The sequence below is a fragment of the Sabethes cyaneus genome, chromosome 1, assembly GCF_943734655.1.
Source record: "Sabethes cyaneus chromosome 1, idSabCyanKW18_F2, whole genome shotgun sequence".
Lineage (NCBI taxonomy): Eukaryota > Metazoa > Arthropoda > Insecta > Diptera > Culicidae > Sabethes > Sabethes cyaneus.
In genome coordinates, this window is record NC_071353.1 from 54966295 (window position 1) to 55091132 (window position 124838).

At 38.2% G+C, this 124838-nt stretch overlaps 2 protein-coding genes across 23 annotated transcripts; one reads left to right on the forward strand and one right to left on the reverse strand.

Moving 5' to 3' along the window:
• Positions 1-6140: 6140 nt before the first annotated feature.
• On the reverse strand, positions 6141-20575 carry LOC128735798 (E3 ubiquitin-protein transferase MAEA). Its single transcript, XM_053830287.1, has 3 exons — positions 20323-20575; positions 8212-9185; positions 6141-7404 (listed from the first exon to the last, which is right to left on the reverse strand). Exons 1-3 carry the CDS (start codon positions 20359-20361, stop codon positions 7233-7235), a joined length of 1185 nt encoding a protein of 394 aa, XP_053686262.1. The 5' UTR covers positions 20362-20575; the 3' UTR covers positions 6141-7232.
• A 4715-nt stretch (positions 20576-25290) lies between these two features.
• On the forward strand, positions 25291-119084 carry LOC128733166 (C-terminal-binding protein). 22 transcript variants are annotated; one of them, XR_008411876.1, is made up of 10 exons: positions 25291-25518; positions 25958-26082; positions 93625-94400; positions 104664-104969; positions 105033-105293; positions 112483-112623; positions 113324-113531; positions 113625-113833; positions 115815-116006; positions 116935-119084. XR_008411876.1 is itself a non-coding variant. In XM_053826812.1 (8 exons), the coding sequence occupies exons 2-8, from the start codon at positions 94218-94220 to the stop codon at positions 116998-117000; spliced, it is 1374 nt and encodes a 457-aa protein (XP_053682787.1). In that variant the 5' UTR covers positions 25291-25564; positions 94049-94217; the 3' UTR covers positions 117001-119084. The 22 variants fall into 22 exon arrangements, 3 of the variants coding, with proteins under 3 accessions (XP_053682787.1, XP_053682790.1, XP_053682789.1); XR_008411873.1 differs by lacking the exon at positions 25958-26082 and having other exon boundaries at positions 25291-25564; XR_008411875.1 differs by lacking the exon at positions 25958-26082 and having other exon boundaries at positions 25291-25564; positions 93988-94400.
• Positions 119085-124838: the final 5754 nt, after the last annotated feature.

Genomic DNA, 124838 nt, shown 5'->3' on the forward strand with positions numbered 1-124838 from the left:
GTTGGTGATGTTCGAGAAAAATCGGCCCTCGATGAGAATATGGTCACTTTGGTTCGAAGACCGTTGGTCAGGTGATCTCCAGATGGCTTTGTAGATATCTTTGTGGGAAAAGAAAGTGCTTCTGATCACCAAATCTCGGGAAGCTGCAAAGTTGATGCATCGCTGGCCGTTGTCGTTCGTGTCGGTGTGCAGGCTATGGGGCCAGATCACCGGTCTATGCATTGGTTCCCTGCCGACCTGGGCGTTCATATCCCCGATGACGATCTTGATGTCCTGTCGTGAGCAGTTGTCGTACGTTTCCTCCAGCTGGGCATAAAACGCTTCTTTCTCATCATCGGGTCTACCTTCCTGTGGCCAATTTACGTTTATGATGATGTAGTTGAAGAAACGGCCTTTTATCCTCAACACACACATCCTCTCATTGATCGCTTTCCAGTCCATTACGCAATCCTGCAATTTGCCCAACACTACGAAGCCCGTTCCCAGCTCGTTAGTCGCTCCACCGCTCCACACCTTCTCGCCTTTGCGACAGATCTCCTGCAGTGCGACGATGCCAAACTTTCGGGGTTCTAACTGGTCGGGTGCTGTCGCCACCAACAAAATTTAGCGATTTGCAGTTCCAGGTACCAAGTCTCCATCTCATGTCCTTATTTGGTCGCCTTTGTCCATGCCGAATGGTCCGAGTAACGAAGAGCTTCATAGTTGAAAATTTTCAAAGACTATTACAGATACAAAACGATGTGTTGTTTAAAGGCGCACTCATCAAAAATACACTCAAGTTTTTTTTACACGGTTTGTTTTTTGCGATTACTCAAGAACGGTGCAACTTAGGGACCATTTACAAACTACGTAAAGAATGTCAGGCTGCTCCCAAATGCATTGAAAAATAAATGAATGGTCACTAAGTTGTCTCATTCCTAATAATCGAAAAAACAAACCGTGTAAAAAAAGGACTGAGTGTATACTTGTGCTTCAGTTTTAGCTTGATGTATTGTTATTCTGCATTGATTTTTTTTAAATGTAAGCCAAAAATATTTCGGGGGGATTATTAAATTAAATTATTAAATTCGTTAACCATGATCTGATCACCGAGCCTAAAATGTTTGATCGACGACGACGGAGACGTCTCAACTGTGCCGCTAATTTTGCGAGCTTGGACGCTTTTTTCACAGGCATTTTATCGTCCCCACTAATCAGAAAACAAAATGAATACTCGGTCTTGCGAGAAAAACTTAACCTCACTGTCTATTTCAGAACTAATATTAGGATTGGGATAAGATCTTCGAGCTATATTTCCGTCATTACTAGTGCCGTATCCTCCAGATTTTCTCCAACCTCTAAAATCTAGTCAATATGCAATATGGACCATGCATTCGAAGCAGCTTATCCAACCATGTAAAAGAGATATCCCATAATTGAGATATCCTACGTTTACTTTGAATGTTTGCATTTTGTCTATATTATTGTATTCTGATATAGTAGCCTTACAAGCGTAACATCTGTACTCTGCGCTAAATGAGACTATATCCATTTGAAAGCTCATATTTTACGCTAACTTTTACCGATAGTGTCAATACTGGCGAACCTTGGCTTCAAAACTTTTAAACGTGTTTTACGCGAAAATATGGAACTTTTTTAATAAACATTAAAATTGTGGCATCCTATGATAAAATTACTGCATACTCAATTAGTGGGATTTATTCAGCACTATTTTTTGAAGAACTTTTCCTTAGACACCGTTGAAATCCGAGCTACCATTAGACCTCTAGAATGTATTGAAATATGGGGTTATTTAAAAAAAACGTTAAAACATGCTGAGATAGCACTTTCAAGATTCATAGGAAATTCAAATTTTGTCATATTGATCTAAAATTTTGGATTTGAACACTTCAATAGTATAGAATCACAGGAGACAACGGAGAGTCGAAATGAGCTTTCATTTTTTGGCTGATGGCCAACGATTCCCCACTGTGCGCCGGTGAGTTGCCACCGTCCGACTTGGTGGACTCTCAGACAGTAGCTCATCAGCATTAGGAGGGTCTTTGGGAGACAAACAGCGTCATTCATGATAATTTTATGTTATTTGTTGAATACTGTTAACGCGGTTAGTCACAATACAAGCAAATCATTCTGATAAAGGAGGGAAATGAGAAAATAACAATAATAATTATAATTAATTACATCCAAAACAATACAATAGAGGTGACAATAACAACAATGACAGCAATATTGAAGATGGTTATAATTGTAACACCTACATCAGTACCAAAAACAATAATAATAATGAATAATAAACTCACACTAAGGAAACTCACACAGGAAACACAGCTGACTAGCAGGAAACTGACTATAACTTTCTGCCCATTAATAAGTTTGGCAGCATAGGTATAAGAAAAAATTCCGACTCATCATAGAACACTCAAACATATATTCATTCATACCTATACACCCATGCACACTCATACATGCGTATATATACACATGTATACATGTACGTGTGTGTATATTTTTCAGTGCTGTGCTGTCCATAATCGCATAACAGCCACAAATTCTATGGCAATCCCATAGAAAATGTCTCGATTACGCAAATAAAGACATCACATACACATGGGGTCAGTCCCGGCGTAGTGGTTAGCATTCACGCCTCTCACGCCGAGGACCTGGGCTCAAATCCCAACCCCGCAGAAGTCACGAATGACCCAAGCTGGTTAAAGTGACTATAATCTAACAAAAAAAAGACCACATCATTTTTGAACACTCGTTCGTTCTAACTAGCGATAAATTTTAATTTTCATGAGTAAGTCAAAATCTACCACAATAGATCTAAATGCTGGTCGCAGTGGTCTAGTCTATACCTATACACTCAAGTACTTTTTTTACACGGTTTGTTTTTTCGATTATTAAGAACGGGGCAACTTAGGGACCATTCATTTATTTCTCAATACATTTGGGAGGGGCCCGACATTCGTCACGAAGTTTGTAAATAGCTCCTAAGTTACACCGTTCTTGAGTAATCGAAAAAAACAAACCGTGTAAAAAAAGATTTGAGTGTAAAGAAGGATTTCTGTCTGTCTGTCTGTCCTGTGTTCCTTATAGAATCAAAAACTACTGAACCAATCGGCGTGAAAATTTGCATGTAGAGGTTTTTGGGGCCAGGAAAGGTTTTAGTGATGGTTAGAGACCCCTGCCCCCACTAAGAGGGGGGGCTCCCATACAAATGAAACACAAATTTCTGCATAACTCGAGAACTAATCAAGCAAATAGAACCAAATTTGGCATGTGGGTGTTTTCGGTGACAAGAATTTGTTCTAGGGTAATTTGAGACCCCTCCCCTCTTTATAAGGGGAATTATAACTCCTCTCCCCTTTAAGAGGGGGGGTTTCCATACAAATTTCCTCATAACTCGAGAACTAATCAAGCAAATGGAACCAAATTTGGCATGTGAAGGTTTTCGAGGGCAAGAAAATTTTCTATGTTGAATTAGGACCCCTCCTCACTTTAAGAGGGGGGGCTCCTGTACAAATGAAATACCAATTTCCTCATAACTCGAGAACTAATCAAGCAAATGGAACCAAATTTGGCATGTGTGTGTTTTTGAAGACAAATTTTTTTTCTATGATGAATTGGGACCCCTCCCCACTTTAAGAGGGGGGGGGGCTCCTATACAAACGAAATACAAATTTCCTTATAACTCGAGAGCTAATCCAGCAAATGGAACCAAATTTGGCATGTAGGTGTTTTTTGAGGCAAGAATGTTTTCTATGATGAATAAGAACCTCTCCCCACTTTAGGAGGGGGGGCTCCTATACAAATGAAATTCAAATTTCCTCATAACTCGAGAACTAATCAAGCAAATAGAACCAAATTTGGCATGTGGGTGTTTTCGGTGACAAGAATTTATTCTATGGTAAATTGAGACCCCTCCCTCTTTATAAGGGGAATTGTAACTCCTCTCCCCTTTAAGAGGGGGGGCTTCCATACAAATTTCCTCATAACTCGAGAACTAATCAAGCAAATGGAACCAACTTTGGCATGTGAAGGTTTTCGAGGGCAAGAAAATTTTCTACGGTGAATTAGGACCCCTCCCCACTCTAAGAGGGGGGCTCCTGTACAAATGAAATACAAATTTCCTCCTAACTCGTGAACTAATCAAGCAAATAGAACAACATTTGGCATGTGGGTGTTTTTTTTGGTGACAAGAATTTATTCTATGGTGAATTGAGACCCCTCCCCTCTTTATAAGAGGAATTATAACTCCTCTCCCCTTTAAGAGGGGGGACTTCCATACAAATTTTCTCATAACTCGAGAACTAATCAAGCAAATGCAACCAAATTTGGCATGTGAAGGTTTTCGAGAGCAAGAAAATTTTCCATGGTGAATTAGGACCCCTCCCCACTTTAAGAGGAGGGGCTCCTGTACAAATGAAATACAAATTTCCTCATAACTCGAGAACTAATCAAGCGAATTGAACCAAATTTGGCATGTGTGTGTTTTTGGAGACAATTTTTTTTTCAATGATGAATTGGGACCCCTCCCCACTTTAGGAGGGGGGGGGGGTCCTACACAAACGAAATACAAATTTCCTCAAAACTCGAGAACTAATCCAGCAAATGGAACCAAATTTGGCGTGTAGGTGTTTTTGGAGGCAAGAATTTTTTCTGTGATGAATTAGGACCTTTTCCCACATTAGGAGGGGGGGCTCCAATACAAATGAAATACAAATTTCCCCATAACTCGAGAACTAATCAAGCAAATAGAACCAAATTCGGCATGTGGAGGTTTTTGGAGGCAAAAATATTTTCTACGGTGAATTAGGATCCTTCCACACTTCAAGAGGGGGGGCTTCTACACAAATGAAATACAAATTTCCTCATAATTCGAGAACTAATCAAGCAAATGGAACCATATTTGGCATGTGGGTGTTTTTGGAGGCAACCATTTTTCCCATGATTAATTAGGACTTCTTACCTTTTTAGGAGGGGGGGGGGCTCCCATTCAAACGAAATACAAATTTGCTCATTACTTTAGAACTAATCAAGCAAATGGAACCAAATTTGGCATGTGAGAGTTTTAGATGGCAGAATTTTTTTCTGTGGTGTATTACGACCCCTTTCCCTTTTAAGAGGGTGGGCTCCCATACAAATGAAATACAAATTTCCTTATAATTTGAGTACTAATCAAGCAAATGGAACCAAATTTAGCATGTAGGAGATTTTTGAGTCTTGAATTTATTTTATGATACTTAGAGACCTCTCACCCCTGTGGTAGGGGGATACGGACTCTCATACAAATAAAACAGAAATTTTTGCGAAACTCAAAAACTAATCCAACTCGAGAAATTCGAGACTCTTCCATAAAACATTAATCAATAACAAAACCACAAAAACTATCTATAGTAACACTAGATCATTCAGGACGAGACGGTCGCGAGTGTTGCCGGTGACCCGCCGTCGGAAGCGCCGCCCACTGGGGGGCTTGCAAAACTCGAGAAGTGACAAAGATCATCCGAGATTCATGATTTATGTACAACACAGGTTAATTTGTGGCAATACGAAGTTTGTCGGGTCAGCTAGTCTCCTATAAACAAAAAAGTCAAAAGCTCATGAATGGTGGGTAGGATTTGGTTTCAGTTTTCTAGTAAAATTTCTGTGCATACCAGCATTTCATCTAGGGAACTGAGTAAACCCTCCTGGTGCTTCGGCCTAGACGAATTTGATTTAAAATCAGATCCGTTTAATTCCGCTCCATTCCACATTGCGAGACACATGCTACACGTAAAGGTAAATTATGCAATACTATATGCTACACATATATCCAACTTAAACTATATTACATTCTACGTGCGGAACTGAGATTTAGGTCGGTTAGCCGAAGTACGCGTCAAACCACCTACCCATGGGAGGGATTTATAATATCCTAAATTTTTAGATATTAATATACGAGTTTCTTCTGAGATAATTATACTAAACATAAAAATACCAGTTTTGCCAAATACAGGGTCGATTTAAAATGATCGTGCTCCATCTGTGGCTAGGTTAGTAATAATAAACAATTACGCGTGAGTTAGTCCTAGGGACTAATGCAGGGACAGTCTTTTACGTTCTGCTTACAATAAAAACTTCACCTTCCATGACACGAAAATAAAACAAACTAATCCAATTGTAATTGTATTCATAAAGTCGCAGTCGGCCTAAAATGGGTTCCTCATTATAAAATATAATAAACTCTTTAAAATTATGAACGACGGACCAATCCCATATCGACCACACTAAATGCGCAGATTTTTTTTTAATTTTATCAAACAGAATAATGAATACGCCTTTTCTAGTATTTTGCAATATTATTAAAATAATATCATAGCATTTCTGCTCTTAATACTTGATACAACGCTTGGATGTTTCAATGCTATGATTTATAGTATTTTGAATGTTGTCCGATATTTTATTTTTATAAGTAATGATACATCATGGGTATACACACGATATTTATATTGTGTTCTGCCGAAAGTATAAAATAAAGATAATAAACAATGGTTAATAAAACTACTGAAGAACCCATAAATATAATTTGGAAAATCTCTGCAAAACAGCCACATTGTAATGCTAATTTTTAATATCAATAAAAAGTATCCAATGTTTTTTTTTCTTTAAAAAAATTGATCAAATACCTTAACTCTTTCCAGATGAGATGTGACTGTTAGTAAATTAAAGTGTTTAAAGATAAAACCGTAATAATTTGCATAGAGCATAGAAGAAACAGACTGTGTTCAAGTCGTAGAGATGGCGTGTTTTTGGTATTCAACGTTTTTACGTCTAGTCTCTGGGAACTCCAACGACGCTTTAATGGCTCATCCACGTATCTTATGTTATAATTTATATGCTATGATATATTGATATACGTACGCTATTGCTACATTACACGTAATTTGAAAAATAATTTAAACCACTTGAATTCTTGAAACTCATTCTGTCTTATAACTTTGATTTTGATATCATTTTCAAAAATATAAAAAATAAAAGTGACTATCCAACGGGGGGAAACTACTATTGCAAGCTAATCGTGGTAAAATATTACCAATTATTATCGTAATAAAAAAAATAGTACCCCAATTAAATGTTTGGACGTTTGTCCTTGAAATTTTGAAATGTACAGGACCCTAGTAAAACAAGAACTGCATAACACCGTAACCTGGTTTGCCGATGACAATCATGATGAAATGTTGGCCATTCTACTACATAACAAATACTTTCTCGATCTTCGGCGAGCGAAATTTGTCGTTTGTTTTCGGACAAACGATAATGTCGTTATCACGTCGCATCTGTTCGATTGCCTGCTGACCGAAAATCTGCCCGTTTGGTAGCATCATCGGGAGGTTATGCTCGTTCAGTGGTTTACCGGTAATTCTACAACGAAAAAGGAAATGGAACGGGAAATATATTTGCTTAATTTGAGTTTAAATAGGTATAGGTACACATAGTTGCATATGAGTATATTGAGGTAGAATTGGCCAGCACTTATATGCATTCAACCCGCTCTAATTCCAATGAAACTTAGCTCGTACACAATAACTACATTTTTTTTTTTAAATGATAGTCTCTTCCAAAACTGTTTTTATCCAGACAAATCTACAACAAGCTTATATTACCCGTAGTGTTGGTTGGTAACAAAACGCGTTACATAATTGTTTTGGTAGCTTGAACATGTCGCAGCTAAAACACGCTTGGTTGTGAGTGAGTTCAACGCGTATATTTTGTTCGACTAGCACATAAGCTGTTGGTTTAATTGACAAAATAAATTAAATTTGCACTCGTGACGGTTATAAATCATCGCGTTCGAAAAGGTGGGACATTTTCAACGTTTCATGAATTCTAGAAAAAGACCAAATGTACAGTTTAATCGACTCGGAGCAAATCCGCCCAAAATCGCTATTTTCAGGTAAATGTATGTGAAAATGCTCATATATACAATCATCAGATTACACTTTATCCATATAGCAACCATCAATCGGTCTTATTCCTAAATATGAAGTATCGGGTTTTCGATCAAGGGACAATAGTATTTTAAAATACATTCGATCGAATCTGCGGTACGAAGTATTCAAAAATAAGTGTTATTATTATTACATTTTATTTAAGGCACTTCACCATGGCATTGTAATGGCATTCGTGTCTGTGAAATAAGTGTATATAATCAAATTTGTTCATATTTACCTGCAAATCAGCCTGCTCTGGGCGCAATGCGAAAATGGCAGATTCTCTGCGATTTCGTTGATGTTCTTCTGGCAAACCGGGCAGTTCATATTCTTTGATGTGGTCGAGTAGCATTGTGGCGTCTTGAGCGCAGATATACCAGCCTGAACTGCCACACTCAACACCGATTGTGCTGGTAGCTGGAATAATCGATAGTTTTCCAGCCGAAAATGTAGAACCAGATCGTTCCAGCGTTGGGGATCGAAAAGCGTCTTGTAAGGTTCGATTTCAGTATTTACTGGAAAAGCAAGTAGGGCCATACATTGGCGAATCTCTTTCAACTGCTCGTGCTCAAAAGCGGGGAAGTACTTTTGGGCATGCTTTACCGCCATTAGGCGTTTGTCATCACGAATCAACTCCACAAACTCCTGTACTCGAAGTTGGAACTCAATATTCGAGTTTATTTTTTTCAGTTTCGATTTGTTGTCGTTGCACCAGATAATACACTTAGCCGTGCTTCGAGCAGCCAAGTCACGTTCGACCTCGCGGGTAATTTGAAAAATGTCCAAATTGGTGAGATCCCGGATTCCACTGCGGATCGCTAACCGTTCCGCCGTGTCATAATAACCTAACCGTAGAAAATGCTCCACGATCATACGATCAAGTCGAACCTTCTTCCACTGACTGGTAGCTGCCGCTTGGAGTTCCATCGTAGTAGTATCCATGGACGGATTTACGTTCTGCTTCAGATGTTCCAAGCGGCGTTTGCAAACCAAGCCAGCAGACAGTTCCTCCGATATGCTTTCTTCTGCTTTACGTTTCAACATATGAAGGCGCTCTACGACTCCACCCAGCAAGCGAGAAATTTCCGAACCGGCCGAACCATCCGATAAACCTTTCTCCAGTTCGGACGCAGCATTCTGAATTTGACTCAGCTCGCGGTCCAATGTTTTCTGAGCGATGCGAAATTTTTTGTTAAGAATTTCATACGGTACCTAGTTGGAGAAATAAAAAAAACATTTAAAAATAAAAAAAAACAAAATCGCTGCTAAAGTCAATTTGAGATATAAAAAGTATTCAAAATATATTTATCTAGTGCATTCTTTAAATAAGCAAGTATTGCATCTGGACCATCTGCTCGGAATCAGACTGGAACCGGAACGCAACGGAAACGGACCGCTATAAAATCAAACTGAATCAGACGGACCGGGCCGTAACCCGGAATTTATTTCTCGTTCCGATGTTGATCACGACCCGGAAATCAACGAAAATATGATAGGTGGGAACGTTATTTCATGGTGTCCCAATTATGAAATCTTTGTTTCAAAAGGTCAACAAATGAGACCTGTCGAACGGTTCAACCAATAACACAAAGAGAATTGAGAAAATTTCATAAAAGTGTAGTTGCAAATGTTTTTAATAAATAAAAAAAGATGCTATATTTCTGAACGTTGGCTTGATGAAGTTGTTTCCCAAAACAACTTGTTTTGTTTAAATTTGGATGAAAAAACTTAATTTTTTTTAAACTGTGTCGTGTCCTCTATGCTGCCGGTGGAAGCATAACTGTCCCATGTTACATTTTGTCATTTTCGATATTTTGTTTTCTAACGTTAATATTCGATACGCATTTTGAAAATATTAATTGAAAACGTGGTGTCTATGCTAGAAAAACTCTAAAAAAATTTGAAGATAATTTGTCCCACTGAAAAAATTGACGCATATTTGTCTCACTGCATATATCGTTTCATATAAAATGTTTTCAAGTTTTACAAAATAGACTGAAGTTTTTGAACATTTTGTCAGAGTTTTTCAACTTTGAGTGCGATTTTCTCATTTTCGTGTTTTGTAACATGGGACAGATTTGCTTCCAGCGGCAGTATGACCGGACACAGTAAATAATAAGCGAAATTTGCTTACTTCGTCTAGAATAGGAATGATATATCCTATGTGAAATAAAATTAGTTAAGAAATGCAAAAGGTACACTTATAAAAATTTAAACCTATAATAATTATGTGACAAATTAAACAATGTTTACATTTTTACAATCGAACAACAAACAATCATGGATGTTTCCATAATAACTCCGTCAGGGCGAACACGACGCTCCTGCAATGAATGTCAAAAGATTGTGCCCACTTGTGCTCAATAGCCGCCATTATCGCTCGTGGAGAAGCTGGATAAACCAAGAAGGCTTCCGGCTGCGATTGCTTCGATACAGCTAATAATCGATCAACTACGAGTTCATCTTCATTTTTAATACCACGGATATTCTTAAGTCAACAATAGAAAATACTAAGCAGCTTGATATAAATAGCGTTGTTAATGGCAAGCTATGGAAAATTATTTTAAAAAAAATATTGTAATGATACAATTTTGCCATTTTCGTAGGTACAACTCTGATGACTTCGAAATTAACGATCCTTTAAGTGCACTTAATAAGAAACATGTTATTTGTGGTTCATATTACAGTTGCCCAACTGTTCCAGAGCAATAAAGTTCTAAACTTAACAATATTTTTGTGGCTTGTATGATAAAGAAAGTTGACGCTAATGAACAAGAACTTAAACAAGTTACTGAAACATGTTATACAACGTTTCAAGGAAATCGAGGAACGAGGAATTTTGTTTGAGGTCGATGGAAAGGAGATAAAAGTAAAGTTTATTCTTGTTCTACTGCAGGGTGATAACCTAGGTCTACATCAGATGCTGAGCTGAATTTTCTTTCGTTCAATGCCAATTACTATTGTCGTTTTTGTCGAAGATCACGAGAACAATGTCAGGTTGATGTAGATGAGTATGATTCCTTTCGTAGAACTATAAAAAATTACGACGAAGATGTTAACCTACAAAGGCCTTCCGAAACAGGAATTAAAGGACATACCGCTTTCAATGAACTACCCTCTTTTCATGCTGTGATGAACATCAGTGTAGACTCTCACTCTATGCATGACTTTTACAGTAACGGAGTCTGCTCTTTTTGGCTTACTGCTGTGATGAACTATTGTACGGTGGTATCCCGATTATATCTACACCTGATTTAATCTACACCCGATTTTAGGAACCCCCGACTTTGTCTACCGTTTACTTCCGTTTTTATCTACCTTTTTTTTAAATACTTTTTCAGTCACACGGATTTTGACGTATTTAATGAAATATACATACCACAAAATATTTTTCGTATTTCAAAGTAATCAAAGCGAAATATAGTCTATAGTAACCTGAAAATTTAAAGTCAAAATTTATTCGTCTTCTTTTCTGGCAGAGTACCAATTGCTCAAAGACTCCATTTTTACAATTAATAAAAAATTAACGAAATCTTTTCGTCACAGTTGGATGTGTTTCAACTGGATCCAGGCCAAGTTGATGTCCTGATGGTAAAATATTCTGTAAAAGTGTGTGGCAATCCCCTCTTTTGATAAAATATTTTGATATACTGTTACAATTTATGCAATAATGAAGTCTTATATGAAAATTTACTGCATCATACTTTGATCGTCATCTTATACATCACTGGATCAGATTTTTTTTGACGTAGAACTACGTCTCTCAGGAAGGTAGCTGGTATAGTGAGTAATTCCAAAAAATCAAAAAATGAGCAGCACGAAAAAATGAAAGATTTAGAATGTGAATACAGTGGTTTTCCGGTTATATCTACTCCTGGTTTAATCTACTCCCGGTTTTAGGTACCCCCGATTTTGTCTACTATTTTGACCCGTTTTTATCTACCTTATTTTTAAATTGCCATTTCAACCATGTGGCATAAAAATTTGGAAGATTTCACGAATTTTTACATAACAGAATATTTCTTTGTATTTTATATGGCATCTGCGGCATGTAGTTATACACAGAATAGGCATGAAAATGCTAGAGTCAAATACGCAAAGTAACATCTATTTATTTTGTAACGCTTCTTTTTTTCTTTTTCTTTGTAAGATTTTGTAAAATTTGGTGCTAGATGGGTTTGAGCTGCCGCCCAAAGTTTTTTCCTGAGAAGCTTATTAAAATACTTTCCATTTGGTATTAACATCATTTAACTCGTTTCAGTGGTTCAAAAGTTATGAAGTTTTAAAGAAAGAAAGACGGCAAAAAATGATCATTTTTGGGACCACACTGACTCAGAAAAGAGAGCTTCAAGTGACAAATAAAAACACGGGTCTAAAATTTACTGCAAAGGAATAAGCCCACAAAATTTGAATCAAATCGGAGCAATTTTGAATTTCGATGTCTTGTTTTCATAAAATTGCTGAGTTGATATGCATTATGGCTAACGGTTGATATGGATAAAATGAGTCCTATGCGTGAAATTACACTGAAATAATACTTAATTGAAGAAATTGATCAATAAAAACAATATTTTTAGAAATCTAAAAGTGTAGTCATCAGAGCGACTGCTAGCGAAATGAAGGCTTTTGTTCACTATTTTCCGTTTATAATGGGTCCTTTTGTTGCTAAGCATGACGAAGTTTGGGACTGCTGCAAAAATTTAGTTATCAGATAAAATTCTATCTCCTTCGTTTGGAGAAAAGGATTCACAAGAGCTAGAGCTAAAATGGTATAACAGAGATTCTTTTCACCACTAGGTGGATTAAATCGGGTTTTTTAGGAATATTTCTCGTGGCATAGCTCATGGCTATTGAGGTGCCTATCAAAGAACTTCTGATCGTTTATAGAAATTTTGATATGTCGTTGTTAATCTTTGGTTAGAGAAGTATGTATAGTGAACAATTTACTATCATTTGCATGATTACAATATGCCTTAGGCCTTTAGGTTGACTATTCATCCAATACAGTCCAAAACAATGAACAATCTTGACAAAATAGAAAACCGGGTCCGCGAAGCAACTGATTGAGCCACCTGATTTGTATCATAAAGGTAACAAACGTTACCTAGAAGGATGTAACGTTGATTATCATTTCCAAACAACACTTTATTCCAACCATGCGTCCCATAATCTGTTCGATCAATAAGGAAACATTTACAAATTAGATAACGTGCCTGGAGGGGGGGGGGCGGGTATTTATGTAAATTAGATATGTTACAAGGCGGCACCCCACTATACAAAAGAGCGTTACGTTAAAAATCATGTAAAAACACTCCATCTCTGGACATGTTTAAAAAAGTGTATCATATGGTACATACACACATGAAGACTGGAAACTTTAATCAACAAAGGGCCAGACACAATGCATACGGATTTTAATACGTTGCGGAAATTTGAGTTTTTCCATGGATTTTTTGGCAAGTTTTCGCAGCGTATTAAAATCTATTTACATTGTGTCTGCGCCTTTATTGATTAGAGTACCGCCATCCCGGGGTGAGATTTTGCCACGGGGGTGGGATTGTGCCAAAAACCAAAAATGTTTATTTGTTAAAATTTATTATATCTATAGAACCTGGTGACCTAAATTCAAAATGATGATGAACATAACATATTTATTCATAACTTAGAATGGAACACAGATAATATTAGCGAACTATTTAGCCTAAACAGGGTTTCAAAGTTCGCGATCAAAAATACGCGGAAATAACGCTTGTGAAAAATGTCCCGCATAAACCAACCCAAACAAGAAATCGCATCAACTTGCTATTTTGAAGGTATATAAACTAATAATTTATAATGCATTGAAAGGTTATTATGCGTTGGATTAGTTTTGATTACGAAAATAATATTTTTCGAAACTTTGTACTTTTCGAGCTTCACGGGGGTGAGATTGTGCCAAGCCATAGATCGATCCAATTTGTGGATTTCTCATACACAACAAAAACACGTCAGTATACACCAGCACACTCACATTCTTTACTCTTGAGCACAATATTTTGACAGATTAGATTGCATCATCCATTTTGGAGCAAACAGCATCATAGGTCTGCTAAATAATTTAAACTAATTTTTACTGTTTTTCTGGAAATTTCAGATACTTGGAATAAACACTCTAATATAAGACGTATATATTATACCGTGTATAAACTGCCAGTTTTAAGGAGGGGGAGGGGGGTGGGATAGGCCACATGTTCTGCGGCCGCGGGTTCTCGAACGAAGTAATGGTTACTTTTGTTAAATGATCTAATAGGTATGCCCCCTTAGGATACACCCGTTCATATATCTCCCCCTTGTTAACCCTAGAAACGCTACAGGCTATATAAAGGCTGTCCATTGACAACAAACTCGTTTTTAGTTATTTCACAGCTCTCCGGGTTATTTTCGTGCATACTTTTTGTATGATGCGTTGTTTTTGGCCGACCCCCTGCCCCTAATAGTCCACTTAGTCCATGGACGGCCCCATATGAACTACTTTATACTTTATGCTAATGTTCACTGTTTAGGTTTTTAGCCTAACTTTAAGTTTTTGGCACAATGTCACCCCCTAGAAGGGGTAAGATTGTGCCAAAGTTCATGCACTTCCAGTAAAATTAGGTTTCATTATAACTAAACCATCTCTACGGTAGTTGTTAATTGAACAATTTAGTATATATTGACAGGTTTGAAATCAACTTAGTTCCTAAATTGTGTGTATACTGAGCTAAAGAACAAAAATATATGCTTTTTGGCACAATCTCGCCCCGGATGACGGTACTAAACTAAGTAATATTTATAACTATTTTCAGTGAACGGATTTTTAGAAGCTAGCTGAATATTTGGAACTGAGACAAAATTACACTCGTGTATGTAATATTATCAATAACCAGTAAAAAGCTTATACCATGAATTGTTGAATTTTTGTGGAATAAATCAGCGAATCATACATTAAGCGGTGAGAAAAGTGACAATTTGAGCTGTTTCATTCTAATAAGGTTGAAATTTATTTTAATTTGAGATGCGGTTTACAGAACACATACATTTTAAGTAGTTTTATCTAATCTATCTTTCGTCTCTGATGCTTCGAACATTGGGATGTCTTCGTGTGGACTGTCTATTGAGGTAGAATTCACGCCCGTTTTGTGCCGTTTGTATTTAAGCTTTGATGGTCTGTTCTTGTGCTTTGACGTAGTCATCTTAGCTTCTACTCGTTGTTTGCTATTTTTAAGCACTCTCTTGAAAAATACTTCGCATTCTACCTCGGTGAAGTCTTTGTCGGCTAATTTAACTAGCCTGAAAAACAGAGCGCGAAATCTGTTGTAGAATTTCAAGGGAATTTTTCTTTTTGCGTCTGAGCGCGCGTTGTCACCAGAATTTGAGCCATCAAGGTCTCTAGTGTTGCCGGTCCAAGAGCAGTTCAATAAAAAAGATCTGGTGATAAAGGAGTCTATCAAACGGTAGCAACAATCCATTCCGTTGGCCTTGCCGTTAGAACCACATATAAAACTCATTCCAGCTAAATGCTTCCGCATATTGCTATCATCTTTCAGTGATTCCTCGATATGGTTTAGATCGTCGACTGAATTCACTGGCTGAATGACGCATACGGCCTCCATATCGGTAAAATCTGTCAGAGCGTTTTGAGGGTTACCAGGCGTTCGATTGACCTTTACAGTTTGTGTGAGGTAATCGATGCTGGTCATCATTGAGGCTATCATCTGCTGCATTCTATTTTGATTTTCCAATATTTTATTCTGATTGATGAGCAACGTTTCTAGGATATGAGGTTGACCATCCGGGGAAGAATAGAATGGCGGCCCTGCATCTTGCATATCTGGCTCCGATCGGTAAAAGCCATTTTCTTCTACGTAATGCTCCATCTGAAATACAACCAAAAAATAGAGATTGGCATGAAATATTTTTACATTGCACTTACGTATCAAGGTATCGATGTCATTGAAGGCTGCATGGTTAAAACCTATTGCACTTAATAATCGTTGCATTCCTTGCTTCCTCGTGATTCAGCTAAACCATATCTTCGATAGTGTAAATACGTTCGTTTTCTAATTTAATTATCATATATTATTATCATTATGTATTTATTTGTAAAGTACATACAATACAATAATTCAAATGTCAAAATTTATTTTGTTCAGCCTTTTAATTGTAAATAGTTACTTACTTACTTTACTTATTCCTCACCTGCGTAAAACTGTTGTTTGATTAAATCCTTCACGGAGATTCTTCATTCACGATAGAACTATTTCCCAATGGACTACTAATTGCTACAATTCGCCATACTCGCTGAAACTTGATTTCTATTTTTTTCGGCAGTGGTCGTAACTCAACAAAGCAAGATTTTCTTTTTTCTGGTTGATCATGTGAACCAGTAATGTTAAAACATTTGGAATCCTCATAAGCTAGTGAGCTTACAGGGAACAAACAGGGTATTTTGTTCAGCTATCGGTTCATCCTATGTTAATAAATTACAGTAATACCTCGTTATAATGCAACTTCGATATAACGTAACTCGATATAACAAAACTTTTTCCTCGATATAACGTAAATTTTTTTAAATAATATATAATAAATAAACTAAATTAACTTTCCTTGTGGTGTGACAGTAGCATTGCTACTGTGCGAAAATAATTTCTTTTTTTTTTTAAATTTTGTAAGTTATCTATGATATGATATGATACAACTCCGTTATTTAGATTTTTAAATTTCAATTACAAAATCTTAACACACACTCTCTGCGCTTCTTCGCATTTCTTAATGTATCTTTCAAACTATCAAGAGCGATCATCATGAAATTTAAAAGTTAACGGTTTGAAAAGTTCTTGCATTAATTTGTAATCAATTTCGCTCAAATAGGAATACATTTCGTTTTTCCTGCGATATAACGTAGTCGTATATCGAGGTACAGTCCGGACTCGATTATCTTGGTATTCATTTTTATTTTCAGCCCGGATAATCGAATCATTATTGTTGGTACAAATATTTTTGGTATGCTAAGTTTTTTGACTTTTAGGTATCATAAATGTTTTTTATTGTTGATCTATCTCCCCAAAGGTCAGAAAATTCCTTTCTTACGATTTTTTCCACTGATTTTTTTTGGTACAAAATTAGGCTTATACAAATTTGAAAAAAAGTTTGTCGCCCCCCCCCCCCCTTCAAAAGTTTTCGAAATTTGAAAGGGCAAAAAAATTAAGTGTCATATTGTTATGTTGCATTCTTTAGTGATAAGCAGATTTTTTACAGTTCAACGAGTTTACATTTCAGGTATTCAGGTATTTAACCTAATAAGTGCAAAGTTAAAGTAATCGTCCCGTTAGTCTCGCCTCGATCAACTTTCGTTCACCAACTGAGCTTTCTGATTCCTGCTGCAGTTCACAGGCGACTATTTTGCTTAACCTTTAAGTTCCGGACATGCAGAGAGATGTCACTGAAGTGTTCGAAACTTGAAATTTTCTGATTGTTGGCATGTTATGATTATCATTGTGATCAATTGGCGCTTCAACCATAACATCAAATCAGGTCATGTTTAGTTATGCTGCTTATTTATTGAGTTAGATAAGAATTTTCTATACGCAGTAAGCATTCTTCCAAACCTTTCTGGCACGTTCATCGTTTAGTTATCAATCTTGCTGAACAATTTAAGAGTGGAGCCAATTTAGCACTTATGTGTTTTACTTGCTCGAAAGTATCTTGGGAGATGATGAGTAAAAGATTCGCAATTTTCCAAGCATGAAGCAGTGGAGAGACGTGCAACAAAGTCATTAAATTAAAGACGGCAAAGGAATTAAAGATGTCAAAGAGTTGTTATCGAAACGGCCTGCATTCTTAATATTAAGGTAGACACGTTATTGTTGGAGAACCAACATCAGCTAAGGAATGCCCTGATATTCATACTATTCCGTGGTTACCGAGTTCTGAATTAGTAAGTGACACGGATTTGGATTATTTCAAAATACAAGGTAACTAACCTAGTGACACGCATGTTGAAAGCAAAATTTAAATGAAGGTCAAGTTATACGTTAGTGGCTCTCTTAGGTGATATGTGACACCCCAATATTATCAAACTGGTTCATCTCTTCCAGGATGCTTACTTTATGTGATTTGCTCGAAAAATTGGTTGGTTTGGTTTGAACTAAAATTTAAGTACTGTATAAAAGTTTTGTATTGGATTTTTAATATAATATGGAAAAATAAACACTGATTTCTTCTCTTTTGTTTTTCACCCGGATAATCGAGTCTAAAAACCCGGATAATCGAATCCGGACTGTATTACTGTATTAGAATCTACTATGTGCTTCACCTGTTGTCGTTTTAGGTAAAAAACCTTTCCAATATTAATCTCCGCATTGTTCTAAAATCTACGGTCAAATAACATAAATGTAATTTTCTGATATAGAAAATTAAATTATGAAACTAATAAAATAAAAAACGAGTCGTCAAGAAATTTTTATTGATTCAAACATGAAAAAGTTTTGTAGGTATTGTTGACAAATTTTAAAGTACAACGAAATATAAGCACGTATCTTTGGTTCAACATTCTGAATTGAGGCACGCTACTTAAAATCTGACGCTCTGTTACCTGAGCGTATCCCATAATTGTTTGATGTTGTTTCCATTTTAGAACAAATAATATGTGAATAATGATATCATGACCGGTATCCAAAAAGGGAATAACCAATCGCTCAAGGTGAACTGTTCGCTGCCAGTACTAGTGTTGATATCATATTGTATTTCCGGATAAACTAATACATCAAGTTTTTTTCACGCGTTGAATGAAAAAGTACACAACATAAATGTGCCATTCCAAACTTTTCAAAAAAGAAATACCTACGTTATGTTGTTGATAACTTTCTAACTAGTCAAAACAAAATACAGTTCAGAATTTAATATTAGAAAAAAAAAAATCATTTAGATGCAAAATAAAGAGACCAGATAATCTATTTTTCAAAATCCTGCTTAGTCATCCGTAGATAAGCGCTTTGGAGTTTCCAAGTGGGAACAATTTCCGTTGGCAAGTTCCTAAATTAACTGAATTAGTATTACTTTTAACCTGAAATGACTCGTAAAGCGTAATGCTAGACGGTTGTGTTTCAAAAGGTCAACATTCAATTTAATCACGATGAATTTTCAGCTAATTTGTGAATGTGCTGACTGCTGGGTTAAATAAATTGAAATTTCTTCTCGTAATTAAGAACGGTCAATATATTAAAGGCGAAGATTAAGATTACATTTTGATATTTATTTATTTATTATTTGACAAAAATAACAATTTTATTTATTACCGGGACTGTGAATAGCCAGCTATTATTCGATAAATCGTCAATAGCATGAAATTTAATTGAAAGAAATGTATTATCTTTTATTGGTTAATAAATCGTCAATGGTATAAGATTTCATATAAAGGAATGCATTCAAATTATAATACATGTTTTTATTACTGTTAATGATATAGGAGGATAAAATATGAATGGCATTACGTTTTATATTTTGAGAACGTTTAGAAAGTTCTAAAAAATAATATTTTTATTTTAAACTGCCCTACTACCTATAAATGCATGCCGTAAAAATGTTTTCTTTCGTAGCCCCATTCTGTGTTAACAAATTAATTTTGAAAATATTAGTATGTAGTTTTAATGTCAATGCTCAACAAAAAAACACAAAGTTAACAAATTAAATACAAACACACTGAACATAATTGGTTACGAGACATGTTTGTTTTCATATAGATATAGAGTATATATAAGAATTTAATTTTTTCATGGTTGGAGATAGTAATGACAAATTTTCAAACAATGATCATGCTAAATATTATATAATATAGAATGATTCCGGTTTTATCTGTAATATACCTACGTCATTTTTTTGCACAAGTAAACAAAAAGCTATAGGTAAGCTATTGCAAAATACTTGTTACTATTTAATAATTTGTCATGCTAGATACGTTTGGCTTTTTTTTTAAATAATATACCAAAAAAAATCGAATTCAACCTAGCATTCTGAAAATAGGTACCTCCATAAACCATCAAATAAAAGAAAACGCCCAAATCTCGGGGAGCAATAAAAAAGGAAACCATTTTATACACAGGAAAAATGCATCTAGCGACTCTACATGATCTAAATTTTTACGACGCAAATGCTGAAACTAAAACCTCAGGAACAATTTCTTTTCTCACTTAAAGTTAAAAAAGATTATCGATTCATATCGGATAGTTTGAAAACACGCAGCTTTCAATGACAAATAAAATTTCGTTAACATACTAGTTCTTTTGGCTTGTAAGCCAGATGTCGAATAATAGAAACGAACGTAGCAGCTTACCTTCAAAGTTGGGTGCTCCATGGCCTTTATTTCAGCCATTTATCCGTATCAGTATTCAGGGTCGGATATAAATGTCCTTGCGATAAGCGAATCTTCGAGTTTGACCGTATAAAAAAGACAACTTGGTAATGGAACTCGAAACGTTCGCAGGTAATAAAAATTTCCCTACTTTATCTTTGCCTATTCGCCAAATCACAAGCAAAATCTTTCGCTGTCACAAAATTGAATCTATCGAGTCGAGCGAGTCAGGCAAATACTCCTCTGTTTCTATTTAATGATCATCCGTCGTTCGTATTGTACTTCTCATTTTACGATTGCCATAACAACAAAAATACGAAAAATATAGGTTACTGCTCTAGCAGCTATTTTAACACGAAGGTGTGAAAGAGATAAATCGATTTGCAGTTACCCTTAATTCGCTATGACGCAGCTGTTGATATTTTTCTGATTTTTGCATGAGAAAAAGAGGAGAGAAATATTTTTGCTTTTGTTTTCACCCCACACGTTGACAGTTTGGCATGGGTTTTCATGTAAGAGCGAACAGGTCTTAAAATCTTTTTCGGCTCCGTGCGAATAGAAAATTTTGACTAGGGATCCAAGGGTAGTAAGCAGAGATTACTTTTGTAATCATTTATGAATTAATTAGGTAATCAATGGTAATCAGTAGAGTAATCAATGATAATCTTAAGTAATCATTGGTAATCATGATTAACTTTTAGTAATCACAAGTGGTTGATTCTGGTAATCAGAGGTAATCAGTAAAGTCAAGGGGTTTCCAACAGCAATGATTACCACGCACCTTTGAAAAAAGTTACTTTTGATTACTTTACAGATTACCTCTGATTACCACTAATCAATCTCTTGTGATTACTATAAATTAATCATGGTTACCAATGATTACTTAAGATTATCATTGATTACTCTACTGATTACCATTGATTACCTTGATTACGTAATTAATTCGTAAATGATTACAAAAGTAATTTTTGATTACTACGTACTTATACGCCTTACTGGAAACCCCTTGAGTAAAGTAATCAAAAGTAACTTTTTTCAAAGGTGCGGAGTAATCATTGCTGTTGGAAACCCCTTGATTACCTCTAATTACCAGTAATCAATCCCTCGCAAGGGGGTTTCCAGTAAGGCATAAAAGTGCGTAGTAATCAGAGATTACTTTTGTAATCAGTTACGAACTAATCAGGTAATCAATAATAATCAGTAGAGTAATCAATGATAATCTTAAGTAATCATTGGTAATCATGATTAATTTATAGTAATCACAAGAGATTGATTAGTGGTAATCAGAGGTAATCAGTAAAGTACTCAAAAGTAACTTTTTTCAAAGGTGCGTAGTAATCATTGCTGTTGAAAACCCCTTGATCTCTTGTGATAATAAATACTATAAATCTAGGCCAGGACGTGAAAAGTGTCAACCGCGGCGTTGACTCAATTTCTGATTGGCTGAAAGCAACGAGCAACCGTTGACTGGAAAATATAACGCGGTATCGCTTTCAGTGTTGCTGAAATTCATTAGTGGGAATACAACAATAAGTTATTATTTCCGAATTATGATTGCTTTTGTATTCTGTAGTTCTACCCAGGTAACCGCTAAGCACTGAATTAAGCTTGAAAGCTGCTCTATATTTGCAAGTTACATGCTGCCAGATATAATTCAGCATTGTCAATGCATATCAGCTTTAAAATGGCATTCTCAATGTTGAATTAAAATTTACTTGAAGCACTATGAAAAGCTGATTAGATGCTCTAAGCAAGCTTTAGGGGGACCCTGTAGCCGCAAGGTTACCGAGTCTGCCTTGACAAGCGAGTGGTCATGGGTTCGAATCTTAGTAGAATCAGGCCGTTCCGATGTTAAGTGACTTTAGCATGGGTTTATTCTCAGGCCCCTCCACATCCTTCCTGCTGCATTCTGCATTTACTAACAATGAAAGCCTCTTGCCAGGGCAAGTTATAAGAGTGGTACTTGCTTGAGGTGCGAATGAAGCCTCTTGTTCAAGGGCAAATTATAGCTTGTTCCCCATCCTGGTTCTAGGAATGAGATTGGTAATGCATAAGTAGTAAGGAACACATACATACACACATACACACCCTCACTCTGTGCTGAACTCTGCTTTACCGATCATATGAAGCCTTTAGCCGGGACTGGTTATAAGAATGATACTTGCTCGAGGTGCGAATGAAGCCTCTTGTCCAAGGACAAATTATAACTAGTCTCCGCACTTCCTGGCTCTAGTGCTAAGTTGGTTGAAAAGTAGTAAAAAGCGTAGAGGGAAAATGGGGTGAAAACACACCGACACTTTAAGGTGAAACGGTACGGAAGCCAACATGGCCGAATCGATAGCACCGATATGCTCACATAGACGCCATTTTTCCGGCCATGTTGGGATTCAGTACCGTATCACCTTAAGCACGGATAATAAGCAGTTCGCTCACTCTATAGCGATACTGCAATAACAACGAAGTGCGGAACAACACCCGGATAACATCACAATAGATCAAAATGCTGGTCGTAGTGATAATATCCACACAAAAAAAAGCAAGCTTTATTGCCGTTACCGGCATCAAAAGAGATTTTGTATACTGCTCACACTTGCAGGAATTCTCCTTGCGAACGTACGTGTGATAAAAGAAAAAATGCTTCCCTCTTTTTTTATTCTATATTAGAGAGGTTTTCAGCCTACGGCTGGTTCGCCTCTTCTTCCCTCTCTTTTTATCTTACGCACAATCCTGCACCGCCAATAGAATAAACATTAACACGAATCTGTATGGCATATGCAGACGGATTTTACAAGAAATATTTCTATACATGTATGCCATCACATAAAAAGAAAATAAAAGGTAGGTAATTCTCCCAAAGCGCAACTTATGGAAGAAATGTAAAAAATAAAATGTTTCCCTCCATTCCCCCTCGATAAGCAAATCAAACATCCGAGTTAAGAATTTCGGTAATTTAAGTAGAGCTATTGGCAGCTGACTCGCAACTACCGTTTACAGATCAACTGGTAAAGGCGTTGCCCTACTCCTCCACTCCAAGCCACGTAATCGATAGATTGGTGGCTGGCTGGCGGTTCAATTCTAACCGAAAAAGAAAATAGCAAAAAAGCAAGCTTGAAACGTCAACAAAGTACGCCATATAAGCATAACAGAGAGGGAAGATAAAAAAAAAGGATGTACAATATATTTTTCGCATTTTTTTATGTTTGACGTTTTACCGTTACGCAACAGGCGTTACGTTTTATGACATTTGTAAATCTCCAAGCACTAATGTAGCCGGATATTTCGCCAAAACCGGCTTTCTAGCAGCTTTTTTGGGCATATTGAACTATGCTGCACGAAATGGTGTGCACCATAGGCTAATAAAAAGCTACCCAAGTAACCAGTGAGCACTTAAAGAAGCAGAAATCTAGCTTTCAGACAGTTTTTGCGGCAATTTTTGACAGGTTTTCTGTCAAATTTCCGCAACGTATATAGTAAAATCCGTATAGACTAATCTCAAGTTTTTAGTCTTGACCTTGAAGTGAGGTCATACATATATTAATATTTTTTTGAAACGATGGTTCTCCAATTGATGAAGGGACGGTAGGGGAAAGAAATGAAATTAAATTAAAAGTAGAAGTCAAAATGACTACTTGTCAAGCATTCCAATACCCCAATACCCCCCCCCCCCTTCCTTTCCGCTCTTCCCCACCTTCACAAAAAAAAAATTTCATTTCTTTCCCCTACCGTCCCTTCATCAATTGGAGAACCATCGTTTCAAAAAAATATTAATATATGTATGACCTCATTTCAAGGTCAAGACTAAAAACTTGAGATTAGTCTATTACATAGGAACGGGGCCTTCCCTCGAAAACCCGCGCCAAGAAACGCGGCTAACACACGCTGACAGACAAACAACGTCACGTGCAGTACCTTGCAAGTCGTAAGGGCCGGCATAGTGTCGTCGTCCTGAAAGTAAATAGTAGTTAGATTAAAATTTCTCGCTCGGTGGTAATCTGCAATTGATGCAGAAAGCGGCACAATATGTGTCGATAACCCAACCAAACGCGTCGCTATTCTTGAGAAGTGGATTTTGCGTTGAAAGTGTACAAGTACCAGCGAACCACATGCCCTGGCGGGTGTTGTGGGTTCGAATCCGGTTATAATCTCAGATTACAGCTTGGTTCGACTCATGCACCTGCCAGCATTGGACAAAAGGTAGGAGTCAAAATGACTACTTGTCAAGCATAGCTACCAATACCCCCCTTCCTTTCCGCTCTTCCCACCTTCACCAAAAAAAAAAATCATTTCTTTCCCCTACCGTCCCTTCATCAATTGGAGAACCATCGTTTCAAAAAAATATTAAAATCCGTATGCATTGTGTCTGGGCCTTAGGGTACCGCCAGAGTGCAAGCGATATGCGACGCGACATTTCTTGCTGTAGTTATACACTGGGCTGCACACTTTAAAAAAGTACCGAGTTCGGTAAAATTTACCGAACTTAGAACAGCCGTTCGGGAATTTTTTTTATGATGCCCCAAACGTTACTAACGATCCGTAAACGTCGATTGGCACCATCGAAATTTTTACCGAACATTTGGCTGTGTGGTAAAATTTTACCGAAATCTAAACAGCCGAACGTTCGGTAAAAATTTTGGTGGTGATGCATATCGACGTTTACGGATCATTAGTAATGTTCGGCATCATAAAAAAAATTATCGAACGATCAGCTGTTTAGATTTCGGTAAAATTTTACCGAACTCGGTGCTTTTTATTAAGTGTGTAGACTATACCCGTAGGCGTTACCTAATGTTACCGTTACCGTAACACCAAGCGTAACACGCGTATTGTTTTACATTGCTGCCAACCTTGTGCAAACAAAAAAGATCCATTTTACGATTTAACGCGGCGCTGCTTTTCAACAGGCAAAAGGAATGAATGAAAAAGCAGCATCATCACCTTGCCTGCGTCTGAGTTGAAACTGCTGTGCAGACGCGTCCATTTTTCTTGGTACGCTGTTTTCGCCGGGGGAGAGAGAGATCGGGTATCGTGCGAGAGCTTACCTATGTCGTGAATTTTTGGAGTGCAGTTCGTTAATCGGAGTTTTCTCGTCGCGAAGCTGGTTTTTTCCAAATTATTCTGCCGGTTTCGGTTTTCAAGTTGCGGTAAATTAAAGTGCATTTCCGGCTGAATGTGGATACGGTGTTTGCTTGGCTTAAAAACTGCTATTTGAGGGCAAAAATTGAAGGTGAAAATTTGTTTCTCGGCCGCGGCCACCTTAGCCGCTGTTGCCAGAAAACCCGCTTTGGATGAATTTTCCTTACTGCTGCTGGTGGTGTCTGTGCTTCAGTTGCTTGTTTTGTGGATTATTTTTACAGGATTGTGCGTGTATGCGTGTGTGTTTGTTGGAGGTGAAGGGGCGATTTTTTTTGTTGCAATGCTACTTTCAGTGAAGCTTCCGTGAAAAATCCTTTCAAATTGCAACCATAGATTGATAGAAATCTGGTTTGATTGATTGCCGATCGAATTCGAGCTTCAACTTCTGGTTTAATAATTTCGTTTTGTGACAATAATTGGCAACTATAGTGACCAAAGGAGAACGTTGAGCTTAAAGTGAAGGTTATCTCTTGGCATTTTCTAGAAGATGTATGATTGACATCTCGCAGTAGATAGGAACAAGAACAAAAATACTACTATAACGAAGAACCGTACATGCTGTTGGATTACATATTGTAAACCGTTTTGACCTATTCTGTTCTGACTGTGGTAAGTTAAATTAAATACGATGGAGAAAATAAACTAATTCACGAGTTAACAAATACAAAAAGGAGTCGATAAATATGATTTTAACATAAAATTCGATATGAATTACGACATCTGCAACTTTAAATTAGTGAAAGATATTGTAAACTGTAGTAGTTTTACGTAGCAGAATGTGGTCGTCTGAAATTGTTACCCGCTCAATGTTGAAAATCTGTTGCAGGCAGATTATCGCTAATTTGTGTGTGGGGATAATTTTGTGTCTTGTCCCTAAGATTACCGGGACGTGCATACATTGTTATCCCCAAATTTATTCTTTGATACTAAAAATTGATCGTCCAAAGCAGTTAGGAGTCCCAACCCAAACCCGACTAACCCAAACCTATCAATTTTTGTTTCTTATTCTACATAATAGTGGAGGAAGAGAAAAATGATGAACGAGATGAATTTTTTTTATCAATTTATATTGTCAAAGTAATTTGACAGATAGGTAGATGATTTAACGGGACTACTTTGCGAAGCCTTTTTCTGTGTTTGTATGTTTCTATTTAAGTTGTCGTCTTTTTTATTAATATATTTTATAACTATTCTGCATATTCAAATAGCTAAAATATTCCAGCGATAAACGTCCTTTAGGGAAAATGCCTATTTTAGCACAATGAGTATCTTTGTAGAAAATTTGAATGCACTAAAAATCATGTTCAATTTTGGCAAACAAATTTGGCCGGATTTGTGCACAAGTCCTATTGACAAAACGTAAACAAACCGCGTGACAGTCAGTGGGTCCAGAGAAGGTTACATAAACTTTAAAAATATTTTGCTATGGACTAATTGAAAAATATGTATTGAAATATAAGACTGAACATCAAAACTAAAAAATGACTAAATTTGGTCCGGTTTAAACGTTAAGGTTTTCTGTTTTGTCTGGCTCAGATTACAATCAAAATTTCACTGCTGGACATTTTTGATCTATTCCAGTGTTCTTCTTTATGTTTTTCGGGAAAGATACACCTCACAAAATGCGCTCATTTCTATGCTGGGGATCATGTACTATTCGTAGAAGTTTTGGTTCATAATGTCGCGAATGAACATAGAATATTCGGCGCTCCCGCAAAATATTAAATCTGATAGATGGATTAATGTTATATTTTCTTTCATTCGTATCGTTTTCCTTGCTCACTGCATGGCTTGGTCCTAAGTGGCCTTTCCTCGTGGCTCCAATATCCGTGTTTGTGCCGTTTTCTGAATTTCAAACGTGTATGGTTGAGAATATGTATAGACACCACTCGGATAAGTCATGGCGCGGCTGCATTATGTTTGCCTCTTCGCTTGCCATGCTGTCCTGTTTAAAGCGCGGGCATTTTTCTCGGGGCTCCCACTATATTATGGCAACCGCAAACAACCTCCTGCTTCTTGTTCCATAACCTCGGGACGCTAGGAACTTGGAAAAAATGGCTAGCACATGATTTTGTTTATTGCTTCGTTTTATTATTTCTTACGACCAAAGAGCTGAGAAGCGAACAAGAGCGGAATGAAATACAATGAAGAGCAAGCAGCGGTCATTCATTTAGGTGAAGTACTTTGGTAGAAATTTAATCTTCCTTAAAAGAAATCAACCGAACTATCAATCTATGTAATGATTTCCTTACAGGTTTTTGTGCATCGTGGTGTCTAGAACGAGTCAGCGAATTTGTTTGTTATATCTACAGCATTTAGTTATTTTACGAGCTTTGCGTAGGTTAATTTAATTACACATTGTCAACAACAGGCGGTCCGCGAGTAACACTGAGGTCTACATCATTTTTAGCGCCGCAAAATTCACTAAAATGGCCATAACTTTTTTATTTTTCAATATTTTTTCACCAAATTTGGGAGTTTTGCCTAAAATATTTTCTATTTTCATAATATCTATAGATAATGGCCATATGCCACATGGTCCCGCAGTTATTCCGGAGTTCCTTGGGGGACCGAGATATGGCTTTTTTAGATAAAGTTGCCAAATATCTAAAATTTGTTTGAAATCTGTTGATTTTTGGAAACATCATCGACTGTGGACATATCAGTTACTTTGCCGCAGTTATGAGCTATGGTGTGCGCCATCCGGATCTGGGGGGACACTATAAATCCGGAACCGTTTCCCGTAACGGGACATTTCAGCTTCAGTAAAGCATGTCATGTCGTATATCAAAAAACATCAGCATTCGATAAAATAGCGATTGGCGATCACATCATGTCTTTCAGAGGCCATATGGCCGATTCCAGGTCCCAGACAAGTTCCTCCGAAATCCGTTCCGTGCTTGAATCAGAAAAAAAACCCTCCCCAGACCCGGAGTTTTAAATAATTCCCTTCAGCCAGGTTTTGGTTGATTTTAAAAAGCAGACAGCTTAAAAAATTAAACTCTGAAATCTAAAATATCAGTCAAGAGCAAGAAAATTGACTAATAGGTTAGTCAGGCAATGAATTGTTTTGAAGGGTAGAAAACTGAGCAAGCAGTTCAGTAGTGATGTCCAGGGGCTGATAGGTAATAGAATGTCCCAGGGGTAAAACTATAGGCGTTGAATGCGTTTTATATTCGCCTTCATGCAGGGCTGTCAATTTTTTCGAGCACTGCTTAATTCAAGAAAAGTTGCACATAAAATATTGCTTGACTAATCGTTTGCAGTATATAAGGCTACACAACACTAATTCTAAAGTGTTTGAAGCGAGTTCAGGATTACCTCAAGGAAATCATTTGGCATTTTTGTTGTCTGTGGTTATCATGAATGAACTCCTAGATTCGTTAGTTGATTTATTCGAGTTAAATTTGGTAACCACGTAAAAATATTTATACATACCTGTCGGCAGCATACAGGATTGTACGATGCTTCAAGAGAACTTAAATCGATTTCTCCACTTTTGTGAATCGTTTGGGTGTGGGAACGTTTCCAAGTGTATAAGTGTGTTCATTCCGATAAAATTGAGTATGAATACCATCTCGGTGTGGACATCGTCCCAAAGAAGATGTACCTTTGTGATTTAGGTGGGAAAATGAACAGTGAACTGACAGTAAACGTATTGATGAAGCGATTTAGTCGCGAACTAGATGATCCGTACACGGTAAATGCTAAATAGGGTACGGGAGGGTATTTCCAGCCCATTAAGCGGTAGCCTGAACAATATTCAGGAATTACGTTGAAACTATATTTATTCGAGACAAGATTTTTGGCGTGTATTTTGGTTTTAATGAAACGCTACTGAATTTGAGTTACAGTCGCGAGAAATGATGAAGTCGCTGCGGCTAAACTGAGCCTATTTTCTGTAGTGGTGTCTGTGTTTTTTAAATCCGACCGGCCGAAATAGCCTGCACAGGGATTAGATGCTTTGCTAAAACAGATCAAAAGAGACCGACGGATAACGTGTCGGTATTGCCTACATTCCGGGCTCATTGAAGATAATTAGTTTTGCAGCTACAACAGCTTGCTGCTGGCGCTAGTGTATCATTGAATCGTTCATATACATTACCGCCAGAAGCAAGTGGTTGTCACTCAAATACTAGCTATGTCAACACGATAGAAGCTTTTCAGGCGTTTCAGGCCTCACATACTGGTAGTAGTGTAGCTAACGCACCATATACTGGTATTAAAAACAAAATGCTGCTAATGGCTAATGGCTAGTGAATGAAAATTGATTTATATTTTCATATCAGAGTGGAATTTTTGTGTTCTTCCGTGGTAAAAAGAAGTAGAATTGTTCTGTGATAGCATATTCACAGCTGTTTAGTTTCTAGAATAAGTAAACGTGATCATAATTGTGTGTTTTCCAAACCATCATCAAGAGCGGATACGCGTAAGCGATTGCTGCTGGTTTTTTCAGTTACGTGCTAGTGGAAAAACAGTGGTTTTGATGTTTATTGAATAAAATTTAGCAAATTACTTTCATTTTTATGAAAATAGTTATAACACATTAAAGCCTATGAGTGCTACATTCGTTTCAGTATTGTTATATAGCGGCAAAGTTTTTATTTGGGAAAGTGTAGCCAAGAAAGGCAATGTATGCCGAAATTAGTAGCGTGCTGGGAATACCCTCCCGTATCCTACCAATTTATAACGTATTGAATCGAATTGAGCGGTTACAGAAAAAGTTGTGCGATATACTGAACGTAATCTTGGTTGGAGAGACGAAAGGCCGGACTACCGATTTCTATGCTTACTAATAAGAATCAACAGTCTCAGCGATCGCAGAATTTTAATGGATGTTTTCTCCTGAAATACGTTGTTTCTGGAAAGTACACTGTTCCATACTTGTGCAGCCAAATAATGAGCTATGAAACCAGAACTATCCTAAGAAGGGTTAGGCCGTTTCACCTATCAAACAGGGTGCAGGTTTACGGAGCCCATGTAGTGAATAATGGCTGTTTACAATGACCTCAATTCCCTAGTTTCTGTAAATATGTCTAGTGTTTAATTAAAACCTAGTCTCAGGTAATATTTTAATAATTCCATGTATTATATATGTATATGTATCCATGCATTTTTTGTATTTACATATTTTTTATTTAAACATATTTGTATTTATATATTTTTTAAGCTTGATAACGGGCAAGGCCTACACATCAATAAAAACTAATCAAATCGGGGGAGTCTTGATTGTTGTCTTCAGACATTTGAAGTTCTTGGAGCGAGTGAGTCTTTGCTACCCCTCGATTCAAACAACCAATTCGTGGATACCTCAGACTTTAAAAGTTTAAATTCTACAAACCTGATTTGGTGATAGCAGGACTAGACTCGAAAAAATACGATTCTCACCTACTCTTGTGAAATGGTTTGAATCCTGCCTCGCAAACTTTGTGGGAAAGATATCAGCAAAGCGCAGCAAAACCTAGGTGCTACAGTAGATTTCGCAGCCAGTTGTTACAGACAGTACAGGATAATTGCGGGGTTAATGCTACGGTCCTATTGACTAACAGCCTCTCCCAGCCGATATTTGAACATACGACGCGACGACTGGCTTGTTAGATCAGCATTGTACCTCGAAGCCAACTGGGAGGTTTGAATATCTCAGCCTGAGCGTCTCAGAGGCCTCGCAAAGTAGTAATTTAAGACCACTGCTAAGTATGCTGTTCTTTGATCAAGTATCGCTGTTATTTCTGCATGGTTCTGCATCGGCGAATGACGTCAAACTATTCAAAGTTGTCCGAAATATTGCACATTGCATTAAGCTTAAATGACTAGCTAACACTAACACAATACCACATAACCAGCTAACACAATTGGTGTTCCAGAAACTTTCTGATCGTCAACATCAGAAAGTTTCAAATATTGGATTATCTTCTTTCGCCGGATATACCGAATAGAGTGACGCAGAAGTGCGTATTCGTAGATTCAAAATAGTTAACAAGTTTTGGAATCCTCTCTGTGTCATAGCGCTATATTATTTCTTAACAAAACGTAACAAAATTCAATCGGAAAAAAATATTTTCATCACTCGTTCATGATTTAGCCTTAATCGACGCACACACAATACGAATTTTATACCTTATATCGTATACCTTCTTATTTGTATGCTCGTTATTTCATTGTTGCAAACACGGTATGGTATTTCTCATTAACTGGTTCAGGAATTTTTACTTGCTTGCGCTTCGATTCCATTTTATATAGCTTCGAAGCTAATAAGAAAAACCCGAATTAATCCACCTAGCGGCGTGACCTAGCCTTTCTACTGCCACAATAATCACTATTTAATTTCTCAGGAACATCTATAATTAACTTGACTATATTTTTAAATATGCGTTCCGTATTCCTCAAAATCCTTATTTGCCAGTAAAATTCACAACGTATTGCGTAGAATAATTATATTTTCTTTCCTTGGGTGCGTAAATACTTGTAAGCGTCATTTATGTTACTTGATGAACACCTTATTTAGTTTTCTAATATTTACGTGATTTATCGAGAAATAATGTAAACACAAAAGATAATTTGTACAGACTTGAATGAATATATATAGAAAATTAGAAATTAACCCTCTAACGGGTCTACCGACGGCCTTAACTTTCGGGCTTCAGAGCCACATACGAAACTTGTTTTGAATTGACAATATGAAATATGTGTTCATAGCAGATTTTTTGAAATTTTGATATTAATACCATGCGTTCAAAAGTTAGCATCTTTGAAGAACAAGAGTTCAGAAAAATTATTATTATACTTCGCTTTTGAAGAAAAAGGATATCGACAACAAAATGATTAATCTCAAAATTTTACTATTAGTTTGCTTGGCTTCAAGTTTTCAATATATCTGAATTAGAAAAAATAACTGAATAGAGCATTAGATATGAAGAAGAGAAATTGAACTTTTTCTTAGCTGGCGCTCCTTCAGATAATTATTTTTGCATGAAAATCAAAACTTAAGCTTCTTTTGAATGTACCTTCATGAAAAGATAGTCATTAGCTTGATCGCATCGCTTTTACAATGTTAGAGGGTTAGGAAAACAAAATGAGGTCGAAAAATAGTGCAAAAGCTGCGCCATTAACATGCTTGACAATGGAAAATATGATCGATATGATTCCCAGTGCTTGTCATATTTGATTTCTTTATTAAAACATGATACATGACATAAGACATGTGTCCTTTAAAATGTCACTAACGAAAACAAATCTTACAAATTTACTACCGTGCAACGTTTACTTCCTATTTTTCATGTAAGATTTCTAAGCTCTAGTATCTATTGATTGAAAAGAGCATCTATTGATGCGCAAAATTTGTTTGAAATTTGTATAAATTTATTTGGAAAAATCAACTCACTAGTATTTTTAATCCTATATACCACTATATCTACATGCTTAAATTAACTTCTTTTCTTCGCTTTTTGCTTTTCTTGTACAATTGTGAATAACAGCAAGTGAAGAAAATGACAATTGAAACCTGAAATCAAAGAAAAGAAAAAGCTTTTCGATTGAATCCCACTATTTAATATTTATTTGCAACAGATATGTAGTTCGCCTACGACGTGCAGGCTTCATCAGTGTCTTATTTCAAAGCGTATACGTATCTGTCGCGAATAAATAATAAATAGTGAAATTTAGTCGGTAAAAGTTTTTTCTTTTCTTTAAATTTCGTATTCCACTAAGAGGCTTCAAAAACTTCAGTCAATTGACATGTTTCTCACTTTTCTTGAATACAAATTTAAAAATTGCAAATTATCATCACATACACACACACATACATACATACATACATACATACATACATACATACACACATACATCACACACATTGCATACAATCAACATTTGTTTTGATTTCACGCGTTTTAACGGTTTAATATACGGTGTTTAAGTGTGCTTACGGTGCTTAAGTTTAAATAACTTTTGAATGAACCGTCAGATTTTAAGTGACTCGGTTTCGTTTGATAGATCTCAGCAGTAATTTTCAAATAATAATAAAATGTGCGATGCTTTTCATTGAATTAATGCTTATATGTTACAAAAATATGTTTTAAATACTATTTTTTGACATTTCTTTGTGTAACTTCCAAACTACAAATCCAATCGTCATGAAATTTGGAAGTTAAGGGTTTGCAAGGCTCCTCTTTCATATGCAATCAATTTTGTTCAAATCGGTTGAGGGACCTATGAGATAATGAAGTTCCATATTTTTCGTATTTTTATACATAACTTTTGAACTAAAAGTCCGATCAGTATGAAATTCAATAGCGACCTATGGGACACCTAGACCTTTCATTTGACACTAAGAACATTAAAATCGGTCCAGCTATCTCCGAGAAAAGTGAGTGAGATTAAAAGCGTCACATACACACACACATACACACACATATACCTACACACACATATACCTACACACACATATACCTACACACACATATACCTACACACACATATACCTACACACACATATACCTACACACACATATACCTACACACACATATACCTACACACACATATACCTACACACACATATACCTACACACACATATACCTACACACACATATACCTACACACACATATACCTACACACACATATACCTACACACACATATACCTACACACACATATACCTACACACACATATACCTACACACACATATACCTACACACACATATACCTACACACACATATACCTACACACACATATACCTACACACACACACACACACACACACACACACACACACACACACACACACACACACACACACACACACACACACACACACACACACACACACACACACACACACACACACACACACACACACACACACACACACACACACACACACACACACACACACACACACACACACACACACACACACACACACACACACACACACACACACACACACACACACACACACACACACACACACACACACACACACACACACACACACACACACACACACACACACACACACACACACACACACACACACACACACACACACACACACACACACACAGAAAATGCTCAGTTTTCGAAACTGAGTCGAATGGTATATGACATTCGGCCCGCAGGACCTTCTTTCCATTTCCGGTTTTCCAAGTGATTTCTATACCTTTATACTATATATTTATATAGTAGAAAGGCAAAACGTTCTACGCGACGAGTGCGTTGGTTCAGCGATCTCATTGAACAAGCATACCAACTCATTGTTCCTGGCACTAATTCATTATCGATGAAAGAGGTAAAGAGAGAGCGCGGTTGCCATATCTGCATGCATCGTTCCCAAAATTTTCTCATTTGCTGGTTCAGCGATGTCTTTGAACAACTTAAAGCCTTGGACTTAAACCGGCTTAAGACATTACCCTTCTTTAGCGACAGACCTCTCGGCCGGCTGTTAGAGTACAGGACAATTATAGGGCTAGTGCTACGATCCTACTGACTCAAGCAGCACTGTCGAGTCGAGATTCGAATATACGACGACTGGTTTGTTGAACAGTTGATCATCTTACAATCACATAGTGCTTGTAGTGTGCTGCTAAGTTAGTTCAAATTCAGTTGTTTAAAAAACCCTGCATTAGTTCAATTATCATGGAAGTCGAGAAATTTGTTGTGGATGTTATTTTGAAGCGAACTTTTGCACCACGGAATGTGGAAGAAAAATTGATTTTGGTGAAAAGTGCAATGCCACATCCTGCAATGAGGGAACTAAAATCTATAGTATACCAATTGAAGTCAAAAGAAATGCACCGTAATTTAACGTTCAGTACGACAAAACTCACTGGTTATGTGCACAGCACTGATAAAGGTACCTAGTGGAAGTCCGGTTTCGCAGATTTAAATCAATTGTCCGCAGCTATGAAGGCCCTTAGTAAGTAGAATGTCAACTATAAGTAAAGCGGAAAAAGTTCATCAATCCTGCGATGTTAAAACAGAAAATATTAACTGTGTTGGTTTGAATTCTTGATTGTTATGGGAGACCTAAATTTATATTCAAGAAATTAAAAAAAAATCAAATCTGTTTCGGAGCTACATTTAAATCTTTATCAACATCTGTTCAAAATTATCGTTATGGAAGGATTTGTACTTGTACCCATCGGATTTTATGGGTAGCTTGGAACCTGAAACTCGCTGATTGGCTCAAATTTACAAAAAAAAAAAAATCAAATCTACAATTCAGCAGCCACTTGCAGCAGCGGGATGTGCTCGAAAATGTGGTAAGGTTTATCCAAACACTTGATATTTCCATTTCAGTTGTCACTTTTTATAAATAGATAGAAAACAAAATCAATTGGTTTGCAAATATCGACTGGAACAAACGAAGCGTAATATCGGGGGATAATCACGAGTATATTTTAATTGGCGTTATTGATTGGAGTGTGAATTTTCATCAGGTAGCGCCATATTGCAACAATCTGCAGACACGTTGCTCCTGCGTTTATTCATCCCGCTTGCACAGGGCGCGATGTCAGCAGCGATCAATACTCGGGCTTTCAGTTATGCGACGCAGAAGCAACTCGAACTGCACTATTTACAAATATCGAATGTTTAATATAATATCAATAACATGGTAGCACACAACTGTGTACAGCCCATTTAACTGCACAACCTTGCTTGCACCACGTAAATTTTGCACGCCGTCGCTGCTAGCCCTTCCCCACAATCGTGTGGGGTTGGTTGCTGGGCCTCCGTGCTCGTTAGTCAAAATCACATAACATCTCGATTTGACTACTTCACCGCAGCTGCTGCCATCGGTTCCTGCTGCCATCGGTTCTGCACAAGTGCACAGCTTCAACATTGCGTGTTGGAAATGCGGACACGAGAGTGGGGGATGGCGTCACAAACTGCATACAGCGCATTTACAGAAACACGTCCACTCGACATTGCTGTATCATATTATTCCGGCTGTGTATGTTTATACATACGTACATAACCGGCCTATATCCGCTCTTCCCGGTTTGGGTGCAGCTTCCTCTCCGAGTCCTTGTTCCGTCCATCAAATCAAATTCCAGTGCATACCGCAAGTGTCCGAAGGGTGTACGCGGTAAAATTATTTGCGATATTGATGATTTCATTTTTTTTTTCGATTTCATATTAATTTTATGACATGGTTCAAAGCTCTACTATTTTAAAATATTTCATGTCTTTCGTGTACAGTGTTCGAAAACGTTTATACAAACATAATTTAGAGGGTTTTTTTGGAAGCATGTAACTAAATCGGCAGTAAACGTTCGTGGGCAGTAGAATCGATCTATTCGATGTAGATATATGCATTGGATCACGTGTCCTCCACCCTTGCCGCAGTCAGTCAACCTGTCGTCGTTTGTGTACTGTTTTGTTATATGTGACAATGGCTGTGCCTGTTAAAACATTCCCTTTCCAGGCAGTTGCTTTCGGGTTTCACCGTTAAACGTTCTTTTCGTTCACAAGTAAAAGCAGGAAGGAATCATCTTAGCATTGTATAGCGTCATGCAATTCGTGTGCAATTAGAGGTAAGTCGATTCGATGGAGCAGAGCCAGATCGAGATAAGTAATGCAACGGAATGGGCGGCTATGGCGATAAAAATGTTACAAATTTATTTGCCCTGTACTGGTGTGCATGTGAATAATATGTAACAAGTTCTAATCTCTGCTGTAAACAGTGAAACCGTCGGCCGCAGACTGTCTTGTCCCTGTTATCACTTGCTGATACTTCGCAGTACCCGTTTCCACACTTGTCTGCCGCTTACCATACAGCCCGGCCGCACCTCAGGAAAGGGGATTGCCACATCCAGTTACTGCCGGTTGCGAGATTCCTTTTTACTGTTTGCGGTTTTGGTTGTGTAATTAAATCAAACAGATTGATGGTATGCTGAGTGGATGCGTTCGGTTTGGCGCATGTTTCATGTTTTAGAGGCTTCGACCTGATAGCCCTTGTCAAATAGCACGACCACGAGTGTTGAAAATTCAACTCATAGGTTTCGAACTTTTACGTTACCTAGTGGAAAATATTGTTATCGATCTGAAACAATAAGGTAATAGAATCCCAAAAAAGTTTACGATATTTTTAATTTGATTGAAATCGATAAAACCCATCTGACTAGATGTACCTACTTTATTGGACTATAATACCAATGTTTAGCTTGAACGATTTCTTGCCATTCCACTTTATTTTTACCGCAATTATAAATACAGTTGGATTTCGAATTTGGCGACAAATGCGTGTCGTCTATGTTGCCAAAATCGAAACCGTGCCAAAATTGAGACCCTTTTTTGATATGAAAAAATTGAATGTAAATGCGTTAGAAATTGAGAAAATATTATTAATCAACGATTGCAATCATTTTATGCTTGAAAAGTGCGCCGAGAGCTATCCATCTGGTGCAAGTAAGTTTTTTGCAACCTGCGGTAAGTCGTAGTCCTACGGCAATAAAAATATTGTTCGAAACATTCTATAACAGCAAACTTTTTTTAATGAACACACCCAAGGCATCATTATTGCGTCTTTTAAAGCACGTATGCGGAAACTGACTGATATTTAAGCATATTATTGTAGGGGAAATATTTTGTGTTGCCAAAAAACGGATACTTTTGTTGCCAAAATCGAACCATGCCAAATTCGAAATCCTACTGTACGATCAATAAGTAAAAAGGCGATTTGCAGGATTAATATTTTTAGCTTAGAATCCAAGATCACATACCCGTGTCTAACAGCAAATAGATGCTTTCCATTTAATTAGGTGTAAAAAACGTAAACTTTCTTGGATATCGTAGTAATCAGAAAAATGGAAACTACAGAAACAGAAATTGTAATTGAAATTCACAGAAAACCCACAAACACTAAGCGAGTTATACCTAGCTCATCTAACCAATCCATACAACACAAAATGGCGGCATTCCATCACATGATCATACGATTCTATCACATGATCATTATCGTTAACCCTCTAACGGACAACACCGTAAAAACGATGCGATCAAGCTAATGACTATTTTATCATGGAAGTACACACAAAAAAACCTTAAGTTCTGATTTTTATGCAAAAATAAATATCTGGAGGAGCGCCTGGTAAGAAAAAGTCCAATTTGTCTTCTTCTTTTTTCATGTCTAACGCTCTGCCCAGATATTTTTTCAATTCAGATATATTACAAAATTAAAATAATGCATGAAATTTAATCATAGAAAAATGTTTTAGGTCAATCATTTTGTTGTCCTTTTCCTTCAAAAGAAAAAAAGAGAATATTCGCGCATTAATTATTTTCGGAATTTTTGTTTTTGAAAGATGATAACTTTTGAATGCATGGTCAGAATGTTATGATATTAGTATCAAAATGTCAAGAAATCTGTTCGCGTAACACATTTCGCGTAATGCCCATTAAAAGCCAATTTTATATGCGGCTCTGGACCTCCAAAAGCGAAGGCCGTCTACAGACGGTCTTACCCGTTAGAGGGTTAAGTGAGCTAGGAAAACAAAAAGAATCGACACACATACATTTTGCAAATTGCGAAAAGGATATAAAGAAAGGACTATCCAGAACATTATTTCCAAGAAAAGACGCACAAAAACTCACACCAATAACACCAGAACTTAAGAGAGTGACAGTAGAATACGACGGAAACATAACACGCCCTCTCCGTCAAAAAATGAGGATATTTGGAATCGACCTAGTCTTCACCAGCCGAAACAACTAGTTCAAAAGTAAATCAACTGGGATCAACTAAAGACCCGATTGAAGAACGGAGAAAATCCGGGATCTATGAGATTAGTTGCCCACATTGCGAAAAGGTTTACATCGGCCAGACTAGAAGATATCTGGAAACACGTAGTAAAGAACACTTGGCAGAGGTAACAATAGCATCAAGAGTAGTAGTAGTAGTAGGGGAAAGCCACTATCATTTCAAGGACTTGCCAATGTATGTACGTAGAATTACAGTAGATTCAAATTCGCTTATCAAATGAATTTCACACTAATGCTGTTATAGAAGGGCCAAAAAGGATTGGGCGGACCCACAAGCAGAGGCACTTGTGCGCATTCCGGGGTTATAAGAGTCGCCTTCCAGCATTAGAATTCTTCCATGTTTGATTATTACATTTCGCTGTACCAACTTTAACCCACGTGATGATTTGTTTGTTTTGATTTGAGAAGTGCCACATTTGCTTCAGACTCAGGATTCAGGTTGTCAATCCACGCCATTATCCAGCCTTCCACATTTATGATAACAATAATAATACCATTAATAACATGATATTAAGATGAAATGTGGTATATAAGGGTAAAAATGGAACAATCTCACCAGCAGTCCTTCGTATGGAATAGAGTAACGTCCTTTAAGGTTCTGTAAGTGCTTCTAATAATTAATTTAACGCGATAGGTAGGGGCTTGGGATGGCTAGACTATATTGGACGCTCCTCATTTGCCTTTCCCATTTCATACCCGAGGTAACATTAGCATCTAGAGATGCCGAAAAGGGTCTGATACATCATTTTAGATCAAAGGTGGTTGAGCATATCTTCAACGACAATCAAACCAACCGCTGATCATCGACAACGCAAAAGTAGTAAACAACTGCTCTGCGTGGAAGATGGATGTTACGAAGAGTTTATTATTATTTATTATTTATTTATAATTCATCGAATTCCCGGTCTATATGGATGACTCAAAACTATGTACATTGTCACAAATTAAATAATTTTGAGTCAATCTCTAAAAACATTAATACTAACATTGAAGTCAAATTCGTCATACACTTGATTAAAGGCTGAACACATTGCTTCAATTGGTTCGTTCTGTGCGTACTCTGTTCTGTAGAAGTGTAGTCTAAGGAATCGCCGAACCCGAAGATTTCTTGGAACTATGTCACATCGATTTGACTCAAATTTTGAGCAGCATCTATTTCGCCAATAATAATTAGAGTATATCAAATTGAAGTGAAAAATAAGTTGTTTTGCAGTCGTGCGTGCCTTCATATACAATTCATGACTGTGAATTATAAAGCAGGATAGACGATTGCAATATTTGATTATATCTTAATCATATATTCAGGAGTATTTAGTTGCGTGTTATAAAAACTACACAAAAAAGAATTACAAATAATTGTCAAAGCTTTCGCACGTATATCGCCTCCACTTTGGTACATATATGTTCTTATATGGCGTGAAATATAACTTTTTCGTTCAGATATGATTTCGTATATCTCAGTTGCAATCGAGATATACAAACCAAATGGTTTACTGGGACAATGCCCGCAGACAGTACGGATCATTGAATTCCTTGGAAATTCGAAAAACGAATCCAAGATTACGATTAGCCTTTGATATGATGTACGAGTAGTGCTCCCTAAATGACAGTTTTGTATCCAGCAAAATTCCGAGGTCCTTGAAAGTTGAGACTCTTTCGATTAGTTTATCATCAATCTTGTACTGCCAATGTAATGGATAGTTTTGTCGCGTGAAGCACATTTGTTCACACTGATTACCATGCGATTTACAGAGCACCAACTTGCAAACAAGTCTACCATCCATTGTAGCTGCCTACAATCCTCAATGGACCTCTCCCGCAAGAAAATTTTCAGGTCATCTGCGTATAATAGTCTGCATCCGTCGGGTATTATGAAGCAAACGTCGTTGATAAATATGGAGAACAGCAGCGGTCCGAGATTACTCCCTTGTGGCACACCAGATGGGTTTGCAAAAGCATCCGATTCGTGAGAGCCAAGTTTCACACGTGGTCGACGATTGGCGAGATATGACGCTAGCCAGTTGGCGCACCCAAGTGATCAATTTTAGCGATTAAATTTTGTGATTGACTCTGTCAAACGTCGATTTCAAATCCGTGTAGATGGTATCGACTTGTACATCTTCGTTCATGCTTACTATACAGTGTGACGTAAACTATAGTAGGTCTGTAGAAATAGATCTTTTGGGAAAAAACTATGCTGATCAGTTGGGATGTAAGATTTGACTGCTTGCATCAGTTCCATACTGACTAGCGTTTCTAGCAGTTTGGATCCAGCACTTAGCGAAGTTATGCCACGGTAATTGGCGATATTTTTCTTTTCTCCTTTTTTGAACACTGGCAACATGATGGATCACGAGAGTGGATTGCCCATGTGTACTCGCGAACCCCAACATATACGCTCAAAGTCGTGTTCTACGTACTGATCCATGTTTGCGTGTACCGCATCGGAGAACCAACTACAGCACCTTTAGCACAATCACCAATCTGCAGCGCCATTTCAATTGCTATATACCTAGCTTCCGACTTAAACGTTAGCCGTGAGGTACTGAAAGCTCGACTCTTGGCACTGGCACGTAGTTTCTAGGTTAAGTATATCAGTAGGGCCAAGAGCCCTATTAATGTTTTTATACAAATAAACAAGAAATTAAACGCCCAGAACCAATTTTTGGATCAGACAGTCGCTAATTTCTCCTTACTTTGAATATTGCTGCTTTACGTCACATGCATAAATATTCCGTCAAACCCCTTTTCATACAAGACATCAGTTTTGAATATATTGTTGCAGTGTGTGGATGCAATGGTGAGAGATAGGGTTGGTTGCTCACTTTTTTATAACTGTTCACTTTTATGACATCAAATTGGACTAGGTTTTTCGCGGTCCTAAGAAATCTTGTTGACATGAGGAAGTTTGTCACTTTTTCTAGCGCAGTTTCCTAACACAGGCATCAAATTGGTCTAGGCCAGTAGCAGTCCCAAGAAATTTGGTTCGGATAAGAGGACTTTATCACTTTTTCTTACGCACTTCCCACGCACAGATTAGTATAAGTCTGAACGTCGTAAAGAATCTTCGACCTATTGGGACGAGGGGGCTTTGTTGCTTTTTTTTTCAAATAAAGTAAACCACCGAAATCACAGTAAACAGATGGAGTGTTTAACTGTCGTCCCTGCCTGTGAAACAAAGCGTATGGAGCTATTTGACCTTGAAGCTTTTCTTTAATTGTCACTCATTCATGATTGAAAAAGAAAATTATAACAGAAACCACATAATTGCTACGTCTGTTACGAGTCGATCGGTATCCAAACCATGAAAATCCATTCATAATTGGCAGAGCTGTCAGTGTTCAAAATATTTCATATTTTTGTGACGGTAACTAGAATCTAAGACGTAGACGTAAGACGTAGTCCTACGTGAAAAGTTGAATAACTCAATCACATTTCATTATACCTAATTATACTATTTAATATTACGATTCCTAATCACATGCTTTCGTGATATTATGACGTGATGTCCCGGAGCGCAAAAACACAATAACTCATTTGCTGATCGCTCGTTCGTCATCGTCACTCGCACTACGTGTCCAACACCCTGTAATCAGAACAGACAACACTACTCGGTTGATAGAGATGGTTTCGAAATTTAGGATTGGAGATTTGTTAGAACATCTTTAATTTCTAATTACTGTTCGTGAAAATCAAAAACATTACAATGTTACTCTGCAGCACGTTCACAATGAAACAAATTGTTTTTGGATACATGATGGAAATCGTTTCTCGAACCAATACCATTATTCCCAACCAACACAAACCTCCTACTACTTCTGCCTATTTTCAATTAATATCGGTTCGCTGAATGGTGTTCCGCGAAGTGTATGCCCGCTTTGTATGAGTGCAGTTGCACAAACGGTGGCAACAGCCAGTGGAATAATTTTATATTTCAATTTTCGTTATTTCGCCTCTCGCTGGTTCATGTTCGCCACTCCCTTCGGGCGGGATGTTCGTCGGTGCATCGATTTCGAATAATCCATACCGCGAAATTACTGCATCCCGCTACCCATCGCAGTTTCAAACTGCATCCACCGATTTGAAGAAAATCACACACGGTCGCATATCCAATCAATTATTGATTCAGGATCGCCATTTCCTACTGTTCGCTCAAGTTCTACTCTTCTGTGTAGACTAGTACAGTCAGGCTGCTGCTGTAGCATATACGGATCAAGCCAGGTTGTTCAACTTTCGCGGTTGAGCAGTCCCTCTCAGACCGCCGCGACTTCAAGGTTATCAAGGTGCGTTTCGTTATTGCAGTTCGAGCAGCAGACATTCAGGTTATGATCACATGGCAGGGAAAGGCGCACTCCAGCGTAGCGGCGAAGAAGAGGACGGGACAAATGCTTGCTGACTTCAGACCGAATACATCGTATGCAAATTTTTAATTGCATTCCCTCGTTCCACCGCCAGACCTGTTTCTGGGCAGTGCGGTGCAAATATGCGCCACATCACTCACACCTATCGTTGTTCGCTCAGTGTGCGAGAAGCAACGGGCAGATCTCACATGAAATTTCATCGCGCTCGCCCGCTGAGCTGGACGCATCAAGAAATTGAAAACTAAATCCACTTGAATTGCATGTAATACTTCTCCCTGCCGCGTAATAATATTGGAAATCCAGAGTACGTATTTTGAACTTGTTTGCTCATTGTGTGAATATTCTTGATGTTTTTCTCGTCTAATTATGTTCAATTAAAATCTAATTTGTTTATAATGTCGAGACAATTCTAGTACTAAATGGAGTTTATATTATCGTGAACATGGTGGATGAGAACTAATTTATTCGCAATGAATTTGGTGTTGTTTCTTTGGTGGTTCGCGTGTATAGACGGAATAAAAAATATGCATACTTTTTTTTACTCCATTGCTAATCTTATAAAAACGAAATTTGGATGTGCTTTCCGTTTGCAGTAATAATGGCTTGGGTGTGCGGCCCACACGTTATATTTTTTGAATCGTCTGAAAGACTCCGTGCACAATATTCGCCTTTCTTGGAAAGATGCTTCAGGTAGGCAAACACAAAAAACGGACGATCCATAACTTAAAAAAACTGCTTGACTTATCCACGCCTACGTAGGTTTAACGGCACCAGAAATAAAAACAGCAAAAGAGACACGCTTCACATATCTACCACATGGCATTGTTGGATGACTTGGTGGACTCCATATTTTTCGCACAACACGTATCCAGGTCACTTTCTCGCATCAGTGAGCGGCACCACGGTCCAAATCCCTTTCAAGATGCATACCATTTTTGTGCATGGTGCACATGCAACCATCAAATTCATCTGTGCACTTAACCGCAAAAGTATGGACGTGAAAAGTATCCCAGTGAGGATTAACTGTATCTCTGAGCATACGCATTAAACGATTTGCTTCCACAATGAATCAGTCTGGAAAGCAACTGAATGTGACTGTAAGAACCAGCAGACGAACGGCAAATGAGAAGAAACCAAAAGGAAATATAACTTAAAGCATGTGTTCTAGCGTTAGTTTTACAAGCCATATAGCGACTAATGTTGTTCCCGCCGATAAATAAAAGCGTTCCACGCGAATTCGCTAGTCAATCCGGAACGACTTTTCTCGGGTTGGCTATGGACATACGTATGCTTGTTCACTATGAACAAATATGTATGTCGTTTAGCTTTGCCAGTTCTGTTATATTGAGCCATGCCTTTTTTTGGTACAGCTAAAATTACAGCAAAGTTACAATTTTAAAAATTTTTTTTGACGTAGGACTACGTCTTTGTTTACTATGCTGGGACTGGGTAGCACTTTGTGAAAACGAAAATAGTAGTGTAACGTTTGAATGAAAGATTTCAAATTCTAATAACTACTAAACTACTGAACGAAACTGAACAATTTGTATGTCGTTGGATAGATAAAATGACCAGCAATTTTTTGGGTGGTAAGAAAGCAATTTTAAAGGGGTGCAAGAGGGGGGGGGCTCCTATACAAATGAAGCACAAACTTCCTCAAAACTCGAGAACTAATCAAGCAAATGGAACCAAATTTGGCATGTAGGGGTTTCAGAAGGCAGGATTAATTTTCTACGGTGTACTGAGACCTCTTCTTTTTCTAAGAGGGGGGGGGGCTCCCGTACAAATGAAATACAAATTACCTCAAAACTCTAGTACTAATCAAGCAAACGGAACCAAATTTGGAATGTAGGGGTTTCAGAAGGCAAGAATTTTTTCTATGGTGTACTAAGACCCCTCCCCTTTTTAGGAGGGGGGCCCTCATACAAATAATATTCATATTTCCTCATAACTCGAAAACTATTCGAGCAAAAGGAACAAAAATTGGCTTGTGGGGGTTTTTGGCGATAAGATGTTTTTTATGGTGTACTAAGACCCCTTCTTCTTCTAAAAAATGGGGCTCCCATACAAATAAAATGCAAATTTCCTCATAACTCTAGAACTAATCAAGCAAATGAAACCAAATTTGGCATGTGGGGGTTTTAGAAGACCCATCCGTCTTTTAGCGGGGGGGCGGGGTTATATTTTCTATGGTGGATTAGAACCTTTGCTTTCTTTAAGAAGGGGAGATCCCATACAAATAAAATACAAATTTCTTCATAACTCGAGAACTAATCAAGCAAATGGCACCAAATTTTGCGTGTGGGGTTTTTTGGAGACAGAAATTTATTTTGAATTTATTTATTTTATGATGCTTTGAGACCCCTCACCCTCACCTGTGGAAGAAGGATAATTCATTACCATTTCAACCCTTATGATGCACACAAGTTATTTTTAAAAGAAATTTCTATGTCTCAAAGGTTGTAGGCATTGTACTTATGAACCCCCGTCCACGTATTTTGAAAGCCACCATTGCATAAATGAAGAATTGAATCTGAATATTTCGCTCTTCTCTTTTAAACATTCACTTAAACGATGACACTCACGGATTCTTATAAACATCCATATGCCACATTAGCCTTTGATCTGATAATCTGATATAGACCTACGTCACCTTTTCGTGCAACCCTTAGGGCTGTATACCTTGCAGGTTTTATTGTATCAGCCGGTCAACAGATTTCCTACATATTCTTATTTCTATGGAAAAAAATTGTATTTCATTTCCTAAATAAAATGAAAATTTGAAAAACAAAATCAAAGTTAAGTTTCTCCAAACTTTTTCATGCGATCGACTTACTCCAAAGCAATCCATGCTCATCGCAGACTATTTTAGAAATACTTAGTAGATATCACAATGAACAGTGTCGTGTGGCGCGAATCCATTATTTATTTTGACATACCTACATTTACTGGTTTCAATTCATCGACCTTCAACAGCCAGCGGGTAGAGTAACTTTACTGTATGGTACTGTCACAATGACACCTTGACATCCGTTGATTTCATTTCATGGAACATCAGCAGCCAAGTCGGGTTGTTTTTTCGGCATCGTGCCACTGGCAAGAGAGGTTGACAAAGTGACGCTCGCTGCTTTCTTTTCAACAATCATGAGAAACAACAGTCTGTTGTCATCATTACAAAACTTTCACTGGTTTACGAGAACCATGCGGTTGTGTTCTTACTTTTTCAAGGTTAAGAACTGAATGGCCTCAGCTCTTCGTTTAAATACCTCTGATACCTAGGTATCCATTATCCAATAACAAATTTTTATTATTATTTAATATAAGTTTTGTTTCCCACTCGTATTAATAGTTATTAATTCGTTTTTCTGAAAACTGTATAACTAATTGTCACAACAGTGGCATTTGAAAATAAAAAAAACTACAAGGTATACAGCCCTAAGGGCTGTACGAATGGGTGACGTAGGACTATATCAGATCAATAGATCAAAGACTAATGTAAACTGCATTTCTGGCATATGTATGTTTATAAGAATCTGTGAGTGCTATTGTTTAAGTGAATGTTTAAAAGAGAGCGAAATATTCAGATTCAATTCTTCATTGAATGCAATGGTGGCTTTGAAAATACGTGAACGGGAGTTCATAAGTACAACGCCTGCAACCATTGAGACGTAGAAGATTTCTTTTAAAAATCACTTGTGTGCATCATAAAGATTGAAATAGTAATGAATGACCAGCCTCCAGATTATAGTAATAAATATGATTATGCGTAGCTTGACATGTTTCAATAATGTTACTTTTACTCGCTTGTGACCTTTAAAATTACCATTGGTTACAAATAACATTAAAGCCAGAGCACGTTTATCGCAAATATGACATGCCATTCGAATGTCCTTCTCTTTTGACATGAAAGGCAACAGGCACGTACGTTAACGGCGTCGATTCACTGTCTTTTGCTCCGAGAAGGTTTTACTAGTTTACTTACTTACAGTTTACCGCTTGTTACATAGCAGAAAGTATGGCACCTACGCAAAAATCTCTGTTTTATTTGTATGAGAGTCCTTATCCTCCTACCACAGGGGTGAGGGATCTTAAACTATCATAAAATAAATTCCTGCCTCCAAAAACCCCCACATGCCAAATTTAGATCCATTTGCTTGATTAGTTCTCGAGTTATGAGGAAATTTGTATTTCATTTGTATGGGACCCCCTCTTCTTAAAGAAGGCAAAGGTCCTAATTCACTATAGAAAAAATTCCTGCCTCCAAAAACCCCCACATGCTAAATTTGGTTCCATTTGCTTAATTAGTTTTCGAGTTATGAGAAAATTTGTGTTTCATTTGTATAGGAGCTCCCCCTCTTACGCCGTTCATAAAATTGCTCTGCCGCCCCTCCGTAAAATTACTGATCATTTTATCTTTCCAACGACATATAAATTGTTCAGTTTCGTTCAGTAGTTTAGTAGTTATTAGCATTTGAAATCTTTCATTCCAACGTTACACTTCTATTTTCGTTTTCACAAAGTGATACCCAGTCCCAGATAGTAAACAAAGACGTAGTCCTACGTCCAAAAAACTTAATGTTGATAAACAAAAATATTCAGCTATAGTTTTGGTTTATCATATCAGATCATCGTGGGCAACCTGTATCCATTCCTGCCTGTTTCCGTTTACTTCGTGCGCACATGTGGCTTCTCTGAACATTTCTAGACTATCGAATCGTGCTGCAATCCATTCTTCCAGCCCTGCAAACTGGGACATGTGTCGGTTGGGTTCGCACTGGTTTCGCTTTTTAAGTCAAGCAAGCGCGTCGCTGGAAGAACAACTGAAACTATTTCGAGATTGTTGCCCTTGTCGTGTCGAGTTCCCTTCAGACCTCAGCAACCCGCGACGGACCGAAGTCGCCCGGGTCGGGTCAGCTTTAATCACGCGAATTCGCGTCGTCTACAGCGTCTCCGATTCTCTGGGCAAAGCAAGAGCAAACGAGATGACGACGAGTGGGTGGGAGACGCAACGCGCTACACTCGTGAAATCGAAGCCCGGATTCGCGGGCTTTCAAGCTTTCGAACAAAATCCCCATAGTCAGACAAGATGTATGTTGCAGATGATGATTATTTGCTCGTTGCCTGGCTCTGTTAGATGGCTTGGCTTGGAAGAAAAGACATAGAAAAAAGCGTTTGAGTACTGAAGATACTGGTGAGGAACAGCGATGGCGAACAGTTTGGGGATCATTCAGAAATTACATAACCCACTTAACGTAAAAAGAGTATTTGCGGTCGTGTTACAATCCACTTATTTCTGATGCAAAATTACATTACCAAGGCGGATGTAATAGCCAAAAATGTTAGACATTTTGTTACGTAATATGGGTATGGTTCTCCATGAGGGAAGCAAAAGGAGGTATCTGTTTGTGTATGATTTTCTTCATTTGGACGAAGTTTTATTAACCTTTGGAACGTTAAATGACACGAGGTTTTTTGGACACGGGCGGGTTGGGCACCCGGCTGCCGGCCTTCGTTCATCGCCATAAGCAACATTTGCCATACATATTTGCAGAACTAAGAAACAGCAAAATCGGTTCTTTGCACGCAGGAGCAAGTCTTAGCATTAGCGCTATATAATACACATATCTGCCTTCTGTTGATTTCTGCTGCTGTTTGCCTGTTTTTCGAAAACCGTTTATTCCTCGTTTCTCCTCTTTCCGCCCATTTCGCATCTATAATCCGTTCAGTTTTTCCCAAAAAAATTGCTATTGCGACAAAACCGGAATGAAGAAAATCAAATAAAATGCTACGTAGTCGGAATTCATACCACTTTGTTTTCGCCCCCTTGCGTTTCAAAAACCAAAGCTCCATCAACCGGCAATGGTGCTTTCATCAGCTGTACATTTCTTCTATCATACCAAAAATGCAGGAGTGTGCGACACTATTATATTGCCATCCTGCTGTTCCTGGCAATGAGATTGTCTTTTCCGCTTCATCCCGATGGTAAATTGAGGTAAAGAGAGAAATCACTGACGTCAGGGCAGGATTCTAGTCGTGCCTTCAATACCTGGCGATGGGTTTGCTTTCGTTAGTGATGCTGTTTTGTTGGCTCGGTTGTTTATTTAGTAGTATTAAAGTCACATTAAAGCGGTTTATTTTCCTCGTGCTATTCATCGGAAAAAATATGGTGATTTATAACATTTAAGAGGTTTAAACTGATTCAGACTACGTTTGGACAGTATGAAATTCTCATTGAATGGAAGAGTATTTCGTGCAAACTACGGTTGCCATGGAGCGCCATTTCGCCGTGCTATATGTCAAATAATTAACCAGTAGGACAGTGAAATTACTTTACACTATATTAGACCAATTTCAAGACTGCCTACAGGCCGTAGTTATCGTAGGACGAGAATATTGCTGTTATAGTGGCGAAGAAAAAGATAGTGTTCTCATTACACGCCATTTCCAAAAGTTGGGATTTTCCACAATGACAATCTGGCAGGTTTTGCTTCTGGATCCTTACCCAACTGGCAGTTTGGTGTGGTTTATGGAATTGTGGAGGGGGGGGGGCTCCCACTTGGCCTCGAGGTAAGACGCTGGTCTAATAAGCCAGTCGTCGTATGTTCGAATCTCGGCTGGGAGAGTCAATAGGATCGTAGCACTGACCCCGCACTGTCCTGTATTCTAACAGCTGATTGCGAAGTCTGTCGTTTTAAAACAAAAGGTCAAATTTCGATAACGGAATTAGCACCAAGGCTTTGCTTTATGGTATTGTGGGATCGTAACTCCGTAGAATAAACCTTTTTTCAGCAACACTACGACCGTTACAATAGACTTACTGTTTAGAAAGTTCGGGAGATCGATAATTTTTTGCAATATATCTTTCAAGATCATAGGATCTGGCCCCGCTAGACTGTCTTTTGGGGGGTGTTTAAATTTAAATTACACGGCAAGAAACCAGCCGTATTTCAAGACCTCCAAACTCATTCGGACAACTATAGCGATCATCATCTACCGAAATGTTGCATACTACATTCGTTGAAAATGGAATCAGTAGAATACACCAGTGTAAATAGTCGTGGGCGTCATTTGTGACATATTCTTCCTTCTAGTAGCAAAGAGCCGGCTTTTGTCGTATCGAAAATTCCTCTCCACTGTACTCGATTCTACGCTACCCCTTACCAATTCGTTCACCGTTTCGTCACACGCAAGTCGGCTTCAACCTGGTCGAGCCATATAGCTCGTTGGGTCCCTTAATTCCTGGTAGCGGTGGACATGGCCGGTTCACCATTGTTTCCTAACTTTCGCCAGGTGTACGATGGTAATCTCTCCAAGTAGTGCCTACAAGTCGTAATGCATACGCCTACGCCTACGCCAGTCTCCGCCTTCCGTTTGTACTCCGCCAAAAAAGTGCGCAACACCCCTTTCGCTCATATACGGCAAGTGCGCGTGTATGTTTTCCGTAAGCAAAGTTACAGTCTCAAATCCGTAGAGGACTATCGGTCTGATTAGTGTTTTGCACATCGTCAGCTTTGTGCGGTGGCGCATACTCCTTGATCGAAGCGTCTTGCGGAGGGAAAAGTAGGCCCGACTTCCAGCTTGAATGCGTTGTATTGTCTCTCGTATTGTCGGCGGTGACCACAGATCCCTAATATATGTTTTCACAACCACTTCCAGTTCATCGCAGTCAATAGTCACTGTAGAGATAATACCGCAGCCCTTTGCGTAATTCGAAGGGACTTTTTTTTTTTTTTCCTGTATGGACTCATCACTGCGACCAGTATGGTTAGATCTATTGTGATATCGCCCGGGTGTTTGTTGTATAACCCGCACTGCATTTATTTTGGCTATAGTCGCTATTGAGTGAGCGATATGCTTATTGATTTTTTTTTATGCGTGCTTGTGTGTAATTGGGTACCCTTCTTTCAATGCTTTACTCTACTTTACCCACCTCGTTCCACATGACAGCGCACAGTCCCCAATTATAGTCATCCCTGGCGTAGCAAACCAGTGCATTTTTACTATAAGGGTCTCATTTTTGCACTGTCAATAGGCCATATCGGGATAATATAGAACTCAGCATGAAGGAAGGGCGATGAGGGGCCTGAGAATAAACCCATGCTAAAGTCACTTTGACATCGAATGGCCTGATTCTACTAAGATTCGAACCCATGACCATTCGCTTGTCAAAGCAGACTCGGTAAATTCGAAGGGACTTGAGAGTGCCTTTGACACACACACGTAGCCCATCACTTGCTCCAGGGTATAGCTTTGATTGGCCGCGTCAGTTTGTTCGGAAAACTGTTCTTGTGCAACAATCTGCCAAATCTGTACGCGCTCGACTGTATCGTACGCTGCCCTGAAATCCACGAAAATATGATGTGTGGGTATGCTGTACTTCTGACATTTAATTTTCTGGAAGATTTTTCAAAGAGTGAAAATTTGATCCCTAGTAGCACGAGCCTCCATAAAGTCCGCTTGATACTGCCCTACGAATTGTATCAATTGGGGCGAACAACTACTGGTTGAAAGCCTCATTACAAAAGTAAATAAATGAATAAATAAAGTTTCTATCAATACTTCGAAACCCATAGAACAAGTTTATTTATGTAGCATCTAGGCCTTGTTTTTTTAAGAACATTCGATGGATAATGAAATTGTATAGCCGATAGCGTTGTCAAATTGCATTTAACATAATAATCTGTCGAGAAAAGATGTAAATACAACAGTGCGCAATAATTGGTTGGTGTACAATAATTGGTTGGTGTACAATAATTAGTAAATTACTCTACTACGACTTCAAAATGAATCGCCCCTAGTGGTCTATATGGATAGGCAAAATAAAGTGCTCACGTCATCATTTTTAGGATTTCTCTCATTTATTTGGATCAAATTAAAGAAAACACACTGTGTAATTTTAATAATTAATGTGTTCTTCTTTGGCCTTCAGGACTTTCGGCATGCTCTCCACCAGGTCTTTAAAATGCTGGGAATCTAACTCTTCCCAGCCGCGCTCCAGGGCTTCAAAATAGTTATTTTTATTGCTAACGCCAGTTTTGTCAACCGTGGCGTCGAGAATCGTCCATCAACTCTCGATGGGGTTGAGGTCCAGGGTTTGAGGAGGTCATTCCAGCGGCCTGATTCGACAAGACCGGAAGAAGGACTTAGTCTTCTTCGCAGTATGCTTCAGGTTGTTGTGGATCCGTCTGAATCAGTGGAACCTCTAGATTTCTGCCGTCATTATCCCGTTGATTGTCACGAGGCTTCCTACTCCACTTCACGAAAAACACTCCCGGATCATCACATTTGCTTCTCCTTGCTTCGCGCTGTTTACATGTGGCGGACTGTGAGATGAAACCCAAATCTAGGTGGACAAAAGTAATTACGCTAAAACCACAGACAAACCGACATAACACTTGGAAGAAAAATCACCAAAAATTATCGTATCACACATTTTGCATGAACACTAGTACCATTTATGGTCGGCATTCCCAAATATCGAAGGAAATAGCAACAGGAGTGTCCCTCGAACTAGCAAATATTTTAATGTAGAACTACGTTTTTGTTTTCTATATTGGGGTGTACTTTAGAAGTTCGAGAAATAAGCATGTAACGAAAAGTGGTTATGATTTGCACGCTTATAACTCAACCATTTTTCAACAGAATTTAGAGATATTTACATCAATCGATAAGATTTTTTTTAAACGATTAATATAGCAAATATAAAATTCTCCTTTTTATCCAGTCCGCTGTGGTTCAAAGGTCCTCACTACCGGCGATTCAAAGCGCCTGGAAGGGTTAGTGTGTTCGAATCCGGTTATAGATGGCTCCAATTCTAGCTTGGTTCTTTCCGCGGATCCCTCAGCCGGGATAAAAAGAGCGGTACACAACTTTTTAAGCGTTGCTTCAATGACCCTCCCCTACCTAATTTTCCGTTCTTTCCCATTCACACCTGGTCCCTTTCTGTTCCGAATCATATCATTGTTTCTTCTACCGTCCCCTACGTTAACTATAACTTTCTATAAAACTACTATCTATAAATAACTATCGTGTATATTTCATAGTATTCTGGGACCTTTCGGCTCAAATCTGTACGTTAATTTTAAAAATGTGGTTACTAAATTGTGTTGTTTTGTAGAAAATTGGTTTTTCGTTTACATTATTCCTGAATCTTGATACCTCTAAGATTAAACTTCTGTTATTACTGAATTATATTGTTATTGAACAATAACCAACTAGTCTATTCCAAAAGCAGCTAATAGGTGCCAAAGATTATCAAAAAACTGATTAAAAATTTCATTATATCTACTGCTTTATTACTCGTGAATGATTTTGCAAAAGTAGATAGAAAAGTAAAGTAGTAAAAGTATGTATATGTCGGAATAGCAGTGAAAAATATTCAAATATTTTATTTTTATTGAATTCACCATTTCAATTGCCAAAACTTTTGAAATATTTATTACATTTATTGCAAAAGATAGACCTTAACACTCACATATCTTTAAATTTCGAATTCGATTGTTACACGTGAGTGGCTTCCCTCGGCGAAGCGTAATTAGGTAAAGTAAAGTAGACAAAACTGTAACATTCTGTATCCAAATTTTAGTGTTATTTTTCTTTTGCGCAAAATGATCCAATAATTCTAAATGGCTATGATTTATAGTTGGGAACATCGAAATCAAAGCACCAGGCAGACAGTCATCGTTCAAGTTCACGACGCAAGATGATATCACTTTTTCTCAACTGTACCAACTTCGGGCGTCCGTGTTTCATTCATTCGTTGTTCACCGACCAAACGGAAAGCCACCGCAACGATCAAATGCGATGGTTTCAGCCAACAGAAAAAATAAGCTTTTTCATCAGCCCCGCGTCTTCGTCCGTCACTGTTCGTCTGTTGCTGTTTTGTTTCCATTGGAATATTCTTTTTTTCCTCATGTCACGTTCGTGTGTCCGAACGCTACAAGGTTAATAATGTGAAACGATAATTTATTCACTTTATAAAGCTTTTTGCTTCCTCTGTTGTTTCGTTTTCTTTCTCTTGTCTGCAGAGATGCCAAATATGTAGACGTTTGTACATGCAAAAATCCGGAATCCGCATACATTTTTGGGAGTTCTTCATGTTTTTCACCTTCAATATTTACGTAATACAACATTTCGAATAATGTTCTGCTTATTATACAGAAGAAAATTTATATCCACTAAGGTAATAGGATGGTTCCAAATTTATGCATGCACAAATGTCTGAATATCTGGCACCGTTGCAACGCGTTGCTCGCCAATGACTTTTTCCGACTTCTGCGATGGTGTTCTTCGGCCAAGCATGCAAGTCGTACGCCGTACGCCGAAATAAGACTATGCACCTTTTACGCTCGCATAAACTTGGACCATCACTACGTCGCTTCCGCCGTCATTGCGCAAGCCAAGCCGTCTTGCGGTGGCCTTAAGCCGTGTTCTCACTATACATATAGTAGATTAAGCTGGTGTGCAAAACGCCGCGGCTACCCGTACCAAAATGGGCATCATTCGAATGAGATTGCTCTGACACTTGAGCTGGTCGTTTGTTCAAACTAAGGAGACCGGAGCGCTGCTGGCAGGCATCTGAGCTTATTGGTATAAAATATGTTTTCTATAAATAGGTATTTGGTGGTAAATAAGTAGGTTTTCTACAATACAGTAGATTTTCATTACAATTTTTTTTTGCTATACTGTGGATATTGAATTATACAGACATAAATGGTTTACATGTTACAATTCTTGTTCAATAAGAATTTTTAAGTGTTATTCCACAAATCTTGCGATGTGTTGGCATTTGCAATTCTTTTCTTAGCTGATATGGAACGCAGAATAATATTTTTAATTTTTCAGGGTGAAAACTTTTGAGCAATTTCAAAGCTTAATTCTGTAGTTTTGCTGTTATCATACGTTTATTTCAAGCTACTTTTAAAATTACTTCTAAGTGTTAGGACATTGAAATAGTAAGAGTAAAATCAAGCAAATCAGAAAATAAGCAACAATTTTATCTTTTTTTTTAAGCGCCAAAAATTTACGAATGATTGGAATATTTAAAAACACGCCGGTAACCGATAACCAATGCTAGCCAATAAGCACACAAACGCAAGCCGAAGGGCTTACAAGTGAGTTTAATGCTACTTAAAAATTATTTTGGCAAAATATACGGCTACTTCCCTATTAACCTTCTTATAGTGCTTATAAGCATTGTGCTGGCCTAATAAACCAGTCGTCGTATGTTCGAATCTCGGCTGGCAGAGGCTGTTAGAGTCAATAGGATCATAGCATTGGCTTCGTAATTGTCCTGTAATCAACAGCTGGCTGCGAAGTCTGTCGTATAAAAACAGAAGGTCAAGTTTCGATAACGGAATGTAGCACCTAGGCTTTGTTTTGCCCTTTTTACTGACAAGAAGAATTTGAATACAATTTTGGGTGCCAATTTACCACAGCTGTGCAGTCATATAACGCTAATATACAGTCAGCAGGATATGGTAATGGTTATTGGTTGCTTGACAAATGACAATATAAAACGTATGTACATATCTGAGCTCATCTAATGATTTCATAACGAAAATTACACATTCATTTACTGGGCCCATTCTTTCAAATTCGTATTAATATGAATTCGATAAAGGTATATAATGTCATGATACATTTTGCCAGAAAAATTTTTCGAACGTACTGCTGCACCCCGATGTTCGGTGTTTTCCGATTTTGTTAGTTTGTTTTCTTGAATAGCACGCGGGAACCCGCGTCTGAGCGAATGTCTGAGAACAACTGGAATGGAAAACATGGAAGTTTTTGTGTGCATTTTTGATGGTCAATCCATCTTGACTATACCCTGACAGTTTTTAGGTCGGACAATCAAACGCTAAGCCGCGCTAGTGGTATGCGTGTCTACATTAACTGAAGGTTCGCTTCCACCGTTTTATTCTTCTCTTTACCTTTTGAATGGTATGAACCATTAGTCTTGACAATATAGACCGTTCGATATGCGCGACGCTCTGAAGGTAAGAGGGGGAGGATATTTACCTGCGTGTGCAGAGAAGTTTTGTAGCTTTTGATTAGATCGCCGTCCGTGTTTTTTCTTGGCTCCTGATACTTACGTTTTAATTTTATTAAGTTTATTCCAAGTAGTGTTGATTTATTTTTATTGTAGAATAGTTGTGACAGTTAATTTCACGTCTCTTTTTTCTTTATTTTCAGGTATGCGCCAAACAGATGGTAACAATAACCAGCAATGATTATGAAATAGCAGAAAATCAGCAATTTGTTAAGCTTAAGCAGCTAATATTTAGATACCTTTTTTTTTGACGTAGGACTACGTCTTACGGCAAGGTTTGACTGTGTCAGGTTTTGAACGCTAATAGCTTAGCGGTTTTTCAATCGATTTTCAATATTTATGCACCAATCGAACGGAACATCTTCTAAGAATTGGCTCAAATGAAGAACGCTATTATTTCGTAAGTGTACACTATTGAAAAACTGAAAATAATGAAGCATTGTCCAACTAGAAATCCTCGCATTCTGATTGGTCGAAGAAAAGACGTCATCATGGTTTGCACGTGTTTTTTGCAAAAAAGTGACAAACTCCTCGTCCCAATAGGTCGAAGATTCTTTACGGCGTTGAAACCTATAGCAATTTGATATCTGTGCTTGGGAAGTACCTCAGAGTGCAAAACCATTCCTCTTCTTCAACCGATGTTATCGTTTCAGCATTAAACCTAGTCCAATGTGATGTCCTGAAGGTAAACAATTTTCTTAAAGTATAAAACCACCCGTTTTCTTCAACCGCCTTTAACATTTAAGATTGAAGTTAGTCCAAACTGATGTCCTGAAGGTGATACGTCATCGAAAAGTGAGCGGTCATCCTTTCCTTTTGCCAGATTGTACCCATATAGGTACTGCAGGAATTTATTCGAAACTTGCCTTGCATTTGTGCATGTGATGTGACGCAGAGTTCTCAAAGCGAGGAAAACCAGCGACTCTCTTATCCGAGAATAGTTTTGAATGTTTCATTTGCTGCTTTGCATCAGTTAGTTGCTGTCAATTCTTTACATAGTTTCCATAATCAAGCATTACATTTATATAAATTTCTTTCGAAAATGATGAACAAGACAAGGCAGGAGGGATTTGTTGTTAGCGTGCCCCCGCGCCAGCGCGCCTTGACTGTAGATCGAACCGCTATAACTTGCAACGCAGAGTCTGCGCGTGCGTGTTGAAGATGACAGTGATGCTAATGACAAAACATTTTGCAAACAACTTTAACTTTATTTAGTAGCTTTCAATCATGAGAATAAATAAAATGCAGTAAAAAATTATCGACCTGCAAAAATTTGGATTTCTCAACCCGCAGCACAACCAAACCATTTTAACATAACATTTTTTTTGATATCATCAAATCAATACATAAATACAAATAAGGTACCCCGGAGCAAGTGAGAATATGCATAGTTAGTATTTATTCCACTGTGTTATCTATAGCCATGATTATTTCAAAATTCTTTCAGCACAGAAAATCTTCAGTGGTGTCACTTCGAACGTTTAATTACGAAAAAGGCCTATCAATTTACATGAAATGAATCTGGAGGAGAATTTTCAAAAACTTGGCGATAGGTCCCACTTGCCGCGGTAAAAAATTTCAATTTTTTAGAATTGAAAAAGTAATATGCGGTCCATATCACCTTAATTCGATTGAACCTAGACCAAGTTGATGTCCTGATAGTAATAATTGCTGTACTGTACTAGTGCACAATCACTCCTTTTCTAACTATTTTATTTATTAATCAGAGCTCAAGATAGGAACACAGAATCAATTTCTTTCAAATTTTAATGAAGATTTGTAAGTTCCAAAATATTTTATCTCAAAATTCTTGTCCATGATTGTATCCAGACAGGAACTGCAAAATTCTTCTCATTCCAAAAACATGATAACAAATATAATTCGTTTAGATACATACATGAAATAAAGTATGGATCATGTTTAGTATGTTTTGTATGACAAAACGAGATCCCTATGTACTAATTCCATAAGCCAAGCAAAGCCTATGTGCTACATTCCGTTATTGAAACTCGACCTTCTGTTTTTATACGACAGACTTTGCAGCCAGCTGTTAGAGTACAGGGCAATTGCAGGATCAGTTGTAGTTCCATAATAACAATTGGTACATAATGAATGAAATTATGACATTCGATAAGCGTAAATCCCGGGCTAGTGATCAGCATTCACGGCTTTCACGCCGAGAACCCGGGTGTAAATCCCAAACCTGCAGAAATCACGAATGACCCTACTTGCTAAAATGACTATAAAGCAAATAAAAAAAAGACATTCAATTCTACATCACTCTTTCGTACATTTCATGTGGATGTATACCTCGATCGGTTTGAGACGTTCCGTCTAATTCTGTCTGAATTTGAAACAACAGGGCAATTAGTTGAAATTGGGGTTCTGATGCAGTGAAGTCTTGTCAGCCAAGAAAATCAAAAATGCTACTTTTTGAAACGATAGGACTTGAGCCACCAGCAAAAGCGCTAAAGTTTGTAAATGTTTCGGTTTTTTATATTCATGGGTATAATGGTTTAATCTGAAGAATTAATGATTTGAAATACACAGAATGTTCCGTCATCTACATTTTCACATAAAACTTAGGTTAAAAATAGTTTCCAAATGCATTTCGATACATTTGATCGAAAACAAGATATTGCCACGCACTTTTACAAGACGATTTACTTTCAGGACATCAGTTGGACCATACTAATTAGTACTAAAATATATTATTCGCTATGCCGGTGTGACTTTGGAGACCCCTACATCAGTTTCGAGTTGGCGTGAAGCAGAATAGGTATTTGTTAAAGAGTGCAAAAGATAGAAATAAGTTAAAAATAAATTTCACGCATTCAGCTATGAGCAGTTTTGTGAGTTGTAAATTCGATTATTAAATCAAACGTGTATCTTACACAATTTTTTATTTAATCTGTGAGAAGCAAGTTTTTTGCCAAAATAGTACGACACTATATTTTCAAACGGCCTAGTACCTACAAGCGTAGGTAGCAAGTTTTCCACGAATTCCCTTATGATTTAGTTCGAATATTACAACACAGTTGAATAGATATGTTATTACTACTTTTCTGATGCCGTAAAATCAGCAGTCTGGGGCACAAAACTTTCCATTAATAATATGGCTAAACGATACACCTACCGTACTCCTGTGCAGTGCGGTTGGTGGTGGTGTTCTCTCACAGCACAGCCAGCATCGCTGGAAACTTCAACGCATTACGCGTGTTTCTTTCAATTTCATTACCCTCTTCCGCACTTCGTGTTTCATTTCGTCCAATCAATCTGAAAGTTCCGGTAAAACAGGCTTCTCATTACATTGGGATATTTGCTGCGGCGGCGACCATTGCCATAACTTTTAACTGACGCACGCTCCATCCCAAATGCTCTAGCTCATTCTCATTTAATTTGACCATCACCGTCGTCCGTAGTCTTTAATCGACTCGGCGACTATATAGCACATACAGTCAACTAGACAGCTTCTCTTGCACAGTCGAAACGTGAACGTCTGGTTCTCCCTCTCTGTTCGATCGAACGGCTAGCTAGATAATCAGAGACAGTGAATCATGTTTCAAGCCAGTTACACAAAAACACAAGCCAAAGAGAAGGAGAGAGAGAGAGTGCTGCACCATGGCCCATGGTGTGGAAGTTTATAATAGCAGAGCAGGGCCGTGTGCTGTTTGGCTGGTATAGAAATTTCAGTTTGCCTTTGTTTCCCGGCTGGGTGAGACACATATCGGCGGAAGCATTGTCGTTTACTACGCGAAACCTCATCACCCAAGCCAGCGAACCTGTGATTTGAGTAAGTAACCGGTTTGTGCGTGTATGTGTGGACCTATCTGTCTGTACTGCACCTTACTGTGACCGCCGCGATTTATCGAGTCTCATTCAAGTTGAAAACCGCGTCGTGAAATCCGCATCGTGTTTGCTGTTTCCTCGGGCTCTGGTTTTACTGGTTCCGCAGCAAACTCCCATCCTCCCTTGTATCGCAGACGAAGGTAAACCGGACCGTGGAAACAAGCCGCGTCGGCGGATCGCAACACTCGAGAGGGGTGGAGAACGGAATTCTGGAAAACGCGCGCACAACTTTTTTGCCCATTAGTTTCATACGGAGGGAAGAAATGACGAAAGGCAAACAGTGATATACAGCTCAGGAGAGCGTTAGCGACGAAGAAGTGAAGTGTTGTGTGTGTGCGCCTGTATGTGCAAAGTGAGTGTGTCCGCCAAGGGCGAGAAGCGCAAGAATTACAGGCAAATAAAAGGTCGCAATAACAACAACAGAGGCAGAAGAAACGCCAATTGGAATATGAAGTAAGGCAGCGCCCTCTAGTAGCAGAAACGACAACTGCAGCGAGCAGCGACAAAAAGGCGAAAGAGCGAGTATGTGTTATGCTGTTACTTTAGACTACTTGTGATGCATGTGCAAAAACAACCTTCGATTATCTTCGTGTTGTTCGTTTTATTGTTTTTTTTTCTTTTCGTAATGCTGTATTCGCATGGCTGAAGTGCGTTCCAGTCTCGTACTCCATGCTCAATCCGGGCACTGTATGCGACGTGTGGCGTCCAATCTCTTGTTTACGTGGATTCCGCACTAGTTAGCGGGTGGTGAAAAAAAGTGTGCGCGGTATGGATGGAGTGCGGTCGCGTATTGACGATTACTTCGCTACTACCGTGATCTCCGTCGTCAATTGTGCGCCATTGTAATTTCAAATTTTTGTTGTCGCTGCTTTTGAATTTCAATGTATGCGCGAAGTAAAGTAATGAGGATATATGAAGATTGCAGACACTGCTGTCGGATTTTGTCGAATGCCAGGATGCAACATTGCCTGTAGAGATGCATGGGTCGGCGTGCAGTTGCGATGTACATCATAATCAACCTGTGCGTATGTAGGCGTGCGGATGTATTGGTTTCTGGAACATTGAGGTCATACGGTTGTACTTGTTTAAGCTTGTTCTGGTGGTACTTGCTATGTTCGATAGCGGTGTTGAAGAGATAGGACGGTATCGTCGAGAGCATTGACATTTAATGAGCAAACGACACCTGGTTTGCGTAAATCGCTGGTATAACATTGCTCACCTTATCAATCCCCATTTTAAACAAACCAGCAGCACTACTACGTGCGAAACTTTTTCTCCCAAGTTTGTTCATAATTCGAAGGAACTATTTTGCTATGTTTTTGCATGCTAATTCGTGTCACATCATCAATAAATATATTTTAGCCGGTAAAAATTTCTAAGGTATACCTCGATAGTACGTACCCTCCATAATACGTGCATTTTGCCTCGATAGTACATATCCTCGATAATACGTACATTTTGCTTCGATAGTACATACATTTTCCAGCAACATTTTATTTGTTCCATTCCAAGCTTGACAAAGGGCAAAATCATTGATTTAAAAAAATAAAAAATTAACTGCTATATCAAATTAATACCACTAAAATATATATTTATTCAAAAGTGTATGCAAATTTGTAAATTTAATGCAATATTAGGCATAATACAACAATGCTTCAAAGCCAAAAATTGTGATTCGATAGTACGTACATTTCGGTAATACGTACGCTAAACGAAGCAAAGATGTACGTACTATCGAGGTATACCTGTAGTAAAAAAAAGAAAGGCGTGGTGCGCAGTCCCAGTGAGCACATGTCGCTGCCTTTTCAGGTCATTGTCTACGAGAGTTCAAAAAGTGATAAGAAACAAAGGTTACAATAGCGAATAATAACGATAACAATTTGAAGTTGAAAAATCAAAAAACATTTTTACATTTTATAATTTAATTTTATTTGTTTGATTTCTTTGACATATCTTGTAAACATAAATGGCATTTCTATTTTTGGATGACGGATTTTATTAATCAACACGTGTTTACATGAAACTCAACCATCGGTCAATATATTGTTGGATAAAGAAAATGTGCTGCAATTTTTATAACTGATAGTTACACAACGTTACTTAACTACAACGCAATTAGTAAACTAAAATACGTTTAAAATGTATTTTTTCTATTGTTTCTATATTGCCCAAGTTGGATACGACAGCCGCATACATTATCTGTTCATTGCTGTTTCACATTAATATTTTCATTTTAGAAAAGTTCAGAGCATCTGCTTCGTCTGAATTTAGACCATGTCCATGTCCTGAAAGTAAAGCCTGTTTGAAAAGTGTGCAGTGTTCTTACTTATGGTTAAATTTATGCGACAAAACACGCCTAAAGATTTATAGTATTATTTCTAAGATGTAGAATATCGTCTTCACTTACTTAAGTGGCTTGCCGTCCTAAGACAAAGCCTGTTGAACAAAGTTTCTCCATATAACTCGGTTGAGGGCTACCGCTCTCCAATTCTTTGAACACCGAGTACTCTCCGCCAGATCTCGCTAACCTGGTCCAACCATCTTGCTCGCTGCGCTCCTGGTCGTGTTGTTCCTACCGAATTTGAGGCGAACACCATATTTGCAGGGTAGTTGTCCGGCATTCTTGCAACATGCTCTACCTATCGTATCCGTCCAGCTTTAGCCACCTTCTGGATACTGAGTTCGTCATAGAACTGTGCGAGTTCATGGTTCATCCTCCGCCTCCATACTCCGTTCTCCTGTACGCCGCCGAAGATCGTTCTTAGCACTCGTCGTTCGAAAACTCCGAGCACTCGCAGGTCCTCCTCGAGCATTATCCATGTTTCATGCCCGTAGAGAACAACCGGTCTAATAAACGTCTTGTACAGGGTGCACTTTGTACGGGGACTTAGTCTGCTCGGCCGCAATTGCTTGTGGAGCCTATAGTAAGCACGACTTCCGCTCATAATACGCCTTCGAATCTCACGGCTGGTATCATTGTCCGCCGTTACCAGTGAGCCAAGGTAGACAAATTCATTGACTACCTCAAACTCATCGCCGTCGATCAATATACTACTGCCCATCGTCTTCAACGGTATACGAAAACTTTGTTACGAGCAACCAACTATTTACAAGTACTTGGAGTAGAATTTTGAAATAGCAAGAAAATAGATTTATGTAACTCAACCTGGTTCGTCCCAGCGCATAACTTATGTAGGGTAATATTTTTAAGTAATTCCTTATGAGTACAAACTTGAATGTAAAGTGCATAAAAATAATTTACACAAGCAATAGCCAATAGCCTAAAACATATTACGGTTTTGATCAGTTGTAAAACACATTAAAAAAATATAAATAGAAATCGCAATTGTACATACCATAAATTTTCTACATCTGCGAATGCTAAACATGTCCTGTTAAAGTCTAACTGGACTGATTAAATTTTTGTAGTGGAGCACCTATCGCTTGGTTAATTTTATTCCTGTAGTGCTTAATGCAATACAGGTTTCGAAACTACCGGGTACTGTACGGATGCTTTCACTGATGCGCTGGCCGCTTAACTAACCGATGATTGAGGCAATATTTGATTTATAGTTTTTATTCCCTCCTACGTCGTACACGTGCCTCGAGAAAAAAAAACCGGTCTCTCATATCGTAATAGAATTCACGGTGAACGATGCGAATTCAATTGCTTATAGGTTTCCGTTTCGATGCTCTTTTTTTCTATTCCGTTTCAGCTCTACATTGTACCTAACTGTACCAAGCAGAGGGTGTCAATCGTTTGGCAAACCTGAAATAAAACTAGGTAACGTTAAAACTATTTTTTTCTGCCGGAAATTTCAGAAATTCCGACCATCAAAGTTTTTTTTTTAAATTGTCCGTGTATTTGGCAGATCCTATTCTACCTATTCTAAGTATTTTCAGAATAGAATTCTTTATCGTGAATGTGTAAAGATAGGAAAATTAAGAAATTATCTCGCATATTTATGGAATGGTCTTTTAATGAATGTGTTATAAAGCGTATTTCAAGTATCCGTTTTCTGTCGTTGATATGTTCCGAATTGTCTACGGTCGATTTACAAAGAAGTTTATCGAGGTTGATGTGATCATTTTATATCGGACACTGCTGAAGACGCCCCCAGTCCGCTTGGAAGCCTGGACTCTCGTCTGTCGAGAACAGAACAGCTAAACAGAATGTTTAGCACCGTAAACCGAATGTAGCATGGCACCTAGGCTTGGCTTTCACATTTGACATGTTGCGTATGGAATGTTACTAGGGTAAAGAATATGCATCGTTTACACAAATATTACACAGTGATTGTTCAGTTGTAGTCTTCCATTTGAACTGGAAGATAAATCGTGCCGCATCATATAATGGTGTATGTATATGTATCAACCTTGGGGAGACGAATGTTGCTGAGGCGTACGGTTTCCTGCGGTATGCTGACTTGACGGAAAAATGCTGCCGAATGGTATAATTTCGTGTGCTTTATTATGTCGCTGGCCCATACTAGAGCAATACTCCATGAGAAAAGAACACTTGCCGGCTTTGATCTGCTGACGTAGCCTTTCGGGGTAGTACCGGGTAAATTGGATTGACTGTAAGTGCACACGGGGCATTCTATTTAGTATCATCATCAATTTCGTTGTCGGTAGGTTTCGCTCCATTTGCTCCGTTATCAGGTCGGGTGAAAACACGAGCGCATAGCGAAATTTACCGTATGTCCTTTTCTCTCCGCTCATAAACCAACGGAATGGCGGAAATAAAACATGGAACCAAATTACGTTTAAATTCATGACGATTCTGTTACCTTACGATAGTGATTTCAGCAATGTTATACACTGCCGCTGGAAGCATATCTGAGAAAATGAGAAAATCGCACTCAAAGTTGAAAAACTGATTTTTCTAAAATTATTTAGTTTTGATGTTATTATTTGTCCCTCTTTGAGATAACGTTGAAAAACTTCACTCAATTTTGTATACAGCTTGAAAACATTTTATATGAAAAAGTATATGCAGCGAGACAAATATGCGTCCATTTTTCCAGTGGGACAAGTTGTCCCACTGGAATTTTTTCGAGTTTTTCTAGTATAAACACCATGTTTTCGATTCGTATTATAAAAATACATATATAATTATAACGTTTGACAACAAAATGTGGAAAATGACCAAATGTAACATGGGACAGTTATGCTTCCACCGGCAGTACAGCCCGGACTCGATTATCCGGGTGTTCATTTTTATTTTCAGTCCAGATAGTCGAATCACCCGGATAATGGAATCATTATTTTTGGAACAATTTTTTTTTGGTATGTCAAGTTTTTTGACTTTTGGGTATCATAAATGTTTTATTTATTATTAATCTATCTTCCTAAAAGTCAGAAAATTCCTTTCTTACGATTTTTTCCACTGATGTTTTTTTTTGGTACAAAATTATTTGAATATTTAGGTGTTATAAGTGATTTTTTTTATTGCTCAATCTCCTCTAAAATCATAAGATACCTTTTTGCAATTTTAGAAATTAATGATTACGATGATGATGATGATAATGATGTTGATAATTTTGAAGTAAAAAAATTGATTTCATTATCACAGGATTTATTTTTGTTTTGTTCGCCAATAAAAGGGATATAAGAAAGGAATTTTGTAGCTTTAGGGAGGTAAATCAATACTTGTCAAGTGAGAATCATCATGTAGCATGAAAACTATAACATTAAGGTTTAAAATAAATCATCGAAAAAATAATAATTTTTTTTACCCGGATAAACTAATCCCCGGATAATCGAGTCCGGCCTGTATTTTTTATTTTTATAATATGCTTAGTGCCAAAGGCAGTTTGGAGAAAAACTGTGTTTAATAAAGAAAATGGTAGAAAAAAGTATTGAAAGAAAGATGTTTTATAGTATCCCCAAGCCCCAGGAAAGTAAAGAGGAAAGAGCGCAAAATTAGATAAAGGGAGGGCCATTAAAGCATCACTAACTAATTTCATAGTTCGTTCCATTTTACAAAACTGAAAGATTCGCAGGTTTACCAAAGCTATAATGGTAGCCAAATTTGAAGGAACCTGTCTCCCTGAACCCGATAATGCGTAATGCTTGAATACAACTAAAAAATTTGCAATGATTTCAGGGAATTTTTCAATCAGAAGTTCCAAATACTGCATTATGAGTAGAAATATGATCATCTCCATTGAGTCCTACTCAATCGAAATGGTTCCAGGATTATTATAGAGTTCCACAAGGCAGTATTTTTGGACCTTTGCTATTATCGCTGTTCGTGAACGACATCACCCGATGCACTGCCTCCTAGAAGTAAAATCTGTGAAAGTCGTCTTCGTAACATTTGTCGAGCTGAGCGTAATCTATCAACTTTTACTCGAACTAAACCTGTGTCAAATTCCAGCACCAGCAGAATATATCGTACTGTCCATAGTCATTTTCTGCGAGCTTGCATGTAGATACATTTAATTATAATCGATTCTACAGACTCAACTGCGACGCCAAAAACGTACTGTACAATTCGAATACGTCAAATTTGGCGCTAATGAGTGCACGCACCAGAACTCGGAAATTCCCCGAATGCTCGGTAAAAATAAGCAGCGATTTACACGCGAAGAGCTACCGCCAGATGACGATACCGCACAGGGTAACCGAGGGGAATCTAAAAATAGCCTACCGAGACCAACAGCATCGCGGGCGTTTTGTTTTTTATTTGCTCATACCCATCACACTTACACATTTAAATATCTCTGTCCGCTCATTTTTAGTGCTGCTCGATGCTGGCGTGACGGTGAATGCTAGGTGTAGGGTATATGCTGAAACGGTGTAGCGGCGGCAGACGGTGACTTATACAAATCGAAAATAGGAACATTTTCATGTCCCTGCCCTTCACTTTACTATACTTGCTATGCGCGTTTCGAGTAAAGCAACGATGGTTGAGATTGTTATCAATGTGGTCGGTTACTCAGCAATATTTGCTTGGAAGGGGTTTGTGTTATTTCTCGGTAATCATGGCATCTGGGAGAAACTTCTGGTATGTAGCTTTAATTGACTGTTTAGAATGCTACTGGATCAGTGATTCGAGCACTGGAGAAATATTTTGCAGCAATTTTTATTTCAAATGTGCTATTCATCGGATTATCAATCGGCAACTCGTTGCCAGATTTAGCCGTTTTTCTCTATCATACTACGATGTGTTTGGGTTAACAGATAGCCTGAGCGTAGCTTTGTGCAATGCACACACGTTAAATTTATTCTCGATGGTCATAACTTGTCTCGAAATGTGGTAAACAAATTCCTATTATTAGTTTTGAAAAATACCCTTTAACGGAATAGTATGCTTCTCACAAGTTGAATTTTTTGAATTGATATAAATAAAAGTTTTGTTATAAATTGTGCTTCGTTATTTTGAAATTAATTTAAACAAATAGCTCACCAGCCAAACACCTTGTACAGGATGGTGAAGTTAGTTTGAGAACATATATATGGGATTAGTTGGTGTTTGATTAATAGAAAAGATAATTTAAAGTTATAGTTAATTATTGATATTACGAATTGTAACGAGTATTTTTCGTGAACTTTAGGTCGCTGCAGCAATGCCGAAATGTTGATTTTTTCGTTTGAAATAAGCATATTCCTTCACGTGATGGCCTAAAGCAATTTATGTTGTTTTGTATATATTTTAGTAAATATTCCTATAGCTCTGATATTTTTTGACCAAACAAATCTATTTCATCCTCCCTGTTGGGCTCGAGGCACAACGCTGGTCTAACAAGCCATTCGTTGTATGTTCGAAGCTCGACTGGGAGAGATGATTAGAGTCAAAAGAATCGCAACACTAGCGAAGTGTGTCGAATGAAAACAGAAGGTCAAGTTTCGAAAACGGAATGTAGCACCTCTAGGGTTTGCTTTGCTAAAACTTTTATATATGTTATTAAAAACTAATTTACAATCAGTTTACTGAAGCGCTTCCCTATTGCTATTTCTTTTTCTTTTACGAGATATAGATTTGTTCATTTTTTCATTGCACATTGCTGTTTTTGAGAATTACTTTGAGTGCTTCGATTTTAATTTGTGTAGATGTGTTATTAAAAATAATTTTGTGAGAGCGTTATACGTGTGATGTTGTATTATCTGCAAGTTAATTTAAGTGGAGTCATTGGGGTTGTTTTAAAATTGTTAACTGTTCATAAATAAGTAATTAAATGTAAATGTTTGTTTGTTTATATTTGAGACCTTTTAACCATATATGGTCATTCAGGTCTGTTCAAAAATGTAAATGTAAATACAATAGATCGTGGACAAACAAAATAATTTCTTTGTTACGGTATACATATTCTCTATCCAGAAAAACTCGAAATCTTTTCCGTATTCAACTAGTCTGGGCGTATTTCTCCGCTGGAGACCTCCATGTTTACGATCGCTGCTGAGCTTTACTACAGATTTCTCATTTTTTTCATGTTTCGACTTCAAAAGCTTCCATACAGTTCGTACCGGATTTGTAACTAACTACCGCTTATGAAGGTTAATCCAATGTTGTTGTGCCATTTTCTCTCTTACAGTTGCTGCTGCAAGGTCGATTGTGGTGTTCCGATTCATTGTCCACCGCTTTTCGACTGACTTTATCAAATCGGGCTAAGAAACTTTCAACATTGTCTAGCTCGATCGGCGTGAAAGGTAAATTAGATATTTTCTTGATGCGAAAAGCAAAAAAATATTGTCTCGTTCCGTTTCGTTTTCGACCGAGGGCTTGTAAGCTATTGAATTTATTGATCGATTCACAAACCGTAAACATGATAACTTCCAATGTGGGTTTCTAGAGGAAAATATTTTTTCAAAGCGTTGGCCTTCTCACACAATCGCGATTACCTTTTTTGAGGTTTGTAAAACACAAAAGGTGTATAATTTTTTCATTTAAACCGATAAATTGGTGTCTGGCATTTAGTGTCTGTGGATAATTTCAAGCAAATGCGCGCGACTACGCCTTTTGCGCCATTTTTTGAGCATTGCGGTTGGCATCTCAACATTCGAGTAACAGAATCCTAATTGTTACCTATTGATAACGGCGATCGATTGACTGTGCTGTCGCTGGTTTAATTTCTAGTAGAGTTATTTCTACTGTTTTTTAGGGTGAGCCTATTTTCATTTAAGAAAAGTCAATGAGTAATGCAATATGCAACATAGTTTGTGGAAGCATGCTGCATAACTTAAAACATTAATAGCAGTACCTAAAAGCAAAGCAAAGTCATGGGTATAAACATCCTTAAGAACTTGACCCTTCTTTATCGACACACTTCGCAGCCGGTTATTAGAGTACAGGACAATTACGAACGGGACTAGTGCAATGATCTTACTGACTCCATAGCAGCACCGCTCAGCCGAGATTCGAAAATATGACGACTGGCTTGTAGTATCGTACCCCGAAGCTAACTGGGCGAGCAGTATCTACAACCTACAAGTGGAGTTTGTTTTCAGGCAAAATACACTCGAACTGCCTATAAGTGACAGGCTGTTTCTTACACGAAAACACGAAGAAAATTGAAAATAAAATTTCTATGCAATTCCTTGAAATCATAACATGTCTAGTAAGACTACTTATTGTAATCGCGTGCGTCTCTATTTATCGTTACCGTTCTAAGCATATGCCGCCCGAGGAATAGGTGGTATATCACTCGTTAATTTGCCGGCCGGCTCACTTACCGTCCTCATATAACAAACTATGCGATAACGGGCAGCTGTTTTTTTCACAAACGTCGTCGGGTGTTGCATTTTGTACAGTTTTCTCGATGTAGCTGGAATTCTATTTATGTAGGTATAGTACGACTCGCGCGCCGAACGGTGTGTTTGCTTTTTTGCTGATGCCGCTCTCAAGTCCTTACTTACAAGGTCAATGGGTTTAAAGCGGCACGTGTTAGCTGGATGGTTTGGTTTTAATGTGAAAACTGTAGTAGTTATTATGGCGAGAGAGAAATGTTTTTCCTTCTTCGATTGTTCAGATGAAATAAAGGATGAGATAGAATTTGTACTTTATCTTTGCTGTACTGATTGTAGAGACAATCCACGTGAATTCTTAACCGTTATGTGCACGGGAAAGTTAACACCAATAGGTATTCGGATGGGTACTCTGGTTCCCACTGTGATATCCCATGTTGCCGGTCCTGAGGTGCTTACACTGACTGACTACACGGGCCGCTTGCCTTGACATCCCTCCCTGTCCATCGATACAGGCTACTCACGACTCTACCAATCTTGTGTAAACATCTTATTACACAGTTCGGGCAAACCCCTCAATATAGTATAAATGTCACAATACCACACCCACAAAAATGAAATGCTTCTAACTTTCACAATAATTTACCGATTTTAGATCGTTAGACCCGATATTGGAAAATTTGTCTATATTTGACATCTAGGATCCGAACAGCCCTGGGTCTCCGCCTGGCTTTCATAAATCTGGTTCTCCGGGACCATTTTTTTCCTGCATGGAGTCATCACTGCAACCATTATGGTTGATCTATTGTAATATCGCACGGGTGTTTGCTGTATGCCCCGTACTTTCATCTATATCATCTATATAGATGAATAAACGATGTTAATTGAATTTGGAAAGTCAAATTTGATATAATTAAGCAAATCTGCAACTGGAATTGAATCTATTTTCATCTATATATAAAAGATAGAAATCAGCATTACGTACAGAAGTGCATGCTAATAAATCGTATTCAATGCGCAAAACTGGCGCATCCGTACTATTTTTGAGGCGAAATACGTGATTAGGAGTAATTATAAGCGTTCCGATTATATAAGTATTTATATACGATAAAATCCGATTAATCCGATTAAGCAACTCGCTCCGTAATGCTATACAATTATATGCTGAAAATCGTACGTATGTCAGTTATTATCATCATACGGGTCAGCGATCAGCGAAACGGGTTTCACTTTGTCATGACTATCGGTTTCAACTTTTCATTTGTACTTTTCTATCAAATATTCAGAAGAAGGCCAGCAACTATGAATGCAAATGAATTGAATTTAAGTAACATTTCCTACAATGCAACGCATATTAAAGTTAACCTTGTCAATGTCGACAAATCGTGCCTGACTTTATGCCGTCGTCAATTGAAACATCCACCAACTTCAACTAAAGCTTGCTTGAAACGTTCTGTTCAACAAATGAAGCAAGTCACTTCATGTATGAAACGAAGGCAAGAGAAAGTCAGTTTCATTTATTTGTTTCGACAATGCCGGGCCCTGCCCACGAAGAGTGGTTATGAAATCATATATTTGAGATCTCTGGTCTCCGCCGACAATAATACGAGTAAGATTTAACGACGTATTCAAGCAGGAAGTCGAGCCTACTTTTCCCCTCGCAAGACATTTCGATCAAGTAGTACATGCCGTCTCACAAAGCCGACCCACTAGGGACTTGCGAACTACTTTTAACGGAATACAAACGGAAATCGGAGAGTAGCATAGGCGCATGAACCACAGGTTGTAGGTACTTTTTGGAGATATTCACATCATATGCCTGCATAATAGTTGGGAAAGTACGGTACGTCGACCACGTCGCAAGGATATCGGATGCAGTGTAAATCGTTTTTTTTAAGAACCCCACCGGTACCAGGAATGGAGGGGCCAAACGTGCTAGATGGTTCGATCAGGTTGAAACCGACTTGCGTGTCACGAGACGCTCAACGAATTGACGCGGAGTAGCCCAGGACCAAGTACTGTGGAGAGGGATTCTTGATACGGCAAGAGCCACCGCCGTTCTCTGTACAGTAGTTTGTCTGTGGTAGTATGGTAGAAGTATCTTTTGCGCTTATTTTGAAGCCGACCAAGAATTTAAAAGTATTTCATTAATTAAATTAAGCATTACTGAGTTTGAAAAAAACTGAACGTTTACAATCTTTAAAAATTTCCGGAGATGTTTAAGCTCCAGAGCCTTTGATGCAAAAAAGACTAAATTTTAAACCTACATTGACGTTACAGCGTTTTTGTTCTTTCGTCTGAGGTAATTTCAACCCGAGCACTGAATAATGAGATATTTTTGGGTAGAATTAAAGAATAAAAAAACATTTTCTTGTTGGGTAATACCGAGGGCGAGACTGCAAAATTATACAGAGCGAACCCGTCGTCTAAAAAGTTCAACCCAGAGTGATACTATGTTCAACCTAAATGAAAAAATTAACATTTTGATAGCTGTTAGGTTGGAACTGGGGCGAACATAGGTTGGACCTAAACAATAAGAAAAACGTTATTAGTTTGACTACCGGATTATTGAGTCAAAATTCGACAGTCCGACCATGAATTCGTCGGATCAGCGTGGGTGGTTCTGTACCTATGTTCAACTCTTTGCGCTCCGAGACATAATAGCAGAAACTGTAGAAAATAATCACAGAAATCTCTAGAAAAAGACACGGTCCGCTGTGTTCAAGAAGTCAAAGCGACAAATAACTATTGCCGTTTTTTGTCAGAAGATTAGGACCACTGTGCCCATAATTTTAGTCTATTTTGGTATTCTTCTTTTGTCTAGGCTTTTTTTTTGCAACCAAAACAATATTAGTAGAAGTGTTTGTCATTTTCGATTCGAAACTCTTCTCGCATTGCACTTCCCGTGAAGTTTATTACCTGATTGGGATTTGCAGACCAGATTTCAAAGGACTCCGTTGTTCCTTTATCAAAGGTACTTAGTCTGCGAAAAGTTATTGCCGTTACGTGAAGCACTTACATAAATTTTGTTAAAAGTGTCTGTAGACTTTCAATAGAAAGTAAAGAAATTATTGACTGCTGAGCCGCCAATGGAAATTTACGAACCGTATAGGACTGGTTGAATTCAATGCAGCGATGATTTATTCCGCAACACTCTAGTTACGCCAGACGAATTTCTCACTGTGTCCACGTATTAATACTAATAGAAGATAAAATCTTGTCCGTGAACGGCAACGCGAAAAACAGAAGAAAAATTCATCAAATTGCTACGTGGCTTTTGTCTCCGAAGTAGTCACGGTGTGGCACGCTAGTGATTTTCAAAACACCGGAACTAGTTGAGTTTCCGACGTTAATGAAAAATAAAAACTAAGATAAGAATTGGGCCAGTTACCACTCAACCGGTTGCAGCTCATGGAATGAACTGTATTAACGGACGCCAAAAAACAGCACCCGCCGTCTGAAAATTGAATAAAAAAACCGGTTTGCGGCACTGGCAGTCTATCGAGTTTTCAGCTCGCGTTGAGTGATGGATAGCCAAATTTCGTATTCAAGTGACACGATTTTCGGCGGCACAATGGCACACATACCACTGAAAACGACTGGCGGACGCGATCGTAATAAAGTGTTGAAGGTTACTAATTTGAACGACAGCGGCTACGATGGATGGTTTCCAATTGGCTGTGAATGGAGAGTGAATCTGTCTGCTGTTAGTTTCGTGGAAAATATTAACGCATCTAGCTTAACTAAATTGAGTTTGACAATGCGTGGGTACTTAAATATATATTACGTTATTGACAAGTATGAAAAGTAATTTATTGCGTTTTGTACGGTGTGATGCACGCATGTGTGTATTATGATAAAGAACTCAATTAGTGATAATATTGAAACATACGGATTAACGTTTAAAATTCAAATTGTTGAAAAATGTTATAGCATTCTTAAATTCTAATACTACGATAACCCTGGTTTCCCCTAAGTACATGATCTCAATTACAAACAAATAAACAAAAATTTCGCTACTCCACCACTGCCAATTCTACCATCGTTGCATCACGATTTCTCGAAGTCCTCCAAAGTAACTCTTTTTCGAAACATACCATCCCTAAAATATAACGACAATGACGCCTGCCCCTGCTGCAGCAGAGGAAGCCAACCAACAAAGTCTATCCAGAGCAGCAGTTGTGCAACAATTTCCGGCCAAACTATTTAACTTCAAGAAAACTTTTCGAAACTTCTCTCTAAACAATTACAACTTGCACAGAGCCATTTAAAAGCAGCGCGTAGGTATTTTGCTCTACGTTCTGGAATCTGCCGGAAGAAAAGCGGGGCGGTCATCGTACTGCACTGCATTTTGGGGAGAGAGACGGTGGATGAACCATCCCACGCAAACTTTCCTCGTTTCTCCAGTTAACTTCGGCACCGGCAGTGAAAAGTTTCGGAGCTGAGCTGCCCGAAAAACTGGTCCGGCGCTTGTTTGGTGGCAATGCTTTAATAAGAAAACTTTTTGCTGGGTGATTCATTGCTCCCCGAAACACGTTTTTCCAACTTCCTTGCGTCCTTCGGTTAGAGAGATCATTCGGCAGTAACGCCGCTCGGTTGGTGCCACAGCATAATCGATTTTTTTGGAAGGAAAATTGGCACCGGTTTCCTCAACTTTGACTCTTTGGCCTAAACAAAAGTTGTTCTGTGCTACTTTGATACTTTGCCAGAGTGATATCGTCGTTGGAAATTTTACGGCGTGTGGTCTCGTTTTTCGGTTAAAAACAAAAGAAACTTTAGTTGGGAAATTGCAAAATATAATGTTTTAGCAGTGGCGAACTCCAGAAGGCAAAAGTGAACGTTTGTACATTTTTTGCTCCGTGAGCTTACGCTGACAAAATATGCTTTCGTGTGGAGAACGCTAGGAGGAACGCGGTGAAAACTTTTTTTTCAACTTCGAAGGTGAAGCCACTGTTAGACCAACTGGTTCTACGGAAGTTTGACTGGGCACACAAACAAGTTGGCAACTAAACTAAAAACTCATTACAAATTTTCTCTTCAAGTTTTTGTAGTGAAATTTTCTCTTGCTGATGCTAAACTTTGTTTGTTCGACAAAGGATGACGTGGTGACAGAGGGAGTGGTAGAAATAAATGACGAATCGTAAGAGAAAATGAAGTGACTTTTCAAGGCGGTCCGCGTTCTCCTCGTTGCTGCCTGCAAAGGAAAGTCAGTGCAGGTATAGCTAAGAGTCTAAGAGAAAAATGTCAAATCCTTAGCGGCCTTCAGGAGTATTTTCAGGTTTTGTTTTTACTGTAAATCTGGTTCATGGAACATAAACCATATTTTTCGAGTAAAGTTTTATTGTATCTCCTGTGATAAAAGTGTTTCAATTCAGGTTTAGTTTTACAAGTCTATTTTTTATTCAAGCACTACTTAATAACTGATACACTCTCACGCAGTATGTTTTTCGTGTGCCATCATTACATGTCATCATTTTCCCAGTAAAGGTGACGTTTTATAACTAATTTTAATGCTGCCTTTGTTCAGGGTTCATTATATTGTGCGACAAATTTGTGTTGGCCAAACCAAACACTCAGTATTTTGCAAGGTGAATTAAAAAACAATTTCATTTTTGAGAATTTTATTTAGTAATATGTGTTTGTGCTTTGTAGTTTGTACTTAGCGTCTACAGCACCTTTCACTGACTGCACAAACTTGCATTCTAAAAACGTGAAAAATCATGTAAACTTGTATACAGCAACTTATATGACCTTCAGGTACTACTGCTTGTCTGGTTTTAATTGATGCTTTTCGGTGAAAACCGAAAAGCATCAATTAAAACTAGACAAGCATTTTCGTACGGTGATTAAAATAGACCAAACTTCAGGTACTAGTTAATGGAAAAGTTGATAAAATTTACCGGGATCGCACGTAAACCGGTTAGTATGAGTTCAGTTTACCAATAATTCACGTGAACGTTACATGAAAAGTGTGACGAATGACGCTTTGACAAGCGAGTGGTCGTGGGTTCGAATCTTAGTAGATGGGTTTCAGGCCCCTCATTTACCCTTCCTTCATGCTGAATTCTATATATTCACCCACTGCGACCTCTTGACAGTGCAAAAGTCCCTCCTATAGTTAAGTGTACTGGTCAGAGGAACGAAGGAGTCCTCGCCAGAGACGGCTGTAATATGGGATAGCGCTGGCAGCGAGGAATAAGTGGGTAAAGTAGATCAAGCTGTGAAGGAAGGGTAAACTCCAATGCACACAAGCACGCATAAAATTTAATAAGCATGTCGGTCACTCAATAGCGATTATAGCAAAAAGAAATGCAGTGCAGGTCATACAGCAAACATCTGGGCGGTATTACAATAGATCAACTATACTGGTCGCAGTAATGAGTCCACACATGAAAAAAGGGGTGGTTTTATACTTTAACAAAATTGTTTACTTTCAGGACATCAAACTGGATAAGTTTTGTCGCACTCCAGAAATCTTGTTAGGACAAGAGGACTTTATCACTCTTTCTGGCATACTTCACAAGCACAGATATCAAACTAGTATAACTGAACGCCGTAAAGAATCTTCGACCTGTTGGGACGAGGGGGTTTTGTTGTTTTTTTTTTTTCTAAATAACAGATGGTGTATTTAACTGTTGTCCCTGCCTGTGGAGCAAGGCGATCACAAAGAAAATGTATGGGGGTATTTGACCTTGAAACTTTTCGTTGATTTTAACTAGGGATTGAAAAAGAATGTTATAATAGAAATCACATATTTGCTACATCTTTTATGAATTGATCGGTATCTAAACCATGAAATTCCATTCATGATTGGCAGAGCTATTAGCGTTCAAAATCTTTCATATTTTAGGTGACGCTCGCACTTTTTGATGTTTTGGAATGACATCCTATTCCAAACCTTGCCGTGAGACGTAGTCCTACGTCAAAAGAAATAATAAACTGCATTGATTGATATACCATTATCAGAATTAGAGGGACTCCTACTCTGGAAGGTTGAAAAAAAAAAATGGATTTTTGTGATTTTTTTCGGATGTAGGAATTAACATTAAGTGTTGTCGATCATTGGTTATTAGGTATACAGTAGTAACGATTTTGTCACTCCCCGATTTTATCACTCCCCGATTTTGTCACCCCCGATTTTGTCACGTTTTTGACCCGATTTTGTCACCCCCGATTTTGTCACGTTTTTACCCGATTTTGTCACGCTTTTGATTTATCAAAAACTTGGTTTGAAAATCATTTTGAAACATGTCAAATGTGTTAAAACACTGTGAAAAGAACTGTGTTGATTATCGTGGAGTTTTCACAAAAGTTGTTTCTTATCTCCACAACTATAATAGCTAGAAGGTCACTTTCTTTGGCAAAGTTCTTTATAATAATCTTCTCAAAAATGTTGTAGAACATTGTTTTGCTCTATCTCTTACTGCCTGAAAAATAAATTTTCTATCTTACTTTTAGGGGGGTTAATCAAAGAATATTTCACACCATAAGAAAGAGCTTTTTACGCTATGAAATTTCTATGAACATAGTTAACCAGTATAATCAACCAGTTCGGCGAAATTAAAAAACGCGTGTTTTCATACCTGTGGGGCTGCTGTGAACAGGTGACAAATGTCCACATAGAGGTAGATGTAAGTGCGAAATGTCCTAAAAGTGATCAGAATGAAATATATGTAGTTCGTTCTAAGTTATCTGCTAAAAAATAAAAATTGAAAAAATACCCGATTTTGTCACTGTCCCGTTTTTGTCACCCCTAAATTCATCATGGGGGTGACGAAATCGGGTCATTACTGTATTTGAAGATGTATTTTCTATATTTTGGATTCAAAAATAGTGATTATTTTGTTGTTGGCAGTTGGGTGCGTGGATGCTGTCCAGAAAACAGTTACTTGCTGGCGGTACATGTCGGGAACCAACGGAATATCTGAAAACCAATTTCAACGATGATTTTGAATCTCTAGGACCTAGATTTTTACTTAGCTGTTTTTGATAAATTGAGATTTCGAAAAAGAGCTACGTAGCAATTCATTTTACATGTAGAAAAAAATGTCAGCCACACACAATCGGTCCACTAGTTTCTGAGATACATACAATACGCAATGTTAACTGCGTCGAGCTATTGATTTCATTATTTTTGGCTTTCTGTCCTGTTGAACAAAATTCCTCCAATATGTGCTCCTGCTTATTTTGTTCCTGCCAGGTTTGAATTAAACACGTTCTTTATTTCGTTGATTTATTGCCCGGCATTTATGCAACATGCCGTATCTATCGTATCCAGCTTTAGCCATATTTTGAATACTGTGTTCGCCGTTTGTGCGGGTGCATGGTTCATTTTTCGCCTCCATTACTCCATGCTCCTGTACACCGCCAAAGATCGTCCTTAACAATCCAACTTATCGCCTTTCATGTAGATCGGGCAGATAACCCCATCTTTCCGCTACTTCGGTAGCTGTTCTGTATCCAAAATTTTTACAATCAGCACGTACAGACAAACGGGCAGTTTTTTCGGGTCCATCTTAGGCTCCTGTCTGATGCAATCCTTCCTAGTCGGTTTATTATACTTTAACTGATCGATGGCGTCCTTAACATCGCACATCGTTGGGGCTGACAAGGCTGAGGCCTGGTACCTGTTCCACGTTAGTCCCACCGACAAAATTGCTTTCTTCGCCGCCATGGTCCTTTGCCTGGGTGCCATTAAGGTGTTTGTCGTATTTCTCTTTTGTCGCTGCTTTCACTTTTCGGTGACCTGACGATCATCTGGCAGGATGCTATTATCTTCTTTTGCTTTTGCGAGATGCGTTGAGTTTCTGGTAGTACTTTTGTAGAACTCCTAAAATCGTCGTCATATCGTCGTCCTTCCTCTGATTTCGTTCCACGTGGTTGAGGATGTTCTCTGCTACGCTATTAATGGTTGTTTTGATGTTGCGACAGTCCTCTTCCGGCAGTGCAGGCTGCCTCAGCCGTACGATATTAAACCAACGTAATTAGCATAATCACAATTAAACCTAGATCACAACGAAGAGTTTTGAGCGGATCTTAACTTATCTGATAGTGTAGCATAGGGGTGCGAGTCAACGTTAGCACTACGACAGAGTCTGGTGTCAATGTTGTCTGCGAAGTGCCCGCTGTCACTCAAAATGTTCTCTATCTGTTTTTTGTCTGCTTTAGTGACCCGACTTGCTGATCAGGGCTTGAAAAGGGTTCGTAAGTTAACTGTGATTGCGTGAATGCGTACACTTTTTGCATTCAACTTGCGCTTCGAAATCGATCATTTGACTGTTTTTTGAATCCAGTTAATCTGCTGCTTGCGAAGGCTGCCACATATGATCCATGTGGCCTCTCAAGACAAGGCAACAGTCGTTCTCCCGCTTTGCGTTCATATTGAAGAGTGTGCCCGCAAACTGACTCGGAGCATAAGGTGACGTATTTTTTCGTTTCTCTTTGTCTCTAAATCGGCTAACCACAGTAAAAGTCGCCTGGCGTCGGTCCGACGCAAGCAAAATGTTCGTTCGTTTCGGACGGCGGCCGACCGATTTCTTCCATGCATATGCAGTGGTTGTTTTTTGATGTATTGAATCATGCGATAGCGCGGTTGCTTTTCGTTAGTGTGGTTTGTTGGCAGTCAATTGACTGTTTTGCAGTCATTCACTGCTCCAAACGGTAAGGGAAATTTGAGCGAAACGAAATTTTAAGAAAAGATCAGAGCGTATTCGTTCTGCTGTACAATCGGAGGTATGACTGAGCGAACTGCTGGTTGTGTTTTGCATAGCGTTCATATTCCACCACTAAACGGACGGTGGGAATCTAAACGTGCGGTGGTGTGGCTGCGGTAGAGAAAAAGGATCGGTTAAAACCCTGTTGCCTTGAATTTGTAGCCTTTGGACGTAATCATCCGCAAACGTGAATTACGTACGATTTTCAATTAGGCTGATGTGAGACTAATTATAATTAGTAATAATTGTATCAGTGGTTGGAAAACTCACTATTTGAATATTTGAACCGATCATCGGTAATCCATGCATTCATGAATAGATACGAACAAATGATTCAGTTCTGTTTAACGAACGAGCTCACGCACATTCACACGTTGTATAATTGCTAATTATACGCATAACTTCAAATTTTCACCATCAACTTCGTTTATAATGAAGAACGCCGCTACACGGCTCAGGTTCGGTGGTGTAAGTCGAATGGTGAGACATGTCATGTCTATCGTCTAACGGTTATACTGCCGCCAGTTTTACACTTATCGGTGGCTTTGCTCTACGTGGGTTAATGTAGCGTCAATGTCTTAGCCCACAGAAACGCTCAATTTCTTGATTTAATCCTGGTTAGCCGCAATATTAGCTTCCACAGTTTCGGAATACATTGAGTTTTTGATTACTCAGACCATTCTGCATTACGCGTGGTATTGGATCTATCATTGCCAGTTTATTGAGGATCCTTTCTGGAAATCCAGTGTATTAAACTTTTGACGTGCCGATTATGATGCGATTAGTTTCGCTATCCCGCGCGGTGACTGACAGACGGTTGTCTCTGCTAATTAGATTGACAATGTCGTCGAACATTTCAGCAAACAATTTTGAAGGTTATGACCAAACTTGTAACCAACTCCCAACCACCGCCAAAGCCCTGTTGGTCCAACAATCAGCTACGCACACTAAAACCGCTTAGGGGTTAGAGCCGTGCGATTACAAAAAATACAATAAATTTCTTTACCAATTATATATTCTCCGCAAGCACTCATCTCTGTGCCGGAATCTATAACAATAGTGGTATTTTGTACACTCTAAGAAGAAAGAAGCTGGTCTACTACTGTTAGTTCAAGTGATATTCTAATGAAATGATGCTTCTGAGTTCTGCCCATTTCACATTCCGCTCTTCAAAAGTGGAAATTTTAAATTGCTGCTGGACTATTCTGAAGTTGTCTTCGTTATTGAAGTCATTATCAATTTCTGCTCTTGCGAGGATTATATTTCAACTGTTGCTACAAATTTGATCAAATTCACGTTACTCTACGTTCCAACAATGCAATGGCCCATGGTGTACAAGTTAATGCAGTCTATACTGATCTCAAGGCACCGTTTGATCGAGTGAATTACGGAATTTTACGCCTGGTGCAGATCCTATCTGACTTATCGATCCTTTTGCGATTGGAGCCTCTCGTATTAAAGCGTTTACAAACGATGCTTTCTGTGTACTCAAAGGTAGTATTCTTGGACTTGTTTTCACTACGAGGTTTACCTCTACCTGGATGGCGCCTGTTTTACGTTGAAGACTGGTGAAGAGATGGTGATCTCAGCATTTCATTTCATTCATACATTTAATCGCGGACAGAAACCAATCATATTTACTTTCCCTATTCAATATCTGGTTTAATATTTCAATTCTCCGCGACTTCCGCGCGCCTTATTGCTTGTTAGTCTGCTCAGTTTTTGAGTTTCAGTACCGTGGTATTTGGCGTTCGTTCCAAACGTGCTGGATTGCTAGATTCGAGAAAAGATTCGTTCGATAATTGATTGTTGAATACGGAATGTGGCCCATTTAGCGGTTGTATGCGCGGGAGTGTCAAAAATTGATACTACCATGCATGAACAAAGAATAGTTTAAAGTAGTGCCTTCAAAGCAGCACAAAGTTTATTTAGCACGTTTGTGATATATTCGAGATTCGTACATTCAGTGATATTATGGAATGTGAATGCAATCCGAAATAACATGAAATTTCATGTTACACAAAAGTCTAACAAGTTATTGACATAATCTATGATAGATAGATTAATGACTCTCTGTGGCGGTCACTGAGAGACTCAATTGTTAAGAACTGGCAAGATCATGACACTGTTGCTAAACGTTGCCAATGGTATCTGAAAAAACAACCCTATTATTTTTTATATAATTCAATTAAAAATGAACTTCTCGTCACTTATTAATTTACAATGAAATACACTAAAAATCGACGATTTCCATTTGCATTTTTATGTATGCTCTATGTGTCATACGTTTTCACTCACCCATGCAGTAATAGAATTAGTAACCACACCCAAAATCTTCTTCACGATTAAATCAACTAGCTGTTCATTTACTTTACCGATAAACGTTTTCATTCCAATCGTAATTTCCAATACATACTATCCTATAATAGTGATATTTCTAACAAATTTGATCGCCCAAAATTGTGAGCCTGAGTAAAAATCTTAAAGCAGATTAAATCTCTTGGATTATACTTTGTAAGATGTCACCCAGCAGCATCATGGCAATCGTCCTTACAGAAGTATACCGAGCGCTTTTCAACCATGTTGAAGATAAAATGAAACACTCATGTATTTCACGTTAAACTCAACATTGCTTTCATCTTTTGCTCTCAGTTTGGTCGCTTGTCTTTGTTCCCTCGTGCTATTGGCGTTTTCCTCGCTCTTGCTACACTCACCGGCACAGGTAAGTGGCGCCCAGGGCAACAGCGTCCCCCATCTGACCCCGATTCAACTGTCGGTTGACTTCCTCCTGTCCTGCATACTTCAGGACTCTCCACGGTGTGTTCCATTAGCGCAAAATGCCATCGAGTTCAGTCAGTTCAGTTTCCGCTTTTGCTTTGTTGGTCGCTTTTGAATATTTAATATAGCACTCATCCGCCGCCAGCGTACTGGCCCAGCCCATCGCCAAGGTGGTTTGGCTTGCCTTTCGTCTATGTCCTGTTCTGCGGGCGGATGACTCTTCATTTCTGCCCGGCTCATCCATGCTGGCGTCGGTGACACAAATACACTTTCAGCTGCTGGTTTAATCAATTCTGACAACCAGTAACTACGTCCTGCGAGCTGTGAGAGGGGTGAAACTAATGAAAATACCTGTACTGTAAATATTATGGAGGTTGGGATTCCAGTAATCGTGTAAATCATTTGGATAATACGGTGTTGTGGTAGTGTAAAATTTCTGTTTTATCTGAAAATTTTTGAGTTTTATTCTGGTGCCAGAATAATTGTTTGCTACAAGCTGAAAAATTCAGTTTAATCGATTTAAATACGAATATTAATTTCTCATGCATGCTCTCGTAAAGTAATTGTTCGATATCATCTACCTGTTTATACAACAGAACAAACACGCTTTGCAACCTGGAAACTTAACTTTTACCTAACTCAACTCCTGAAAGAGGAACAAACAGTGAGTGTAGGACGAAACAGCTTGGCAAACTTCTCCTTTTCTCCCTACGGAGCCGGAATTCTGCATCCAAAGCAAAAGTTGTTGCTAATACACATATACTGTTCAGTCGAAAAATGGAATACGACAACAGAAACAGGACTCGTTTGGTGGCAGTCAGTCGTTTTCTTTCGTACCATGTCTATATTTCGTCTCTACGTGGCCACGAGACTGACTGAGAAGAAGACGTGGAAAGTTTTGCTTCCTTGAGCTCCTTGCCGGCGTATACAGTGGGCGTGGGAGTCGATGGTTGAAAATTTGATTCAACATAGTTTAAGCAAGTGGGAAAGTTTTCGGATTAAATTTTGCATAATTTTGTGCTTCAATCGTCTGGCGCTTGACATGTGTGAAGCGGAGCGACTTGCGTAGGTCGGAATGGTGGTTCGGCTCGTACGTATGTGTGGTTTGTACACGCGCAACTTTTCATCTTGGTGTTTTATTTGCTTCCATGAAGTCGAAAACTTTCCCAGGATGCGCACCACATGAGAGTGCGTTCTTTTTGTATACATTTTTCAGCGCGGTTGTTTACGTTGCGTGAAACTGAGTACATAAGAGGTTTATTTTTTACTGTTCACTTTAAGATAACATATTCCGAAACGTTAGAAAGAAATGTACTCGTAGTTTTCATTGTTGCAAAACAGTTCAACATGTTATTAACGTTGTTTGTTGCACAAATACAGTGATGCTCCGATTTGATCAGCCCCATGTTGTATTTTTGGCTGACAAAATCGGGATTTTTTTTTTCAAAATTCAAGACTTGAGACCTTGCAATATCGAAGACTTCTACTAAAAATTAAATTTTAACCCTCAATTTGTCAATCGAAAGCTCAATCAACCGGGCACAGCACACTGGTCCAGAACCTTTTTTGGTGCGCATTAGCTTTGAGCGGGAAAAATTGGGATTAGGTTTATGGAACCTTTGGAAGAGTTTCTTAAAATTGAAAGTTCTATCGTCCAGGGGAATTCAAATTTTGATTAATCACCCCAAGAGTGCAATAAGAAATAAGAGTTTTACAGCATATTATTACAAGAAATTTTGCTGAAGACAGTAACCTTCTATCTCTTCAGTCAAGATAGAAAAATCCTATTAAAAATCGTTAAGATCAGTTTTTCTATTTTAGCTGTTTTTGTAGTTGTATGACTTTTTCCTGTTTTACAAAGTTGTACAAATAGTAAAAATACACAACATTGCTGAATATAGTCTACCTCTATCTTTGCTTGTTTAGGAACTATAGAAATTTACTATAAAAATACCCTAATTTTGACCCCGAATTACTCGCAAGAAGGCATCATTTTATTCAAAAACTCTCCCCAGAGAATCAGAATAGTTTCAAGCAGGCTGAAAAGTTTAAAAAAATCATGTTTAAAAGCACAAAAGTTAAACAAAATGTATAGGCTGACAAAATCGGGATAAGCTGATAAAATCGGGGGTAGACAAAAGCGGGAGCTGACAAAATCGGAACATTACTGTACTACGTTCCGTGTATCTTAAGTTTTCGATATGAATACCGGAAGTAATATGATGATTCTTATTCACTTTTCCTAAATGACTTACCGTAGTCTTCGAACTTTCACCAGTTGTACGATGGGAATTGCACCTAGTAGTGGCTGCAACTCGTGATTCATACACCTATGCCACTCTTCGTTTTAGTCTTACGTCAAAAATAGTCCTCAACGCCTTTCGTTCAAATACGGCAAGTGCACGAGTGTATTCCGTATTGAATGTTACAGCAAATATATTATATTAACAATATAGTTCACTTCGCGACATCTCATATATATATATGATCCGAAAAGACGCAAAAGTAACACCCTCTTGCGGACAAAAAGGTGAATAAAAGCTACTTATAATAAAAAAAATTTAAGCGTGCATCCAATGACAAGTAGAAGGTGCGGTTAATATAATGTTCTCTCTCTCTTTCTCTCTCTCTCTCTCTCTCTCTCTCTCTCTCTCTCTCTAACGCTATCACGTAATTCTTCTAGATTGTAATTTTAGGTATAAAATTTATAGTAGTAGAAATAGTAATAATATAGTAGTATAAGATAGATAGTAGAAACAGTAATAAAAATCAATAAAACCTTCAATTACAATTGCAAAAATGATATAGGAACACAGCAAAGTTGAAAATCTAAATATTTCAAAAATAGTTTACCTTTTGATAGAATAAATTCGAAAAAAGGAAACACTCGAGGGAACTTCTTTTGAACTGAAACATCCAGTAGGTATCCAATAGGTGAACTGCACAGTAGGTATATGTGACCCATTTCACCAATTTAGCTCTTGATCAATAGTATAGTAAAGCAATCCGGATTAGCTTTTTGTAAGGCAAATTGAATGGGGGCTCCGTAGCCGCAAGGTTAACGAGTCTGCGTTGACAAGCGAGTGGTCGTGGGTTTGAATCATAGTAGAATCAAGCCATTCGATGTCAAGTGACTTTAGCATGGGTTAATTCTCAGGCCCCTCCATTTACCCTTCCTTCATGCTGAATTCTATATTTACCCTCTGAAGCCTCTTGACAGTGTAAATGTCCCTCCTATAGTTAAGTGTACTGGTCAGAGGTATGAATGAGTCCTCGCTAGGGACGGCTATAATATGGGATAGTAACTGGCAGCGAGGAATAAGTGGGTAAAGTAGATCAAGCTTTGAAGGAAGGGTAAACCCCAATACACACAAGCACGCATAAAATTTAATAAGCATATCGCTCATTCAATAGCGATTATAGCAAAAAGAAATGCAGTGCAGGTTTATACAGCAAACACCCGGGCGATATCACAATAGATCAACTATACTGGTCGTAGTGATGAGTCCACACTTGGAAAAAAAGGCAAATTGACAGTAGTTTTGGTTTCAGCGATCTAATCGAATGGTTAAATCGTAGCAATGTTCTTGTTTCAAACCGTCCAAGTAAATTTTCACCTAATTCGCGATTACGAAGGTAAGCTGCTGCAACCAGTAAATGTTTGGTCTTCGAAACCAGCAACGACTGGAAATCATCAAATAGTGTAAGAAACAGAAAGATTTTTGACAATAATTCTTCATTCGCTCACATATCTAGATAGAATTAACAAAAGGGCGAATATCGCAAGTATGAACAAAACTGGTGAGAGTTATTTTTGCTGGACCAGCATAGGAAAATCAACTCTCACCCGGTTTATTGACGCTTGTGATATTCGCCCTTTTGTTGATTTTGTCTTCATATAGGCAATTGCTTGAGTTTAAAGGGATGATGGAGCTTCGTAGACGCAAATTGAAGATAAAACCAGCAAAACGGCGAATGTCGCAATCGCGAACAAACCGAGCAAGAGCTGATTTTCTTATGCTGGTCCAGTAAAAAATAACTCACCCGTTTTGTTTAATTTACAACATTCGCCCTTTTGTTAATTCTATCCAGAATTGCCTAAACTCTATACAGAAAGTTGAGTTGTTTCCAATAGACGTGTCAAATTTACCTTTTATGCCACAATGGCGCTAGTAGTCGTGTCTTCAGGATTGTAGAAGAGTGAACTATATTGTTAATATAATATATTTGGTTACAGTCTCAAACACGTAGATCACTACTGGTCTGATTAGTGTTTTGCACATCGTTAGCTTTGTGCGGGTATGTTGATCGAAGTGTCTTGCGCAGGTAAAAGTAGGTTCGACTTCTAGCTTGAATGCGTCGTCAAATCTTCTTACTCGTATGAGTGTCGGCGATGATCAGAGATCCAAAATATATTAACTCGTCGACCACTTACAGTTCATCGCCGTCTGTAGTCACTGTCCGTGGACGGCGAATGTTGTTTTCTCTGGAGCCTCTTCCTACCATATATTAGGTTTTTACGCATTTTTAACCCAATCCTCCTAGCCATTTAAGTCTGGTGTAGATGTCCTCCGCCGTCCCAAGAGTTCTAGTAATAATGACGAGGTCGTCTGCGAAGGTTTAGAATTGGGTACTCTAGCTGAAGATCGTTCCTCTCGCTTCAATGCCTGCTCGCCGGATCACATCATTGATGGTGATGTTGAATAACACACACGTAGTTTTTATTCAGATCTTCGGTAATTTATTTTGCGGATTTGATCAGCATATTTGGAAAAATGCTGAGCAATTCGGTAATTTTTCAAGGAATGCTGAGTATCGTCACTACTTGACATTTCTTAATACAGATCTTCATCAACCGGTGGCGAGTTCGTTAATATTTTTTGCTGTATTTTTTCGCAAAGCGATTCCATTTCGTAACTGTCAATAATTCAGCAATTGTTTAATGAACTATCAGTATTTATTACGGGATAGCCCGCGAAAGCTATGCTGAGATCAGAAAAAATTGCGGGAGTTGTCATCAAGCATTTGTTAGCTGTCAAAATGAAGCGCAATCAAGAAAATACTGCTGAGAGATTTGTTAATTTATACTGAACAGTCCGCAATTTTTGACATTTCATAAAAATATTTTCATTGCCGAGTGTTCGTCAAGCAAATTAATTACCGAACTGACCACCGAACATTCAGCAGTTCTAATTTCGTCAAAAAATTACGGTGTTCGGTAAAAAATTTTAAGTGTGCATCCTGGGTAGTCCATCTCCTTGCCGCAACCCTCTGCGCGATTGGATCTCGAGAGTGCTCCCGAAATACGCACGTAGCACTTTACTAACTCGCTCCAGGGCACCTTTGACCATCCACATCAGTTTGTCCGAAGTCCCGTTCTCGTGCAGGCTGCCTCAAACTCTACGAAAATGTGATGTAGCACTCCCGACATTTCTGTAGGATTTGTCGGAGAGTGAACATTTGATCCGTAGTAGCACGGACCCCCATAAAACCCGCCAAACGCTGTCCTACGAATTCTTTTGCTATTGGAGATAGACGACGTAACAGAATCTGGGAGAGCACTTTGTAGGCAGCGTTGATCAGCGTAATGCCGCGATAATTATAGCAATCGAGCCGATCACCCTTTTCTCCGGTAATATGTCCAGCTATTACTTTACGGGACTAACGACGGCGCATGACCGGTCATTAGTTTTTCAGTCGAACGGATTAGCAATTGTCGATTAAAAGCGAATGCATGAAGTAGAACTATGTTTTCCCAACTTTTCGTTGGAGGTGTGGCAATACAAATTTAATGTTCAATTTTGTGGAAAATTTTTCGATAATATTTTTCGTGGATTAATACTAAGAAAACTTGCTTGCATTTGCATGCAAAAATGTTTGTTTTACGATGCTTAGTCCTTAATTGAAATTCTTAAATTTTTAAAGCATAATATGCCCATTGGCGACCGTTTAATAAGTTTTAAATGAGTATCCGGAAATATTCCGGAATAAGTTGCCGCCGGAGGAAATGGCCAGTATCAAACATGAACAAAAACTTCAAATTTGTACTAATACTGTAATTTGTACTTGATACTTCATATTACACTAAAATTTAACGACTAGGTCAATGGAAATCAGGTACCAACTACCAACCAGGGGTGACATTGCGATTCTCGTTTCGAGTGATTTTAGTTCGTTTCGCCCATTTGTTTAACGTGGTCGAAACGAACCAAAATCACTCGAAACGAGAATCGCAATGTCACCCCAGGTACTAAACTTTTGACGTAGGACTACGTCTTTGTTTACTATACTGGGACTGGGTAACACTTTGTGAAAGCGAAAATAGAAGTGTAACGTTTGAATAAAAGATTTCAAATTGTAATAACCTCTGAAATACTGTATGAAACTGAACAATTTATATGTCGTTGGATAGATAAAATGATCAGCAATTTTATGGGTGGGGGGGGGATAAGAGAGTAATTTTAAGGAGGGCGTAAGAGGGGGGGCTCTTATACAAATGAAACACATTTCCTCAAAATTCGAGAAGTAATCAAGCAAATGGAACCAAATTTGACATGTGGAGATGTCAGAAGGCAGGATTTTTTTCTATGGCGTACTGAGACCCCTTCCCCTTTTAATAGGGGGGGGGGCTTCCATACAAATAAAATACAAATTTTCTCATAACTCTGGAACTTATCAAGCAAATGGAACCAAATTTAGCATGTGTAGGTTTCAGAAAGCAAGAATTTTTTCTATGGTGGACCCCTTCCCTCTATAGGAGGGGGGGCTCCCAATACAAATAATATACAAATTTCCTCATAACTCGAGAACTAATCAAGCAACTGGAACCAAATTTGGCATGTGGGGGTTTTTGAAGGCATGAATTTATTTTATGATGGTTTGAGACCCCTCACTCTTGTGCTAGGAGGATAAGGGCCCTCATACAAATAAAACAGAAATTTTTGCCTATGTGCCATATTTTCTGCTATGTAACAAGCGGTAAGGTGTGAAAGTAAACTAGTTAAACCTTCTCGAAGCAAAAGATAGTGAATCGACGCCGCTAACTTACGTGCCTGTTGCCATTCATGTCAAAAGAGAAAGACATTCGAATGGCACGTCATATTTACGATGAACGTGCTTTGGCTTTAATGTTATTTGTAATCAATGGCCCTTTTAACGGCCAGAAGGGAGCTAAAGTAAGATTATAGGAACATGTTAAGCTACGCATAATCATATTTAATACAATAATCTGTGGGCTGGTCATTCATTACTATTTCAACCTTTATGATGCACACAAGTGATTTTTAAAAGAAATTTCTATATCTCAATGGTTGCAGGCGTAGTGCTTATGAACCCCCGTCCACGTATTTTCGAAGCCACCGTTGCATTCAATGAAGAATTGAATCTGAATATTTTACTTTTTCTCTTAATAGCACTCACAGATTCTTATAAACATACATATGCCTGACATGCAGTTTACATTAGTCTTTGATCTAATCATCTGATATAGTCCTACGTCACCCTTTCGAACAACTCTTAGGGCTGTATACCTTGTAGCTTTTGTGACACCTTAAATCACGCTAGAATAAAAACGTAGATAAATGGAAATCGAAATGGCTATCTAAGGTCACGTTGGTTATATCTGGACATGTTCGGGAGTTTCCGGGAACCCCCAAGGAAGTGACAAGTTTTGAACATGAAAAAACTCATCATACGAAACCTCAAGTTATATTAAAACTCTCCATGTGTTCCTTGGGGGTTCCCGGAGTCTCCCGAACACATCTATTTAGCATATACGAGATTTGACTTCCATTGAACCAGTTTTTGGATTCTAGTGTGATTTAAGGCGTCGCACGGTGAGGTTTTACGGTCGAAACTGGCCACTTTCCTAGTCGTTCCCGGGGGTCCCTAGACCATTTCTAGATATGATCACCTTGGCCCGAAATAGTTGACTTTGCTTTCGTTGATCTAGCTTCTCAATTCTAGAGGGATTTGAGGTCTCGAATGATGTGTTTTGGTACAGGTCGTAAAGTGGTCATTTCTTCAGGTGGCCGCTTCTGGCAAACTGAGTTGTTTTCTTAGCACAGACATCAGTTTGATAATTGTTGGTGCGGCAGCAGACACACGTGTGCTTGATGAAGGATAAATTGAATTTTCTCGGTTTTAAACATTTAATCGAAATCTTTGGAGTTATTTTCTCTACAATGTTTCTCAATTTTCCTAGCATGGACGTACACGATCTGTCTACTTTTATTATTGCCATTATAATATTGAGTAGAAATCAAGATTGGATTTCTATACATTAGCATTCTCCGAGTTTGCATTTCTAGCAAAATTATTTATTTGTTTTTGACAATATAACAACACAATAGTTCGTCTACCTGAAATATGGTAAAATTCTAAACTCTTTTAGGATGTGTTCCAAAAAACACAAAACCTCATTATTTGATAATAATTTTGGTTGTTTAAGAGAAATACAACGTTATTTTCATGCTATTTTTTTTTCTTTTCTCGCTATATTGACCGTGACTGCATGTGGGTCAAAGTTATCAAAAACATTTTCATATTCATGGTTTTAAATAAAAACCTTTGTAAGGTAGTCTTATGTCACTCATGAGTCTATAACAAAATAACTATTTTTTGGAAATATATGAAAACGAAAGTCAACATGTGACTAATATTCGATTTGCACCCAAAATATTACCAGCTGACTACAATAGTATTCTATGCAAAAGAAGATAAAGTTGACATGGCGGTAAAAAACGACGGAGCCGGCGAGATGTCGACCGGGAAGGGAAATTTAAATTTCTTCTAGCAAAACTTTATTTTCATCTTTTCATTTTGCTGCTGTTGTTCTCTGTCAACTTCTTGCCCACACTCCAGCTACCATCGCTTCCGTTCACACGCTGTCGAAAAAGTTTACCCTTAGCTGCGAAACTTTGTTCCAGCAGAAAGTTTTTCCCGATCAGAAAGTTTTTGCCGAAGGGAAGCAGAAGGGGGAAGATTGCAGGGAAACGCAAGAACGTTATAGGATTTCCCATCTTTTCCGCTAACGGGGTGAATTTAACTTATTTCTTCTACTTCAGCGTGCGCTTTCTCTCCCGGTTTCTCGCTTTGCAGTTGAGAAGTTTTATACTTTGGGATAAACTTTGTGTCAGTAACTTTTACTCCGATGATGGTATAACTTTCTTGATGCCCAAAAGTTTTATTTGCGTGCCGAGTTTTTTGTCGCCGTTTTCTTCTGGGGGCTTTGTTCATGGAATCTAATCAATCTGCGCGAGATAATTGTAAAAGCTAATAATGCGTTTTTGCTGACAGTGGTGTTAGATATTTTTATGAGACTTTTAGTTTTGTACTGTTTCAAAGGAAGAGCGAAAATGAAGACAGTAGTTTAGTAATTCAAGAGCAGTATTAATGGCTACTTCAAAACAAAAAAGTGATTTAGTGAATTCGAAAAACGATCCGAACGTAAATTTAATCACCTAATTTACTTTACTCATTTGTCGAATCATTTTTGTTTTTGATAATTAATATTACACAAACATAAGGCTCTAAAACCGGCATTCAATGTGAAGTATTCATGACATGTGTTAATATGTTGGTTGTCGTGCATATATGATTATCGTAAATTGAGCAAACTGTAATACATAATTAATATTATATTAATTTTTGCGTGTTTTATTACATTCAACGTACCGATACTGATTTTATTCAACCGACAAGCTTTTATGCCGTAAATTGTCTACATTGTTAATTATCTCATAAGTAATGTTCGGTAGAGTTTATTATTAACATATTCATTATAGTTATATTTGATCTAGTACCGTTTCAGCACCATAATTACAGCGTCTAGTTCTGAACGGTTGCAGATTTCCCTTTAATATGCAAAAATCATAGCTATTTAAGCAATTTTATTGATATATTATCAGATGTAGTGATTAAATTGCTATTTACTAGAATTTTTTTAACGTTTACGAAAAATATACGATTGTCCAGAACTAGGCACTGTCTTGAATATGGTGCTGGTACGGTTCGTCACTTTTCGAAACAATTTATAATTTAAAATTATTTTACGAAAAGTATTTCTTCCGTTCAAACTCTGCAGCTCATCAATTTTAGTAGCTATTACGAGTCGGTTGCTAAAGCTCGATTCACGTTCTTCTCTTGTTTAGCGACCAGGCACACATACACCATTCATACCACTGACATCAGACATAGCACGTTTTGGTATTTAAGGTTACTCTCTCTCCCTCTCTTTTTCCTATGCGGCTTCATCATGAGTCGATGACTGTAACTGAACCCAAGAGCGACCAGCAGCCGTATTTGATATGAAAATATGTTACAAACTCGACACGTTCCAATACAAACTCTGTATAGTGCTGTACAGCCAAGCCAGCCAGCCAGCACACAGTAACTCACTACACACAGAGAGTGCGAATGGGAAACGCCGGGAAAAGCCGGTTTCTGAATTACGTACCTGCAATGGATAATAAGAGCCAGTAGAAGCAGGCTGGGTTGGGTGATGGGTCACAGCAGCATGAACGCGTGGTTTCAACAGTTTTACTCTGCGCGGAGGACCCTCCACTACAGTCTTCACTTCTTCTGCTGCTGATGTTCGCATCGCAGCAACGTTAACGCTTGCCAGAGTTGCTCTCATGCTTCCTAGCTGGGAAAATCGATAAAATTTTACCCCTTTATCTCGTCCTTCTTTCGAATGACGCGTGGGTTTGAATTCCTCTGTCGTAGCTTTGGAACAATTTTTAAAGCACCCATTTCGTAAATTGTACCTAGTGGATTTTAAAATTTTATGTTTTAGTAAGTTTTATTTCAACATTTGTAATCAATTGCACTCTTACGACACGTATTTTTTTCTAAGGATTTAGTTGGACTACGTATTTGTAGTGATATAATAAAATATTTTAATACTTTCATAACTAATTTATGTTTTCAATATCTTAATTTCAGATGGAGCCGTCAAAATGAGCGATACCGTACGTCGAAAATAACCTTCCTCAACGCAAGTCACGGAGCAAACCTTTAATATACTCAAGAATATTTCTCGCCTAATCACTGAAAACATACACATACACTAGCAGGCACAAAAATATATGAAAGGCACACCAGTGCAGAAAGGGCAACTGATGGCTGGCCCACAGCAAACAAACGTGATTTGATAGACGGAATCTTAATAGTGTTTTGAATTCGGTAAAACCGACGAAAAACCGTAACCATACCCAACGCGTCTGTGAATATGTATAACAAATTTTGCTGTTAGATGAGAGTTACTACTATTTAGTCATTTATAAATACGCGTACATTTCCTATAAGTTAGAGCGTGTGCTGTGTTTAGGTTAAGCAAAAAGTTCTAATCATACAAGTGTAATTCTAGAAGAGAGACCTGAAGCTTTGGATCATTTTCGTGTAGGAAAATTCTGTCTAGTATATGCGCGGTAAGAAAAACACCAGTGTTGAAACAGTGTACTGCAACAAGTAGTGAGCCGGTGTAAAACCTACTCCGCTGAATAAGGAATAGAAACCCCCGCCAAAATACGTCTACAATGTTGCCGAAGCGTTCTCGTTTGGGCGATGTTCGCGGTCCTATCTCGAACGGACCGATGCAGTCGCGGCCGCTGGTCGCACTGCTGGACGGTCGGGATTGTTCGATCGAGATGCCGATCCTGAAGGATGTCGCCACAGTAGCGTTCTGCGACGCACAGAGTACATCGGAGATTCATGAGAAAGTAAGTGTAAATTTGTATTCTCTTCTAGCAACTTCTGCGTATTCGGATATATTAGTGATTGTACGTATATTACGGTAGCCCGCCCAATTAGCTCCGGGTTACGATGCTGGCCTAATAAGTCAGTCGTCGTATGTTCGAATCTCGACTGGGCGGTGCTGCTGTAGAGTCAATAAGGATCTTCGTACTAGCCTCATAAATTTCCTGTATTCCTATAACCCACTGCGAAGTCTGTCGATAAAGAAGAGTCAAGTTCTTGAGGACGTTTTTACTCCCATGGCTCAGGCTTTGTTTTTTACGTATATTAGGTAGATAAAATAAAACAAAGTTTTGAAAATGATGAACTTTGGAAGTCGTCAAGAAAACTATTAAAAAAAGCGAAACTGTCTTGGAACTGGGATGCAAAAAAAATTTTTTTCAAAGAAGTATATATAGTAGGATTTCGAATTTGGCAACAAATGCGTGTATGTATCCAAAACCGAGACCCTTTTTTGATATGAAAAAAATTGGATGTAATGCCTTAAATATTTACTCAATATTATTAATCAGTTTTTGGCAACCTGCAGTAAGACGCAGTCCTACGGCAATAAAAATATTGTACGAAACATTCTATAACCGCAAACTTTTTTTCATGAACACACTGAGGGCATCATTTTATCATACTGACTGATATTTTAGCATATTTTAGAAAATGAAATATTTTGTGTTGCCAAAAACGGATACCTTTGTTGCCAAAATCACATTTTTACCATCGTCACAGTAAAGTATTTTAAAAACGTGTTTTATAATTACAAATACCATCATTACATCATGTTATCACTGAAATAAAGATGGATGCCCAAAAAGAGAAAATAAGAAAAGTTAAAACCAGTGGTGCTTTCAAACGCAAAATAAATCAGAACTTCTGGAACATTCGTAATAGTGATTTGACCACCCTCCATTAATTGAAAACATTCGATAATCTCCAACATCGGCCAGCCGACAATCTTCGTATCATTCCAACGCCGGTTGAATAATTTGAAACCGCAGAATTACTTAACTTGAAAACTATCGAAGAATCTGCTCAACGGAGTAACACGGTTACTAATCATAATGAATCTGTGAATGAACCATTTTGTGACTATTTAGGAAACCAACATGAACTTGAACATGAATTTTCATATTTACTGATGAAGAATAAGCAGCACTGAGATAGATAAACAGCATTTCCTTTGTGGATATAGCGCGAAATAGTTAACAATATCCGTTTAGTAACTACACTCACACTCCTAGCTTGAGCAGTTACTTTTAATATCAAGCACAACGCATTGAAAGCGCTACTGAGCATTTTTTGTGTGTGGACCCAGCAAACCACAAATCGTATAATAATGTGTGAAAATCATCTTAAATATCTCTAAACAAACTCGAAATCGTACATAAAGCTTAATAAAGCGCACCCTAGTTTACATTTATTCGTACAAAATGATAGTAACTGATTCACATACGATTTTCGTCACAGAATTGTATAGCATTATGGAACTAATCATGTTGAGTCGGATTTGATCGTATACAAATACTTATGAATGTGAATTGTTTTCATATAATTTGTAGTACGTAGGGTAACCAACCTATTTTGGACCCCATCAGCAGCTGTACATTATTTGGACATTCCCATTTGATTTTGCTGTAAGTGTCCAAATTATGTGCAGTTGCTGACGGGGTCTAAAATAGGTTGGCTACCCTATATCGCCTCCAAAACAGTACGCATATGCCGGTTTCGTGCATCGAATGCGATTTTTCTAGATATATATCGGTACATATAACATAGTATCTCTATAGAGTGAGCGAACTGCTTATTATCCGTGCTTAAAGTGTCGGTATGTTTTCACCCCAAACCCACGCTAAAGCTTCTTACTACTTTTCAACCAATCTAGCTCTAGAGCCAGGAAGTGCGGAGACTAGTCATAATTTGTCCTTGGATAAGAGGCATCATTCGCACCTCGAGCAAGTATCATTCTTATAACCAGCCCCGACTGCAGGCTTAATGGTCGGTAAAGCAGAGTTCAGCACAGAGTGAGGGTGTGTATGTGTAAAGTGTGTATGTGTAATGTGTGTATGTAGGTGTTCCTCACTGCTTTTGCATTACTAATCTCGTTCCTAGAACCAAGAAGTGGAACAAGTTATAATTTGCCCTTGAACAAGAGGTTTTATTCGCACCTCAAAAGCAAGTACCACTCTTATTAACTTGCCCTGGCAAGAGGCATCCTTGTTAGTAAATGCAGAATTTAGTAGAAAGGATGTGGAGTGGCCTGCGAATAAACCCACGCTAAAGTCACTTAACATCGAATGGCCTGATTCTACTAAGATTCGAACCCACGACCACTCGCTTGTCAAGGCAAACTCGGCAACCTTGCGGCTACAGGGGCCCCTGTACTACTAAGCATACTCAACGTTCATCTTTCTAATGTTTTACCGCGAGACCCTCGAAATCTGGCGAAAACTCCACCCGTCAGATACAACTGTACAAGATTCTTTGGCGTCTACTAGGCAACGATTCAAGCTGTCAAAAACGGTTTTGCAGATGTCAAATCGGCTTAAAAACTGGCCATGTTGTCTTCAAATTATCTTTACAATTGTTTAATCCAAACCTTATGCATTTATGCGGGGTGTCACGAAAGCCAAAACAAAGAGAGTTCAAGAAAAGTCATGTTTCGTACTATCACCATGTTATTTTCATTATCTTGATATTTAATTCCATTTTATGTATTCCATTTATTATTATGTATTCAGAAGCTGGCACTATTTTGCATCATCTGATTGTTGTATAGTTATGAAGGATGCAAAATTAATCAAATGATATCAACCAACAATAGTTTCTACTTCGCAGAAAAACTGCGATTTTTTTTAAATAAAGGAAAAGAGCATAATTTGAAAGCGCGCTTAGTTTCTAGGACTTTTTCTCAGGCTGTCGATTTCCTGGAAAATCAGGGAATTCATTTTTGGATCAGGGAATTTCCAAATCCTATCAGGGAAATTTTATTTATCCGGCAATATTGTTGATCAATTTCGGAATCGAATAAATTTTTGTGTAAAATATACCCAGATTGATCGGTTGAATTGAAACTTGTCACATAGGGTTTATTTCTAATTCCCGTCGTAGTAAGTAAAGCCATTCTAATTTTCATCATTTGTTGGATGAATTTAATGAATATTCCAAAAGTTTTTGTGCTGATTTGACAAAAACACACTGGGGCCATCCATATACCACGTGGACAGTTTAGAGGGTGGTGCGGGGTATGGAAATGTCCACACTTATCCACGGAAGGGGGGAGGGGGTATCGTAAATGTCCACGTGAAGTTTTTTTTTTCATACCAAAAACAGAAATTAGAAACAAATGTTGAATTAATTATACATACCCATTGATCAGTGATTGTTTTTAGACTCAAATAAAGTTTTATCTTTGCCTCCCAGCTGGCTTCGAGGTACGACGCTGGTCTAATAAGCCAGTCGTTGTATGTTCGAATCTCAACTGGGAGAAGCTGTTAGAGTCAATAGGATCGTAGCAACTGGCCCTGCAATTGTCCTGCACTCTAACAGCTGGCGGCGAAGTCTGTCGTATAAAAACAGAAGTTTCGATAACGGAATGTAGCACCTAGGCTTTGTTTTTGCTTTGCTTTGCTTCTGGTGAGGCTTATGTTGACGTAAACACAGGAACCGAGAATTACGGAAGGATTCGTCTTCAGAAGATTTTACGAACCGCGTTCTGTGTTGTGTAGTAGACGGAAAATTGGTATTTTTCTGTCCACGTGGTATCTGGATGGCCCCACTTATCTTCCGATCCGTGAATTTAGAAATCACTGAAAAGCGAATATTAAAGCATATTATTAAAATTACGTAACTGACTTTATTTCTTAAATTCGTCGTACCGTTTTAAAATCCGTCCATCAAAATTTTTCATTGTCCGAACTAAAATCACAACAATGTTTACGAAGCTAACGTGCATGTATTTGCGTAGGACTGCAGGTCAGGCAAGTTTTCCTGGCTGTAGAATAGCGACAATACCTTTCGTGAGTTATTTTCATTTATGAATGACGGAAATTAAAACGATTAGTCGACATTTTCTTCTTCGTCGCACGTAAAAACGTAGGAAATTTGGCTGGTAGGACTTCTTTAATGATAAAAAGCATTTAAATAGATCTCAGCTCACTTTGATTGATCGCGTATGATAGACAACAAATTAAAATATTAAGGAAAATCTAGTTTTGCATTGTGTGTCAAAAAAATGCTGATATTTTTAATAATTTGTGTTGGATAGGACGGGAATAGGCAATTAGGACGAAGCAGCAACATACCTTATGTAGTGGCGATTTGATTATCTTGCAGGTTGTCGTAGATTTTTATTTCTTTTGCGCCGTACAATTGTCAGACTTCACTTGCTGTAGTGCTCGAAATCGGCACTGGCAGGCCTCACGCACTTCACGGTACAGACATCAAGAGCACAAAGTGGGATACAGACTGTTATTTAAACGCGATCTACAGTGTTTTCACCAACACCAGACATTGATAGCAGAATTTTACGCTCAGAAGCCCCAAGCACTTTTGGCTTATCTTCCTCCAGCGTTTATGATTCATGTCGGTTACCGGGAGCATTAACGTTTTATAGAATTTGCGTTTATGCGAGTTGGCAACCTTCGGGACTTCAGCTGGTTATGTAATACGCAGAAAGCTCGATTCGCGGCTGCAACGCGTCGTTTTACTTTGCGGCCTACATCGTATGGCAACGAGCGTATCCAAGTATGTGCATTTCTACTACTTCATATCCAGTATCCAGTATCCCACATCCAGCTCCACCTCGGCACCAACACTATTTGAACTCCCACGATCTCTGCTAACAATTGTTTACTTCGATTTGGCAGTGTTAATGGTAAGTCTCAATCTTGTCACTCCAAATTTAAAAGGTCTCTTCCATTGGAATACAGTTGACACGAGTCTACGATGATATCGACATCTGCAAAACCAAGAAGCATGTGAGATGAGATATCGTGATGATTCCGTTCCTTTCCGCGTATTGCATCTTCCAAGGTAATGTTGAATAGCAGATTACTGAGTGAATTCGCTTGCTTCAGTCTATCCAACATCATGAAAGCTGAATTGAGCATCAGTGTAATGCCCCGATAGTTTTTACATTGGAGGCGATGTCCCCTTTTAAAAATGGCGCATATGAGGCCAGCCAACCACTCTTCCAGCATTTGTTCTTCTGCCCAGATTCTGATAATGATCCGGTATATTACTTCATACAGCTGCTTCCTCCCCGCGTTTAGAAGTTTTGCCGGGATCCCGTCCTTCCTAGAAGCTTTACCGTTCTTTACCTCGCTAATTGCATGCTCAGTGTTAGCTCCACAGCTTGACCATCATTCACAATTCATAGCCTATTCATACCGTTCTCCGTGTTTACCTTTCCATTCAACAGCATCTGAAAGTGCTCCTTCCACCTGGCTGCTTGCTGTTTTGTCAGTACGCAGGTTGCCAGCACCATCATTGTATATCACAGTAGAGTGTCCCAAAATAGCACTATGTCAGAAAACCCGGGGGTTCACCCCTCAAATGATAGCTTAGGGTGTCACAACAAAACTTTTATATGACATTTCTAAAAACATTTTTCTGAATTTACTCCTGAAAAATGCAATTTTTTCATAAAATTCAACTGTGTAACCCCTAAATCGTGGCAACCAATGTTGACGTCATATAAAAGTTTTGTTGTGACACCCTAAGCTATCAATTGAGGGGTGAGCCCCCGGGTTTTCTGACATAGTGCTATTTTGGGACACTCTAATATCACAGGCATGGGCAATTCCTCACCGTTTTGTAGATATTCCGTGTGTCGTTGCTGACGAATCTCTCTTGTGCGTCGATTAGAACGTGGTCCTCGTACTGACATTATTTTAGACAGTGGATTCTTTTCCCACAGCTCTAGTCTCTTTACATTTTTCTCTGTTTTGATGTGATCCGCAGTGTGCATGCGACTCTTGGCCTGGTTCTTTTCATCTGTCATCTTCTGGGATTCGACATCAAACAAGCTGTTACACTGTTTTCCACACGTCGTTGCCTATCACTTTCCTCGTAGTTGTTGGCGCCATGGAGGTTCCTCCACAGCCCACTTACATGTTATTCCCTTTCTTCCTGCTGTTCTACGATTCGTTGATCAAGCTTTCTGGTGTATTCCACTGCAACGTCATATGCCGTCAACCGCTGGATGTTGAAATGCAACGTCCTCTCTTGCGCGGATCTTATGACAAGTTTGACGTCGTTTCCTGATTTTTCGCTACTAATGCCATCAAACGTCTTCTTCTTCCACATCTTTTTAAACCACATTGAGCAAAACGCACATTTTTGTATCAAAAAACTTTAGGGAATCATCTCCTTAACCCCATACTTTTTCCAGCAGAGATAACAAGCTGAAAATTCCAGGAAAGTTTTGTTTTAGTTCCACTAAAAAATCGCAGACGTGTGTCCACCTTCCAGGGGTAAAGCTACTGGTTTGAGCTGACTGAAAGTTAGCAAGTCTTGTTATGTTTACACGGCTGTAATCTTGTTGTATGTAACATCTAAGCTTTCTTATTCTTATTATTCTTATTCCTATTAATACCAACACAGCCACCGTAAAGGATTTATGGAAATAATTTTAATTATTTCTAATCATAGAAATATTTCAAATTATTTGCTTGTCTGTATTAACATTTGCAAAATATTAGAGATAATCGGCCAGGTCAACTGAGAAGTATTGCCGCAAAGACGATTATAAAAAATAAATCTTGTGAATAAGTTATTCATACATAGATGCATTTCAAAATCAACAGGGGAAGAAGAAACGAGGACGTCTCGTACCAACCGTTTCTGATTAACTGTAAATTTGTTTCGTTGGGAGTATCTTTGCTAATAAAGGTTAAGTGATACTCCTGTGCAAAAACAGATCGTAGATTAATTTTATTTTCGATCTTTGTTTCTTTGGATTCAAGTTGATTCCTCAAACTTTACTGTCCCTAGACTCGTTAGAAAAGTGCGTTGCGTTTTCGAAACGCTGGTAAGAAATAGGTTATGAATCTTGAAACATGAAGAAATCTAACTTTAGTTTTCAGCTGGTCGCATAAGCCATGCTAAAGGGTTAAAAACTTAAGCCAGAAATAAGCCAAATAAGCTTTATAATCGAGTTTTGAGGGTCAGGGAAAAATATTTGATACATCAGGGAAAATCTGGGAAAGTCAGGGAATTTTATTTTTGGATTTGAGTAGGCTTTATGCATTTGACACGGTAAATTTAATCTGGCACATAAAAGTTATACATCAAATACTGATTCGAAAATCATAATCAATGAATATTCCATCTATAAATGGGAACGAAATTTAAAAATGTTTATTTTTAATCTCGCTAAACGATTAACTTTTTCGCGAACTTATTCGCAAAAACAAATTTGAATCTCCTGGGAATCTCACTACCAACGGCTTTCGCATAAGTTTCATCATCGATCAAGGCACCATCGCTTTTCGTCGGCACCTGATCGTACTTACAGTTCACGTGCCCGAATTCTGGCTATTGTTTGTTATTTTTTTGGGTTATCCACTTGCTCGGTAACACCAATAGCCTTCCCAGGGATGGATTCTCACAGTACAAGAGGCAACATTCATTTTTTTTTCGTCAAATCAAACTCCGAGAATTGCTGTCTTAGGCTTGCATATCCAATCTCTGGGATTGCCTCTATCGCCAAAATGAAGAGCGCCTTTTTAAAGTGATCTAAGTTAGTTCCGTTACTAGAAAGTTACTAGAATGAGAAAAGAATAATGAATGAAATGATGAAATAGAAGAACGAATCTCGACTCACTATGTTAGCCCAGCAAAAGATAACTAACTCAGTTTGTTAGGATTTGGCTTATTGACTCTTCGAATATATTGGTTTCGAACATATTGGTCAAGAAGCATTCCCCGCAGTTGAATGCTTGATCGTTGTGCTACATAAAAGACTAAACTGAAACGTTCGTTTAGAGCAAGTTGTAGATAAAAACTTATGCTACTTTTGGGTTTGAAGATTGCAGTATACCCTGTGATAAACGGAGAGGTTAGACCTCTGTGGACCTTGTAACTATACTGGGTATATTTTAGTGAAACTTAGGATAACAATTTTTTCACTGCATTTCTTTTTTGCTGTAGTTGCTATTGAGTATTATTATTATTACATTTTTTTGCACGATTGTGTGTACCCTTCCTTCGAAGCTTGTTTTATCATTTCAGTTTCGCTCCCCGAGCGCGTATCACTTCATTACAGTACACCTCAGCGAAATGTTTCAGGTCCAGACCAGTATTCTGGTGAGTCCTAGATGGGTCTTCTGATTATCTCACTATTCATAAAATGCTTCATCGGTTTAGTGCAGAACATAACATGAAGGAAGGGTGATAAAAGACTGGAGAATAAAATCATGTTTAAGTGAGTTGATATTGAATGGTCTTGATGCTACTAGGATTTTAACTCATGACCATTCATTTATTATAGCAGACTCTATAACCTTGTTACTACGGAGCTCCTCTGACAGTAGTATACGCGTTGATTATTTACACATACGCAAACTAGATAAACTGCAAAAATCTTAACTCTTTTACAATCTTTTTACATTTATACAATCGACGAAGAGGACGGTAGAAAAAAGTAATGGAACAAAGGTGTTGAAAGTATTCAAACAAAACGGGACAAAGCGTGAAGGAGAAAGATCGTAAAATTAAGTACGGGAGCGTCATTGAAATAACGCTTCTAAGTTGTGGAAAGGGTGTCCCACATCAAATTGCTCACCACGAGAGAAACGCTGTAGAAAATTACCCAAATCTCTTGAAAATTTGGGTAGAATTAGTTTAGAGTGTATTGTTTACACTGTAGTTTTGTCGCTGCCAGTTTTTCGAAATTTGAAGAAAATGGCGCCATCCGAAAAGGAACGTCGCGAATTGATTTTGCGCAAGCACCTGGAAAATCCTCAACCATCTTATCGGGATATCGGAAAACAAATCGAAACCGTGCACTCAACTGTGAGTCGTGTGATTAAACGAAACTCTGGGCATCGTGTGTCTATTAGTGATCAGGATCACAAGCGTGTCGTGGAAGCGTTTAATGAGAATCCTAATGCTTTGGTCAGGGATGTGACCAAAAAGTTGAATCTTTCCAAGCTTTCGTTCAGAGAGCTGAGGAATGGGAGGGACTGCATACGTACAAAGTGCCGAGAGCTCCAAATCGTGACGAACGACAAAATTCGGTGGGAAAGTCATATGCCTGGAAACTGTACACCTTGATGCTGACGAGGCCTCATTGTCTCATCATAAATGATGAGTTACATCAAGATGGACGTCGAGCAGCTTCCCGGGATACTGTTCTTCACCGCCCAGCACTAGTTTTATGTTCCGTTGGAAATAAGAAAGCAAAAACTTTGCCAAGAAATACATTATTTGTGGCATGTGGCAAACGGAGTGCGCCGTTCGTGGAACTTTGGAACTTTGTAAGGCTGCAGTATTCTAATGTTTAATGTAACAGGGGCATTATTGTTTGTTTGCTACGTATATTTATTTGCTCTAGATATTTGTATGATCGTGTACATCTAGTGTGCAGATTGTAAATGTTATTATAGACAAATTGAATTATTAAAACAAAACTGATAAATGGTTGAATACACTTTAATATTTAGTTGTTTGAACAAATGGATTATACTGTCATGAGTTGTCAATGTTTGTGAGGCACATACTATTGAATCAAAACAATCGAATTCGACGGAGGCACTGAAAATATTCATCCAGGTTCAAAGGTTAAGTTTACTAACAATGATTGATGATGATGGCTGACAACATAATTGAGCAAGCCAAGTGTAGAAATATTATAAAGTGACACGCACTTGTAACCAAAATAGTAAAGTACATGCTTTAGATTGTACTGTACATTTCCGTATAATAATTTTATTAGTTTGAATGTCACACTTATTCAGTTCCAATCGGAGCATGTCAACTGTCATTATATGCGCAGCTTAATACAGCGGTTCCCAAATGGGGGTTCGCGAACCCCAGGGGTTCGCCAAAACTTTAGTTCGCTGCAGAGTAGTATAGGGAAATTCGTCAGGGGGTACGCGAACCGAAAAAAGGTTGGGAACCGCTGGCTTAATACATAACTTTTTTTATTATTATAATTTGAAAAAACCTAAATAGGTACATAAAAAATGCACATTAAAATAATATTATCACTTGCTACGTTTCTTGTCCAACAGGTATTAAATGAAGCTGTAGGAGCACTGATGTGGCACACAATCATCCTCACGAAAGAAGATCTGGAAAAGTTCAAAGCGCTGCGGATAATAGTTCGCATCGGAAGTGGAGTGGATAACATCGACGTAAAGGCCGCCGGCGAGCTGGGAATCGCCGTGTGTAACGTACCCGGTTACGGTGTTGAAGAGGTCGCAGATACCACTATGTGTCTGATATTGAACCTTTACCGGCGAACGTATTGGCTTGCGAACATGGTTCGGGAAGGCAAGAAATTCACAGGTCCGGAACAGGTTCGGGACGCGGCACAGGTAAAGTGGATAGATTCAATGCTTTTTGTTGAGTTCACTTCTAATCATACATCATACTTTTAGGGTTGCGCAAGAATACGAGGAGACACCTTGGGACTAGTTGGGCTTGGCAGAATAGGAAGTGCGGTAGCTTTACGAGCGAAAGTGTTCGGTTTCAACGTGAGTTTCTACGATCCGTACTTGCCGGATGGCATAGAAAAATCCCTTGGCCTGAACCGAGTGTACACCCTGCAAGAGCTACTATTCCACTCAGACTGTGTGTCGCTACATTGTACATTAAATGAACATAATCATCACTTAATTAACGAGTTCACGATTAAACAGGTAAGTTTCATTGAAGAATAAATCGATAGCTTCTCTTTTTATTGGCACAGATTGTTTGCTGGTGACAACTGTTATTCGGAATTTAAAAAATATAGGTATTTTCCAGAAAATGTCACTATTTAGAAAAGTAGATAACATGCTTAGTGGAATGGAATCTTGTCTAGAAAGATTGGGTTAAAAATAAATGCGTTGAAGTCCAAATATATGAATGAGAGGGAGATGCTCAAAAGAAACCAACACTGCTTCCCACGGAAGGGCATTGACGGCGACGAACTAAAAGTGGTAGATGAGTTCGTGTATTTGGGATCGCTGGTGACCGCGGACAACAACACTACTGTTTTACCTGACTCACTGCGAATATGCGTGTTATTGAAATAAAACGTCACCATGCGTTTTATTCGTTTATAACGCATATGCAGCTAATATCGATAACAAACGATTTTTTATAAGTTGTGCTTTTGTTATTGCATTTAACTTGTAAAAAGTTGCATAAATAACAATTCAGTTTCACAATACAATTATTGCGTACTACTAGCACTTGCAATATAACGTTTAACCTTCCTAATGCATTAGAAAAAAGTTACATATTATGCATTAAGGGTCGAAAACGACCCAAGTTTTGAAATTGCTGTCATTCATCCATTTTTAATCCGAATTTCGTTTTCTTTACCTCGTTTGAAAGCTATGGCCAAAAACTAGCACCCAAGGTATGTTGGGGAATATTTGTTGACTGATGGCCACTTCTGCGTCGGTTCCGGAACACCCACTACCAGGTCCCGGGGAACATTTTTATATTTTGAGATAATTCATTTTGCGGCACATCAAATCACATTGGCTTGATAAAATAAGATTAATGGAAGTACAATGGGAACATTTTGGACCCAAGCGGCCATTTCCTCATTGGTTCTGGAACATCCGGTACCCGGTTTTTGAGGGCAATTTTAAATTTTAGGATGATTTATCTTGCGACACGCCAAATTACATCAGCTTGATAACGTAAGACTATTGAAAGTATAATAAAGACATTTTGAAGGCAAATGGTTACATCAGCATTGGTCCCGGAACATCCGGTACCCGGGTTTTGGGGCCATTTTTGTATTTTAGGATAACCCATCTTGCGACACATCAAATCACATCGGCTTGATTAAATAAGACTGATGAAAATAAAATAAGGTCATTTAGAAGCCAAATGGCCATTTTACTATCGGTTCCGCAACATCCGGTACCTGGTTCCGCGGGATATTTTTGGATTATGAAATAATTCATCTTGCGGCACATCAAATCACAACGCCTTGATCAAATAAAACAGTTACAAGAGCTATGGGGACCATTTGAAGACAAATGGCCATTTCATCATCGGTTCCGGAACATCGGGTGCACGGTTTATGAGAACATTTTTGGATAGGATAATTCATCATGCGCCACATCAAATCACATTGGCTTGATGAAATAACACTAATGGAAGTACAATGGAAAAATTTTGGAGCCAAAATTACCATTTCACCATCGGTTCCGGACTATCCGGTATCCGGGTTTTGGGGACATTTTTGGATTACAGGGTAATTCCTCTGCCCCGAGATACCCCGTTTTACGGTTCATTATAAATACCGGATACCGGATTATACGCGACTGACGCCCCATTATACTTCCATTGTTGTTATTTTATCAACGCGATGTGATTTGAGTTGCCGCATGGTGAATTATCTCAAAAGCCAAAAATGTCCCCCGAAACTGGTACCGGATGACCCAGTACCGATGGTAAAGTGGCCATTTGGCTTCTAAATGACATTGTTTTACTTCCATCAGTCTTATTTTATCAAGCCGATGTGATTTGATATGTCGCATTATGAGTTATCCTAAAATACAAAAATGTCCCCAAAAACCGGGTACCGGATGTTCCAGGACCGATGCTGATGTGGCCATTTGCCTTCAACATGTGTTTATTATACTTTCAATAGTCTTATGTTATCAATGAGATGAAATTTGACGTGCCGCAATAGAAATCATCCTAAAATTCAAAAATGGCCTCAAAAACCAGGTACCGGATGTTTCGTAACCGATGGGGAAGTGGTCATTCGGGTCCAAAATGTCCCCATTGTACTTCCACTAGTCTTATTTTATCAAGCCAATGTGATTTGATGTGCCGCAAAATGAATTATCTCAAAATATAAAAATGTTCCCCGGGACCTGGTAGTGGGTGTTCCGGAACCGACGCAGAAGTGGCCATCAGTCAACAAATATTCCCCAACATACCTTGGGTGCTAGTTTTTGGCCATATCTTTCAAACGAGGTAAAGAAAACGAAATTCGGATTGAAAATGGATGAAGGAGAGCAATTTCAAAACTTGGGTCGTTTTCGACCCTTAATGCATAATATGTAACTTTTTTTGCTGTGGCTCTTCTAGATGTCGCTGAAAGCTGAAACTCCCCCACAATGCTAATTTTCCAAAGTTAGGAAAAGTCAGAAAATTTCAAGTCTCTAGCTCGTACCGTTACTGAGTATCAAGCTTTGTAAGTATGCCGATGGGTCGAAAACGACCCCAATGCACTAGGAAGGTTAAGTACGTTATTTTTAGTGATCAAAATCAACGATATTTTCGATACAAGGGCGATATTTTTCGAAACCTTTCGAACCAACACGATCCCGCGAATACAACGCTATTCGCAGTGAGTCAGGTAACACAGTAGTAAGGAGGTCCAGTAGGAAATCGGGCCTATTTTGCCCTTTACAAAACGCTACGATCAAAAAGCATACGCTGTCGTACGAAGCTGACAATTTAAATGCCCTTATTAGACCGGAAGTTCTTTATAGACTTGAAGCTGCTCACGGAGAACATACGCGCCCTTGCTGTGTTCGAACGGAAGGTGCTGCGGGCGATATTTGGCAGAGTACAAACTGAAAACGGAGAGTGACGGAGGCGTGTGAATCACGACCTACAGGCACTGCTTGGAGAGATTCCTATCGTACATCTGGCGAAAGTCGGTAGGCAACGGTGGGCCTGACACGTCGTAAGGATACCGGACGACAGAAAACAATTCTCTTCAACAACTTTACCGGCACCAGGAACGGGAGGCTCAACGTGCACAGTTGGCTTGACCAGATCGAAAGTGATTTGCGACTTCTGAGACGACTGGGAAATTGGCGTCGAGTGGCCCAAGATCGAGTTGAGTGAAGATGACTGTTTGAAATAGCACGAGCCTCCACGACCCTCCTATGTAGCTGACGACGATAACGTGATTAGCAATTCATCTCTCATGCCAGAACCGATTTGGTTGGACACACTTTTCCAACAATTGAAAATGGCTCCGCTTCCATCAAGGTCTGACAAACGCATCAGGATTTTTTTTATGTATTTCTTCGAATTTATAGTAGGGATTCTCGATTTTAACTGTTTTATAAATCCCCTAATTCGGGATTCTTGTTCTTGTTTTATCAAGGTGAAATATTTCAAAGTATTTTTTGGTAGATTCTAAGAATGCCCATATCTAGCTTCTTTTTTAGCACTTTTTGATTGGTTTGTCACACTTCTTCAATTTGACGCTTGACAATTCCCCAATATTTTTCGTTGGGATGGTAATCTGGACAATTTGGTGGTTCATATTTTTTCAATAAAATTAATATTATTCTGCTTATACCCTTCTACGACATCCCGGCTGTAATGGCATCTGGTTAAGTTGGACCAGAATTCAAGTTGTGTAATCGAATGAATTGCAAAATTATCTTCTGAAATCACTCCTTTTCCTGGTAAAGCTGTCCATTCATAGTTGCTCCAGAGATGAAAACCTTTCCGTTTTGTTTCCGCAACTACAGATGCCTTGCCTTGAGTGTACTCGGGGAATTCCCTTTACGTTACCTTGCAATATTTTTGACTCTGGATTAACCCAAAGTCCATTTTTACATATGTTTAATCATCCATCAACGTACATCAGTTGTATTTGGTCGTACACGGTTTTTGGCAACCAAGTTCTGTTTTAGCATCATGTTGGGATGTTTGCTGGCATGGTTCGACCGAAGTCCTGCTCGCATGCATATTTGCCGAACTGCACTGTGCGCCGCAGTGAACTTTTTCGCAAAATCACGTCCGGAGATCCTAAGATTATTTTGAACTGCCTTGAATATTTTCGCTCGTAGTTTCCGGTCATATGTTCCACTTCTTCGTTTGGTTTGCCTTGCTCGATCCAATGTGAAATTTCCCAGTAATGTTAACACGGTATTTATAGTCGATTTCGGAAATTTGAAAGCCTTGGCGGTCGTTTCTCTGGACCAGGATGGTTTTCTAACGAGAGTATGCAGAATATTTTTACGTTTTTTGCCCTCTATGTCCGATAACTTTTAGCGCGTGTATCAAAGTTGATTCCAAAATAGGGAAAATGATCGCGAGAGCAAATAGGGTTACGAAGATTTTTTTTCCTATAATAGCGAATTTGTTTAGGTAATCAATCCAGGTTGAAACTGGATGAATTTTTGGTGGTCATTTACTCCTATTTGACAGATATTCATGTAGCTTTAACCCGGGTTGAATAAACAAATTTGCTATAAGACAAGTATCCATGCCTTGGTGAGAAAAACTAATTTCTGAAATCGAAGCTTTCCTTCACACCTGTGCATATGTTCATTTTCTACAATTACAGCCATTGAACTGTTAAACATAGCAATGCTTTAGAGCAGGGCTGTTTTTAACTGAAAGATAAATTACTACTGACTACTAGATAACTATAGTCAGGTTTTAACTAAAAGTTAAAAAATTTCACCAAATGATTCATAGTGTGAGTAAAAAATCGATTCAGAAATTAAAATTAAATTAATAATTTAGTTATTTTTACAATCAATGGAACGAATGATTGAAGAAAGTAATAATACAAATGTATTTATAGTATCTCAGGGGAGACAAGGCTTTAAGGGAAAAAGCGGAAAATTAGGCGTGGCGGGAGGGTCATTAAAGCAACGCTTATTGTGTTTGTATAACGTTCCTCTTTACCTAAGCGGGGGGATCCGCAAATAATTAAATGCCTGACCTGATTACAAAGGTTAAGGCAAAAACACAAGGTTGTTTTAATCCTTTCAGATCAAAACGCTGTCATTAGTTTCTTGGCACGACAACTAGAAGCGCAACAGTAACTAGAAAGAAGCGGTCAAATACTAACTAGCACCTTAGATTATTAAAGACATAGATACAACACTCTGGAGATTCAATCGTCAGTAAAGTGGCTCCTGACGGCAAGAGGGTTTACTAACCCTCTAGTAACCCTGCCGCCAGTAGATAGTGCTTGATGACATACTTGTTACTCATGCTTGAGGAAATCAAAGACTGGCATATGTGCCTTTGATAATTCATGCTAGAACAGACTTTAATTTGAATTTTCCTCTGAATGTCCCTTTTCATGCTGAATTTATTAGAACAAACTAACGCACAGTAGAGTGATTTCAAGCAGTATATATCATTGAAGCTTTTGGCGATACGCATGATGAATCCCAAATTCCTGCAGGCCTTGTCGACAACGAAGGAAACGTGTTGTTTGAAGATCAGTTTGGAGTCGAGTAGTACACCGAGATCTTTGACGCAATCTACACGTCGTAAAGATATGCTTGACAGTCGGTATTCGAAAATTATCGGATTCAGCTTTCTGGAGAACGTAATCACTTCACATTTATCGGGGTTCAATGTTAGACGATAGTTTTTACACCATTCGGCAAATATCGACAGCTGGTCCTGGAGTGCGAGAGTATCAGACGAGTCATTCACTTTTGCGAACAATTTTAAGTCGTCGGCAAACGCAAGCCGAGGACCTTTGAGCGTTATATTGACGTCGTTAAAATAGATAAGGAAAACCAAAGGACCAAGATGGCTACCTTGCGGAATTCCAGTGAAGGTGGTGAAAGCCTGCGAAATGGACCCGTCGATAGATACATTAACGAGACGATTCGACAGATACGATTTAGACCACTGGAGCAGCGACCCTCCAAAGCCGAGTTTATCCAGTTTAGCGTTAGCGTTAGCACGTTAGATTTGATGATTCAGCTTATCAAAGGCAGCAGAGAGGTCCGTGTAGATGACGTCTGTCTGAGAACGGTCGTCGAAGCAGTCCATTATGTGGGAAGTAAGTGTTAGTAGATTGGTGGTCGTTGAGCGCTTGGGCATGAATCCGTGTTGTTCATCGGCCAAATACTGCTGGACGAACGAGGAAACTGGTGCGATCACGACGAGCTCGAAGAGTTTTGATAATGCACATAAGGCGGAGATTCCTCTGTAATTGTCCACGTTTCTTTTATTACCCTTCTTATGAACTGGAAACATATAAGCGGATTTCCAGGTAGAAGAAAATACTCCTGAGCTAATCGATAAGCTAAACAAACGACGGATTGGGGCTACCAAGGCTTCAATACAGTTCTTCAAAAATATTGAAGGTATGCCGTCCGGTCCATCGGAGGAAGAGCTTTTTAGCTTCAGAGCGGCCAGCCTAATCATAGCATCGTCAATAGTCAGGTTATTGAGAGAGTCGCCGAGACTGGGAACGCTTTCTAGTGCAGTCGATACTTCTGTGTCAGACAGCCTTTCGTTAACAAAGACACTGGAGAATTTTCGTGAGAATAGTTGACAAACCATATCCATATCAGTAGCAGTGTCGTTTCCAAAGAACATTGCTGACGGAAGATCGTTGTCTTTTCGTTGAGCATTCACATTTTTCCAGAATGACTTAGGACTACGTTTCAATCTGCGCTGGACTTTGTTTAAGTATCTACTATCTACTGGCGGCAGGGTTTTCGAGACTATCATTGTGTTTGTATCGGCTTCCGATTTTACACCTAGGTGTTAGTGACAGATGATATAGTCAATCGTGCGCCTATGAGATCGCTTTAGGAACTATGGCAGATTAGTAAACCCTCTTGCCGTCAGGAGCCACCTTACTGACGATTGAATCTGCGAAGAGTGGCGTATCTATGTTTTTTTATCAATCTAAGGTTAGAGGGAAGAAAGGAATCATTGCATTTGATCAGAGGGGATAGAGAGTTAAAATATTATTAAAAATAAACAGGTTTTAATACAGATTATTTACATCATAGATAGTTTCTAGTAGGTAATTATTGTTCACTGTATAAAATATACATATAAGAATGTTAAGAGAATATTACTGTGCTAGTATGAAGCCATTCACTAATGCAATTTTCTTACGTTTCAATTTCATTCCAGATGAGACCCGGTGCATTTCTAGTGAACACAGCCCGCGGTGGCCTGGTCGACGACGAAGCGCTTGCCCAAGCGTTGAAACAGGGCCGAATCCGGGCGGCTGCATTAGATGTTCATGAGAATGAGCCATACAATGTATTTCAGGTTTATTTGCTATTAGATTCTAAATTTTCCTCTATGTCTGTTGTGGTTTATGTTTGTGGTTTTTGTTCTCTTTTTACGTCTTCCTTCTGTGCCGTTTAATACGTACAATGCTTGCTAATGTTCGGAACAAGTGCAAACCTTTCATGTCAAATGGTAGACGTGTAACAAATGTAATGCGGGCGATTAAAAAGCATGGAATCGGAAAGTGAAAAATTTACTGGCGCATCCCAGATTTCGGAACAATTTAAATTCGATTATTCCATTTTACTCTGTCTCAAATATAGTGTCGCGCTTCTGGTTTAATTTTAGTTTTTTTATCGCACATTTGCGTCATTCACATTCCGCGGCTATACATCACGCTCATTTTCATCTATGTTATTCAGCACATACCAGCGGTTTCAATGAATTGAACGAATGAAGAACTAGCGCGTATGTTTCTTCTTCAAAGAGTAACAACACGAACGTATAGCCATTTAACAGTGTAATACATCTAACAACATCTTCCCGCCCAAAAGTATCATATTTCACTTAACTATCATTTCGAGCAGTCACTAGTAGAGTAGGTGTAGCAGTTGATAACACTAACATCACTAACCCAAGATCATATATTAGCTGTTGAGTGTTTAGTACTATATAAGTATCATGCGATTTGTTTACCGAAACCGTTATGTTTTTGTATTTTCATGCTATTACACTAAAGGGTGCCCTGAAAGATGCCCCCAATCTACTATGTACGCCACATGCCGCCTTTTACAGCGAAGCGGCCACGACCGAGTTGCGAGAGATGGCTGCCAGTGAAATTCGACGGGCAATTATCGGCAATATTCCGGACTGTCTACGGAACTGCGTAAACAAGGAATACTTCCTGCGATCGTCGACAGGCGGCGGCGCTGGAGGATACTCGGAAGGTTAGTATGACCGAACACGGTCCATCAATGTCCCCTATCAAAACACCCACGCTTTGATGGATGAATTGATCTACCAATAACATTAAAACCAAGATAAAAAACTTATAGCTGGTATAAATGGCGGCTATTATTCAGGTGGATTACAACAAGCACATAGTACAACACCGCTCGAGGCACCGCACAGTGCTGGATCACACGGGCCGCCCAGTGGTCCCCCACCACCGTCAGTCGCCGTACCACCCGTCTCCGCTCTCACAGCACCACCACCACAAGGTATACAACATTCTATGGTCAGCAAATCGGTATGTTAACAGAAAACGAGTGAAGCAACACGAAACTTGAAACGAACTGTGTGGTTGTAAACGTGTGTTTTAGTTCCTATTGTTTTATTTTGTATTATATTTTCCGGTCATCAATTCCTAGTTTTAGTTTTTTTTTGTTTTTTTTTGTTTATGGTTTCTGTCTGCATGCGTATCCTTGATTCCCTCGCCTATTGCATAGCGTTGTATGCGATTGTATGATACATTTCCATAATGCGGAATTGGTTGTCAGAAATGTTGTTTACGGATGTTCCTATGGTCCATTTAAGACACACATTTTCAATAACTCAGTGTAATACCGGGTTGTCAAGGATAAAATTTGTGGATGAAAAAGCAAAGTTAGTTGATATTTTAAAATAATACCGGCCTAATTCATAAAAATATGCATCCACACTTTTGTCATTTAAGCGGTAGATGGTTGAGACCGGTAGTAGGTATAAAGCACTGGTGGACGAGAGTCAATGAATTCCTGAAATATCACTTTTACAACTTTGTCGAGGTTAAGTGGTTTTCTTCTAAAAAGTTAATTAAATAGCGTGCGAAAGTGTAATCCTTGGAAGCTAAGTCTGGTGACTATTAAGAATAGTAAAGAACTGCAATTCTTGTTTTTTTGTCCAATTTCTGTATTTTGGCCACATCAATTTGTGCTTTATATGAATTTACTTTGTTGTAAAATAGGATAAATGTTGATTTATTGTCCAATTTGCGCTGTTTTTCTCATGTATTATTTGGTTCCAGCCATTCAATTGTTTGAACAACCCGGTACTTAGCTGCTTTTAGGTAAAAATCATACAGTCGGTTATGCATGTATTTTTTATATTATTTTTTTGCTAAAACACACCGTTTTAAGTTATGTCTGCACATCATAAACTGAAAATGCTTGATATCCAGTCTTCCTTATATTATTTCCATTATTTATTCATCACCACTCCATACAAAACACACATTCAAGATCTTCATTGCGACACAACGAAATCGTGCGTAAACGATCGTTTTCTTGGTCTCAATGATAGATTTTTGACTAGAACACGCACAGTTGTGTCAAAAGTTGTTGCTACTGAAGATGGCTTATTATATTGGATCAGGTGTCCTGTGTACTCAGAACGACGAGAAATACGATACCAAGACGAGGCTTGTCGAAAATATTATCACCTATCTATGTTTGGTGAATTTGATGCTACACATTGGGGTTTGTTTTGCTTAATGAACGATGAATGAATGTGTATTTATTTATAGTTCATAAAGGACAATTTTGTTGTAGTTTTTATCGTTTTAGCATCGTAAACTAATGTCTATCCAATATTACAGTACTGGATAGTATCTTTTCGAAATAAAAATATAATATCATTCTAAAGATATAAGTTCTGTGCTGTATATTCACAAAAATACTGCACTGGGTATGTCTATTTCGTTAGAATGTGTATGTCTTAATATGTTCTTCCAAAGAAATTCAAATTCAATAAGGATCATTTTGAACAGAAAGAGCTTATTTTATGTTAGTATAGTAATAAAAATATAGAAAGGCTGTTTTCTTGTTTCACGGTGTTTAGAAATAATAAGGGGGATAAGCATGAGTTTATTCTCAGACCCTTCAACACACCATTTATTATTCCTGTCACACCAAGTTATTCAAATGGTATTCGAGAAACATAATAAGACCGCTTGTTCAAAGCTAACTATAACTTGCTATTAGTATTTTTACTACTAACTTTGGTATTTTAAAAAAGTAACTCTCAATTCGAATTTGAACATTTGTTTTTTAATGACAACAATCATGAAAAATATTTATTCACAACGCTCGAACTCGTTCGTTTCAAATATACAGATCACCTCTAAATTCAGCCTCAATGATCCTTATCTTCAGTTGCACGTACGGAACTTTTGAATGGTTCATTTCATGTTTATCACATTGAAAACATTTAACGTATCCTATATATTTCTGCTTTTTCCCTTCCCACGAAAGATCTACAATTTCGCTAAAAATTATACTTTAGAAAGTCCCGTAAATGCTCTTGAAGACAATCGTTGAGGCCTAATTCAGTGCTGCAGAATGGATGGGGGACGGATGAGTAAACACGGTTGCGGAGGAGTCTCATCCATCGTGCCTGCGTATACTGCCACACCATTGCATTGAACTACAGAATCATAAAACCATGTATGTTGTTTCTTTCGTTGTATCATCAATTTATGCTTTCGATTTCCAAGATATCAATGTAATTTAATACGTCGGCATCGTTCACATTCGATGTTCTGAGTACGCAAGCCACGCAAGACTTTGTTTAAAAATGAGTTAGTATATTCAACCGCACAGTCATCAACACTCAGTCTATACCTGAAATACATTGTATTATCTGTTACCGTTGTTCACATACTAAATATCATTTCCTTTGGGAGTAGTCGTACGGCCGATGTAAATATCATAGTTTGAACTTCTGTCTAAAAATTATTTTAAAAGACCAGGGGTGGACAAATGTGTAGAATTGGAATCATATATTCAATCCGACTGATAATTTCGCTAAATAATAGGGTAATTTGTCAGATTTTTTTTCTTCAAGCAAATTATAGCGTATCTTAACGAGACAGAACACTATCTTTCGTGATTAGAACAAGCATATATTACCAATCGATTTCGGGTTTTTTACCCATCTAAGAACGAATAGTATAGTATAGTGTCTTGTCTCGTTAAGATGCATACCTACCAGTTCTCACGTCAGCAGAAATTAATATCAGATGTAAAATTATTGCAAAAAAATTATCTACATCTGAACAACGTGACTAGTTTGTGCATTTTGATAGAATTTAAGCGTAAATTGATTGTGGATTTAACGGTTTGCTGGTCACTGTCTTATCATTAGAAGAGTCCAAAGATAGGCAAATTACCCTACGTATTTGTTTTGTATATCTCGGAGCTTCATTTATGCCAATTAAATTATTGAACATTTGTAAAACATGATTCCATGAACTACGCATGTAGCTACATATCCCGAAGAAATTAATTCTTTTAAAAATACCAACAAATCGATCTAATCTCTTTTTTATTTTTTTTCTCTTGACTACTGAATCGTTTATCTTCTGCAAATCAGCCTCTTAGTGCCCCCGATCCAAGTAATCATCATTCGGTTAAGCCGGAATCATCGGAAGTACATTAGTTTCATTATTATTATTATGTATGGCTTATTATTAATTACAAATATGAGACAAAAAGAATATTTGAGAGAATAGGAGCAAAACAAAAAATGCAACTTTTTTTTATTTGAGCGTCAGTAAAGAAAGCAAGCACCCAAGTGAGCGGTGGAAACAAACCACATAGAACAACGGCAGAATTATATATTGAGGATCAAGAGCAAATAATGAGGATCGATAATAATTAAAATGGTAAACAGTAAGAAAGAAAATGTGAGAAATACTTATTAGTAAGATGTGAGAGGTTACTGTAAAAAGTATAAACAGTAACAAGAAGAGAAAAAAATAATACAGAATAGTTTTGTGTAAGAGAAACTATGTATAGAGATAGTACTACAGGTGTAAACAAAATAAGCAGAGCAACACCCACACAACATCTATCATAATATACTTTTGAAACAGGAAGTCACCCATTTAACTACTGACAAGAAGCGAAAACTGTTAATTTTGCTAACAGCTTGAATTTCCTGTTTCATACGGAAAATTGTACAAAATGGGGTTCACTTCAATGGAATCATATTTCTCTAACTTACATTCGCCGACGATAAACGTTGACAAATAGACAAAAGATTTGAAACAAACTGGATTGTACTCACATCAATAAAGTTACACAAATGAAATACGCCTATATGTTGTAGTGGTACATTTAAAATGAATTGCTTCCTTTTTTGTTTTAAAACTCTTGATAATACTGAATCGGATTATATTTTATTTTTCTTTGTAAGTAGAAGAACAGAAATTCCTTTTATATTTTAATGTATGTAGGGATAACTGAAAGAAATCAAGTAGAAGAGATAGATAAAGGGAAGGAATAAATGAGTACGTGTGTACGTAAGTCGTTCATTTTGGAAGGTTTATAGGAATCGACAAAATGAAAAATGATTTAGCATATATTGAGCCACGCGTAAAGATCTCCAGCAATCAGAAAGGGCCCTCACTACTGTTAATAGCAAAGGAGAATATACCCCAACGGCAGTCGGTTCGATTTCAAACTTCTTACTTTCGCTGTGTCGTTTTCTAGTTCATTACATTGACCTGGACGTGTTATGATTATTATTACTGAGAGCGACTTAAGAGAGTGCCATATTTCGAGTGCATTTTGGAAACTTCAACTTAATGGAATCTTATCTCTTCAAACAACTCGAGTTAGGTACAAGTTCAAACTAAATTCAAACACAGGTATTTCTTCTTATATCATTCTTGTGGAAACGCACAGTAAGTTCGGACAAACTTAGTTATCCAACTTTGGTAATCTTCGGACCTGTTTTCTGGACGGTATAGTGAGGTGCCACTTTTGGTTTTTTCGAACTTCCATTCGTTGGCATAGACGGCACGACTTGTAGATGTAGAGAAAACTAACCGTGAAAAAAACAGAGAATTGTGAAACGCGATCAGACAAACAAGTTTTAATCTAAATAATAAGAACAGGAAACCCCTAACCGTATGCTTTAAGAATGTAAGTGAAAATATTTGAAGAATCGTGGAAATAAACTAAAATAAAAACGGGATATGCAGTAGATGATCCATACAGAGACACCGATAATGCCGTAGGCATGATCACTCGATCCAAGCATGAAAGATAATAGTATTCGCACGTTACTATTTCATACCATATATGGGCGTCTATTGAGACGTTTTTTCCAACGAGTAGAATTTCCCTTCCAAAAGAAATTTAAACAAATCGGACTGTCGACCGAAGATTCATAGTTTTCCTTGTTGAGCAAACATTAAAATAACTTTTGTATACCAACCTTCCTGCAACAGGTTAGAGCACGCAACCCGACACAGTAAATGCCCTATTACGCAGTACTGATAGGAGTATTTACCAGAAAAAGTCAACGTGAGTTTACAGAATGTATCACAACAGCAGAAAAAACACTATAGATTTTACTCTTATGTAGTGCTGGGCATTTGTTGATTGAAACCAACTTACAAATTAACAAGAAAGTCAAATAAAAAAGAACGATAATAACGAAACAAACATTCATTCCTTTGCGCAAACAAATGATTGAGCAACTAATACGAAGAAGAATAATGGTCTGTTAATGAAATGGCGAAATCTGAATCATGAAGGAAGGCATAAATTAAATTGAAATGGGTAAAAACGTATAACACGTTTCCGTTTCGTCTCAGTCAGGATATAGTGTTTTATCACAGCCTTCAGTCGCAGGGGTGGGCCGGTATGGGATATTTGTGTGAACCATGAGTGTGTCGTACATACTAAAGATAGAGCAATACTTAATTCAGAAATATTAAAGATACTAATTAGCTCTACAAATGTCTCATACAAACCCTTTTTAAACTTTGCTTGGCTGAGGCGCTACACCCAAATAAGTAAAAGCGGAGCACATAGACTAGGATAGCCCTGCTTTTTACTTTACTTTTAGGCCAAGTTCCTATTTTTAGCCTAGGTACCCTCTGCATGCTAAGTAAAAAATGATGTGACAAAAATGAGTTCCTAGAAGTGAGATTCAAGTGAGCGAGTTGCGAAATAATAACCATTGGAAAGGCGATAAGATCGGCAACTTGTGCATTTGAAGTGATGTCCTGTGATATTAAACATGTTGTGAGGTAAGTAGTGTGAGATATGATAACTGGCACTTCGTTGCTTCGTTGTTCACCGCGTTCTCTTCGATATTATACGAGTCATGTCGCATGTCACTAAAGATCAGAGAGTTTCACATCAATTTATAAAAAAAATATAAATTTTTGATGAATAATATCATTAGAAACGACAAAGCGATAACAGAAGAAATGCTACGTGCTTTGCGATTTCACGTCTTTCGCTTCGCAAAACAAGGCCCATAGTTATTGTGTACTGTACCGTTCCGTGAATGGTGACTAGCAGTTTTTTTTTGTAGAATATCACCACTGGGACTATTCATTTCGATCGACTGTAAATACCAATTGCTCATTATAAGCAACAATGTTAAGTAGATTGCATCCGCCACCGCAAAGCGTCTGGTTATAATACTAGCACCATTTGCGAAGCTTAAGAGTTAGCTACCTTTGCTGAAAATCGTGTGTCTCGTTACGATTACCGTTATGTAGTATTCTGATATTTATACTATATTGAATGGTATGCCCGAAGCGTGTAATAGGATGTTTACTCAATGTTTGGGGAGCCACCGGTAGCATGTACTGGTCTTTAGACTGAAAAATGACAAACTGCAGAGAGCTGCCCGCGAAATAGTTGGTAAAAGATATCTCGTTGAAACGGGATATCACATGTTATTAAAAAGTCTCTAGCTTCACCGCGTCTCGAAGGGACTCGAGAGCATCCCCGAAACCGCGCACGAAATACATCAGCTGTCCCAATGTTGCTTTGATCAGGCTTGTCTGAAAAATCGTGTTCGTTTATTATTTGTCACAGCTTGTCTCATTCGACTGAATCGCATGCTGTTTTGAAATCAACACATGCTTAATGCGTGGACACGTTGTATTCCAAGATCTTGCAGATTAACTGTATGCAAGATCCGGCGGACGCTGAAAATTTGGTTCGCAGAAACGTGGGCGTCTATGAAGGCCGTTTGATAATTTCCTACGAAACCCACACATATTTTCGTCGATTTCAGGGTAGCACACTATAGACGAACGGGAGCTAGCTGTGCCAGATAATGCACAAATCCGTAAGCAAAACTCGCTTCGGTGACCTCTTCGGCAGTTTTAACAAGAGCAAAGCCGTATAGGAGATATTTCCACCAGGCAGAAAAAAGCAGTAGGTTTTCTTAGAGTGACTATATACAGAGTGGCGACAAGTCATCCCAAATGTATGCAATGCGGTTTTTCCAAGGTTTTTCTTTCTCTTTCCTGCATACGCGTTGGATAGGTCGTCTGCTCGATTGGAATGACACTGACAGATAATTATCATTCCAATTTTGACATTGTCGCCACTCTGTATACAGTCACTCTAGGTTTTCTGTGTGCTCTTATTATTTTCTAAAATCACATAACATAATAAAATTTGTTATAATATGCTAGAGAAGTTTCACACAAACAAGTATTTTGTTCTACCAACTTGACAGGGGCAAGATGGGTCATTTTAAAAAAGGCTCGTGTGACACCCAATGTTTTTACATACATGTATATTTTTGAGGTTCTCTATTATTGCTATTGGATATAGGTGTTTATTTTTTTGCTGGCCCGGCCTAAATATATTTTAACCATAAGACAGTCAATCCGGCAATAGGTTAGTGTTATATCATATAAGTACGGAATAATTTCGATCAGTTCGACCAGCACCACTAGAAAGCTACCACGCACGATAAGTCCGTTTTCGCTGTTCCACAAGTCACAATTCACAATACAGTGGTATTCCGATTATATCTACACCTGGTTTAATCTACACCCGATTTTAGGTACCCCCGATTTTGTCTACCATTTTGACCCGGTTTTATCTACCTTTTTTTTAAATTGTTATTTTAACCACGTGGCATGAAAATTTGGAAGATTTCATGAATTTACGCATAACAGAAAATATTTCTTTGTATTTTATAGTTTACTATATGGTATCTGTGGTGTGTAATTATACACAGAAAGGGTACAGTAATGCTGAAGTCAAATACGCAAAGTAACTTCCATTTATTTTGTAACGCATAGTTTTAACATTTCGCAATGATCCTTTGTGAGATTTTCTATACCGTAACGCTTACGAGCACACCTCGTCTCCGCTAGGAACTATGGTTATCACCTTTCTTTTCTTTTAAATTCTCATCTTTTGAACCATTGAATCGATTTTAATGATTTTATTACAAAAAATTGTATTTCAATGAGCTTTTCAAAAAAAAAACAATAAACTGACGTTCAAAGTTTTTTATGATTGCAATAAAATTTTTTTAGGAAACCCTTAAAATCACTTAAAACATTTAAAATATTCGTTATCCATTTTTTAAATAATACATTCAATGGCAAGCTAGTTGTTTATATACGATATAAAAAAACAGATGTGACATTTCTAGTTTTTGAGATAGTCTTTTTTTAAGAAATAAAGATACGAAAATGTAATGAACTCGCATGGCGTTTTATTTTAGAGACGCACTTCTTTGTCAAAAAATGCTTTTATTACAAGTAAAAACAAAAACCATGCGTCTCCATTGTATTCTCGACACTTTTTGAAAACTTAGTTTCTTTGGTTTACACACCATGTAAACACAAAAAGTGAATGTTTTCAATGTTTTTGCGATAATAAAAAAAACTGGGTTTCAGTCCAATATTTGTTCTGAAAAGCTTATTAAAATCTCATCTTGCTTTCCATTTGGTATTAACATCATTCAAATCGGTTCAATAGATCAAAAGTTATGAATTTTTATAGAAATAAAGGTGGAAAAAATGGTAACTTTTGGGACCACACTGACTCAGAAAAGAAAACCCTAAGTACCAAATAAAAATACGGTTCTAAAATTAACTGCAAAGGAATAAAGTACACAAAATTTGAATAAAATCGGAGCAATTTTGAATTTCGTCTTTTTTCATAATATGCTGAGTTGACGTGCATTATGGCCAATGGCTTATATGAATAAAATGAGCCCTATGCGCAAAATTACGCTGAAATAGTACACAATTGAAGAAAATGGTCAACATTAACAATATTTTTCGTTTATTTAAATTATTTTGGAGCAATTTATTTTTCCCCAAATTTGTCTACTTTCCAAATATATCTACCAAAAATTTTCGGATGGGTAGATAAAATCGGTAAACCACTGTAGTAGGTTACCAGTAGGGTAGCAACGTCACTAGTAAATCAATTGAAGATAGAATTAACAAAAGGGCGAATGTCGCAAGCGTAAACAAACCGAGTGAGGGTTGATTTTCCTATGCTGGTCCAGCAAAAAATAACTCTCACCCGTTTTGTTTACATTTGCGACATTCGCCCTTTTGTTAATTCTATCTAGAATTCTGCTGAGTCCGTCGCCGAGTAAACATCAAAGGTGAAATACAGCATTTTTTAAATCGAAAACTTGCGAGGTGAAGTAACAGTTAGTTTTCTGACATTTTACTTTTTGTCTAATAAAATTTTTATTTTTGTCTTTAATTTTGAAATATATAAACCGTTTTTCTGCAGTAACGACGAATAATTTTTGTTTCTGTAAATAATTTACAAAGGTCTTCGATAAAAAAATCGGCAATTGCGGCAATTTGACAATTTTTACATGGGTTTTCTATCAAATTTCCGCAACGTAGTAAAATTCGTATGCATGTCTGGGCCTTTAAAATAACAAATCTTTTAAATATATTCACAAAGAATATATAATCTTCGAAACATCGCACTTGTTGATTTTTTCGGAGAAGAATATTAATGACTATCTAAATAAATAATACGTGGGTTAAAATTGAATGCGCAGAGAAACGGATCGAATGCTTTCCTTAGGTGACCCGTCTTGTCCCACCTGACTCTACATTAAGTGCCTTAAGCACCTCCTCGACATCGCTATCTTGGTCTACGGAGTTTGACAGTAGGCCCGATTTCCCGCTTGAATGCGATCTGTTGGACCTCCTTACTAGTGTTGTTGGTAATTGGCCTTCGACGCATTTATTTTAAGCCTAATCTTTCTAGACTCCGCTTTCATTGACGTAGATTGCCTCCACCGTCGCAAAGATTCTGGCTATGATATCAAAGCCATCTGCAAAGTCTAGGAGTTGACTACCCTTGGTGAAAGTACATTTCGTTTCGATGCCCGCTCGTCGAATCACCCCGTCAAGGGCGATGTTGAACAGTATGCAGAATAAGCCATCAGTTTGTCTCAACCCTTACCGCGCTTCTAAGGGACTCGAAAGTGTTCCCGAGTTGCGCACGAAACACATCATTCGATCCAATGTAGCTCTGATCAGTCATGTCAGTTTATTCGGGAAACCGTTTTCGTGCATTATCCATCATAGCTGGTCTCGGACGATTGTATCGTATGCTGCCTTCAAATCAATAATGCGTAGGTTTGTTGTACATACCGACGTCGTTCTGTTAGATCGGTCGGGTGGTAAAAATCTGGTCCATAGTTGAAGCCCGCCTGGTAATTCTCTATAGAGCTTGCTAAGCCCAGTGCAAAGGGCTACAAAAACTTATCGTTTTTCACTCAAACGTATGTTTTTTACCGGGCTATAACTGGGGGAAAACAAAACCAAACGTGTAAAATCAATGTGAAATCTAACAACAGCAACAACAAATCGCGCGTCGATGTGTGCGTGCGGCAAACGTCAGCAAGCTCAATGAAAACCTGTGCTATTGGTGACAGCCAGCGTAATAGGATCTGGGACCAGCATTATGCCGCGACAGTGGCAGCAGTCGAACCGATCACGCTTTTTGTAGATGGGACAAACGACTCCTTCCTTCTCCCAAATTTTGGAAATAACCCAGTGCAGTGCCGTTGCCAGTGTTTCTCTGTCATGTTTATATAGCTCTGCCGGTAGGTTTTCAGTAACCCGATCTGTCGTTTGACTTTTTGAAGACTGGGGCTGGGACATTAGTATCTTCCATGGGCACTAATAGGTTAACTTCCGCCTCCTTTTGCAATTTCCCCGTTGAGGTGTTCATCGAAGAACTACTTCTACCTGTCGATCACATCGCGCTCGTTTCCATGTCCATTTGCGAGAGTGTGGATTAGTTTAATGGAAGGAATTAAATGAATCGTTTGTTTGAGAAACGAAAAACCCCACAAACGCCATTTTTATGAAAATTGACTTTTTAACAGTTTTCGAATCCTTGAGGATTCGACACCTTTCCTCAAAATTCCAGACAAAGTTAGTTCCATGGACCCCTTTTAATTGGGGTTGTAAATATCCGTTTGTTTGAGAAAACCCTAATATCCATGTT

Bases quoted from the DNA above. Each gene is read 5' to 3' on its own strand.
- LOC128733166 (XM_053826812.1), top strand. From the start codon at position 94,218: ATGTTGCCGAAGCGTTCTCGTTTGGGCGATGTTCGCGGTCCTATCTCG. The intron at 104,970-105,032 runs GTAAAGTGGATA...TCATACTTTTAG, and splicing joins AGGTTCGGGACGCGGCACAG to GGTTGCGCAAGAATACGAGG. The intron at 113,532-113,624 runs GTTAGTATGACC...ATTAAAACCAAG, and splicing joins CGCTGGAGGATACTCGGAAG to ATAAAAAACTTATAGCTGGT.
- LOC128735798 (XM_053830287.1), bottom strand. From the start codon at position 20,361: ATGGCTGAAATAAAGGCCATGGAGCACCCAACTTTGAAG. The intron at 9,186-20,322 runs GTAAGCTGCTAC...TTCTCCAACTAG, and splicing joins TGGAGCACCCAACTTTGAAG to GTACCGTATGAAATTCTTAA. The intron at 7,405-8,211 runs GTAAATATGAAC...TTTTCGTTGTAG, and splicing joins CAGAGCAGGCTGATTTGCAG to AATTACCGGTAAACCACTGA.